The sequence below is a fragment of the Phaseolus vulgaris genome, chromosome 11, assembly GCF_000499845.2.
Source record: "Phaseolus vulgaris cultivar G19833 chromosome 11, P. vulgaris v2.0, whole genome shotgun sequence".
In the NCBI taxonomy this organism is placed as follows: domain Eukaryota; kingdom Viridiplantae; phylum Streptophyta; class Magnoliopsida; order Fabales; family Fabaceae; genus Phaseolus; species Phaseolus vulgaris.
Genome location: NC_023749.2, coordinates 6,618,790 through 6,750,379, shown reverse-complemented (window position 1 = coordinate 6,750,379; position 131,590 = coordinate 6,618,790). Strand labels below are relative to the sequence as shown.

Below are 131,590 nucleotides of genomic sequence, written 5' to 3'. Positions count from 1 at the left end.
CAAAATAGAATAAAAAATAAATAAATAGGGACTACTTCAGGGGTGGTCCAACCCTTATACAGAAAAACAAGACATCAAACACCTAAAAATGCGTCTATCAACCCAACACACCGGCACCCACACCAACTCTAACCAGAATCAATGAAACAACCTCATACAAGCCAAAGGATTTAGAACCCAACTAGAATAAGGGAAATAAACAAAATTAGACTTTGCAACAATCCAAGACCACACATTTACTTGCATCGAAGCAAACACTTCAGACACATCTACCACACCTCTATTGAAGATGATCGAATTCCTATGTTTCTAGATTTCGCTCACTATACCAACCCAAATTGCACTCCAGCCATCATTAACTGACTCGGAAGCCTGACTCATCCTGAACTGTGAAAAGTTTGTCAAAGGGTCCTTGTGGATCACGAACGATACACCAAGCCACTCGAAGCACAAACACCAGACACGCCAAGCAAACCTGCAAACAGAAAACAAGTGACAAGACGACTCTTCCTCCTCCCCACACAGACAACACAAAGAATTTTCTACCACCACTCCGCGCCTTGCCAAATTAACCCTAGAGGCAACCCTATTCTCCAACACCCTCCAAGCAGTGATCAAAGCCGAAGGCAAGGCTTTACACCTCCACAACTTACTGTACACCGAAGAGGACTCCCCTCCTTGAACCCTCCTTACGTGAACATAGGCTGAGTTTACAGCATAAGTTAGACACCCCCCAACCTTCCAAATCCAAACGTCCTCCTCTCCCACAAACGGCTTCACCTCTTGTAAATTATGAACCAGTTGTTCCAACAAAGCCTTCTCCCAGTCGAAAAAAATTCTTCGCCATTCCAACCGCCATACCCAAACATCATTAAGCCAATGTCCAAGCTCAGCCACCTTTGCCTCTTTGGCCGAACTTAGAGAGTATAATCTCGGAAAAACTCCCTTCAAAGCACCACAACTCAACCAACTATCCTCCCAGAAAGAGATATCTTTACCGTCACCCACTTTCCACTTAAATCCATCTTCGAAACTTCTTCCCCAACCCTCTGAATCCCAAACCTGCTTCAAATCTTTCCACCAAAGGGAGCCCCTACTAACCTTACCACCCTCTCTTAAACTTCTCCACCCACCGTATTTAGAAACAAGAATCTCTTTCCACAACCCTCCTTTATCCGTTCCCGGTCTCCAAATCCACTTTCCTAACAAAGCCAAGTTAAAATTCCTAATATCAACGATTCCAAGACCACCAATGTCCCGAGGCTCGCACACCTTGTCCCAAGAAGCCCAAGCAATTTTCCTTCATTCGGAGCCCCATCCCCAAAGAAAATTCCTTTGTATTCGAACTAACTTGTCTGCCACCACAGAGGGCATTTTAAGCAATGACATAAAGAAAAGCGGGATAGAGGAGAGAACAAACTTGATCAAACAAATCCTCTCTGCCATTGACAAGCACCTGCCTTTCCACCTAGACAGTATAAATTATGGAAAAAACATAATATAAATTATAATGAACAAACATATAAAAGGAAATATGGCAAATTTATACATATGAAAATGCATTGTTGTATTATTATTTCAACACATGAGAGTAAGAACTTATCAGTAAAAAACAATCAAGAAGAATAATTACTTTTATTGTCAAAAAGCACCACTGTCATAAGGATGAAACAGTATTAAACGTGATAATTATATTCTCGTATGTAAGAATTCATAAATTATAAATTGGATGAATATAAATATTATAATGTCCCAGAACCAATATTTCAGGATATTATTAGTTTATTGTATTTTAAAATCCTAAATTATAGATGGAATGAATAGAAATATGATTATGTTCAATTAGCAGTATTCTAGGATATTTTTAGTTTTTTATACGTAAAAATTGAGAAATTATAAATTGAATAAATACAATCTTTACCTTGTATGTTTGATTTAATGTTATAAGCATGATTGAATAGCGTGTACATTTTTTCTATAAAGAAAGAAAACTTTTACACAATGAAAATAGAATCATAATATCAAGTTTAGATATATTAAATAAAAAATAAGTACTCAAATATATTTGTTGTTCATACCTCATATGAATTAGTACTTATAGGCATCATCATTGAACTCAAAAAGTCTAAGGTGTTAATTGCCGTTTAAAGGAGACAATGAGATATATGAGTAAGAACCCTAAATCCTTATCAATAATAAAAAATTAAGAAGAAGACATTTACAAATTCAGCAGAGGAGAGTAAATATAAAGATGTTAGGTATTTCGATATTACCTTTTCCAATTTTATTTAAGTTTATATGTCCATCTCCAATCATGAGGATTCAATCAACAAATTCTTTGATGTTAGTATCTAGATTAAAAGATGTTAGGTATTTCGATATTACCTTTTCCAATATTATTTAAGTTTATATGTCCATCTCTAATCATGAGGATTCAATCAACAAATTCTTTGATGTTTGCTACATTTTCAAGTGATTGCTATATTCTCTGAAAGTTTCATAACTTTGCAATGTTTACATAATTTTGAAGAGTTTATTGTTGCCTTAAAAATGTCATATTTGGTTCCATTTTTCACAACAGCCAAAATATATCTAACATAAACTCCCAACACAATAACTTTACCCCCTAAAGGTTTATGAAAATATTCTTCATTTTTAGCTATCATAATATCTCTTAAAGTTTTGTTCAAAGCTTCAAAACATAACCTATTCATCATTATAGTCTCATCCCATATAATCAATTTTGTTTAACTCAACAACCTTACACAAAGACTTCTTTGACTTTTGTTGCATGTTGATTCCTCATTTATTAAAAAGAGGAATGCAAAAATTTGAATGAGTTGTTTTAACTCATGGAAGTAATAAAGAAGCAATGCCACTTGAAATTGCATTCAACACAATCATTCCTTTCGATCTAATGGGACCAAATAATGTTCACTACATAAAAGTTTTTCCAGTACAACCATATCCATATAAGAAAAATAAACCTCTTACTAACGAAATTAATGTTGCCATAATATTTTCGTACACATTAACTTGTTTAGCGGTAAGAATTTGAAAGAATGATGCATGCATCTCAAACATACTTATTTTATCCTAGTTCAATTCATCAATGATAAATCTATTTTTATAAGTGAATGAATATGAACGAACAGGTTCTGGTAGAGAACTAAAGTTTTTTTAAAGACTTAACATTTACAAATAATAATTCTATTACTTGCCGAAGACAAATTTTTTGTAATTCATAATCTTTAGTTCGAAAACCTACAAGAAAAAGACATAAGTTATAAATTAAGTTTGAAATAAAAGAAAAATGTATACTTAGTAGGTTGAACTCCTTTTTTTATGTAAAATATCATTTGATATTAATTTCCAAATACTTTTTCAGATTTCATCATGCTTGGACAAGTATTCATGAGTAATAATGTAACAAACAATCTTCTTAGATGATTTTCATAAGCAAGTTGGCTAGATTCTATAATTGCATCAATAAATTCTTGATCATCAAACATCAATCCCACAACATATCAAACCTCTTGGTATGTTTTCGCATTAACACACTTGATACTATCATAATATTAATACAACCTTTTTAATTAGTCAACAATATTCTCAAATAATATAGCTCGTCTAAGCTAGGAGGAACAAAGGTAAGTCTTCTAATACTAAAACCGTGTTTCCTCAATTTTCATTCCCTCAGTTGGGCCATCTAGACGAACTTGCTAGGAAATTCAAATCTTTCCCATCCTCATAAATTTGTTAACCTCAAACCAAGCTAAAAACTTTGTTTTTTTTTTCTTTATGCTTAAAAATTCCATCATCATCTTTAAATAGAATAGGTTGCTCACAAAATAAATGAAATGTCAACCTTTGAATACGATGTCATCTGTGATGAATGTCAAAAACAAATATTCTCCAAATTGCTTCACATGGAGATATATAGCTACAATCATAGTATTGTTTGATTTCATCTATCTCTAGGGTTTGGTTACAATTTGTAGCAGTTTTGATAATTTTTTTAGTTGCTATATCTGGTTTTTTGTACAAATTTAAACAAATATTTTATAGAATTAGATTTATTGCAATATTCTGCATTAACAAGTGTCTGATACCTCATTAGAAGCAATGAGTTGTAAGGCACAACACTTCTATTATCTAACTTAATTCTATGAACATATCATTATCTCTATGTTTGTAACATGGATATCCATCTTCATTAATAATGCTTGACAATTTGTATTTTGTTAGATAAATTTCGAACATCTACCTTGTCTCGTGCAAGGTGAGTTGAACCTATTAGCTCTACATAAACAATATATTTTGAAACCGCCTCAGACAATTGTGAATACATATTTGGATGTGGTAATTCGACAAAGAGGATTTTATCAATGTCGCTTGCATTTTCCAATTTATTTGTTCAATTTAACCACATTAATATATAAGCATGTGGGAGTCCCTTTTTTTTAAAATCAACGGTGTACATACCTATAATAGTATAAAATGAAGGCATGAATAAGGAGTACATACACAAACAAATAATGAAAATTATTCAAATGAGGTTATTACCTGCATTAACTTTGCCAAAAAAATTATTTTTTTAAATCTTCAGATCTATCAAAGAAATTCACAGTAATTGACATTGCATGTAATAATGATAAACAAATTTGGATATCCAATTTTTTTTACAAATGACCATAGGGTCTTGACAACTGTTGAACATGTACCTCATACCACCAGTAAATGATGAAGGTAAAACTATATAGTTGTCAATTGAAGAATAGTTGGTTTCTCCTTGGTTCTTTGCTTCTTGTACAGCATGAAGAAAATTGCAATATATTTTTTTTTTGTTCCATAAAATAATACGTTGTGATATGGTGTACTAGAAGTAATGAATCAATGAGTAAACAACTCTTCTTCAATTGGCAAACATGTAGTTCTACCTTCGTCATTTACTAGTGGTATGCGGTACATGTTGAACAATTGTTAAGACGTTGTGACCATCTGTAAAAAAGTTGGATATCCAAATTTGTTTATCACTATTACCTTCAATGTCAACTGGTATGAAATTCGTGATTTTCTTTCATTAAAAGAATTGACCGCTTCTGATAGATCTGACATTGTTTGTAGAGTATTCGATATGAAATTGGATCAAATGATATGTTTGAAGATTTAAAAAAAATAATTTTTTTGGCAAAGTTAATGCAGGTAATAATCTCATTTGAATAATTTTCATTATTTGTTTGTGTATGTGCTCCTTATTCATTCCTTCATTTTATACTATTATAGGTATGTACACCGTTGATTTTCAAAAAAGGGAACCACATGCTCATATATTAACGTGGTTAAATTGAAAAAATAGATTGAAAAATGCAAGCGACATTGATAAGATCATCTCTGGCGAATTACCCCATCCAAATATGTATTCACAATTGTGTAAGGCAGTTTCAACATATATGGTATATGTTGAGATAATAGATTTAGTTCACCTTGTATGAGACAAGGTAGATGTTCAAAATTTTATCTAAAAAAAATACAATTTATGAACCATTATTGATGAAGATGGATATCCATGTTACAGACGTAGAGATAATGATATGTTTATAAAATTAAGTTAGATAGTAGAAGTGTTGTGTCTTACATCTCATTTCTTCTAATTAGGTATCAGGCGCATGTTAATATAAAATATTGCAATAAATCTAACTATATCAAATATTTGTTTAAATATATGAACAAAAGACCAAATAGAGCAACTCAAAAAATTATTAAAAAATGCTACAAATTATAACCAAGCCTCAAAGATAGATAAAATCAAACAAAGATAGATAAAATCAAACAATACTATGATTGTAGATATATATCTCCATGTGAAGCATTTTTGAAGAATATTTGCTTTAGACATTCATCATATATGATTTCCTATACAAATGATGACATTTCATTTATTTTGTGGTTAATTTATTTTATTTAAAGATGATGATGAAATTGATGGAATTATTAACCATAATGAAAATTTAAAAAAAATCATGGTTTTAGCTTGGTTAGAAGCTAACAAAATTTATAAGAATAGAAAGTATTTGACTTTTGTTAAATTTCCTAACAAGTTCGTCAAGAAGGTACATCATACGAAATGGAAACCGAGGAAATACAATTTCAGGATCAGAAGACTTATCTATGTTCCTCCTAACTCATGCCAGTTATATTATTTGAGAATATATCTGACCAATCAAAAAAGTTATATTAATTATGATATCATCAAGTGTGTAAATGAAATAAAATACAAAACATATCAAGAAGTTTGCTATGCAATGAAACTGGTGGTTGGTTAAAAAGTGATTTTAAGATTTTTTTTTTTTGGATTGTCTTAAAAAATTACCATGTAATCTTATAATAAGGGTTTTAAGTTATTTTTAGTAGTTTATATTCAAAGTAATGATTTTGTTGAGTATAAAATGAGAAAACGAAAGTTAGCTACATAGGTTTTTATCGTGACCTCTCTTATATTTTGCTAATTGATGGAAAAGTTTCCACCCTTAGACAAAAGGTGGTTTTATTACTGATAAATTTGTTGATGATTCTAGCTTTTAGCTTTTTTCACCTTTTTTGCCAGTTAACTTTGCATCTTCTGCTATTCTCTGTTACAAATTTCAGGTTGCATTTGCTTCCTGTGAAATTAACCAATAATAAAACTCATGAGTGACTTCATGGTGTGGGTTTATTGCAATTAGACATGGTGTAATTGAGTTCTTCATCTTATAAATTCAATGTCTTGGAATTTAGATATACTTTTTGTTGCTACTTGCATGTAAAAGAATAAGGTGTCCCTCATTTTGGTTTGAATGCTAGCTTCTATTGTTTGGACTCAAGTTTACAATCTTAGGTTTGGTTAAAACTAAGATTGTTTGGACTCAAGTTTACAATCTTAGGTTTGGTTAAAACTAAGTTTGCAAATTGAGATTGAAGAAGCAACAAGTCTCAATTCTACAAAGTTGAGTTTTCAGGCAAGTTTTTGAAGTGCAGATGCACTTTTGTAAGTAACCAAACATACATGTCACGAAACTTAGTTTACTCTTCAAACTGAGTTTGGATCACTGGCCTTTTCTCTTTAAAGTTTTCTCTTTAAGGCTACGTTTGGATTCAGGGGTGGTACTGTTGTCGACGACGGAAGTCACAACACCACCCCGTTTGGATCCATGCATTGTTGCGGGTGAGGGTGCAACGAAAGAGAAAGTTAAGTGAATTGTGCTTCTTCTGAAAGATGAAGAGAAAGTTTCATTGTGCAGTGCGAGTGTCAAGTCATCACCACGAATTTCCAATGTTGCCCTTACTTTTGTGCTGGAATCAAGAAGCACAGTAGCCCTGCATGCATGCCACATGAAAGCATGAGATTCCTGACTTGGCTCAGGAATCTATTGACCATGTGAAAGTTTGAAAGTTCATCAATGAAGTGGGTGAGAGGGAGCAAAGCATAAGCAAAGAGAGCGAAGCATAAGCAAAGAGAGCGCAACATAGAGTGTGTAGTTGGAGAGATTCGTAAGTCATAGTGTGTGTTAGGGGCTTCATTAACGTATAGGTTGTTAATCTGAAAGTGTTGTGTTCTTCTCTGGGTTGATATGTGCCTTCATCTAGGTTCATCTGAGGTGAGTTTATATGTTTGATTGTTGGTTAATCGATTATGGCTTAAATATCAGAGGCAAAATAATCAATTATGGTGTAGATAATCAATTAAGTTAAGCGAGTAACCGATTATCTGTAAAATTTTCCAGCCATAATCGATTATCTGTAGTGTGTAAAAGGGCTCTTAATCGATTATTTGCTGTGATAATCGATTATGGTTGTTTTTAGCCTAGTAGCATAATCGATTATGCTTTGATAATCGATTATCTGAAGTGTGTAAAAGGGGTCTTAATCGATTATTTGATGTGATAATCGATTATGCTTGTTTTTTGCCTACTAACATAATCGATTATGCGTTGATAATCGATTATCCTGTGTGTATAAGTGATGTGATAATCGATTATGTTGTAAAATTTGTGAAATAGAAATGTTTCTTAATTTATTTGTTTTCTGTTGTTTTCAGGTGTGTTGTTCTTCCTATAAGTCATCCCTATTGCTATTCTTAAGTGCTTATCTTCAGGTTTTTTAATTTTTTTATGTAAAATTATTTTATTTAATTTCTGTTTTATATTTATATTAGAATGATAATGGTTTTGTAATATAATTTGTTTAGAATTTATTTTAGTTTATTATGTTAAGGCTGTTGTTGTATTATAATTTGTTTAGAGTTTAGTTTATTATGTTAAGGAGTTACTAGATAGTTAATTAAATATGTTAAGGAGTTTAGTTAATTAAATTAATTTTTCAGTTGATTTATTGTTTTAATTTTCATAGATACTTATTAATTTTTTAACATTTAAGAAAAATATTTATTTCTATGAAATGAATTATTTAAAGAATGGAAACAGAAATTTGTAAAGTTTAGGTTTTTTATTATATTAAACATAAATTATTAATGTTATAAATAAATCAAATAAAAAAATGTTGTTGTGATTAAAGAAAACTGAAAAATTTAAGATAAATATTATTTATAAGAGAATAGATATTGTATAATAATAAATATACAAAGTTAATAAATATTGTATAAGAGAACTGAAATATTGTATAATAATAAATATACAAAGTTAAATTTTTTTAACATTTAATTTAATTGTTTATAAGAGAATAGATATTTTTTTTAAATGAATATTTGTATTTATAAGAAAATGATAAATGTATTTAAAATGAATATTTTTACAAGTGGAAATAGAAATTTGTAATTTGTAGGTTTTTTAAAAAATAATTGATATTTTAGAAGTGCTATTTTTAATTGATATTTTAATTATAAATGTAGAAAGTAATTATTTATTTCAAAATGAATTGTTTATAAAACAGATTTAAAATTTTTTATTTTGACAGAATGGAATTCAAAATTTTAAAAATATTTTGATAGGATTTTATTTTTTAGATTAAACATAATTTATTAATGTTATAATTAAAAACATTATAAAAATGTTGTAGTAATTAAAAAAAACAGTAAAAGTTTAAAGTAGAAATATCATTTTGAGTTATTATTTTTTTAATTTGTATTTCACATAAATTATTGGTGTTAGAATTAAATGTTAAAAAATATGTTATAGTAATTTAAAAAGTCAGAAAAAGTTTATTTTAGATTGATAATAAATTATTACAAAGATAAAAAAGTTTACAGAATCCAAATAAAAATTAATAATCTGTAGTTAATATTATTTTAGATTGTACATAAATTATTACAAAGATAAAAATAAATGTATTTAAAATGAATATTTTTACAAGTGGAAATAAAAATTTGTAATTTGTAGGTTTTTTAAAAAGTAATTGATATTTTAGAAGTGCTATTTTTAATTGATATTTTAATTATAAATGTAGAAAGTAATTATTTATTTCAAAATGAATTGTTTATAAAACAGATTTAATTTTTTTTTTATTTTGACAGAATGGAATTCAAAATTTTAAAAATATTTTGATAGGATTTTCATTTTTGTAGATTAAACATAATTTATTAATGTTATAATTAAAAACATTATAAAAATATTGTAGTAATTAAAAAAAACAGTAAAAGTTTAAAGTAGAAATATCATTTTGAGTTTTTTTTTTTAATTTGTATTTCACATAAATTATTGGTGTTAGAATTAAATGTTAAAAGAAAATGTTATAGTAATTTAAAAAGTCAGAAAAAGTTTATTTTAGATTGATAATAAATTATTACAAAGATAAAAAAGTTTACAGAATCCAAATAAAAATTGATAATCTGTAGTTAATATTATTTTAGATTGTACATAAATTATTATAAAGATAAAAATTTATGTATTTAAAATGAATATTTTTAGAAGTAGAAATAGAAATTTTAGGTTTTTTTTTTATATTTATTTGTTGTTTGATTAAATTATGTTATTGAATGATATAGTAATTTTGATTAATTTTTTTATTAAAATTAATTAAAAGTACGTTTTAGGGTAACTGTATTGGTGTACTTTTACACTGATACGGTAACCGCGTTCGGTATGAATTCGGAAAGAAATTATGACGAGGCAAAGATGGTACACTTTGAGGAAACAGTTGCAATTTATGACGATCTTGTTGTGGCGAACATGAACTTAATTTCACAAATTGAAGAACAAATAAAAAAAATAATGAAGGTGCATCAGTCATGATTCTTTGTATGATTGCTTTTGGATTGAAATTGTTACGCACAATGCCTACTATAAGCAACTGTATCAGTCAGTCCCAACCACAAAAAGAGCGTTGCAGACAAGAATTGATGGAGTACTTGGTTTATACTGAACAATCTCGTCACATTATTCGCATGGGACCGGGAGCTTTCATTAAATTATGTGAACGAATACGGAAAACTGGACTTGTTAAAGATGCATATCGATCAACCGTGGAAGAACAAGTAGCGAAATTTCTCCACATTATTGGGCATAATGTGAAGAATCGAAGTGTGTCATTCTTTTTCCATCGGTCTGGAGAAACAGTTTCCCGTCACTTTCATAATGTTTTGAGTGCAATTTTAAGGTTGGAGGGGGAATTCTTAATTCAACCAAATGGAACGGTTGTACAACCACACATCCTTAACAACAGTCGATTTTTCTCCTACTTTAAGGTTTGTTGATAAAATCATTCCTTGAAATTATGTGTAATGTCTTCTTTAGTTTGTGGTTAATTAAAGTTATGAATTTTTGTTTACATTAGGATTGTTTAGGGGCCATAGATGAGAGTCATGTACGTGCTAAGGTTGCACGTGCTGATGCGCCTCGTTTTCGAGGGAGAAAAGATTGGCCAACCCAAAACATATTTGCAGCCTGTGACTTTGACATGAAGTTCACATGTGTCTACCATTTTTCAATGTTTGTCATCCTAACTTTATTTAAGTTAATTAGATGGATCGCGGAAAAAATGTGGCTTCAAATTCATCAGGTTCTTATCGAGAGTTCACCAAGTGGACGGCGGAGATGGACCTAATTTTGCTCAATGCAATGATTGACGAGGTACGAAAAGGGTGTAGAATTGATGGTAGTTGGACCACTCAAGGATACATTAACATAGTTATGGCTTTAAATGAGGCTGGTTTATCGGGTCTTAAGATAAATAATGTGAAGAATCGGCAAAAAAGCCTGAAGGACAGGTGGAGGGAAATCCATGATTTGTTTGGTGGATTGAGTGGTTTCGCATGGAACTAGAACACCAAACTTTTTGAAGTCGAGGACGAAGTTTGGAGTGAGCTGATTAAGGTACAATGATAATTACTTTTTTACGTAACAATTACATTTAAATTCACATTTCGCATCATATACTAATATGTGAAATGTATGTAGGCCAACCCATCTGCGACAAAATGGCGTTTCAATACCATTCGCCATTATGACCTCATGGAGGAGTTGTGGTATAGTGATAGAGCCACGGGAAGTCGGGTCAGGACAGCCCGTGACATCAATTCACCTCCTCCTGACATGATCAATTTCAGTGTCAACCTTGGGGAGAATAATATGGATTATATCCCCGAAATACCAAACTTTGAGGAGGCAGATGACTACGTCCCACGATCACCTGGTCCTCAATTCCAATCTAATGACACTCCTTCAGACACACCATCAAACACTCCTTCTATGCCATCTGTTGGCTCTGCGGACACATCCTCATCTCGAGGATCAAAGAGAAAAGGCCCCAGTATGGACGACATTGATGAACAATTTGCAATGTTGAATACTAATCTTCAACAATGCGTGTCATCAATGAAGGATGGAAATGAAAATGCCTCTCAGTTGGTGAATATTGCTCGTGCACAGGCAACGGCAGCTCAAGATATAGCTGCCGAAATTAGACGAAGAAACGACCTATATGATGAGCATGTACACCACCATCGACGCCATGCCTCATACCAGTACTCAGAGTCTGATATTTGGGCAATGCTCGTGGAGCTAAACATTCAAGATGAACAACTCATTGATCAATGCTATGAGTTTTTATGTGACCATCCCGGAAGAGTTAAGCAACTATTTGGGATGCCATATGAGCGTCGAATGACAAAATTGTTTGGATTTATGACTAGGCATTGATTTCATATCTCTGCGTGGGGGTTACCTTTAATTATTATTAATCTAATATTCGACTGTCTTTGTTAGTAGCTGAACATGTAATATTTGACTGTCTTTGTTAGTTATTTGACATGTAATATTTTGCTTTGTGAACTTCTACTTTCATTAGCAATGTAATATTTGCTTTCTGAACTTGCACTATTGCTTTATGATATTATGTTAACTTTTGTTTAGTTATTTATTGTAGTAATTGCATTATAGATGACATCATCATCCCACAAACGTAACAGAACCCGTAAGGATAAATCTCAAGCAGAAGATGTTGACGTTCCTCCTCCACCAACGAGGATTTCAGAAGTTCTTGATTATTCAAGATACTTCAGTACCAGGCGTCAAATGGTGGCTTTTGAAAAGAACTTTCACGCAAGAGCAGTATTACCACCCAAAGTGATGCATACTCCATTTTTGCTGGTCCAGGATTTGAATTCCAAAATCTTCTGAATTGGCAAGGTTTACAACCTTTCCTTGGAATTAATCTTCCGTATTATGAAGATTTGGTAAGAGTATTTTATACAAATGCAAAATTCACACCTGCTGGTCACCTTGCCATTGAGATTTGCGGAAAAATGATACACATTAAAGAAATAGATTGGATGATACCTGAGGAACTGAATTTTGATCGAGGTCTAGCATTATCGTCCATGATTCATGAAGATGTTGAAGGTGAAAATCTGAAAAATGTCGGTAGTCTGAAAATGAATGACCGACTGTTGCATTACACATGGGTGCATATCTTGTGCCCTCGAGGAAGCAACTATGCACAACTACTGAATGAAGATATTTTCATGATGTGGTTAATCAAGAATAATGTACGCATTAATTGGCCTCATTACATCATGCAACACATCATCAAATGCCAGGTGTATGGCTTTGACTTGTCGAATGAACAAACAATAATGCTATGATGGAATCATTACTTTGGCAAAAAAAGTATGACAAAATTAAATATATTCCAGGTCAATGGCATATGGCAACTTGGTAGACCCCACCATGCAAATGAAGAAGATGATGAATTGCCAGCACAAGATGTTGAAGGTGGTCAACCTGAGGAGGCAAACCCCACTCAAAGGGAATTGTTAAATCAAATTTTGTCCAGCATACAAAACATGAATACCTGAATGGACAGAATGGAGGTTACTCTAAATGACATTCGACGTCATCAAGACCATTGAGTGTATTATTATTATGTTATTGTCATTGTTATTTTTATTTCTAATTTTCATGTTGAACATTAATGAATTGTGTTTGTTATTTTTGACGTTGACATTGTTATTGTTAAGGTTTTATGCTACTTTTCATGCTACTTATTTACATAATCATATTGTTTTTAATGCAACTTTTTTACCATCTTATTACTTCGACAGCATTGGTTAAGTGTCATTGATGTCTGCGTATCACAGCACGTCGTCATCTAGTTATACTGGTTGTAGTGTGCAAAAACGTGGTACTTTTACCCATGCTACTGGGAGCACAAGTGCCTTCGTTGATCCTATTTGTGATTGTGGACAATTTGTTGTTTTGAGAATAGCGACAACACAAAATAATGTTGGAAAAAAATATTGGGGTTGTCCCAACTACAAGGTAAAATTTATTCAATTAGGTTTGAAACAAACTTAAGAATGTTATTTTAAACTTATTCATTGTTCAATTTTATTGTTTTCTTCAAAACAGATTAGAAGTGGCATGGTTCTAGGCTGTAATTTTTTCAAATGGTGCATTGAAGACGTTGCCGATGAAAAAGATGAAATTATTACCATACAACGAAATAAGATATGTCTTCTAGAAAACCGTTTGAAGGTCTCCACAAGAAGGATTCAAATGTTATTACTGGGAATGTCTTTTCTTTTTCTAATTAACATTATTATGTTCTTCATGTAATGACGTTATATTATATATTTTGACACCTACTTAATATTCATGTTATATTCTAAATTTCTATTCTTTTTAAAATAAATTCATTTTGCTATTCATAATAATGAAAATTATTATTAAAATTAATTTTATATATATTTGTATATATATAACATAACATAATTTATAACATCATTTATAATATTAAAATTATGTAAATAAATTAACTTAAATAAAAAATAATTCTTAATTAATAAAATGTTAAATAATATAATTATACTTTAATTTTAAATTATAATTAACTAAAATATGAAATAAAATTAATCATTATTTATTCTTTTTTTTATATTCAAGGGTAAAATTGTAATCTCACAAACTTTACTATTCAAAATAATTTATAATATTCTTACAACTATCACATCACTCACAATTTTCAATCAACTTTCCTCACACATCCACTCTAACATACCCCAATCCAAACAACCTCAACTTTCTTCACACTTTCTTCATACTTCCACTCCCACTCACCCTCAACTTTCCACTCCCCTACACTCTCTAATCCAAACACACCCTAAGAGAAAACATGATGCAAAACAGGAACTTTAAAACAAACTTTGATTATCACAGGATAACCACCTAAATTATCATAACATGAACAAGAGAATGCAATCTCAGTGAACAAGAGAAAATCATAAGCTACTCAATATCATGCACTTACCAAAGCAGAAAATCCAAGTCAGCACCGGTCACTTCAAGATCTTCACATGGATTATGTTGAGGGTTTAAGCCTAAACAAGTTTAATAAAATTAGAAGGAAAATCATAGCAACCAAATTCTCCTACAAATACTTGTTACAGATCAATGGAAGCCTGCTAAAATTAAGATCACCATATGGACTTAATCCAACAAATTAAGATGTCATTTCATATCCAACATAATGAAATGAAAGGGCAGAAGAATAAGCAAACCTTCATTTTCTGACAATGGCATCCGAACCTCATCAATAACTCCATCATCAACTTCCTTCTGCAAAGCCTATTCTGATAACAGAAGAATAGTCCACATGATCAAAACTGTTCACAAAGCCGTTGCAGAGTTCTTCAGTGGTAAACCTTGGGGGAAGTTGGGACAGTGCCAACTGAAATTGGGCTTGATTGAGGGTAGTCTTGGAGGACTTCCAACGCCTTTGGTAAGATCTCAAAGGAGCCTTTGTTGAACAGGGAGAACTAAAGAGTGCAAATGGGACAGGAAATCGAGTGTAACTAGTGTTGATTTGGAATAAAAAGCATTCAAATTTGTGGGTGGTGCGATTAAAAAAACCTATCTTGTGTACATTTTTCTCAGTGGGTTCATGAAATTTGTGGCAAATGAGAGTGTGGTTTCATCTGGGACATTCCTCCTGAAAGTAGGTAGTACGATATTTATGACTTGTTCAAGTATAGAAGGCAAGAGTGAGTGTGGTTGGGCAGTGCTTACTTGCTTGCTGTGACAACCTTAATCAAACCACCTATGTTGACTGAAACAAATAAATTATTAGTTGCAAAAATGAGTATGGTCAAAGAGAAAAGCAACCTGCAATGCAAAGAGTTCATTGTTGCAGAGAACAGAAGCATGCCTACAGCTGTTGATGTTGATCGCAATATAAAGTAAAAAAAGTAGTAATGGGAGGGTTGTGTTTCATCTTATAGTATCATGTTGATTTTGAGTTTGTGATTTTCAAAATGGTAGGTTTCTATCTAAAGTCCCTAATGAGAAAGTAGGTGTTTATGGGCAACAGAGTTCGCAGTGATTGCAGAAGCTAAGGCTTTGAAAATCTTAAGGAAAAGGGGTCTGTGGTTCGTGTGATTCAAGTAGCAAGACAACTCCTTTAGGCTGTGTTTGGTTCCTTTAGGTTGTGTTTGGTTCAGCATGAGTATTCTGCACGACGACGGAAATGAGGAGGTGCTTCACGTTTGCTTTCACTGATGGAGGAGGGAGAAGGGAAGTGGAAAGGGAAGTTGGATGAATTTTTAAGCTTCTCATTGATGAAGAGAAAGCTCAAGGGGAGAAGAGAAAGCCAGCTAGACATCTCTAAATTACATTTTTACCCACAAAAGTTAATTAAAATTATTTAATTTTTTTTAAATAAACTGTGTATACCCAAATAAATAATAATAATAATAATGTAAATTATTATTAATACTAATAATATAAATATTAAAATAATAATAAGATTTAAAATTAATTTATAAAATAATAATAATAAATGCAAATCAAATAATTTTAATAAAGAATAATAATAATAATTATTATTACTATTTTATTTTATTTATATTAAATATTAATAATTTTATTAATAATAAAATATATATATATATATATATAATTATTTATAAAAAATAAATTTATATAATAATAAATAATATTAATCATCTAAAATACTTAATTAATTTTTTTATATATTTCTATATATAACATAACATAATTTAAAAATTCACATATAATATTAAAATTATGTAAATAAATTAACTTAAATAAAAAATAAATTTTAATTAATAAAATGTTAAATAATAAAATTATACTTTAATTTTAAATTATAATTAACTAAAATATGAAATAGGATTAATCATTATTTTATTTTTTTTATATACAAGGGTAAAATTGTAATCTTACAAACTTTACTATTCAAAATAATTTATAATATTCTTACAACTATGACATCACTCACAAATTTCAATAAACTTTCTTCACATATCCATTCTAACGTACCTCAATCCAAACAACCTCAACTTTCTTCACACTTTCACTTCCACTCACCCTCAACTTTCCACTCCCCACATCCTCTAATCCAAACACACCCTTAAAGAGCTCTGTGTACTAAGAGCTTTGTTTGGACTTCTTTTATCATTCAGTTGCAATACTGTTTCTATTTTAAGTAGGATTATTATTATTTAAAAAAAAATACATATACAAGAAAGAAAGAAAACTTGAATAATTCATTTTTTAATTTAAGTTGCTAAATTTTTTAATGATTAATAATACATAAACTCTAGGGCCACGTATTAAATATAATAGTTTTATACCTGAATGACCTGCAAATTTTTAAGTCTAGATAAGAACGAACTAGGAATAGCCTATTAGGCATGGCGGTGTTCAAACCAAAACTCTTGCTGCTATGATCTTGGCTAATAAAACAGAGGAATTGGACTTTGTGAACAAAATTAAAATGACATTAATGGTGTTTTAAATTAGGGATGGGTGTTTCAGGATTGCAGGAAGTGAATTTTTATAATTTGAAAGAAAAATGTGAAAAATAGATTATTTAAATTAAGTATATAAAGTGGATTTGTGAAAAATATATATATATTTTTTTTAAGATTTAAAAGTGTAAGTTTATAAATTTATTTTTATCTATAAAATATTTAAATAATAAATATGTATTTTTTATAAATTTGAATTAAATAAAATTTTATAATTATTTTTTATACTTTTAAATGATTACTTTTAAAAAAATACAAATTATTTTTTAAGTGTTGATTGTTGAGTAGAGAGAGTGTGAGTCTTAAAGGTGCCGATGGTTGTTCTCGGAGTGATGGATTGTGTTGACGGTTGTTTGTGGTGGTTTTTCTAGTATAACTTTATTCACTTTCCAAGAATAGTAGTCTTATCATTATGTGAGATGGTTGTTCTAGGAGTGATGGATTGTATTGACGGTTGTTTGTGGTGGTTTTTCCACTATAACTTTATTCACTTTCCAAGAATAGTAGTCTTATCATTATGTGAAACTTGATGTCTGTGAAGCTCGAATACGGCCAAAATCGAGTCGTTTGCACTTCTAACACACCGACGACGCGGATACGCGACGGGTGCGTGCACGACACGGTGTCGGACGCAGCTGTATGGGCTAGATACGGCCTTCTTCTAGGACATGTCGGAGGGACGCGGTTCACTCAGTAAACCCTTATTTCACAAAAAATCTTAACTAAAATCTCAAATAAAACTCTTATTTCACATAAAATCTTAACTAAAATCTCAGATAAAACTCTTATTTCACATAAAATGTTAACTAAAATCTCAAATAAAACTCTTATTTCATAAAATCTTAACTAAAATCACAAATAAAACTCTTATTTCACCGAAAATCTTAACTAAAATCTCAAATAAAATCATAAAATCTTAAACAAATCATTTAAATAAAAATATATATAAAAATCTTAAGAAAATCCATAAATAAAAAAGGAAATAATTTATACATAGTTGTGTCCCGTGTCCTATAATTTTCTATTTAATCGTATTTCTGTGTCCGTGTTCATGTCATATCCGTACCCGAATTTGTATCTGGGCTTCATAGCTTAATGTAACATCCAATAGTACTGATGCATCACATCCCTTCTACAAATGTTGCCAGCTTCCTAAGAAGTATATCAATTGTTTCCAACATTATAATTGCCCTACATAAATACCATAAAAGCTACATATGTTATAAACAACATGCACTCCACACAACCCCAAAAAACATCACCAGAATTATGTGGTTTTTGGTTGCACCAAAGGTTTTCTTCACCCGATGAGCATCCTAGTACTTGCATTAAAAAAACGCACCACCTTCCACTCCTCTTAGCCATCTCACACAGATAAACAAAGTTAAACCAAATGACATAAATTACATATTTTAATTCCCACATTACAAAAAAAAAAAAACAGAAAACTACATAAAGTAAGGCAAGTGAAACTTTTATTCCAACCCAATTATTTTGTTATCATGTTAATGCAAATAAAGGGAGATTGGATCCAATCAAAAAAATGAGAAGTTGACTTTCCTTACTTTATGTTTCATCCATGCCCAATACTGAATTTGTGCCATTGTAAGGATTTCCTTTGCGTCCATCTTTGTTTGATTAAAAATGACATTGTTTCTATGCTTCCAAATAAACCAAAGCACTAAGACCCATAAGCTTTTCCACAAGCTATTAGCCTCTTTATTAAAAAACAAACAGGAGAACTCTTCAAAATGATTAGTTAAGACACTGTGGTGCATAAAGTTAACCCTTAGCCAACTATCACACATATTTCAGACTGCTTTTGATACATTGCATGTGATAAGAATGTGTGATGTTGATTCCTCTTCCCTCCCACATAAAACGCATAATGTATCCCTAAAAACTACTCCCCTTTTGTGGAGGTTTTGCTTGGTTGCTATCTTATCTCATAGAGCCCTCCACGCATATAATTGAGTTGAATGCATCACCTTTAGCTTCCAAAGATAGATGAATGGTTCAAGTACTGGTACAAATATAACAAGTATGAAAATTGATTTTTCCTTCATAGTTATCCTCACAAAATAAATTTTGTTCAACACATTTATTTCACTCACATGTAGTGGTTTTCCTGTGTTTTCTTCTTCCTCTTCCTCAACCTCATAACCTTCAACAAATTTAAGAACCTCTCACATGCACACACACATCACACTTGAAGAAATAAGGGTATCATTAACTTTGAATGGGTGGACATGTACACATCTTCTCATTCACGCTCATCCTCGCATATGAGAGAAGAAAAAAAAATCACTTACTTGTTCGTCTGCACACTCTCCTTCACATCAGTTGATCTAAACATTCAAATTATACGTTCACACATTTGCTTCAAATATCAATACACATATACTTTCTATTTTAATTTTAATTTTAAATAATATAATAAATCATTGTCTAATTTATTACAAGGGGTAGATTATAATTGTCACAAAAAATTATCATAAAATTATAGAATATACTTTCTATCTTAGTTTTATTTCAATTAACATAACAAGTAACATGTTATTTATGATTGTCACTCTTTAATTTATTATGATAAATTATGATAAGTAAATTACCATGATCATCATCATAAAATCATATTTTTGTTGATTTGATTTGGTTCCAATTTATTTTTTCTTTCAAACTAAATCGCATATATATTTTTTACGATTGATTTGAATGTATTTAAAAAAAAATCAAATTACTTTACACCTATTTCAACTCTATTCTAGTCAGATATCATCCACTTGAATAATACCAATACATTCATGACTGGAATCTAGACTTTTATATTAATGTCCATTACTTTTGTTATTAATTTTGACAATATTTTTTATTTATTTAAATGGTTGGATAATTTTTTTTCTAAACTACCGTTATTTAATGCTCAATAATAACTTATGTGAAGTAGATTTTATGAATTGACGTATATTGTAATTACATGCTTACGACGATTTTTTATCATTGATACTAATATTATCTTCTATCAATAATTTATTATCATTATTTTTCTATTGCAAATTCGGAAAACATTCAACCAATTAACTATAATTTTATTTTCTAATCTCGGCTTTAGAGAAATTTTTTGGCCGATATTAATAGAAGAAAAATACTCTAACCAATAAAATTGTAAAAACAATATGGATTAATTTTAGTACAAATAATTATGATCAATATAAAAAAAAGGCTACATATATAAAATAAAGTAGTAGTAAATGTCACTTAAATTTTTTTTCACACACTTTGTAAAAACTAGGTTTAAGAAAATGTAAGAAAAATATTAACACCATATTCTCTTTATAACTCACACATGAGTTATATGAAATATAGTATATAGTATAATTATTTTGGTTTTGATTATTTCCCTCTCTCAGTTCCAAACCCTAATCGCCATCCCCAACCCTTTGACGCCATGGATTTTGTTAAGGTATACACGCTTTCTCTTTATGGGCTCTAACACACCTTCTTCATTCATGTGCACATACAACAATTCATCACTTTCTTTCCACTACGATTCCTCTCTAACTACCTGATTCTGCATGTCATTGCAAATTCACTTGGCTCTCTATTTTTTGTCAAATCCTTGATGCACACAATCATTCTCATTTTTTTGGGTGATCAGAGCACTACACGAGGTTTAGAGATTAAATATGTTAGCGAGGAAATTGTTTGTTTTCAAAACTGAATTCGCACGGATAATGAAGGACTTTTCTCTGTTAGACTGTTATATTTACTTATTCTGTGACTACTAATATATTTCCTGTGATTTTAACTGTTCACTATTCTGATTTGACATTATTTATGTTGTGATTGATTATATTATCATTGAATACTTCGTGGACAACGCAATTGCATAGCTGTATAATCTTTAGTTATTCAATTTGATCCTGCACTATGTATAGTTGGCATATAGCTACACTTAATTTCATTTGCATTATTTCTGCAAACTTCGGTGATATTTGTTTCTTTTGATGTTTTTATTTGATTATTGGGTGTTCTGTACTGTTGTGTTAGTGTTGGAGTTATGCAATTATACTTTTCTGATTAATTGAATCTCTTCTAGGAAAAATTGAACTATTTTTGTATAAAAGAGCTTAAAGATGTGCTCACTAGTTGCACCTTTCAAAGCAGGGGATGATTAAGGTTGTCACAGCAAGCAAGTAAGAGCTACCCAACCAAAGTCAGTTTTGCCTTCTATACTTAAAAAAATCATAGATATGTTTTCTTTCCCAAGAAATTGCTTCAAATATTGTGCCTCCTTCTTCAGGAGGAATGTTCCAAATGAAACCATACTCTCCACACTCTCATTTTGCCACAAATTTCAGGACCCCAATGAGAAAAATTTACACAAGATATGTTTTTCTAATCACACCCACAAATTTGACCGCTTTTTATTCCAAATAAACACTAGTTACACTCAATTTCCTGTCCCATTTGCACCCTTTAGTTTTTCCTATTCAACAAAGGCTCCTTCGAGATCTTACCGAAGGCGAGCCCGAAATAGGTTGTTGAAGTCCTCCAAGCCTACCCTAGACCAAGCCCAATTTCAGTTGGCACTGTCCCAACTTCCTCCAAGGTTCACTACTGAAGAACTCTGCAGTGTGATTTCTCAACAAGATCATCCCCTGGTTTGCTTAGAACTGTTTCACTGGGCATCTCAGCAGCCACGGTTTCGGCATGACGTGTCCACGTACCATGTCACCATAAAGAAGCTTGGTGCTGCAAAGATGTTCCAAGAAATGGATGACATCGTGAACCAACTGCTTGCAGTTCCATTAATTGGTTCAGAGGCATTGTTCAACACGGTTATATATTATTTCACCCAGGCGCGGAAGCTGACTAGAGCTGTCAATGTGTTTAAGCACATGAAAAGTGGGAGGAATTTAGTTTCCTGTTATAGGCCTTCTATTAGAACCTATAATATTCTTTTTGCTGCATTTTTGGGTAGAGGAAGCAACTCCTATATAAATCATGTGTATATGGAAACAATTAGGTGTCTGTTTAGGCAAATGGTCAATGATGGGATCAAGCCTGATATTTTTTCATTGAATTCTATGATCAAAGGTTATGTGTTATCTCTTCATGTTAATGATGCATTGAGAATATTTCATCAGATGGGTGTGGTTTATGATTGCCAGCCCAATGCGTTGACATATGATTGCTTGGTTTACGGCTTGTGTGCCCAGGGAAGAACAAATAATGCCAAAGAATTATGTTATGAAATGAAGACCAAGGGTTATGTTCCTGGTAGTAAATCTTATAATTCACTTGTCAACTCTTTGGCACTTGGTGGAGAGATTGAGGAAGCAGTAAATTATCTGTGGGAGATGACTGATAAGCAAAGGTCAGCTGATTTCATTACATATAGGACTGTACTGGATGAGATATGTAGACGTGGAACAATTCAGGAGGGCAAGAGCTTTTTGCAGTTGTTACAAGAAAAGGACCTTGTAGATGGGCATGCTTACAGGAAGCTTCTATATGTGCTTGAAGATGACTATGGGGATTCAGTAAGCAGAAACATGGGAACTCAGTGAGCAGATTTGACTCAGGCACTGTATATTCCCATTCTTTTATCACTGTAGTGGGCTGTTTCTTTGGTTTGAAGGCCAAGAGTTATTTTAAAATGTTACATGATATGTGCCAATCGTCATTTGTTTTTGATATCACATGTATTGTATAGTAAGGCACATCCAAATCAAGGTGCAATGGCTTTGTGAGAGTAAAAGTTTTGATCAGATGGACTATTCTTTTGTAGAAGGAAAATGGATGGTGGGAGTTATTGACGAGGTTCGGATGCCATTAACAGAAAATGACCTTAATCCTATACTAATTGAGATAAAGACTCATTCTCGAGACACTCTTCCTAGTGAACTGCAATAAAGAAATGAAGGTTTGCTTATTCTTCTGCCCTTTCATTTCATTATGTCGGATATGAATGACATCTTAATTTATTGGATTCAATCCATATAGTGATCTTATTTTTAGCAGGCAATTGATGTGTAACAAGTATTTGTAGGAATATTTGGTTGCTGATTATTTTTCTTTTATTTTTTTTTAAACTTATTTTGGCTTAAACCTTCAATATAATCTATGTGAAGATCTAAAAGTGACCGGTGCTGACTTTGGATTTTTCTGCTTTGGTAAATGCAGGATATTCATAAACTAAGTATTAAGTAAATTACTGAATTATCCCTTTGAAGACAACTATATTATAGCACTGCTCAATTGGAATGTAGTTGGGAGTAAGAAAATGTTTTCTATAGGGAAAACATAGTAAAGTTCCATGAAGTATTTAACTTTATCCACCATGGCATTATTCTTCTATAAAAGTTTTAGCTCAGAAAGTGAAGCATGGCTTTTATGGGATTCTCTTTCCTATTTTTATTATCGGTAAATGCAGACCCTGGATGATATGGTGGGTGGGATATTGCAGAAATACATGTGGGAGCTGGCCTGCTCATGATCAGCTCTTGTTGAGGTATGCATCTCTGAGCAAAAGCCTAATGTGCTTAATATGTATATATTGACCGCCAAAGTTGTTTGGACAAGAGCAAGACCTCTTGATAGCTTTCTACAAATATGATTTTAAATGCAATATTTACTATATTCATCATCCTTCAATTTTAATTTCTCAAGAAATTTACCACTGACTCATTCTTTTCTAAACACGTGCTTGCAAGCATATTCTCATTTATTGCTTAAACTTGAAATGTTGACCAATTTTTTAGTGACAATAAACAGTGATAAGTCATTACAAGTGTAATCAAAGTCAAATAAATGGAAATAGATTTCATTATAAGTGTCTTTGTTTAAAATGGTCAGCTCCTAGTTGTATAACATGCCATGAATATTAAAACTAGACTGCCTACATGTCATTTTTTCAATAAATAAGTCAATCAATGCATGGAAGGATATGCATTAATCGACCATGCACTGAAAATCCAAACCAACGTCAACATCAAATTCAGGTTTTGATACCAAGTCCTTGTCTGCTCTAGTAGGTTGAAATGTTCTCTTCAAACTCCGGACAGGGTTGGTTCTGAACAATTCAAAGAGGAATATGGTTAAGCCATTCAAGCTGAAAACCACATTTAAAATTAGATTTTAAACATAGACTCCGATAATTATTTCACAGGGTCACCAGTTTGTGTATTGGGAGGAAAATGAAGTTTACTAGAGTAGCTCCATCTAATAAAGATTTAGGGGAGCATTGTGAGAGGTACAAAGAGAAAAAAAGAAGAGAAAATCTTCTGTTTAGGGTGCTCCAAACTTAGTTTGAAGTCTAAACTAAGTTTCGTGATATGTATGGTTGGTTAGTCTCAAAAGTGCGTTTGCACTTTCAAATTTTGCCTGAAAACCCAGCTTTATAGAAGTGAGACTTTTTGCCTCCTCAATCTCAGTTTGCAAACTTTAGTCAAAACATGCACTTAATTCTAATAGTTTATTTTCCTGAGTAAATTCCACCACAGAACACTGTCATCAATGGTGGAAGGTCAAAATTCCACAGTTGCCTAAGGAGATTGGCAAAAAAAATCTGCCATGGCAAGCACCATACAAAAACAGTGTCACTCTAAAGAAAATTCAACACCTCAGGAAATTTAATTAACAAATGATACTGCCTCAACATTACAAATTACAATCCCTAAAAATATCATAACATAAGTCTGTATATATATCATCTAAAGAAAGTAACTAAAAAAACTTATCATCAAGTCAAAGAACTTGAACTTATGCGAAAGATATTGGACAATTGCCCCACCGCTCCCAACAATAGAAGCCAGCATTCAAGCCAAAACGAGGGACACCTTATTCTCTTACATGCAAGTTAGCAACAAAAAGTATATCTAAATTCCAAGACATTGAATTTATAAGATGAAGAACTCAATTACACCATGTCTAAATGCAATAAACCCACAACATGGAGTCACTCATGAGTTTTATTAGTGGTTAACTTCACGGGAAGCAAATGCAACCCGAAATCTGTATCAGAGAATAGCAGAAGATGCAAAGTTAACTCGCAAAAAAACTGAAAAAGGCCAAATAATACAATGCAAAGGCTATCCCTGACAATTATGATAGAATATAACAAGATCAAGTGAGGGAAGAACATTCAATATACAGAACAGAAAAATTAAATGGTCAAATTGAAAGTAAGCATCTTTATGAGACAGAAACTCACTATAAATAGTACCTCTCGACATAACTAAAAGATAAATACATGTTTGAATATGATCAATATTAGGGTGGGAAAGCTTTTTAAAAGCTAAAAGCTAGAATCATCAACAAATTTATTAGTAATAAAAGCACCTCTGTCTAAGGGCGGAAACTTTTCAATCAAAAGCAAAATATAAGCTCATGATAAAAAGCTATCAGATTATTATGCAGCTACCTTATTATGCAGCTAACTTTAGTTTTCCCATTTATACTCAACAAACCTTATCTTTCAAACAAAGATATAAACCTTTCAAACAAATCATTATTGGTCACTTCACATGTAGCTGTTTGCTAAAATAAAAAGAGAATTTGACATATGGGTACACGAGTGAGACAATACAGTTCACAATAAATTTTCAGGAACGGTGGAATGCCCTCTGTAAGTTTCTCTGGAATAATAACGCAACTGATGTGTTGCTACACGTGGCATCCTGGATAATCACATTGCAATATGACAAGTAAGATGAAATTCCAAAATTTTCATATGTAAGCAATGCATTGGAAGTCTAATGAAAAATGCATCAGATCACCAAATTGGCTGAACAAATATTATCTGCCTTTATGTGCGGATGCATAAAATTCTTTTGATCAAAATCAAATAAGCAAAACTTATCCAAGCTTGGATTTACATTATCCACAGAATGTTCAACATTAATATAATCAATCAGCTTAAATAACGTCAAAATGGCGAGCAGTTAAAATCACAGAGAAAAATAAAACCAGTCATGGGATGTGTAAATGTTACATACCAGATGGAAGGTTTGCTTATTCTTCTGTCATTTTATTTCATTATGGTTGATGTGAAATTGCATCCTGATGCATTGGATTGAATCCTTATGATGTTCTTATTTTCAGCAAGCTTCAATTCTTGTGTTACAACTTTACAAGTGTTTGTGGGACAACTTAGTTGCTTAAAATTTCCGTTCTAATTTTTTCTTCTCATTTTTGTCTTTAACCTCATCCTAATCTGTGTAGATCTTAAAGTGACTAGTGCTCACTCTAGATTTTCTGCTTCGGTAATATTGAGTTGTTTATAATGTTTACTTGGTCACTGTAATTGTGTTCTCCTGTTTCATGAATTATGATAATTTAGCTGGTTATGCTATGCTGCATTTTATTAGATCATTCACTCGTAAAGTATTGAATTTCATCATGAAAATAATCTGATTTAAAAGTTTCAGCTGATTTGAGAGTGAAGCATGACTTTTACATGATTTTTTTTCCTACTTTTGTTATTGGAAAATGCAGACCCTGGATGATGTGGTGAGATATTACAGAAATACATGTAGGATGCTGGTCTCTTGCTCATGATGAACTCTCGTTGAGCTATGTATTTTTGAGAAATTGTATATTTTGACTGCCAAAGTTGTTCTGCACGATAACAAGGCCTCGTGAGAACTTTCACCAAGTATATTACTTTTAAATGCAATATTTACAATATTCATCATCCTTTTTACATTGACTCATCCTTTCCTAAATACATACCCTAAACCCTAAACATTCACATCAATTGCTTATTTTTTTAGTAAAACTTTGAAGTGTTGACCTGATTTTTCAATGACGAGGGAAATGGTGATTTAGTTATGCTGATAAATTTATCAGTCACAATGAGTAGCAGTTGGATTGCACTACATGGGCCCCTTATTCACTTATTGGAGAAGATATGAATGTCAGAAAGTTCATTCACTTATTGGAGAAGATAAATTTGCATATGATCATGACTGGTTAAAGAATCAAATTTGTTCTTGTCTCGAGTTTTAAGCTTGGAGAATAAGAAGCCAGTGCTGGAAATGTCGACAAAATCTGAGAGATCAAAGGATTAAACGTGTAGGTTTAACTTTTTGCACAGGGGTAGAGTAGATTCAGACATGTAGGATGACTTTCTTATGGTACAAATGTTTGACTATGTTTCATTGTATATTTTGATGATCCACTTGTATGATTGCGTTGTTTCATGAAAGCTATATATATACACACTTAGGGCAAGCTTCATCCCATTTAGCATTACCAATTGCTAATTTCAGCTAAAAATTAATAAATTCAGTACTCAGTTTTTCCTATTTAAAAAATTGGTAAGTACTAATTTTCATATTAGTACTTTTTAAGTAGAATTTTATTCATTAAGAATATTTCTGTTATTTGTCACATATGGTTCAATTAATACCTCATTGAATTTTTATTTTTTTTAATTTAGTGAGTTGATAGTTTGGTAAAGTTTAATAACTATGGTCAAAATAACTAAATATCCTTTGACAAGAGTCTGGTTTTAAAATTTATCTAAGTTTTTAAAAGCAAATGGTGAATCCAAAACAAAAAATATTGACAGCACTATATTCTCTTTACTTTCAATATTCATGTCACTCTAAATTTTGTTTAATTCTAATGCAGTGTGGTTCATGAGCGATATAGTTTGTTCATAATTGTTTTAACAAATTTGAGTTTCCATTTTTAAGAATGTGAGAATTTTATTTATTTATTTCTAGTATGAAATAAAATTTATGATAATTATATTTAATTATTTATGATATTCTTTACTTAATTTCTTTAAATATTTTGCTGATTGAAATGATAACATATTTTTCAGATTACCGCTACTTAAATACTTTCTTTAAATTAAATTGCTTTCATAACATGATTTCATCCTCCTAAGTACAAAAATTAGAATACAGTTTCACTTAATATTTTTCTTTGTATTCAAAATAATATATCCGTACCTTCATTACATTTCTCTAGATATTATTAATCTTGTGTTCGGAGGAGTACTTTCAAATTTCAGAAATTTGAAATCCTTAAAATTTAAATTGATTGGATTTTTTTATATATATTTTAAGTATTTTGATCGGCTAAATTAATTCATTTTTTTTTAATTTTAAAAAAATTCATAGGATAAAATTAACTTCTAGTACATCCAATACAAATAAAAATATTTTAAAAATATACTTTTAATATAAAATACCAGATATTTTTATAAATTTCTAAAACTTGTAATTTTTTAAAAATTATTTATCAAAACAACATATTTTACTATAAACATTTTAATTTCTTTGTATAAATAAATGTTTTCTAGAATTTGTTTTTCCAGACACACAAGTCAAGTCTTTTTATTTCCTATAAAATAAGAAAGAAAACTCAGGATCCAATGCAATGTGTGTAGAAACTATAGTGGATAAAACTATTCATTAAAATTTATAAGTTTTTTACAGGAGAATGTATTTTGTAAGTTTATTTGTGAGAAAGTTTATTAAAAAGAAGAAGAAAAGGGGTCATAAAAGATTTTAATTACGTTTGTAAATAAATTCTTTCAATCATTCATCAATTGAAGTACTTGTCTGGAGAAATGGCAATAGAACTATAATTTTGTAGATAAACATTGAGATCATAACATACAACACAACAAGACAATTATAGGGGTAAAAATATACAAAATGGATCCACATTGTTTCACATAGTTAAACAAAACAAAGAAAACTATAAACATAACAAGAAAAGACAACCCAGTTGAAGATTTACTCATGAACATGACTCTAACATACTGGTAAAAATCAAATTCATATCAGAGACCTGCTCTAACTTGATATTCAACTCGCTTAATTTTTTCCAGAAAAACAAATAAAAAAAGCAGGAGAATTCAACACATATATGATAGAGTTCAGAAACAGTGGTAAATTTCAGTGAAGAACTGATAAGGCTATGCAGCTTTTGCTGTTAAACCAAGGTGAGTATAGAACAGATAATGAAGGATGACGTCATCAAGATCTCCATATTCTTCAGCCATGATCACAGAACAGGTTTCAAAGTTTGTGAAGAGGATACCCTTTTGTTGATGATTTGCATGCAAGCCCTCTCTGCCCACTGATCTTTTCATCTTCATGGTCTTCCTCCTACTGTCATGATCTGCTATCCTGCACCACCAAAAAGTTAACATAATCATGAATTAGAGAGAAAAAGAAAGAACAAAAAAGTGGGATCATAGAGCTTAGAAGGGTTGAAGTTAAGATACTCTTTAGAGAAGGAAAAAGGGTTGGTGATTCCAGAGAGAGAAAGTGGAAGGCCATGAGTAACACGAAGGTTTAGCATGAACTGCATTTTGTGATTGGATTTGAGAGAAGGAAGAGAGAGAGAGAGAGAGAGTGAGAGAAAGAGAAAAGAGAAGAGAAATAAATAATATGGACAAAGTCTTCATTTGTAAGCATTTGTGTGACGTTTCTCTCCTCTTCTCCACACGCTGTTCTTTTCTAAACTCTAATATATTATTATTTTATTAATTCGGATAATTCAATAATGAGTACAAATATTATTTTAATGTGATTTATATAACTAATTTTCTCTGTAGGAAACTCTTATTTATATTAAAATAATGTTTGTATGATAAAAAAATAACTCTTATCTCTGATTTTCTTTTTAATCACTTTTTTCCTTTAAAATCTTATATTACAAAGGAAGTTTGGAACAAAAGTTTTCATCCATGTCAGGGTTACTTTTGTAAATATATATTAAATTAATAAACTTAAAAAAATAAAATATTAATAATTTATAATAAAAAAGTGAAAACGACAGAATATAATTGAGTTTACATCACCGAAAAATGCATCTAACAACAATAAACCATTGATAATTAATTAATAGATAAAAATGGAAATATGATATTAAAAAATTAATAATTAACGTCTGGAAAATATTTTTTTTAACATATTTTCATATTTTTAAGATTAATTTTTTTAGTTCTAACATTTAGCGCCAAGACTAAATTTATTTAATTTTGGGAGAAAAATGTATAAAAAAAATCAATTTAGTTTAATTTAAATTCTTTAATTTCAATAAAACTAATTTAATAAAAAACACAACTTCATTTAATTTGAGTTATCAATTTAAGAGATGGAATGCCACGATGAAAAGTTAATAATTGACATTTACTATTTTCAACAAGTGAAAAGGGAAAATTAAGGTTATTTTTGTAAATGCATATTAAATAAATAAATAAATTTAACATTTTTAAAACAATCAAACATTGATAATAATTAATAATTGAAAAATGAAAACATGGCTTTTGAAAATTAATAATTAGCATTACCATCACTAGGAAATGAAGAGACATAAATTTAATTTGAACTTATTTTAAAATTTTAGATTATAGTTTGTCTTTTCAAGGATTTTTCTTCTTCTTAGTTTTAGTATTCAAGTAAGACTAAATTGATTTAACTTTTTTATTTTACCATATAAAAGTAAGCAGGTCTCCCCGTAATCAAATTTTCCTTTTGTAAATATAAGTTGAATAGGTAAATTAAATATAAAGTAAACAAAAATAAAATATTAATAATTAATAATTGAAAAGTAAAAATGTGAAATTGAAAAAATTACAATTGATCTTTATCATCTTTAGGCTAATTAGGCAATATAAACCTATTCAAGCTAAATATATTTCCAAAATTAAGTTAAAGTATGTTTAATTTTAAGGCATAATTAAATTTAAAGTATTTTATAAATATTTTAAACTAAATTTCTATTAAAAACTTTCATTTTATTAAGGACATATAACATTTTTAATGCTTATATTGTTATTGTTTGATCTTATTTCTATATTCATATCACCAACTTACCAGATTATTGTATTTTTTTTTCATCCCTTTTTAAATTAATCGACTAATTAAAGAAGAAAAGATAAAAAAAATAGTGACCACACCATTCTATTTACATCAAAATTAAAAAAATAGTTAAATAAAAACTATTTTAAACATTAAATAAAATACAAATTTTAACAAGACCAAATACCTATGAAATATTTAAAACTTATTCTTATTACTATTAAAATTTCTTTTAATTATTATAAATTTTATATTTACCATTTCACTTAAAAATGATCATTAAACACGTCACAATTCCATTTAATAGTACTGATGAAAGATCGTTATCCACTTTTGGATTATGACATTACATAGATTTATAATCATGTCATGGGGACAGGGAATTATTATTTTTTTCACAAAATATTCTTATTTCATGTTTCTTTGTTAATTAACAGAGCTACTTCTTTTTTATTTTATTTTTTGTTTTCACATTTGTTAATTAAATTATCATACTCAACAACGGATTTTATCATAGTCATGATATTTATAATATGAATAGCACATTCTATATTTTTTATATCTATCTTATGCATAAAAAATAATTTATAATTTTTTTTATATAATTTCTCTAGTAAAAATTGATCTCAACCACTCATTATTTAAATATTTGATCCAATGATTACAAGTAAATAGTGGTTGACCCATACGCCACGTATGAAGAGCATGCAATTATAAGGAGCGTGTGGTCCACCTCACGCATTCCAATGCCGCAACAAATCACGTGCTTCTCATCTTCAATTCTACCATCACTCTATAATGTCCTTTTTTTTTTTTTTTTTTTTTTTTATATTTCCTATTAAAAATCAGTCCTTCAAATTTAAACAATAAAAATAAACTTGTATTTTACAACATAATTCATCTGGGAGAAATTTATTAATTTTTTTTAGAATTAAGTGTTTTTTCTCTTATACAATTTTTTTAAAATATCTATTCTAGACTTTTTCTTCCTTAAAAGAAGTATATTTTAACACTACACATTCAAATAGAAGAAAATATTTTTAAAAAGTTTGGTGTAAACTGAGATGATAATTATGTACAGATTACAACTAAAAAAGTAACTTTTAACTAAAATAGATTAATTTTAAGATTTTTTTTTTTGAAAATAGATCTATTTAAAAAATTTATTGATTAAATCAAAATCAAAATTATAAATTGATGCAAATTGAAATCTTTTTAAGTTGTCAAGTAATATTTTTTTTTTCTTAAAATAAAAAAGCTGAGGTCACAGAAAAGCAAAAGTAGCACTTTCAAAAAGTAGAGATGAATGAAATGAATGCAGAGAAGAATTTGAGAACACTAACACATCATCAAATAAACACAACACAAAACTCAACAGAAAAGCAAAATTATGTATTAAAAAACATTCAAAACCATATCATTAGCAAAGCTTCTAGTATAGCCTTTAACAGCATGTGTACCTTCCCTTCTTCTTCTTCTTCTACCATGGATCTTATGGTGGTGGTAGGATCACAGCCTCATCCCGAGGATCAAGGGCACGCCGCAAAGTGTCCTCACTCACCCCAAGCGCCGCCGCAAGCTGAGGCCCCTGAAAGGTCCTAAGAAGGGACACAGAACCAGCCAGAAACTGTGGCTTGTTCTCCCTGGCAGAGGTGGAGAAGCCAAAGAACTCCAAGGGTCCATCCTTTGATGCTATTTGACAGAAGGGGAAGTATCTAGGAACAACAAACACATCCCCTTCTTTGATTTCAGTGCTAATTGCTTTGCTTCCATTTGGATACACTATAGCAAGCTCACCACTGCCCTTCAACACTATGGCATACTCAGAAGCTCTTGGATTCACATGAGGTGCCAACATGGATCCCTGTTCATGAAAAGTGGATGAGACAATATCTCAATAAATTTCCATCAATTGTTTGGACAAAAACATATCATAGTACTATATAAGTATATACTTTGGTTCTGTAGAAGATCTTTTGTGTTATTCTCCAATAGTACAAAACTTAGTATAAACCATATGTAATGTAAGCCTTTTATTAGGCTGATTATCAATTCTGATTGGAGAACAATCGAAGTACCCAAATGAATTGTGTTAAGTTTTATAGATATTCAAATGCTAAACTAAACCAAAATTTGAAATTTGTTAGTGAGAATGTCAATTTTGATTGAATAATAAAAGCACTTATCCAAACTTTTACACCTAAATATTAAAGGACTCGTTTGCATACCGCTGTGAGATAGACATGGAAGACACCAATGTCAGGTTTGGTGAGTGGAGGATACTCTCCTCCATCCAGTGCCTTGCTCCAACCATAATCGTTTCTGAAATCAGGTTTTCTGTCATAGAGGTTTTTTGCCACGCTCCAATCAATACTGTTTTTGCTCTCTGTCTTCTCATTCACCTTGCCAAATATAGTTTCCAAGGGTTTTCTCCATGATCTACTTGTTTGATGCTCCTCTTCTTTTTCTTCTTCTTGGTCTAGCAGCATTTTCTTCAGGTGTTGCTCTTTTTCTTCTTTCTCCAGTTGAAGGAATTTAATCCCTAGGCTTGGTACATGAGAATCATCCATGTACATAATTGGCCCATCTAGTTCCTTATAAAAGATACTCTCTACCTCCATTCTTGTTTCCTATAATGATAGTTAATGAAAGAAATTTATTAGTATTTCTGTGTATTATGCTAATTTTATATAATGCAAAATGCTATGATATATATCACTATTGAATACAATAGAGTTTGATTATCAGTCAATAAAAAATCATGGTTGACATGACTTTTAAACTATCTGATGCAAAAATCAATACACTTAACATACTAAAACATGTCAATTTATGATCAGATAATCATATAAATTTGTTGTTACTGTCATGCATTTACAGTGTGAAGAAATATTGTTTATACCATATTCAATCATGTATAATAAATGATAAATTTTATAAAGAATGATTTCTGATTGAACCAGAGTGTAAAAACATATACAAGGTCCTGCATGACAGTTAAACTCATGACTGTATTAGCTTACATTAAATGCAGCTTCAAGAATAGCAGGTCCGAATCCAGAAAGCAGTGAGTGTGAATTGGCTCCTCCCCCAATATAGAAGGACTGCATGGCCAAGGAAAATTGAAGAATGTAAAAGCTTAGTCACAAGATGGCACAAATCCAAAATGATAATAGAGTGAAAGATGTGAAATTATGATGGATGCATGTACATGGAAGGTATCTAATCCCAAGCTTGTAGAGGGGTCAATGCTGCATATGATGTGAAGTCTCTGACCTTCCTCTATGTTCACAAAATAAAATGCTGAACCTGATGGAATCACATACAAGTCTCCTGTCTTCAATCTCTTTTCCACTAGTTCATCATCATACATGAATCCCAAATTTGCTTCCCCTGCAAAAAATTTCAAACTTAACTAGCAGTTTCTCCAAGGAGATAATATTTGATGCATTTTTTTCAAACTAATCTTGCTTAATCAAAATAGTCTAACTAAATAATATGATAGTTTCACACCCTCAAAGCATCCTAGTAGTATGAACTTTTCAGATCATCACACTAATCTTGCATCAAAATTAAGTGTCTAATTGTGACACTTTATCAGCATAAAAACTTTTACTTCTACTATGCATATTATTCATCTGCATGATTAGTATAACTTCTGAGAATCAAACAAAGTTTCCGCACATATTATTCATCTCCACAATTAAATCTTTCACAAACTTATAAATGGATTACTTAAAAGGGCTTATGACATTTATAGGGTCTTCCTGTTATTTGTAGTTCCTTTATATGATTTAGGATGAAAAAATGTGGGATTTGAGAGATAGTAATACCTTTATGGATGAATATGATGAGATTGGTGTCAAGGTAGTGAGGGACGAACAAAGACTTTGGTTCCATAGTGATGAAGCCAATGTGCATGTGCCTATCCAAAAACCTCATACAACCACTTTGGGTTTTCAGCACATGCATTTCCCCTGCATCAGTCTTCACCACTCTCTTGGGGCTGTGCATCAGGAACAAGCTGTCTTCTTTACCTTCAGGGATGGCCATTGCTCCATGGTAGAGAAGAACTAAGAGTAAGAGCAAAAGGGTAATCGTGTTTCCCATGGCACATGCAATTTGAGGTAGAAGATGAAAGAAAGAGGTGGCTTTATGAAGGGAGTGAGAAGAAAATATAGAGACACACGTGTCATCCAGGTGGAGCTTGGAGGTTTTGCTGGAGATGTGATGTGTAGACAACTTGACGTTCAGTGAGAAACATAGGATCAAAGACATACACACAATGTCTGCTCCAAATTTTCTGACATCAATGTCTTATTATTCCCTCCAACTTGTAGAATTCTGATTTCCTTTTTGGGATAGATTTTGCATAATGCATATTAATCACGTACATTTTTTTTTCCAATATACCAGTTAGTACTTTAATGTTGTGTTGTCCTTTTTTCTTAAATTCATTTTTTTTAAATAAGTGTCTGAATGTAAAATTCGACAGTTATATTAGTTTAAAAAAGTGTGATTTCAATCATAATATATAGATATTTTAAGACCAGAATATTGGTATATAATTAAATTATATAACTTAAATTAAATAATTAAACAATTATTTTAAAAATTTTAGCTGCAAAAGCAATGACTCATTGATAAATATTTATATAATTATAAGATTCAAAGTCAAAATTATCAATTAATCTGAGACATCTTATTTCAATTTAGGCTGTTGATATGACCATGTTATATAGATCATAGTTTGGGAAGGTAAAAAAAAATTCTTTTGTGGGTAAAATTTGCTATTGATATAAAACAAGTACATTAATAGATATTTTGACTAATGAATAATTTGATTATTGGCTGAAGCACTGATATTTATATTTATTGTTAATTAATTTTATTTAGATATTTTTAAGAATTAAATTAATTTTATTTTTAGTAAATAAAATATTTAAAATTAAATTTTTTATTTGAAAGTTATTTTTATATTTTTTATGATACCATTATTTGAATGTGTTTTTTTTAAAGACTAATTTTAATTTTACAAAAAATTTAGATTATTTTTATTTGAATTATATTTTATGATCAATTTTTTATTTTTAAAAAGATCAACATATAACATATATACTCACGATAAATAACCTGTTATACATATTTTATATTCTTAAAGTAGAAAGTTTTAATACTACGTTATTTCCCATTAAAAGATGAAAACACACAAAGAGTTAATTTTTTAAGATAACCTTTTTCCTCGTTTTAGTTACTTTTGGTGAAAGAGTTAAATAATTTTAATATAGTGGTATGATATTAATGGATCATGTCGACGTGGGTATATTGTCTAAATTCAGATTAATTTCTCTTTAAATAATAATAATAATAATAATATATACCTATATATCTATACCTTATATATAAATTACTTTCTCTATTATAACACTTTTTTTTTTATAATTTTTTTATTGTAACTTTATTTAATATATTTTATTTTATTAATATAATTGAATATTTTATCATTTCATATGAATTACTTAAAAAATAAAATTAATTTTTAAATTTTTAAATTAATATTAATGTATAATTTTTATATGATTCTCCACTCTTCCTTAGTTTCTTATTTTAACTCTCCTCCTTATTTTAAGACAAAAAAAAACATTCTTAAACATTTTGATACTAAATCTGAGTGTATAAAATAAAATAACCTCTACTTTTAATCATTTTCTATGTTCTATTTTTCGTTTTTCAATTTTAACACATCCAAAATTATTTTTATATATATGTTAGATTTTTATTATCATAAAAATTAAAATATGAATACATACCTCTAATAATAATAAAACCGACCGTAAAAGTTTTATGTTACTGTAAAAAAATATTAGTATTAAAATTATGGGCAGAATGAACAAATCTTAAATTTAAATATATTTTTAATCTTTAAAATAAAGATAAATTCAATTTTAGTCTTTTAAATTTAAAATTCAATTCTTAGTCGTTGGCGTTTAAATATTCATTTTAACTTTTTAAATTAAAAACTATATGTTTAATATTTAAATATAGAATTTAAATGGCTAAAATAAATTTTTAAAACTGAATTTAATCTTTAAACATTAAATTTAAGAGGTTGAAAAGAACTTTCGAATATGTTATACTTTGATGGAGAGTTATTTTTTGAAGTTAACTCTTGCACATAATAAAGGTCAGATTCTTTGCAATTTAATAAAAAAGTTTGTATTTTTATAGTGAAAGAGTAAAGAGATTACGTGAAAGTATGAATCTGTGTGTGGAAGTTGAACAAGAAGCGAAGCAATCGTGGAACCCCAAAACGCGGCGTTTTCAACGGTCACGACACGAACATGGCATCATCTTCCTCGGAGGACCAGAATCCACATCATATACCCATCAAAATAATCAGCGACGACGAAATGGCTCTCATTGAAGCTGCTTTCGCTTTCGCTTCCACTCGTTCTTGCTCCGCAATTCGTTCTTCTTCTTCTTCTTCAAAATCACCCCTTCACAATAATGCGTTATCCATCACCATTGCGTCCAAAAGAAGGTTATCGAGTGGCAGTGATATTGAGGACTTACCAACCCGCAAGAAAAAGCACCCTCTTCCTGATTCCTTTCTTCACCGCTTCAGGAACAAACGGGCTTTGTCCATCACGGATCTTACTTCTACGGTATCAATTTTTGTTTTTTCTAACTGGGTTTTCGGCATCATGAATTTTCTGTGTTTTGAAGAATTGGGTTACTGTGTATTTATTATTGAAAGTTGTGTGATAGGAATGGTGCCAGAAACAAGTGGAGTTTTCTCTCCTTCTTGGAGGGCGAAAGGTTAATCAAGCAATGAGAGCAGGCATTGCTCGCCATGCAAAGCTTGAAGAAGAGGTCATATCATATCTCCTTTGTTTCATCATTCATTCAACTTCTTACATTACATTCTCTCCTCTTTTACTTCTTAATGTAATTAAGAAGAATTCAAGGGCATGTGTGGTATGCTTCTGTGTAGACACTTCCAGAACAAGGAAAAGGAAATAAGTTTCTTCCTGAAATTACTAAAATTATCTTTCTATACATGAAATAGTTTGTGTAAACTTTAGTATTTAGCTTTTTCAGAAAACTTACTTTTTAATTTATAAAAATGTTTATTTTTTGTTGTAAAAAATCTTTTTTCACTGATATGTATTCTAATTAAATTCTAGCATAAATATTTTAATCGATTCAATCCTTAGTCAGCCTTTTTTAAGTAATTAAAGTCCTCAAAAGTTGAAGCCTTGTGAGATGTATCTACATGTGGTGGATGTTGTCCTACGTTTTTGAGTATTTGAAATTTGTTGATACTGTTATGGGCATTCAATCATTTGATGGTATTGTCTTATTTTGTGAGCAATTATTGCATGAGGTTCCCATTAGGCACTGTCAATAAAACACTCCAGATAAGTTTTGTTTGGATGCTATCTTTATCTTTTTATTAGTTATATGTAGTAGTCATTATGTGCTCACTGTATAACTGTCGTGTTTTTGTATTTCTAGTATTTAAACTTCAAGTGCTTCTTCAAATAATTTGGCTCTTAAAATTAGTAGTGCAGGTTTTAAAACGGCTGGAAGTGAAGGTCAAATACAAAGAAGATTTGTGGGCACTGAAGTTTCTTAATTTTATAAATGGTGTAAATCAATTATTATTTGAAGGATTGACTCGTGAACTGCCACTGTAAGTTGATGACCATTTTAAGAGTTAATCTTCAGGTTCTCATTAGTTTTGATAAAGGTTGTGTTGTGAACGTGTAGTTCTAACTGATTGCGAAGTCTCTAAAAAAAATAGGATATTACCTGTCTTATCACTTCTTATGTTCTGCGACTTAGAATTTGAAACATCTTCTGACTCTTTCAGTAGTTATGTACAGTAGAAAACTTGGTTTAGGTTCCTAATGAAATTTCTTTAAGTTGTTAGTATTTATTTAGTTATGAATTCAACCATGCTCCATTTTTTTTTTTGGTTTCAACGCATTGAATTGGCAAATCTGGTGTCACATTTTGTAGCCAATAAAGCTTTTAATGTACTCATTACAGTTTATTAAGATCTGGTGTCATATTTTATAGCAAATATTTTTTTTTAATGTAACTGGTTACAGTTTAGATTTCAAAGAAATGATAGATTTTACTTGAAATTTACTCAACCCTGTTGGTGGGATTTGGAGCAGTTCTGATGGACTATTCTTCTGATATCAGAGTAGGCTTTGTAGAAGGTACATGGATGGTGGGAGTGCTTGATGAGATTCGGATTCCATTAGAAGAAAATGATAATAATCCAATAATAATTGACACAAAGACTCGCGCTCGAGATACGCTTCCTAGTGAACCACAACGACGAAATGGAAGGTTTGCTTATTCTTCTACCATTTTATTTCATTCTGTTGGATGTGAAATTGCATCCTATTGCATTGGATTGAATCCTTATGATTTTCTTTATTTTGGCAGGCTACAATTGATGTGCTACAAGTATTTGTGGGACAATTTGGTTGCTGATAATTTTCCTTCAAATTCTTTTTTCACTTATTTTGGCTTAAACCCTCAACATAATCTATGTGAAGATCTAAAAGTGTTAAGTGCTGACTCTGGATTTTCTGCTTCAGTAAGTGCTTGATTATAATGTATTTGGGTGTTATCTCTAAGGAAGATGCAATATAAATTTTTTCCGTCGAGTGTTTAGTTTTTTCCCGCAATCAGAAAGTGATTTTTTTACACTGAAAATATTCTGCTATGAAAATTTTACATTAAGTATTTTGTTTTATCGACACTCGTAAGTGATTTTTTTACACCAAGAAATACTCTGCTATAAAAGTTTCAGCTAAATAGCAGTTGCAGCATGGCTTTTACATATTTTCTCATGATTTTGTTATTGGCAAATGCAGACCTTGGATGATGTGGTGAGATATTACAGAAATACATGTAGGATGCTGGCTCCTGCTCATGATCAGCTCTTGTTGAGGTATGCGACTCCAAGCCAAGAGCTTATTTGCTTAATTTTTATATTTTGATTGTCAGTTGTTCTGGACAATAACAGGACCTCATAATAGCTTTCAATAAATATGATTTTTAAGTGGAATATTTATAGTATTCACCACTCTCAAATTTAAAAGTGACTTACTAAACACATAAATGCACACACATTCACAGCAATAATTGCTTATTTTGAGTAAAAAACTTGAAATTTTGACCCAATTTAGCGGTCATGTTGTTTGCAGTACAAGAGCCCTTATTAACATGGTTGTGTTTGCTCTATGTCAGATATGAGTATCAGAAAGATCATTCACTGCTTGGTGAAGATAAATTCACATATGATCATGACTGGCTGAAGGATCAAATTCGCTCATGTCTCGAGTTTTGGCTTGGAGATCAAGAAGCCACTTACACTCCTGAAGAGGAACGCTGGAAATGTCGTTACTGTCAATTTGCTGCCATCTGTCCTGCATACAATGATGGTAAAGGAACGATGGCACCTAACAGCAATGATTTAAACATCAAAGAAGGCTAGATATCCGAATGCCAACTCTCTAATGTTATTGTTAGCTCTGCATCAATAAGGGTGGAAGCCTTCCATTATTAGGAAAAGCTTGATATTTTATCAGAGCTTGCCATTAGCCTAAGTAGGTTAACCGTAGGCATTATTTTATTCACCCATAAGAATACACTGTTGTTGTAAGTTGTAACCACATGTCAATTACTTTGGCAGCTATCTATTACATTCTCATCTTGTATAAAATAGAAAATTGGTTTTTAATTGGAACATCACTATAAGTATAGTATTCATCCTTTCAATTTTCAAAGGAAAATCCTATTTAATTCTAACATGGTTGTCATGTATCTGAGAAGGAATTTTGTTAACCACTGGTTTACCACTACTGAAGGCATAAAGAAAGTTAGACCGAAACATCGATTAGAAGTAAAGGGAGAGACCTCGGAATCAAGCAACATTACGGAGAAATTAAGCTTGTCTTTTAAGCATATTAACTACAATTCGATTTCTTACGGTATATCAAAACAACTTTAATAAAATGGAAGCTGCAGCAGTAAACTCTACCTTTTGGTTGTCAATTAGGTAGTGAAACGACAGACATTGAATGAGTGAATTCAGATCGCTCAAAACCTGACTCTGGTACATTGCCAATATGCAGCACAGACCAGAAGGTCCCAAAATATGAAAAAGAAAAAGAAAAAAAAAACCAAGAGAACAATACTTTTTGTATTGATTTTTACCAAGTTGCGACAGGAAATACAGTCCCGCTAGAAAAATAGAACTAAATTATTATTTTGACATAATAGATTATGCTTTTCACTACAAAAAGTTTAAAGCTTTTGAACAAAAACCTCTGAAGAAACCAATATGATCCAAAAATCGAATAAAAAAGATTTTTTTGACTGAGCTATTAAAGCTTACACCGCCATTATCAGTTGCCATAACGTACATTAATTAGAAAGAATACTTCCAACTTTGAGCTTGTCAGCAGCTAAGACATACGAGACAGGAACCACCTGTTTTGTTGAGTCATGCGAAATTTCTACATCAATTTTGTTGCCTCCCTCGTCAATAGATTGATCATCTTTATGTTCCACCTCGATTAGCTTGTGCTTGGTCATTCCAGTGTACATCTTTCTTCTGACTTCCTTTCGTGCTTCCCTTTCAGACAGTTTCAAATCTTTAAAGTCCTGCTCAAGCTTCACTTCAGCCTCAGGTGAAAAGAATACAACCTCCTTTTGGCCGAGCTCTTCATACAATTTCTCAATTTTTGCCTTCCAGAGAATGCCCATTTCAGTGTCCATCTTGTGATAAGGAGTTTTCAGCAAGTACTCATCAATCCCACCTGCCTTGTCTATGCATCGGATGGCATGGGTGGTGACCTTAACACGAACATGACGATCTAGGATATAGCTGAAGAGCCGCTTTTCCTGGACATTAGGTTTCCAAGTTCTCCTTGTCCTGTCAAAAGCATTAGAGAAACCAACAGACAACACTTAAAGTTCTGAACCATGTTGGGATCACCAAACAACAAAGAGATTCAACCTACAACTATCGTGCGAGAGATATTGCACATATTACAAAAAGAACTTTTGCATTCCATATTCGGTGTGGCAAATATAAGCTACTGTTAACAGGACATTTAGTTCCAAACATAATTAGTAATAACCACCAAGACATCACTAATTTCATTATATCCCAGACTAAAGAATTTTGAAGACCAAGTTTCCAAGAATGGTACTGGATGTAAACAATGACAGGAACAGGTAAATGATAAGTACATTATAGAACTCAATCAGAATTATAATCACTGAAAAAAGGGTCCACAAAGAAAATTTGTCCCATGTTGGCTCCATGGAGAGTTCAAGAAATTGACAGTTTAAACTAATGATAGCAAACTGCCCCCATGGAAAATGGAATTTCCGCAATTTAACATGCATCAGATTCCAATCACTAAACAAGAGCAGATGCAACTTGCAAATCAATCATCTCTCTTTTACCCATCCAACTTTTTGGAACCCAAAGATGATTAGCTCGTTACTCTTCCAATTTTTAATCTAGAACGTTATCCTTCATTTATACTGTTGAAAATTTTAACAAAGAAGGGGTTATGCTATTGAAGCAGAAAAACAGAAAAATAAGGAAAAACAGAGAGATTAGTCTAGTGACTGCCTCTTCTAGCAAAAGCAGCCACCTACTGAGCTGGGGGATGCAAGGAAGCTGGCCTCCCACGCAAAGAATAGAGGATTGGAAAAACACTTCAAGTCTAGGGTTTAGGGTTCAATATAGCTCGGAATATATAACATTGACTATTGTCATAGTACTTACTTAAGCACTATACACAACAGATATAATCATAGGCACACAATTAACAACATGCTCATCATGATGGATGCAAATAAGTTGACTAACCAGTTACTGAAAAGCACAATAAGTTTTACATTGCACAACAGCTAAAGTTGAGCAAAATGCAACAGCAGTTTCTGTTGTGCCCTAGTCAGAGAAATTTTCAGGCAGTGAGATTTTCAGGGACAGGAATATTTTCACGGCTCTACTTTGCTGCAGATTCTGAGGATCCTACCTCCTTTGAGGTATTGAAACTAGAAAGACACTGGAAAGCTGCATTTGTATCAATGCTTTAGCTTTTGTCGTTAATATAATTAGGATATCTTATCCTCTATATCTTTGAATCTCCTCCCCTTAAAACTATTTTATTCTTTTACCTAGAAACAGCTTCTTCCAAAACATCAACCTTACATTTGACTTCTTCAACTGGAGCTGTCCCCTCTCCCATAGAGTTCCCATCACAACATGAAATGTAGAATTTATTACTTCAATGGGGGGAGGGATATCTTCAGAAATTGATGGAGTTAGAGCAAAATTAACTAGAAGTTGGCCTTTGAACTGAAACAAACTAGAACCATAACCATTCAATCCATATTATTCAACCAGCACGACTATTAAACAACAGAAACCGAAAACATAGATCTAACACCAGAGGCTATAACACGAAACTTTCCACCATGACACGTACCAGAAGCAACTAACACCAAAATAAAAAAAATAGACGAAGTAGTGGATACAAACTTGTTACCGCCATCTTCACTGACACGATTCCCAAACTGAATGTGTCGCCCGGCAAAGAGACCGCGTTTGGCGCGATTCATCACAACCTTGCTTCGAGGCATGCATTTCTCCAACGATTCCTTTTCTCTTCGACTCAAACCATTCTCTCCCACCGTCTTCAGAACTTTCTTCATCATCTCTCTCCCTCTGAACGCCATTTTCCCTATCACTCTGCACCGATAAAACACTTTACTCAGATTGAAAAGCTTAGAAGATAAACCACACGAATTGCGCGAGAGTGTTTTCGATTAACGGAATTTTAAATTCAGTTATTCGAGAAACTTCGAGAATAGCGTTCGCAAAGAAACGAGGAACCAAAAGAATGGGAAATAGCGGATTAACGTGATTGGTCGCTGAACAGAGTGCCGCCGCCGTCACCACCGAGCGCCACCACCGTTACTTGGAGTGTTGTTGGACAGAGCAGAAGAAGGAAAAGAATGTAACCTGGGCAGAAACGGCACCGTATTAAGGCAAGTTTTTTCATACCCGGCCCAACCCGCTACACCGAATCTGCACCCGAGTGGAGTGAAAAGTAAAATAAAAAAATAACATATTAAGATGAGTTAAAAAGTAATATATTTACGTAGACCAAAATTGAAAGGTAACATTAGAACAATTTAGATAAAAGATGACTTGTGCTTATTTTCCATAACCAATATTCAACAACTAAATATTAATATTAAATAATTTAAGTAATTTTGATTAAATTTTAAATATCTCACAAAACTAAATATTTTTAGTTAAATGTGTATTAAGAATTTTGTTGTATTATTTTTTTATTTTTTGAAGTATTTTACCATTTGGTTGCTTTGCCTAAACAATATGCTTGTTACTTTTATGTGTGTTATGGGTCTAACTCGTTAATCAATTCGTTTCTTTTTTCTTTCAATCGATTCTAATTTACAAAAAAAATACGTAAATTGGTTAATAAATCAAATAAATTAAGGATCAAAAGAAAAATCGATTGATAAGTTGAAGATGAAAGTCGCGTTATGCTCAAGAAAAATCAAATAAAAAGATATTTACACACAAAGAATAAAAAATAAAAATTTAGAGGACTCAATTTTATGAGATATTTAAAACTTAATTAAGTTATTTAAATATATAATAAAGATTGAAATAAAAAATTAAAATAAAAAATAATATTTAAATAACTATTGTGATTTTTCTTAATATAAACATTATCAAATAATAAAAAGGAATAAATTATAGACGAGTCTGTTTGTGTCTATTTTTCTAAAAAAAGATTTATTTAATTAACTAATTGCATTTCTATTTTTTTATCTATTTTCCTAATTTATTTATTATAAAAATTTCTTACATTAATAAGATTTTTTTCTTCTTAAATAAGTAATTATTTATCTAAAAAACTTGTAGTAAATTTAAATAAATTCATCTTATGTTTATTCAAAACTAAATGAGTGAATGAATCCAACGTACATAAACTCTTGTGTTGAACAACCAAAAATTAATAAAAGAAAGTTTCACTAAGAAAACATATTTCACAATGCAATTTTTTTAAATAATTTATCATAATATATCTCAAATTTATCCTTTTCAATGATCATTATCTTTATTTATCAATTGATATGATGTTTAAATAATTACAAATATCATCTCTACGAAGGACGACCTTTGTCCGTTGCAAAACTCTTGCATGGAAGTCATTAACTGAATTATCAGCTCGAGGAACCTATTTATGCATGATTTATGCATCAATAAAAAAAAATTACATAAGTTAAATAGAAAAACGATCAAGTTCGACTGAGATTAGAAAAAACTAACATATTCTGGAAGACCGTCTAAAGTTGAGACAACATGTACATGCCCACCAGCTTCCGTGTAGAAAATTTTCTTGAAAAATGATATAAAAAAGAGTAAATTTCTTGCTCTTCAGCACTCGGGGTGAGGCCACTCCCTAAACTTGGAAGAATTCCTAGTCTAAAACATAGAAAACCTCAACCAACCAACTTCATCAAAGAAGAACTTCATGCCCTCGGGTGGGATGAAAATTTTGAAAAAACTACCCTTGAAGTTCTTATAAGAGGTGGTGAAGGAATTGAAAAGAACATTACCCAACTGACCGATAAGTGAATGCCACAGAACAGGCTCAGCCGAGTGAAAGGTGTAATAGCTAAGAAGGTGACAGGAGTGGGACACAGACGAAATGCATCAGATATAACACGAAAAGCTTGGATAGACGCCTAGGTGTTTGAGTGAGCCACGTTGAACGTCTGAAAAACGCCCATCGTGAAATTGTCAAAGAAAAGATAAACGTGTAAGTTAGAAAACAAACAAAAGTACATATAGAAGAAGGGACGTTCAAAAGAAGACTGAGCCATACATATAGTATCAATCGGCTGGCAAGGCTCAACAGTCATGATACCATGGATGACATCTGACTTCAAAATCAGAATCCTCCCCAAAAAATCAGAAACAGAAGTCTCGCTCAAGAAGAAGGATAGACACCTTTGGATCCTTTTAATATATACAATACACATTTATTTCAAGTACTTTAAATTTTTAAGAAAATTATTTTTTAAATAATTGATATTTAAATGGCTTTGATAGAAATCAAGATAAACCATGAGTTATAAAAAGATTGAAATATATTGTAAGTTCCATGAATTTTTTTTGTTTTTATAAAAAATGGATTCAATTAATTAAAATAGAAAAGATTGCATAACATTTTGAATAAGATGCAAAATCTTATTAAAAATATCCCTGTAATTTTTAAAAACTTTAGCAAAGTTGTTATGCAGAATTCTTGTTGGAAATATTAAAATTTCATTAAAAATTCCGAAGAGAAACTTACGCAACTGGCATTATTGTCGTGTGGAACCCATCGAAATCCCAGTTACTTTGTACATCTATCTGAATATAAACACGGTAAAATATAAGTTTGAAATATTACTTGCAACCTTCACCGTGCATTAATTTTGCAGTAAATGCAAATCGCTGCAGAGATCCACTGAATAGTATAGAAAGTGAAAATCACATTTTTTTTAAAGATAACAATAAACCAATCTGTAAATGGAACATTCTTTATCATTATATTTTTATATTCTCATTATTTTGTTGGTAAAAGTATACATTCATATCAAGGTTTTCCTCTCCATTAAGTTACAGAATTATTACGTTACGTTTTTGCTTAATAAATAAGTTGAATACGGAAGGGAAATTATGATGATTTCCATACATTTGCTGTACTTCTTCACATGTTCGGATTCTGTGCAGCGAAATTTCTCCACAGCCACCATACTGCAAATTCTGGATCATTGATCGATTATTGCAATAATAGTTAACAAAGAGGGAGTATATGAGCTGCAGAGGCAAGGCAGCACAGGATCTGCATTCATGCAAAGCTTTATAATTCAATTTCTTGAAATAATTCCACCGTGAAATACACAGAAGACAGTAATGAATGCTTCATTGACATGGTCAGTGTACGAAGGAAAAATAATTAATAGAAAAAAACTTGCAACCACAAGCAGAATGGATAAGAGCGCAAAATTTAAGCAAACAAGGAAGAGAATACTATCACACCTGATACGGTGAAAATTCGGCCACAAAACTCAGAAACCATACTCGGTTTTCTAAACAGCCTACATATATATACAATTTCTCAGGAGAAAATGCTAAGTCCTACAAAAATTTATCCATCATCCTCCCTGTGTATGATATTATTAGATAATAGAAAAATAAAAGCACAGGACCAGATTCTTCATTTCAGTTGGTTTTATTTTAGAAAGATTAGTAAAAGGAACTCAATAAAAGTCAACTGTGGCAGATAGAATGAAGGGAGGATTGAAGTCAATTCGTTTTGCTTTCCCCTCTGCAAGCAACTGTGGTAGCATGTTGGCCTCCTTGGCTCCAACACCTTCAGCAGTCCATAAGGTTATATGAGGCCATGGATTTTTTGAAACTATCTTCTCACCTTCCACTGAGCCGGGACAAGCTTCGAATGCAGCCATTTTATCTGAGAAGAGTAGTGCTGTCAACTCCACCGGAACCTTTTGATTAAGATGGATACCATAATCAGCTACGGCTTTGATGCCGTGACTTCTCTTGTGGGCAAGAGTCAAATGAGCTCGATTAAGGTTCTCGAGATGTTTGTCTTTAAGGAATGCGTCAATCTTGGGATTACTCTCGGCCAACTGCATTATACATGTTATTGTATCAGATGCCGTTTCTTAAAACTAATATAAATAAATACACACGGATGAGAAAAACTATTTCGATACACAAGGTAGCAAAGCATCTTCCAAATAATAGAACTACTGAACAAAGTAACAAAGCCTCTTCCAGATACAAGGTAAGACTAATATCTCTCTATCCGGAAAAGTACATGGCCGATGACAATATCACTCACACCTGACAAGTCTCTTGACTGTTGGAAGTAGTAAGTAATAAGATAAGATAGATAGATAGCTAAACACCACTTAATTAATTCTATTTCCATTAAAAGAAAATACACAGTAATTTTCTGCTTGTTCAGAATCTCCGCCCTCACCAAAAAAATAATAATTTTACTCTCCTTTAACTTTAAATTGGATTTGCTTTGTCATTCGGCCGTGTGTGTCTCTTCAATGCCCTTATTGTTACAAATCAACAATTATACTGAGCATAAACAAGTTAGTTTGAGTATATATAACAAAATGGAACTAGTAGAGTAAATATTTCCATTACTTTATTGAGGGCGCTTTTAATTTCAGTAACTGGCATGGTGAGAGCAGCAAAAACAATGGTACCAAATTTCCTTATTTCAGTATCTGGTGGTGTGTAATGTCCGTTAGCAATGTTTCTCAACTGTTCGAACACCTGCTTGACAGCAAACTCAAATGGAACCTGCAGACGTTTTAAGGAAATTAATAGCACTGAATGTTCTTAAAATGCTAAATGTTGATAACAGTGGACAAAAAGAACAGGGAAAAAGCTTAGATGTATTAACCTGAATAGAATTAAAATACTCAGCATTTCCGCATAAAATATCCCGTAACTCTTTCTCCCATTTTATCCATTCTTTTGCGTAGGATCCTTTGGTAGACTCTAATCTATCAGAATAATGATCAGTTAAGATTGCCAGCTTCTCGGTTTACACCAGAGAGGGGCTAAATAGAGTAAACAGAAGCCAGTTGACATATTGTTATCAACCTCAAGATAACAGATATCACAAGTCATTTATGCTTTAATAACAGCTAAGTGAATACCGTGGGATAGAAAAATTACAGTGCATTGCAGCACTAAGAATGTTGGAGGGAGACATGGGTGAGGATGTACTATATATATGCCTAGGGCAAAGACTTTGCCATAATCCATAGAAAAAATCTCTAGACTTGACAATTCAAAATTAAGTTTGACCAATAATTGAATTAAAGATATGAGATTGCAGTTCTTAAAACACAAGCAAGAAGAAAACATTTTCTGCATCTTAAAACAAATTTCAGAGCTTGAAAGAGTGAGGCGCTGAAAATTTCTAAAGCTCCGGTGGGGCTGATTCACAGATAGGTGTTCCTTCACTTTCCCTGCAACTTCTATGCATTTTAATCATATTACATCCCGAAATACACTTATGTGGTGTATTTACTTAAAACAGCAACTTTGTTTTACTTATGTGGTGTTTTGGTTGATTTGGAAATCTCTAATTGTGATCATTGGTTTGTGTAAAAGGGTTGGGATACCCCTATTGTATCCCTTTTAACTTATTTCATTCTTTGCTGATAAAAAAAAGAAGAAAAAAAAGAAGAAAAAAAAGAAGAAAAAAGTGCAACTAGTGGTCTCACATGTTTAAGGTAGCAGTAGTGGTTGTGGTGGGTTTCAGACATGCTGGGGGATGTAAGCTGAAGTTGTAAACTCCAACCAATCTAAGTGCGAGATGGACTCTGGCAATTAGGAAGTTGGTTTCTGATATAAGTGACTTTAAAAAGGAGCAAATGCTGGAAGTTGGCTGGACCATACAGGGTGAAGCCAAAGTCTAATAAAGAGCGAATGGAAGATGCTGCATTGAAAGAAGTGCTTGATTCTGTGACAAGTGTTGCAATCGTGCCACTGCAAACGTGCTTGATTGTGCTATAGGCTTAAAGAGTGATGTAGTATCAAGTACTAAGCACTGGATGAGCTATCATTAAGAGAAGTAGTTGGTCTGGTTCTGTAAGCTAGTTAGAAGGAATGTCAATGAGATGCTGGAGACAACCAATTTTTTGGTGTATTTTGATGGTTTTGTAGCTGCAATTTGCAGTGCTTATAGCAGTCCAATAGAAGCAGGGTGCTAGCTGGTGTAGGGTGTTTAGCTTATGCAGCAAACATCATCTATCTACTGCTTCTGGGGTGTTTTTTCCTCTCTTTCTATTTGGAGATCTCTTAATGTGGTTTGGTTTGTGTAAAAGGGTTGGGATACCCCTTTTGTATCCCTCTTAATTTAATTTCATTCTTTGCTGATCAAAAAAAAAAAAAACATCCCGAAATACACATACCAGAGATGAAAAAAGGCCTCACTGTCCACTACACACTTAAAAATCTCAAATAAAAAAAAACTGTAATAATTTTCAAGCATGCAAGTGAAATATCTTAAAATTGACCTTCCATGTCTTATAGTGTGAAGTTTATATAAATCAATTCCTTCCTCCAAAATGGACTGCACTGGCTCAGGAAGGGGATTCCTGCACATGGGAAAACAAATAAAATGTTAATAAGAGAATATATGAATTGAATCTGCTTCAGAGTCCTAGTGATCTTTCTATTCATAAATAACGATGGATATAGTTCAAGTTATACCACAACACAACAACAGTAAATCATCCCCAAAAGCAGAAATAATGAGTTATTTCAACACAGATGTCAAAATGTTATATACATCTATGCCATGACATCTTTTCCTCCACTTCTTAAATCTCGGTATTTTCTCTGCAAGTTCCATTAATTCTATCTTTGTATTTTACATCATATGTCCAATAATGGTATCAAGAGCTTACTTCCTATGGGCTATAAGGCAAAGTCCTCATTGAGTGCAAATACTATACTGGATGATTTATTTTTCGAGCAATTGTGGTGAAAATATGTTTTTCAACAATTCTTTATCTGTCATTCCAATGTTTAATGAAGAGAATTATTATATTTAGACAGTCAAGATGAAGTTTGTTTTAAAGTCTCAACGTCTATTGAAACATTGTAGTATTTGACATTAATGCACAACCATCGAGAGAAATATAAAACCATTACTTCTTGTATTCATGACTAGCATGCTATGTAGCGCAGACACTGACACGGACACGAGCATGTCAAATTTTTACCAAAATCATGAACTTGGTAGTAGAGATATAAATGTAAACATTCAGTTATTCAACTGAATGTTAGTTATCTGGTTTTCCTATTTTCTGCAATGATTAGTGTGTAACTCTTGAGCCTATATATGATCAGCTTGTGCCTTCTTTCTTATTCAGTGAAATAATAAATCAGTTCTCTTTCCGTTAATCTTTTCTCTTCTCCATTTCTTCTCGTATCACAAAATTCTGATGGTATCATGAGCCAAAAATTGTTCCGCAATGGTCAATTCAAGCTCCCTCCCTTCCACTTCCCAATTCTATAGGTAAAAAACTTAATGATTCCAATTATCTTCAATGGAAACAAGTTGAACCTGTCATAAAGTCACCCAAACTTCACCGATTTTCTGTTAACCTAGTCATACCACCACACTTTCTTTCCGATGATGACTGTGCTTTTGGAACAATAAATCCAACCTACGAAAGTGGGAAGTGTAAGATCAAATCTTGCTTACTTGGCTTCAATTGACACTTTTTAAGTTGATCTTGTCTCGTGTTCTTGGAGCTGTCCACTTGATCGTATCAAGTGTGGGAACAAAATCGTTATCACTTCTTTACCCAAATCAAGGTGCGTGCTAGACAGCTTCGCATCGATCTATGTGCCACCTTGACAACAAGACTATGCATGAGTTCTTGGGATAAATTAAGTCCATTACTAATGAACATGTTGGCATTGGATGTCCCGTCAAACATGATGAATATGCATACGCTATTCTTGAAGGTCTTCCGCAAGAATATGATTAAGTTATTTCTGTGATTGAAAGTAAGTTTGAAACACCTGCAATAACGGAAGTTGAAGCTCTTCTTCTTGCCCGTGAATCCCACAGTAATCGTTTTCAGAAGAAAACATTTCCTCCTTCAATAAACTACTTGCAATCATATGTAAATCCTAACTCTTCAAGCTCGCAGGATTGTAGCAGTTCTTCTCATGGAAATTATGGTCGTTCATCCTTTTCTGACCGAGGTGTTGAAAGACTGAAGGAGTTAAATCAATTTTCTCCGATGACAATGATATAAGCCAAGAAATTGATGTGCAATTGCTACTAAAGTTTATATCAAGTTTAAAGTTCATAGAGCTAAATCTTAATGTTTCCATGATAAATCTTAAAGACAAGTGCTAGCATTATGAGATTCTGCCTTACTTGAATTTTGAATTATAAAGAAGTTTTAGATAGTGATTTTGTTATTGAAAATTGTCTTTCATGAATTTTTCGGTTAGTTATTTTAAATTTAAAATAAATCTAATGATAAGTTACATATTCTAGGAATTCTAAAGTGGTCGCAAGTTTATACATGTATATTCTCATTTATGAATTTGAATGGTTATTTTCATCCATTTTAATCTCTCTTATTTACTCTACAAATGTCACTATTTGTAGATATTTATTTTACATAATATTTCCACAAAGAAGTTTTGCTAAGGGAGACGAAAGGGGCATCATTTAAAGGACAACCCCAGATCCTTCATTCCCTAGCTTATATGGAAAAGACCCTGAGCTGAAACTGGCTAGATAAGCAAGCCTATCAAACAATTGATGAATTGAACAAAATCTAGACTCACTACAGGCTAACAAAATGGGCATAATCCAGAATATCTCAAAACTCCTTAGTTCTCTTAAAGCCTTGAAAGTAAATAGTGAAAAACGTTTGAAATTTGGAGAAAATAATAAATACTCCTCCAAAATCCCACACAGCCTATACAGTTCATTATGGTAACTAAGCTAGTTTTAAATTGTATAAAAATGGAAAATATAAGGAAAAAAAATTCATTAAGTGCAGCCGGAAAGGTGAGGTTTACACTCATTCATGTATTATAATTTGACCATATTTCATATAGGATCTCCAACACACCTCACACCAAGGACTAGACATCTCGAGCATAGAACTAGGCAGGAATCCAATAGCGGATGACACGATAGACCCCACAAACTTGACTAGGATAGGTTTTAAAAGACTTTGATACTATCTCAAGAAAGTAATATTTAAATTTATTTCAACCTCATAAAATCAACTTGAGGTGAGGTTCGTATCCACTTATATGTATGTATATATTATAATTTGTTCATATTTCTAATCGATATAAAATCTCCAACAAAGATAAACAAGAAAATGCAGAAAAGATATTGACATATGTGAATAGATAGTAATAACATGATAATACCTATCAGATTTCAGTAGTGGCATCTTGACAAGTGACCCAAAACGTTCAATTAAATCACCCTCAAATTCTTTACGGCTCTGAAAATATTGGAAAAGTCAGTTTAGGAAATATAAAAACATAAACAAATTGGAGTAACAATAAAAAGAAGCATTGTACCCTGCCCTGGTAAAGATAATAAAACATTAGCAGCACATAGCCAGCATTTGGAGATGCTTTGTCAAGATTTCCCTTAGAAATTTGAAATAATCAAATGAAGTCAGTGGTAGGTAATAAACTTTCTGAGAAATATATCCAGGAAAAAAAAGCAATTAATACCGGATGATTGACTCGTTGAAGCACACGAAACATGAAAATAGCTAATGAATCAAGAGAAAATGGATTTGAATCAGTTCCTGCACATTAAAATAGAGAGATGAGAACAAATTAAGTCCTTCTTCAGTGAGAAACATTGTATCAGATAAGGTACCAAAAATAAGTCATTTTCTTTACTACCGAGAAACAGAGTATGAGAGAATATGAAGCTAAAAGTAAGTCAAGTTTTTACCACCAAAAAAACATCACACAGCTGTTCCTTATGTACCCAATCCAGATCACTATCCTTTAATTTTTTTTTTCAAACTTCAGGTAAAATAATACTGAGCAAGTTATAAGGGACTAAAGCATATCAAGTAAAATATTCCAAATTTATGATGTGAAAAAAGACATGCTGTTCCTTTTATTTAACAAAATATTAAAATACTAATCAATACAAAGAATTCAGAACTAAATATTACCTTCAGATTCAGCTACAACCGGTACAGCAGATGCCCTGGTTTTGTGACACATATCTTCTATCTGCATATTTAACAAGTGTGACTAGGTTAATTTATAGAAATTTAATAAGCAAATGATTCAAAGTTGATAGCCATACAATAATGCTTCCAGATGTAGACTAACAAATCAAAAGCAAAAAAACAAGTCATTTCTCTCTAATTAAACTATAACTTTAGAAGTAACACTTTATATCCCTTGAGCAGCATGCTCTAACCTTGGACGGAGGCAACTTCCATCCCCCTAAACTTTTTTTCCTTGTAAAACACACATTTTTAAAATGAATACTTTATTCATACCAGCACCTAGAAAGTGGGTTTAACAATGTCCAGTTCTTTTTTGCTGCAATATTGACTGAAGACGATATTAAAAAAATTATGCATTTGTGCATAGTAGCCAATAATGGTTTTCAGCTGCCTTTGTGTCACTAAGTCGTGTTGTGGCAATTTCCCACCATGGCCTGTGCATCACAAATTGTTTTGCTGCTGCTTTCAGTGCAGCCTAGAAAAAGCAAACTTTGACCTTGTTTTCTGTGGTTTCCCACCCATTTTTTTTGGGTGACGGGGGAGAATTCCTTGATTCCTATTCTTTTGGTACATGAAGCCTCTTAGGGTTGAAACCCATCTCACTTGATTAATTTCATTGAAAGGAAACTCCGTTTTGAGATTTACGAAAAGGATTTATTTTCAGGTACCTCAACATCTTTGTTAGACAGACCAAGCTATTTTCTAGCAACCCAACAGTATTCCAACCAACACAACTCGTTTGCCCCTGCTGGTTCCCTCTTCACTTTATTTTGAGTTTCTTTAGCATTTATATTTGTGCAGTTTTATTATCTGCCTGCAATGTCCTTTTCGTTATAGCAGTTGTCTCATTGTAGATAAATTTCTCCGCGAACACTATATAGGAGAAGAAAATAAGGAAAAATGAAATAAAAATCTCAATAAGCTTAAATTAGCTTATTCACAAGTTCTAAACTTCTAAAGGGTTTATACAGATTAGTTGATGCACAAGTTAATTTTAACTTTTGGAGAAACTTAATTCTTTTCTTTTCAGATAAGTTTATCTAAACAAACGCATAGGACACATTTGTTTCAGTCATCTTCTATTCCTGGAAATATGAAGAAGGAATACATATTCCCATGTTTGTTAGATGGTTACCAACAGTGAATCGAGTATCTTCACTTCCAGGAAACTTATATTCCCATGCTTTAGGTAGTTTTCATTTTCATGCGTTCAATATAAACAAGGAGATTTATCCTATTTTTTCTTTTCCTTTATTTTAACAATAACCAAACACCTTTTTAAATATACTCCAAGGAATAGTATTCCTAGAATATGATTTTTGGGAAGTAATATAACTCCGTGAAACAAACACATCTAATTACGCGGATCTTTGTCAAAACAGTACAATAACCCAGCCATCAAAGATGAACACAAAATACCACCTGCCATAAGATTTTACTGAATAGAAAATCAAATTTCAAATTAGTAACCAAAGAAATAAATGCAATAAGCCATAATGAAATTAGTTTGAACACTAACCAATTTCCAAACTTCTTCATTTGGGGCATTCTTGTCAGCAAGCATTATTGAATTTGGTTTCTTTTTACACTCTGCAGCCACTTTCTGCCAATATTTTCCTGTTGATACTCCACAATGCTCCATATTAGTTTTGAGCAGAACTCACCTGATAAAGATATGTTCATTCTAGAATAGCACCCTATATGAAACCCAATTTAAGGTATCTACCACTACTTAAGCAGTTAATTGTAAAATTTAACAGATAATAACTCTACTGAAAATTTATAGCTTTTATATATAAGAGCACTGGAGCAACGGGATATATATATAGATACAAATCATGTTAAGAACCTCTGCAATTTAAGCACCATTATAAACAGATTTGGAAGAAAAAACTACCTTTAATCAAGTCACCCATGAGACTATGAACTGGTCGACCATCTTCTAGTCCTCCTTCGGCATTTAGCAATTCTTTGCAAAGGGAGGACTTAGCACAACCAGGTATTCCTGGAAGTTTGATCAAACACCTTCAAGATGAGTCTTAAACATAAAAAATCAAACACTGGGCTGTCAGCTATTAAATGAAACTGCACTAACTATGGGTAAACTATATCAACACCGGTATCTAGTCTGTAAACTACACCTACAAGATTCAGAAAAAAAGAATAATGCAAAATATTCAGCCATTGTTTACAATTTCAGTTAACTTTTTTGTTTTATAAAACTCATTTTAGAAAATTTTGACATTTCAACTAGACTGGCACATCAAAATCCTTTGCATCCATAGCTGACAACCATGCACAAAATTTCAGTTAACTTTACTTTCTTTTATTTTGATTGGATTCTCCAAGTCTCAAACAAAAAAAGTTAAGAGCCTAAAAGGCTTCAAACTGTAAGTTAACTCCAAACCCTAGTTCTTGTAGTGATACTGTGGCAGGAGGGATCAATAAATTCATGGACAATTCATTACTTCTGTCCTGTCCTACGTTAATTTGATTAAACACTAACTTCAGATAGTTTCCAATTAAACACCAAATGGAGATTTTTTGCCACAGTAGAGAGTTCATGAAACAGAAAAACAGTCAATCCTTGAACTTGCTGGTAATTTATATTGCCTTACCTACTCTAGCATAAACAGTAAACTACCCTACATGCTCACTTAAAACCTTGTTTATACTTCTAATTAATCAATTTAAGGTCTCCTGATCTTCAATGGTTTTGTAGATGATGATGAACATGCAAATATAAATCTAATTGTTGGGAATAACTACATTCACAGCAAAATAATTACCAGGAAAGAACACAATTAACCCTCCATGTTTTGGAACTGTGTCTTTGACTGAGATATTAGGCCCTGGCAGTGCTATCTCACGCTCTGCCACAAGATCACCTTCTTCATCCTGGCCTCCCTCAACAATAGCCAAGAAATCTTCAGTTCTAACTAAATTACCAGCAGAACCTATCAGAACTTGGTTCTGTGGACTACGTTTTGCAAACTGTTCAAGAAAAGGTTCCGCTTCACTTAGATATGTTGATGATGACAGTTGCTTATTTCCACACTTCCTTCGTATATACACAGCCCTGTAAGCAGAGAAAAGAAAAGATCCTAGCCAAATGCGCCACTAAAGTACGAGAAAGAAAAATAGACAAGCAGGCAGAAGGAAAGTGAAAAGAACACTTTAGCTGAAAGTCCAAACTCATAGTTAGAGGGAAAAAGGAGGAATGATTCAGGAACTACCATTCATCAAGCATCTTGCTAAGTTCTCTCTGCTTTGCCGGAGAGGTTCCCCAAATTTTCATTTGTCTACAAAAAGAAATAATCAAACAAAAAATCTAATTCAGATTACATAAACTTGGATGACAAGCATAAAGATAGATAATTAGGAAGACGATTTATAAATGGAGGAAGGGATAGATTTAAGATCAATAAAGGCTTTGTTTCCATGATTAGTTAAAATTGTTCGAAAAAGGTCTTTCATTGAAATACTCCCTTGGTTGGTATTTAAGATCTTGTTCTTGTTTGAGATCCCATATTGACATTTCATAATATATAAGTGGGTAAACCTTACCTTATAAGCCGGTTTTATGAGATTGAGTTAGGTTTAAAGTTCACTTCTTAATATGGTATCAGAGTCATTTAAAGCCTATCCTAACGAGAGTTTGTTGGGCTTATCAGGCCACCCATAAATACATTGTCCCATGCACGAGCTGTCACTCTCAGCGTGAAGGGGGTGTGTTGGAGATCCCACATTGACATTTCATAGTATATAAGTGGGTGCAAACCTCACCTTATAAGCTGATTTTATGAGGTTGAGTTAGGCTTAAGGTCCACTTCTCAATAGTTCTCTATTTCGTAACATGTTGCAGTATCGTTTTTCATAGAATACGTCTGACTAAGGTTTTCCCAAATCTCCTTAGCGGTGGAGAAGAATATACAATTCCGGTTTATCTATGGTGTCATAAAGAGTCATAACCAGGTCATGATAAGAGAATCTTCATCGTCCCAGGCTTCATATTTAGGATCGATTTTAGCTAAAGGGTCCTTTCTTGGTGATTAAATTTTTTCTTTCCCTTGTACAAACCAATTGGGCCCACTGCAGGTAGTTGCATCCATCACGACGATTGATGCCTTGCAACAGTTCAAGGTGGTGGTCAACAGAAAAAAAAAAAAGGTTACAACAATGAAGGTTGTTCGAAAAAAATGCAGAAGCAGTCTTCCAAGATCGAGAGCTCTAATACCATATTAAGAAAGTGGACTTTAAGCCTAAATCAATTTTATTAGACCAGTTTATAAGGTGAGGTTGCACTCACTTATATACTATGAAATGTCCTTATAAGGTGAGGTTGCACTCACTTATATACTATGAAATGTCCTTATCGTTAATCAATGTGGGATCACCAACACCCCACTCACGCCGAAACTTGCAAACTCGGTGCGTGAAACTATATATTTATGGGTGGTCCCATAGTGACCTGGTAGCGAATGATTTGATAAGCCCAATAAACTCTCGTTAGGATAGGCTCTAAATGCATTTGATACCAAGTTGAAGAAAAAGATTAAATGAGTGTGTTTACAAATGTGATAATAATCTAAATTTATAAAGTATTCACAACCTAATTAAGAAAATAAATACTCAGTAATTAAAATAACAAATAACAAGTAATTAAAGCTATACAAATCAAATCAAATCTCCAAAAGATATCAAATTAGTCCTAATAAATAAAAAATGAAATCCACACTAATTATGGAATAATTATCTCCTAATTACGCAACACCATTCATTCAAAAGTTGCCCAAATTCTAACAATGTGTTATAAAACTACATTCTTAACCATCATTCTTCATACGACTACTTCAACATTTTTAAATAAATCCAAAAAATCAAAAATAAAACAAAATTGCCAAAAGAAAGAAATACAATGAAACCAAATCACCAGAAATGGATTAACATGAATCAAGAGGAAACTCAACATCCTATCAACAGAGGTGCAAGTCCTAATTATCTCTGTCACAGTGTTGTCGAGATCCTTTGCTATGGTGTGTGTATAACAAAGATGAAAACAGAGTGGAAATAAACAAAAATGGAAAGGTTCAAAAGGTTTATCAACAACCTTCAATGGAATCTTCAGCCTTCAATGGATTTGTATTCAATTGGTTTGTCTATCTTCAACAGAGAACACAAAGATGCAAAACAAATTTAAAACGCACTGTGCTCTTAAATTTAGAGTTAAATAAGTGCTAAAAAGGGCTAAATAGTCATTTTGGTAAAAAGATGGCTTTTCATGACCTTGAAAGTGTGATTTTCTTTCAGCCTGCTCAAGTTACCACTTCCCTGTGCAAAAGTGATTTTGCAACCATTTTGGCTAACCTCAGGCATATAGTATTAGTGTTGTACACATTCAGATTTTTCAACTAAAAGTTGGGAGTTACTGTTTGGGTTTTCTATTATGGTTGTGTAACCACTTTTGAGTCTATATATAAACTTTGCTTATGTACTCTTTACATACAAGTGAAATAATATTCACTTCAGCTTCTGTTAAGTTTTTTCTCTGTTTTCTTCATATCAAAATCTGATATGGTATCATGAGCCTATAATTAGTTCGCAATGGTCAATTCAAGCTCACTCCCATCTGCTTCCCAGTTTTTTCCAAATTCAATAGCTGCAAAACTTGATGATTCCAATTATCTCCATTGGAAACAATTGGGATAAAGTCACACCAAACTTCACCGATTTGTTGTAAATCCTATGATACCTCCACGTTTCCTTTCTGATGATAGTAGCTTCTGGAACAATCAATCCAGCATATAAAGAATGGGAGGTTCAAGATCAAATCTTGCTTTCTTGGCTTCAATCGACTCTATCAAAGACTATCTTGTCTCACGTACTTAGAGCTATTCATTCTTATCAAGTGTGGGAACATATTCATGATCACTTTTTTACACAAACCAAGGCCCATGCCAGACACTTGCGCACTGATCTTTGTGCTCAATCCCTTGAAAACAAGACTAAGCGCGAATTATTGGGACAAGTTAAATCTATTGCAAAAGAACATGCTGGAATCGATTGTCCTGTCAAGAACGGTGGATAGATTGATGCTATTCTTTAAGGCCTTCCGCAATAATATTCCCCAACTATTTCTATTATTGAAAACAAGTTTGAGACACCTCCAATCACAGATGTTGAAGCTCTTCTACTTGCCCATGAATCTCGTACAAATTGTTTTCAAAAGAAACCTTTCCCTCCTTCAGTAAATTACTCTAATTCCTATGAAAACCCATCATCTGCAAGATTGCAAGTTTGCAACAACAATTTTTGTGGAAATTTTAGAGCTCTTTTTCTGATCAAGATGCTCGAAGTCGTGGTGGTTGTTTTCCCAACTTTCGATGCCAAATTTGTCTTAAATATGGGCACACCACTAATATTTCTTTCTACTGTGCTGATTCATCCTATCAACCTCATTAATCCCTTGTCCTATAAGACCCACATCAACCACTGCAGTCTTCTTCTAATTGGTATACCCAATCTTCCAAACCCAACACTTAGGTCAATCCGGCCAATGCGCCTACTCAACATCATTCTAATCAAAATATTCTGAGTGCAATGATAGCAAATTCCCCCGCCTAAGAAAATAATAATTCCAACTGGATATTTGATTCATGAGTCTCTTTTCATGTGATAGGTGAATCACAAAACATTCAGCAGTTTAATTATTTTCAAGGACCTGATCAAATCTATATTGGCAATGGTGAAGGTCTGAAAGTTCATGGTTATGGTTCTTCATGTTTCAAAAACCCTAATAAACATAATTTCTTTCTATACTTATAGAATTTACTGCATGTTCCTTCAATTACCAAAAACTTGCTTATTGTCAATAAATTTGTTGCTGATAATGGTGTTTATTTTGAATTTTTTTCCTCACTATAGTACTGTTAAATCTCAGGCAACCAATGAAGTCCTTCTTTGGGGCATTGTTGGAGTTGACGATCTATAGTCATTCCCTAATCTCAAGACTCAAGAATGTTCATCTCAAGTCATGTCAAAGATTCCTCAATTTTACACAACTACTGGTTCAGCTGGTAATTCTAGTCTGTTGTAACAAATTTTTCTAAATCTAGCAATTTGTGGCATGCTAGATTAGGTCATCCAAACACTAATGTGTTGGAAACTTGTTATGACTCATTGTAAAATAAGTCCATCAAATAAAACTTTGGATTTTTGTTCATCTTGTTGTGTTGGCAAATCTCACCGATTACCTTTTTCTCCATCTGAGACTGCGTGTAATCATAAATCAGGAAATTCTACTAAACAAAACTTGATTTTGATAACCTTGGTGGTACATCATGAGGTACTTATATTACATAGCAGAAAGGAAAAAATCAAATTAAGAATTAGACTACTAATATCCTTCAAGCCCAATTTGGCAGTTGTGGAAAGTTCAAAAATTTAAAAATGCTTTCTATTAAGTTGCTGTTTGCTTATGAAGCCGCTGTTCATGCTTAAAAAGCTAACCTAGACCAAGTAGAGCAGTCACATAGCAAACACATCATTCATGCAGCAGAAAGAGTGATGTTGATGAACAAACAGCCCAACGGTCAACACACACATCTATCTCAAACATCGACCATGAAATTTTTGACTGGAAACATATATGAAGTACTATATGCAGTTAGCCAATTATCCACATAAACTTGTTAAAATATACCAAAGCAAAAATCCACTAAAAACTAGATTTCAGTTCTCAAGTGCAAGCAACACATAATTTACCTGAGGTAATAAGCCTTGTAAGCAGCTGGACCTTCTTTGAATAGAATTGACAGGCCATTTCGAATGAGAAAGGTTCGCAACTGGAGCAAAGATAAAAAAATAAGAATAAGAATAAAACATAGTTATTAGATTCTTACAATACACAATTCAAATCCTACCATTGGGTATATATTTGGCTACCTTCCGATTTATATAAGTTGAATCTCAAATGATTTTTTTACAATACACTAATAAATCCATACAATTTTTGTATCACTATATGAATCACACAATTCAGTGATTCATTATTTTCTATTTTTTATAATTTCCTTTCACCAATTCTCAAAAGAAATTGAAAAGTCATTAAGCTTAAATTGTTCATAAAAAGGATTTGGAGTGTCACTTCTAAAATATTATCCAATTTGATTATTCCACCACTTTATTTGTCACTATTTGGTTCCATCCTTCTGAAAAGTGGCTTCACAAACTCAAATATAACTAGTAACGTTGTTTTATGAGGCCTATATTTTAAGTTGTTTTTATCCATTTCTAGTATAAAACTACAACGTTGAACACTATATATCATATATATGATATGTTTGAAGCTATTTCTGTCTCTGAATCTTACAATTTAATTTAGTACAAATTATGATTCATGATTAAAAATCAGCTTAGCAATTTATGGTTACAATCTCCATTTGTTAGCCTAGTTAAAGCCGTTAGTATCAAATAAGACATCGTTCTTGACCAAAGAGGCAAATCCTAGTAATATAAAAAAATGAGAAGGATTTTCTAACATAATTTGGAAGCAATTCCAAAAACATAGAAAACTGAAGGCATTTATATGAAGAAAAATGACTCAGAAACAGGGTATGAGGATAATCGTAAAAAGAAAGTAAGAAGTTTCATGGATTCAAAATATTAAAGCATATAAGGGGACCCTTCCTGAGAGACTTTGTTTAGGCTGGTATTTTGAGCACATTAAAGCATTGGTGTCACCAAATAGTTCCAACACACAACAGATTATCATTGCTTTGCAGCTTCTCTCTCGTGTCACCCTTAAGGAGATATTTTTGTAAAACTATTGCATTACATAAAATATAAAACACATGTTAACCAAAAAACACGCAAACTACATTTTGTCACCTGACAAGTTTAAAATTATAGGATAGAACAGATACAGCATACTACAATGTCCAAATAAATAAGATATGTTCTATAAGATACAATATCACCATATAATTACATAAACAATATATAATTTCATATTTAAAAAATGGATGTATACCTTATATGTAAGAAATTTCAATTTGACCATTAAATTTGCATCTTCATCAGCAAAGTCATCTTCCCCAGAGCTGTAGCTACCAGTTTCATTTACACTGTTACTAGAAATTTCAGCAGCTGTCTCCTTGTTTGCCGAAAATAAATTTATGTCAACAAAAAAACCTGGGAAAATTAAGGAGTCAGAAACTTGTATGAATCAATAAGAATAACAAATTGTTTTTCTTAAATTTGAAATGACAGAAATTTGGTTTTGCATAAAAGCAATTTGACCATCATGGGGTTCCTAACCTTGAATCTGTTCTAAAGTTTATTAGCTTAGATCTTGGAGTCAGCTTTCCAATAAGTGAAATAATTTTTCAATCTCCTCCAATGGGAATGTATCCATTGAAATAGTTAAAGGGGTTGTAAGGAGTCAGTTTTAGGGTGTAGACGAAGTAGAAGGAATGCACAAATAGTACAGCTGTATAGAAAGAAAAATCAGGTTCTGTTTCTGTTCCTGTGTAGCAGGAAAAATCAAGAACTGGTTCTGGTATGAGATAGGCTGCTGGACAATCATTTATTTTGTATAAAGTTGGGGTGCCCCTTATTTAATATACTTTCTTTCCAAAATAAAGAACCAAATATGAACAAAATAAAACTGTATAAATTGGTCATATATAAAATTTTATGCCGTGTTGTTTCACAAGCTAGCATACCACAAGCTTCAGCTTCAGCAATAGAGTTGACATAATGAATACTCATGCTTTATATCCCCAAATTTTTAATAATTTAAGTTTGCCCTAAAGTTGAAAATTATCCATAGGATTAATAATTTATTCCAACTTCTCTATTGCTGCTTGGGAGAGCATATTATCAATACATGCCTTTGATTTACTTATTTTGAATTTCAGAGTAATTAAATAAATTTGGGTGAATGAAACTTGTTTAGTGCTTTTCACATTTTTAACAGTAAAAAATTAACTAAGCAACTTCGATTAACTTCAATTTCAAAATTCATGATCCATAATCCATGAAGAGGATAACCTGTCAAATATACATTTTCTATATAACCCTTTACATATCTTAACAGCAGCTATCAAATATTAAACCAGTACATACTTATTATTGGCAACATAATTAACAATATAATCATTAGTTGCTCAAAGGGAAATGCAAACATTAGCTAAAAAAATTATATAATGAATAGTGTTGCATAATCAGGAGAATTATTCGGTAATTAAGTGCAGATTTTATTCTCTATTTATTAGGACAGATTTGTTAGTGATTTGATTTGTACAGCTTTAATCACCTATTATTTCTTGCTTTCATTACCTATTATTTCTTTCCTTAATTAAGTTTTAAACAGTCTATAAATTGAGACTATAATCACATTTGTAAATCATCTCAAATATATTTTATCTATTTCTTTCAACTAATAGGATATTTGAAAATTGAATGGAAGGAAAATAAAAAATTTACCTCGATATAATGGCCATAATCCTGGTTTAAGCCTGAAAATACCAAACATTCAAAACTCAAAAGAAATCCGCAAACTTTTTATGTAAAATGTTGAAAAGGCTGAAATAGAATATGAAGCTATCTGATTATTCAGGGAGAAAATAAAAAAGTAGACCTCATATCTTTCTGGTATCGTCGAAAACCAGAATCACTGTGTACATGAATGACCATTTTATAGAAAATATTGTCACTTGACATGGCATCAACCTTGTGGAAGTTATGATAACATTTGAATGCAGCAGGGTAGCGTTTTTCCCTCATCAACCGAACAACTTCCTGATTCCAAATACAATAAGCTATGGTTACAATGACATAATGGAAGACCATAAAGCATGGGATTTATAAAAGGTATAAGAATAAACTGCTGTGGAAAATTAGAACAAAATTTCAACACTAAATAAGAATTGAGAGGCCCTTTCACCCGTGCATTGAGAAAAATAAAGATGATTGAAAACTATTTAGTCTAGAAGGAAAAGACTATTATTATACACTTTCATTATACAAAAATAATTTATAGAAAGGAAGTTCTGCGAACTATGTAATGAATTGAGGATTTATTTGTTGTTTAAAAATCAGGATATGCAAACTTGCACATGAACAAAATTGAATGCGTGGAGTTTGTGGAAATTAGCATAACTCCAAGTGTAAGGTTAGGATACAAGAAAGGCTAAACTGACCTGCAACTTTTTAGTCGAATAGTCTGCAGGATGGGCTTGTAAAAACTTTGAAAGAACAGATCTGTCCACATTTCTTGAATGATAATCAGCACCATCAGTCCCAAACCAATCTGACTGGCTAGGACAAAACGAACTACCAACACTCTCGAGAAGTGCTTTTATTTGCTGCAAACATTCCAAATCAGAATACCTTTAAGTCTATCCGGATTTGTATATTCTAACTTCTGCTCCTATATAATCTTGTCATTTTAGAGATACTCAACACCCTGAACAAAGGGAATGCTGAACGCATATTTCCTGCTTGACAGGGTCCAACCGTTATCTTTGCTAGAATTGAAATGTGCTATAAGCTATTTTGGAAGAACCCACGTCTACCCCATGAATAACAATTGACAACTTCTAATCAAAGTAATGCATTTTACTATACCTGTTTTTCATCATTTCTATTTGCTGCACATATTTCCCTTAGACTTGGTCCAAAATCAAGGGCCACTGAAGGAGAAAGGAAAAATCATATATTATTTTAAATTGCAATATATACTTTCACCAATATTGTGAGTTTCAATATCTGAAACTTTACATTAGAAAAATATCCCACTTTTGCTTTGAATAGGCACACTTGAACTTATTACGTGTACTATGATCTCAAGCTTTAGCATATCTAATCATCTCTCAACTATCAAGAATATATGACATGGCATAAAGTAACAAGGCCATCAACTACGAAAATCAGAGTAAATGTTATTTTGAGAAATACACTAACCTCCATCAGCATGTGGAGGAGGAAATTCTTTCAAAGTTTTCTCTATATGGATTGAACTATCGTGACTTACAAGACGAGCCACAAGACCTTCTAAAATTTCACCTTGGGCCTTTACATGGTCTTTTGAACCTACAGTTATCAAAACATATGTACATTTTAGTGAATTTGACAAATAGTTCACACAGAAAATTGAGTTGCTAAAAGAGACACACAAAAAATGAAATACTTAAATTAACAAAACAGAGGACTGAAATTGAACAATCATACATAAACTACAAACCTATGTATTAGAGATACAACGTTGACTAGAGATATGACCTAATTATAGTATATAAAAGGACTTAAAACTCACCTTACAAACAAATTTTGTGAAATTGAGTTAGGTTTAAAACTCACTTTCAAAACATTATAGTATATTCAAACTTCAAAGAGCAAATTTAAGTAGAATATCAGTTCATAAATGGAAGCAGCAAATATAACAAGTGGTTACTAACCACCCGAAGTTGATTTCAGAAGGATATTATTTGGCTATGATAGAAGTAAAAATACATGGGAGTGAGAGATGCTTAGTCTATCCAAAAGAACCATGGGAAGCTCAAAAATTTTACCTGGTACAGAGATCTCAGCAATTTCATCAAGAGCCTTGCATACAGACGTTGCAGTACCCTCCTCGCATAAGGCATCAAACGCAGCAAAGAAAGAAGCGGCTGATTTTCTACATTTACATAAAGCCATGAAAGTGAAACCAAAACTTCCTCATGTTCTTGGAGGCTTCAAATTATATTAATGATAAAAATCCTAATAAATTAGTTCATCAAACATATTATATGGTTATTCAAAATATAGATATAACTATGAATATAAAAAAATCAACCAAAGAAAAAGAACCACAAGAAACATGTGTCCAACTTCTAACATTCGTAATAACACTAAACCTGAGGTAATTATGGCTAGACCACCCCAATAATGCTCTAAGTAAAAAAGTTTACCATTATAAATATAGAAGATGAAGTCCCAAACTACTAAGAAATTTTACAAATAATACCAAAAATACATCATACTCCAATCTAACATATTGAAAATAGTACCTCCAAAAAAGTCAGTATTTTTAATACCTAACATAATAAATATGCAAATATGTTCCTCAGAGTAACTTTACTACTCTTGGATTAATAATAATGACATGTAATCATCCTAGTCACACTATTAAGATTGGCATGTCAACACCATAACTCAGAAGTACCAGAATAATTGTCAGGACCAAATTCACATATTCATTAAATGTTGAGTATTAAAATCACTGGAAAAAATTTTGGAGGTACCAATTTTAACGGGTCAATTTTTGGAGCTACCAAAAACTAATTTAATCCATCACAAAATAATAAATTCAAAAATAAAAGGTAATTATTTGGAAGACAGTTTTGTACATCAATATAAGTACAAATGATCCACTACTTCTTATGAAACCCTAGTTATTGCAGTATATCACCATTTTAAAAAAGCCATTTTTTAAACAAATACAAGTAAATCATCTGTCGTATGTAAAGTAAGAAAATCCTATATTTTTAATAAAAAAAACTAGATGTTCACCTTGTTGAAAACAACCACACATGATTTGTTGGAAGGCGCCATTTTCGACAGAAAGCTATTATCTCTGGAGTTGAATAGAACTTTGGCTTTCCATTGCCCAGTTCAGTAACTGCCGTAACTACCGCTGCCCAGATTAAAAAGAACACAATCAATATCTCACGTGAAAAACTCTAAATGAAAAAAACCTTTGAACAGGAATATTAAAAATTGGAAACATTCTTTGCTTCCTAATGTGGTAGACCATTTCCATGGCAAGAGTTTCACTCCCTTTTAAACTCCTGGTCCAGGAGAAAACTTGGAATTCCTAATAGTGTGGATCAGAAAGATACAGCAATTACTAAAAGATCTAAAAGACAAATCAGGTGTATGTAAACTACAATTACTACACACTACTACATATTAAAAATTGCAATTGCAGCTATAGCTTATAACCATACAGCTAGTCTATACATTGCTATAATATCCTTATAATTTAATATCTGAAATCTGACAGTCATGAACAATAATTTGACCAAAATTTTAAATTTTATACACAACATTTTGGCTGATTAGTAAAAATCAGTCTGTAGCAAGCAATATTCTGAATTCTATTTTCAGATCTGTACCTATTTTTTTCAATTGAACTAATCAAGTTAAAGAATTTTACCATAATCTTCTTGGGGACGCTGTCCATGGTCTCCAAGAACAGCAGTTACTAGTTCCATTGATATGCACATGTGGTTTCTCTGAAAGAGAAGGTAACAACAATATTCATTTCATGAGCTCGAGCATGAATTAGAACTAGAAGTTAAATAAACGCAGCAACAAAATCCTGCACTAGTATCAACTTATAGTTACAAATGAATACAATTAACAGCCACGTGAACAGGAAGAGCATGTTTGAAGGAATGAGAACTATTAGTAAAATTATACACAAAATGCAAATATGCCTAGTTCAAAAGGCAAGAGAAACAGAAAACTAGACTGTCATCAACCACATGTTGAAAGGGTGCCATATTGAGCATAAGCTAATGTTTTATACATTTTTAACATCAATCCTGCAAATGACACCCTGAATTTTGAAGATAAAATAAAAAGTCTGAATGTGCACGAAGTGAACAAATGTTTGGGATAAAATTATTGCAATCTTTAACTAAATTTATTAGAACTGAAGCAAAATTTAAAACTGAAAAAATTCAATCCTCTAAATTTGATCTATCCTTGAAGATGCTTCTGCTAAACACTACTACCATAGAATCCTATAGATGCTATTAAATTCAATCCTCTTTGTTCTTGATTCAGATTTACCTCAAGAAAATTATTAAATTCAGCCTGCTGTTTTGAAGCTTCAGTTCCCCATGCCTCACGAAACATCCGTCCAAGAACAAATACACCAACAGCAGTATATCTGCTCAAAAAATAATGGTACAACCGATAAATAACAAAAGTAGCTACATAAAACAAGACAATAAAGTAAAATGTATTCGGAAATATGGAAAACCACTGCAATACTCCTAGCAAATCACTTATGTACAAATAAAGAATTTTCCCGTGCCACAACATTTCACCATTAGATGAATTACTGTATGACCATTGTTCACACTAATGGAAAAAAGAAAATATCAAGCATAAGCTAAATGAAAAGGAAAACATAAAGGAGACAAGATCTGTCTTGATCATACATATTTCCCAATAAAAAAGATCTGAATTACTGCATGACCATGATTCACAAAAAAGGAAAATAAAAATGAAAATATCAAGCATAGGCTAAATGAATAGGGAAACATAAAAAGAAGGCAAGATCTGGCTTGATCGTACATATTTCCGAAACTGTTTTTTGCATAAGCTCCACCCTCATGACCCGCATACATAAAAAGAGATCCAGAGTGTTTAAGTGAAACCTGCACAGGCAGGTCCATAAAATTAAATCCACCACTTTAAATAAATCTAATCAAAGTTCATTCATCTAGTATTTATCAACCCTAAAAAAAAAATTATGTAACATGAAGCATAATTGCTATACCTCTAAGGTAGCCAACCCTTTTGCTACCAACTCAGTCATCCTGGTCCGGACCTACAGCGATACAGAATACATACAAATAACAGTCTTTAATGTATATACGCACGGTAATTGCAGGAATGAAAACAATACCTCTTTATCCAGAAAAACAATTTAATATCCCACCGGCATAAAAATATTAAAACCTGAGTCGGATAGAGGCAAATAATTTACTCTAATATTTTTTCTTAGAAGTTAGAACTATGCATGACAATACATCATGCAGCCTTTAGGAACTTGGGATTATGTCATGCCTGAGTCAAGATCTAAAATTGCAAATTCCTTCATATCAAAGAGAACTTCTGGTTCTAGGAAATGTGCAAAGATCGGAGTGTCATATCAGCTAACATGGAGCAGAGTAATTTGCCACGAGAAATAAATACATATTCCCATGGCAATTTAGAGGTGATAAAAGTTTCTCTTCAGAATTTGGAGTTAGAACCTAACTCAACAGTACAAAATCAGCTTAGCTTGAAAGGTGAAAATTAATCAGCTTTTAAGGTGAAGATTGTTTTGGCCTTATATGGACTACATTGATCACATCTCTAACTGATCTGTTATATCAACAGTTTTTTTCTGGAATTGTTTGTTACTTTATTTCACTCTCCCTGTATCACAAACTCCTATTCTCTCCAAAACATCAATAAAATACGTGTTTACTTGTCTTGAGGTATACAATGAGGCTAAGATTTTTTTTTTATCAGCTACAATGAGGCTAAGATTTAAACACACTTCGAACAAAAAGCGTAGATATCACATGAAAGACACATTTCAGAACAGGAAAAAAAGAAAAAGCCAGACAGAAAGAATATACCTCTTGATCCGACTTTTCATTTTCAAATTTCGGATAGAAAGTAGCTCTGACTTGTGCACGTGCGTACGTGGACTTGTCCACAGTGAATTTCTCTATCAGATTATCTCGAAATATCTTACTCAAACCACTTCCACCATTCTTTTGCGTCGAAGCCACACTTGCCTCAACTCCAGCTCCATTTTCAATCTCAGTAACAGCGCCTCCACTCGCAGTTCCATAAGATTTAGGTTTCCAAACCGAACCTTGCGCTCCGGTTTTCCCACCGCTCTCACCAATACTCAATCCTGCAAGCTTACTAGTAACAGTTTCCGCAGCAGTTGCGTCACCCGTAGCCGGCAACTGCGCCTCGGTTTTCGCTTTCTCCTTCCATCGCCGCTCCACGTGCGCGCCACTTCGCTGCAAAACACCAACCCTTGAAAACTCAGGTTCGATCCAGAAAGCATATGATCATCGAATTTAAATTCGGAAGTAGGAATTCGAGAATGAAAGCAAAGAGAATCGAACGGAAACGAAGAATCCAGAAATCAGAAGAGAAACAGTACCTGATTGCGAGGCATTGGTGAGAGCAAAGGAGTTAGGGTGAGGTAAGAGCGAAGAAAGGGAAGAAAGAGGAAGGTTCTAGATTTGAAGGTGGAGAGAGAGGAAGACAGAGGGTAAGCGTGGGAGAGAGTGCAGAAAAATCTCTGCTGTGCCGACATTCAAGTGAGGACGGTTATATACAAATATATACGCAGAGTGAGAGTGTGTGAGGTTTGGGATTGGGATTAACGAATGAGAAGAAATTGAGAATGGTTGGAGGACAAAGAGAGACTGAGTAAAGGAGAACTAACGTGGGTTACTGAGTCTCGTCGAAGTGCGGCGCCAAATGCTTCACGCCCTGCATGCCATGGGGTGGTTTAAGCGATTAAGTGAGAAGAATTAAAATCAATTTATAAATAAGTTAAAAATAAAAACTAAGATAAAACTATATAAAAAAAATTCTACATGTTAATTTACGAAAAAACAATTTTAATTTTTCTCTTGTTCAAGGAAAAAAAACGTTTCAAATGTAAGAAGTTTGTTTATGTAGATATTAATACATAACAAATGTATTCATTACTTTTTTGAATTAATTATCACAATGATAACATATTTATGTACCATATAGAATGTTTTTTCAATATGTCTTCATTAAACTGCAACTTATCATTTTGTGAAGAATTAACCTTTGTGAGAAGTTGGTCATTGTATAATGTAACCGTTACTTTGGTTTAAATCGTCCTGAATAATAATAAATACGAATAAAAATCGTAAAATGTTAATATTGAAGAAAAATTCGTAAAATAATATTTTGTTGAGGAATGTGGTAGGAGAAGATGACTAATTAAGAAACTAATGTTTTTTAATCAAAACTAAATAATGCACTGTGTTCGTAAAAAGAAAAAAAAATATTACATTAAACCCCGTCATTGCAAAGGATATGATGGTAGTGTTTTTTATGATAAAAAAATCGGTTTTTATTTCTTAATGATACTTGCTAACATTTTTATAAAAAAAAAATATTAATGAAAATACATATATGATAATAATTTAATCTATCAGAATATGTTATTCTTTAAAATACGTATTCCCATGATTAATAAATACAATATATGAAACATTAACATTAACATCTTATTTTTCTATTTTTAAAGAATATAAAATGAGGCATAAATTAACAAACTGGTGACTTACATTATAGCAAATAAATTAATAAGAAACAGCTATTTACATAATTTCTTTTTTGAAGGGGAAAAATGAGTGGGTGGACACAAATAATGTGAATTGTTACATAAAAACTTATATTAAATTTAAAGTCATGAACTTAGTTTTGGTACAATAGATTGCACTAGCTATTATATTTAATTAATGCTGTAATCAACAGTAGCATTAATATAGTTAACAGATAGTTAAAATCCTCTTATATATGTTTTTATATATTTAACTTTTTTTGGAATAAATTTATAAATATAATTCACACTTTATTGATCTTTATGTTTAAAAGAAGTTGTTAGTATTTACAATATAAAAAAAAAAAGGTTGGCACTTGACTATTGGTTAAGAACCATTTTTAGTAAACACTGTAAAAAATTAAATTATATTTATTTCTATTAATGTTGTTGTCATAATTACACCTTGATAAAAAAACTGTCGATTTTCTTGATTTGTATTCATAGCATTAATCTCACTATATGTTTTTAAAAAATGATGAATGAAATACCATTTGTATTGAAGATAATTTTGAAAAAGAAAAAAAATATATTCATTAATACTGTGTTCAAGGAAATGATCATGTATTGAGTAATTGCTCATTGTTGCTCCCTTTAATCCATGAATAAATATAAAAAGAGGCAACCCTCCTGTGAAGGTTTTCTAAATTTATTCCATGAGTTTGGAAAAATGCTTTACGGATTGAGCCAACTATCTGCGGTACAATTACCCTGGTCGTTTGATCTAGAACAGAGAAATATAAACATTATATAATTTTTCAAAATCGTATGGAATTCAGATGAACTCATTGTAGTGTCATGTCACTGTTACCAAAAACAAGTTTTGTATTAAAGTTATGACGAAGTGGGAGGAAATGGGTTCATGGGGTTGTTGAATCAAAGGAGTTCAAACACTACTTTGTAGGATACACCAGTTCAACAGCCCAGAGAAGGGCCAGAAGCACAAATTTTATTTTCTTTCCTATACTGCTCCATTGGAGATGAGGCAAAACTATAGGGTATGTACATCATAAAATTGTAATGTTCGACCAGAAAAATGGAAGAAGAACATTTTTATCCTGTTATGTGTACTTCTAGTTTGTGGCATAATCATCATCGTCTACTACTTCTTGCTGTTCAATATTGGTTTCTTGGGTGGCTTGATCTACATTTATAGGAATGCTGAGTGGACCTTGTGGGGTTCCGAAAAGTGTAGTAAATATCTGTTGGTGGCATTCATGACAAAAGTAGATGTAAGTGAAATGGCCTTCATATGGGAGTTTATGTACTGCGGCTCCCGGTAGCACGCGGTGCACAAAATCAGTCATTGATGGGGGAACCACTTTATCATCCATTCCCTGTTAACATTGCACTAAAAAAAGTCAACTATTGGTTCACATAGAATTAGAGCAGGAAAGTAGAACTAAAGTTTTTTTCATTTTCATTTAGCGGAAATGTAAGCCTCTTGATGATTTACACAAGAAACGAGTAAAGACTTCTTAATTTTAGTTATCAACTGTGCCAAGGGAAACATCTACCATAAGGAACCATATCATACATTGGTGTCTACTTCACAATTTCAGAATGAAATGGCAACTTTAAATTATGTTTAGTGGAAGGTACAGCAATACAACAGCAACACTGAAACCCAGTAACATCAAATGGAAATTAGGAAAAAAAACAAGAAAACTCGTTGCTTGGTTCCACCCTATGCAACAGTTAAATGTTTTCCTTCCATGTGCTCAATATAGTATGCTAGACTACTGGGAACTTAAAACAGCTCAGGTTCCAAGAATGCAGTAACAATAATGATCATGGTTATCAAAGTTGGGAGTCTACTGTAGATTCAAGGGAGATCTGTAAACTCGACTCGTAAACCTGAGTTTATGTTGACTTCTGTCAACATAGACTGGTGGACATACTACCAGTTAATGGGAGATAAGCAAAAGTAAAAGGTCAAAGCAAGTTGCTTTAATATGTTGTAAAAGGAAAATAAAATTTACATGGTTTTAACATTTAGAACCAACTGGTCAGAATGAGTTTCTAGAACTCCTGAAAAGAACTCAAAAGGCAAGCAACAATTGAAAATGCTGAAAATTGGCTTGATAATGTTTGGTAGTTTAAATTCGATACATTTAGTGTTTTTTTAATATTTGTATATATTAATACATTTTTAATACTATTATTTGACATACTCAAGTGCAGCTACATCCTAGTCCAATATTATATAAAATATTTTTCAAATCTGCATATTGCATCATTGCTTTTAAGTGATTTAGTTGTAAAAAGAACTGTAGTTTAAGCTTAACTCAATTTAGAAATTTGGTCATATCATATCTCTAGTCAATGTGAAATTTCCAACACACCTCCTCAAGTTCTCACGCTGAAGACTAGACATCTCAAGCATGGGATTGACTTGACAAGATAAAGTTTGCACTCACTTATATATTATAATTTGACTATCTTTAGTCGATATATAATCTTCAAACACATTTATTTTAAATTGTTTGGATAAAAGAACGCAAGCAGGCAATTATGATAAAATTACTGTGTATTTATGTGAATGAAACAACACAAGGGGAGTTGGGAGAAAAGATATAGATGCACTCACTTGCCATATATGTATAGGGCCAAGAAATCCTGTATATTCCTGAGTTTCAGTGAACATTGATTTAAGCCAACTGAGTAATTCACTACTCTGTTTTCTCTTCTGCAATTTGAGGTCTGAAAGGCTGAAACCCCAATTTGTGACCTGCAAAGCAGCTTCCTCCACAAATGGTTTCACATTTCTCTGTCTGGTAGATTCTTCCACATCCCTTTGCCAGAATTCCTCATAGATTGGATCTTCCATCAGTGCTTTGTCCTGAAAGAGACATTGAAATCTTGCATGAGTGAATGTACATGTTTAAAAAAAAAAACTCTTGGGAAAGCATGGGCCATCAGAACCTGCTTTTGGTGACACAAATTTACATTGCTATAAATTTCAACCAAAGTTCAGTTATAATTTTTTCTTTAAATCACAGAACAGAGCTAAACCATATTTGAAAATGCCAAGAATGTCTTTAGCAATTGTACAAGGTCGTCTCGTCCATATAATGATCAGTTTAATTGGCACAACACTAATGTTTAGTCCGTCTGGCTGATTACAGGCGGCAGTCATATAGTGGACCATCAATAAAAATATTAAACGCTTGAAGTCATATATGGATGTCACATATCAGTATTTGCCTCCTCTAAAGTGATAGGTCCAGTTTAAAGGATAAAGACCAGAATTATAACAATTGATTTGAAAAATCAACAGTTGAATGTCATAAAATACATACACAAGTATGTCAAACTATGAAGTTAAAACTATTCCCTTCATTTTCTTACCAAGAGTTTTCTAACTCTACATTAAGTATCCATCTTACTTTTAAGGAGCCAAAATGTAAATATTAGATGTGTTGATTCAAAGATAAAAAGGGATAGGCAAAGTTCCCTTACCCTCCTTCCCAGAGATAATGACAGCCACCTATCAATCTGTCCATGCTTTCCTGACAAGAGGCTTCGCTGATAGAAGAAGGCTAAAAATCTAGGAAACCTCCGGGCTAAGAAGTACAAGAATTTTCTTCTCCGTGTCCATTTGTTCCAAGTTCTTCGTCTCTCTTCCTTTGTCATCATAGGATCATATGGGTTCACCATAGGAGCAAACATGGCTGCACCTGATAATTAACATCCGACAGGTGAATTTCATAATGCATGGCATGGTGCTTATTCCCTCTGAAAAACCTGATTATATTGTTGTGGCACATTGCACACATATATTACCTAATATATTTTTCAAAAAGCACTACTTTCAAAAGGATGCAAAAGTTATAACAACTCGCTTTAGATAAAACAAAGTAAATGACTAAAACAGCTATAAAACTTCTGACATGAACTGTATCATAAGTTGCATGGACATAACAAAAGAAAAAAAGCACACGACAACCAAAAGAGCAACTAATACCAGCAAGCCTATCCGGAATGTATCTAAGTGCAGCCCAAGCATGCATACTCCCGCTTGAGTAACCAAGAACCCAAAACTTGTTCACACCAAGAGCATCCGCTAAAAATGCCATATCTGCTGCCGAGGATTCCAGGTTCCGTTTGGGATGAGGATCACTCTCACCAAAACCAGGAAGATCATACGTCAACAAACGAATACCAAACTCTTCCAGCATAGAATCTTTAACTCCAGGAATCCCTAATTCCAAAGAAGATGCCAAAAAACTGTTAATAGAAGAAAAGAAACTACCTCAAGCAGGTCTCTATAGTCTCACCCAATCTCTTTATGGAAATAAATTAGTAATGTTTAATTACTTGTCATTTAAAGACTAGTTGTGACCAGTGATCCAAGTAGGGTTGGACCATGAAACAACTTCTCCTCACATGAGATAACAAACAATTAACAGCAACTAAAGTTAACAATTCAAAAGAAAATCAACCTGCAAGTCTGGAGGAAAGAAAACTATGAGGAGCAATGACGGAAAACCTAGCTTTGTGAGACGAAACACCTTGCTCCTTATACGCCATGTTCCTTCCGTCAGGAAGCACTACGCGAGAAGCACTAGGAGGATGCAGAAACACCTGCTTCACCGGCGGCGCGTCCGGATCACGCTCAAAATTCACATACAAAGCTAGAAAGAAAAACAAATCAATCATAACAAACACCATAGACAGCATTAATAACTTCCATGAAGCTACTCCTAACCTGATCTAAAAGTGAACTTCAAAAATATTCAATTGATTTGCTTACATTAAAATTGAAGTTGATTGATTACCTAAGAAGGCGAAAAGGAAAACGAAGAAAATGACGGACCAAGCGTGAAGAGGATCCTTATCCTCGGGCAAATACTCGTTGAAGAAGCTCAATTTGGAGAAAAGCTTGGCACAGGGTCCTCTCAGTCTTTTTCCAATGTAGGAATCTCTCCCTAAGTTTTTGACAACAAATGAATCTTCGTTGACCAAACTCTGCTTGACTATGTCTCTGCAACCTTTTCCGAACTCCACCGTCATCTCCGCCACCCCAACCATGAACTCCCTGGCGCACTCCTTGGTCTTCACCCACTCCATCACGCTTCTCTCGCTCTCTTATTTTCCCCAAACAATCACATTCTGGAAGAAAAGGGGGAGAAAGTAGACATGATTGGAGCAGAGAAGTGAAGATTTGAGTTTGATTTTGTTTTGGGTTGGAGAAAGGGAAAAGGAATAGGGTGCAAATGAGGTATTTATTAGTAATATTTATTTTGTTGTTGTTGTTTTGTTTGTATAGAGTGGAGGAACTGTGAGGGGTTAATGCTGACAAGCAAATGGACCCAGGAGGGAAATGACGAAGAAGAAGAAGCAGCAGCAGCAAGAACAAAATGGGGCTGAGTGAGAAAATTGGAAGTGGCTTTTCGTGGTTTGGAATTTAGATGGGGACGTTGCGCCAGCAAAGCACCTTTCTCCGTCGTAACCGTTACTATTGCCCATCCATGTCTCTATTATTACTTCTTAAAAAATGTTTCGGGTTTTCTTCATATTCATATTTACCTATTATTATGGTTAAATATATTAAGGTTAAATATGATTAATAAAATTAAGTTGTATAAAAAAATAAATAATACATTTTTAATTATGATTTATATATTAATTTTGGTCAAATAATATATGTTTAAATTATTGGAGATTCTCTCTGTAATTTTGTACCGATATGACTGATCGACACAATGCGTGACTCGGTTTTTTTGACCAAGCTAATCGAGACATCTATGAACGGCTTGGTCGACCGACACATATACTCATTAGCGTTCAAACCAAGGTTATTGAAACATAAACTACCAAAAAATTAGGTACCTTCCCCATTTGACATTCGTTCGAGAGTCGAAAAAGTAGCAATGAACCCTAACAACCTGTAAAAAAAATGAGAAAGACAAAAACTTCAATAATAACTAAAAAAATAATATTAAAAAATAATTAATTATGGTAAACCACTGAATAATCTTTCATTATTTCCTACTAAAATTAAAATTCTATTGTGTGATCCTTGGCTTTGGAGGAATCACAATAGCCAAAGGGAAACGTGAAAAGTTTTCGTATTTGGTGATGCGCTATTTGCGGTGGAATGACGCTCTTACCGTTCGTCGCCACGTGTATGCTGTTTTCTTAATTTATTTTATAAAACTCACATCTCAGGACAAATTCTCTCATAAAAAATAGTTAATAAATATTTCATGATTTATAAAATAATTCTTATATAATATTTAAAATTTATGAAAAAAAATTATTATTTTTTGCAAGAAGTTGGATATTTGTTATTGTTTTTGTAAATATTTAATATAATGAAACATTTTTTCGTTACGTATTATTTTTCCATATATTTTTTATCCCTGTATAAAACCTCAGTGGCAGAATGAAGCATAAAATATTAAGTAAAAACTTTCAATTCGCAATTCCAAGTGATTCCAAGTGCATGCCATGATGTAACAAAAAGAAGTTGCATGCCATGTTATATTTATCATCCAAAATTTTGATAAATAAATAATTCTTCAAATTTAGTAATCCCCATTTATTTTAAAATTTAGTCCTTGTAAAAAAAATCTTTAAATTTAGCTAGTCTAAATTTTTTTTGCCATTCCTAAATTTCTAAAAATACACTTATTTTTGCAACTAAAAAAAAGTAATTGACATTTCATTACTTGGTTCGATATGCCAATGCCTTCAAACCAAGCCACCTTAAGAATTTTCATGAAAGAAAACGAGGTGACAAGTTTTAGCGTGAGGCTTTTCATGTTATGTATAAATTAAAAAAAAATACAGAAATTATAAGATTTTTTTTATAAATTGACTTATATTAAGTTAGTTTTAACTTTTAAAAAAAATCATTTTATTTTTAAATTTATCTCTTCTAAGTATAAACAAGTTTTTCCAGAATTTTTTTTAAAAAAAAAGACGACATGATATTTAAAAGAAAATTATTATTTCTAGTCTTATTAAAAAAAAAGACTATCAATAAATTGTTATTAATATGTCATTAAGTTTGGTGTCGACTAATTAGCTATGAAATAATATATCATGAATATTATGAACGATTAACTTTTGTAAAAGTGCATACTAACTAATGATAAACCCTAAATCCTAAAACAAAACTGTTATTTGAAACACAATTTGTAAAAGATTCAATTACTTATGCTATTTATAATAGCTGCATATGTTTCCATTGCTTTATGACTTAATCAAATTTTGATATTCACTTTGAGAAAAAAAACATGAAAAGAGCTCAAATATTGTTGCTAACTAATTTCATATCATATTTATATAGTAACTATGAAATTTCAAGATGATTTGTAAATATAATTCCATATATATAATATATATGTTCAAAATTATTCTATCATTTTCATGTATTGGAAAATTGTTTATATAATTTCACATGTATAATTAAGTGTTTTTATAAAAGAAAATGCTAGTTAACTAAGAGTTGATATTTCTATTGACTGAAGGAAATTACTACTTGAAAATCTAATTTAAATCCAAACTTATTTAGAATGAAGACAATTTTTAAAAATATAATTGATCATCTCAATTTAATTATAACATATGAGAGTTAAAATATGAGATAAAATGGAAACATATTACTATTGTAGTGGATAATTACGGGTAAAGGATTTTTTTTTTCATAAAGTATACCTTTAAATTTTCATGTGAATAAACTTAATAAAACCCATGAAATAAATTATCTATAATGTGTGTTAACATTTAGTAGGAATGAATTTATATATCAATATAATTTGGTTAATACTTATATTTATAGGTCGGAAAGTCATATTTATGTTGTTGTGAATACTTTTTTTAATTTTTATATGTCAGTTTATAATAGTTTTCGGTTGTTGATTTCCAGTCAAAGTGGGAGGACGTATATACAAAAGATTATCCGACACTAAAGTTAATATTTAAATTTTGGTAGTTGAGGATAATAAATACTAGTAAATGTATGTCTTTGAATTAGTGTTGGTCAACTTATTTATAAAGATGTGTTGAACCTTTGTATTGGTACAAGTAAATTAACACGGATATTGTAGTTAATTCTAAATTGATTATGATATTTGGTGTTAATTCTTTAAAAAAAATTATACTTAAATAACTTTTACTTTAAGATATTGAGGTGATTAAGGTCCTGATAATTTTTTCATTAATAAGATGATTAAGGTCATAATAATTGTTGCATTAGTAAACAGTATGACCGAGATGTTTTCAAACGGAATTTAGGGTTTAGGACATTTAGATTTTTATACGGTACAATTAATATTAAAAAATTACATGACCAACTAATTTAAATTATATAAAATGAATATTTAGAAAAATATAATGAAAACATTTTTAATTAAAAATAAATTTCGTATAGAGTGAAATACATGAAATATTGATCTCTTTTTCATTCTTCGAAACCATCATAATCGTATCATACATGTAAGTGGTCCATGGTCTTCCTTTGTGGTTGGAAGTTGGAGTGAGGGTCCAAATCATAATCCAAAACCAAGGATAATTAGTCAACGAGCTTAGCCAAATATAATTAATTTTTCAGAAAAAGAGAAATGTGAGGTTGTGTCACATGTTTAACTTTTCTTTGCATTTCAAAAGGTTTATGATAACTGTCGGTGTTATCTTTTTGTTTGTTGCATGGGATCAGATTCTTGTGCCCACCAACTCAATAAAACATTGTTCTAAGAAAAATCTAAAATCTTGATCAATCAAATCAAACAAAAGCTGAACACTCACTTTCATTTCATTTTGATAAATTAATATTTTAAATAATTTCACAAAAATTTACGTGAAATATTATTTATAAAATATTTATAAATTTTTCAAATTTCTTACACAAAATATTTGTTTAATGGGTTAAAAACCCAAATTCATTAACACTAATAAATATGAATATAGTAGGTTGCACAAACATAAAGAAACATAGGGCCAGATATTAATAGAAATCATTTCATACTAAGAGGGACAAAATATTTGGCATATGCCAAATGTGTTTCCTTTTGTCCCATTTGTATATACAAAGTTAAAAGAAAAAAAATGAATAAAAGTCCAAAGTGAAAAGAAAAAATATATGTATTATTTAGGTTAAATGATGAATTTGACCATTTTGAAAGAATGGCATATTTTATTTTAGTTATGTAATATGTACAAAGTTATATAGTTATGTTTTATTGTTAAATTTTATCATAAAATTGTAGTATTAGAGATTAATTTTTTTTTCACACATTTAAAGGTAGAATTAGATTTTTATTATTTTTAAAACTAAACTAACACTCTTTCACACAAATTAAAAAAATATATTAATCTAAAAATAAAAATTAATTTTTTAATAACGATTATTTTTTGTAACTTGGTTGATAATTTGGGTTCATTATCTTCTGTACTTTTGCATCATCAGTCAATCACCATAATCGTAGGTTCCGTTCAATTTTATATTAAGTAAAAAGAAGTTAAATAAATCATAAACTCACAAAACTATTTAAAATTTTAAATTAAAATAATAGTTTTTTATACATAAGTATATAAAAACAGACCTAATACTTGAAATACTTCAAAATTCCAATGTATCTTGTAAGGGTCTAAAAAATAACCTTAGAGTAGAAGTGGTATATTTTAAATGATACCTGAATATTTTATTATTAAAATGAAATGACATATAAATAGAAGAGTCTGTCGTTGGACTCCTGGCAGCGAAGACTATATGATTGCCCGATCAGAATCTCTTATAGAGTAAGTTCAATTTTTACCCTTCTCTGAGTCAAAGTTTTGAACTTGTAGATCAATCTCAATCTAAGTGTATGCATGTGCCTCTTTTAGTTTTAGGATTAGTCTTTAGTAGATCAGAGTCCTAGAGATATAGTTAGATTTTTTATCAGGACTCTGTGGTGCAGGTTAAGCTACTTTTGAAGATTTTGGTAGGTTTGGAGCTCTTCGTGAGGATATGCTCAAGTAAAGGTAAGGGATGCTAGTTTAAAATCTTCAATAGAACCATAGGTTAGAAGATTTGAATGTGAGTATGACGGGGTCAACAATTCCAGATTTTGTTGCAAGATTTCTTGTTCTGAGTGGATTGTAGTTTGATTGAAATTGATAGTGTTGTGATTGAGAATTGGTTGTTTGATTTAAATGGTTTTGGAATTAGAAATCATATATATGTATAAATGGACATAATAACTCAATGATTCACTGAGAGTGATTGTATCATGCTGAACATAAACTGTCAATGTAATGTGTTGATTTATAGTTTAGGAATTGAATGAGATATTGACTTATAATCTAATAGGTATATTAAGTTATGCATAATTTTCTGCAGAATTTTCTGCATATTTCGCTCAAGCTAGCAAGTACTAGCTCAAGCTAAAAAAATTCTGGGTGCTCTCTGGAGGATTTTAGCCCAAGCTAGCGAATTTTAGCTCAAGCTAAAATTCTGGGTGCTCTCTGGAGGATTTTAGCTCAAGCTAGCGAATTCTAGCTTAAGCTAAAGTAAAAATAAAATAAAAGATAAAAATAAAAATGAAAGAAATATATATATATATATATATTAAACTTTTTATTTATTTATTTGCTTTTAAGAGATTGATTTATTTATTTCTATATAGTTTTTCTTATAAAGTATGTAAACTTATATTTCATGTATAGTTAATTGAAAATCTCTTTAATTAGACATTTATATGATTAGTCAATGAATTGTTGTGTATTTTGGGAAATTCTAAACATTGGTATGATTTGATTGTTTGATGGTGGATATTATGAGGTTCAAAATATGAATTCTGATCGAGACATAGTATTTTCAGGAAAGAAAATACCGTGTTAAGATTGTTTAGGATGTGCATTGACTAGGGATTCGTCTAGAAGGAGATATCCTGACTCTCCTGAGATAATGGAATCATATAGATGAAGTTATTCAGGTGGTGAGAGTCGAAGGAGGTTCATATGAATGGGTAAGTTGTTTGAAAGATAATTAACTTGACCTGTTATATGAATTAACCCTGTCATACTAGGAGAGAGATGATATTGAGATTAATTATGCGCATAGCTGTGTGGATTTCACAGTGATGTAGTATGACAGGTGTAGATCTCTGAGTCTAAGTCAACGCACGAGTCTTCCGGAAGTAGAGTCAATTGTCTATGTGTTATGAGTCAGTAGAGGTCTGACATGTGAAAAGATGAATTATGAAATTTAATAGACACTTGATGATTTGAGAAATTGTATGAGAATTGATGAATTATGTTGATTAATTTGACATGAATTTATATAGAATTTTTTTTATATAGCTAGCTTACCCTGTTATTGTTTGTGTTTGTTTCTTTATCTGTGATGATCGTGTTTTACACGGGAGCAGATGAGATTGCAGGTAATAGAGCTCCTCAGTGAGCAGCTGGAGTATTGGATAAATTTACCTTTTTTGTTTCTTTTGTTTTTTTTTAAAAAAAACTTTTGATGTATATATTAATTCCCTATGAAGAGGGATATCTTTTTGAGATACAAATATGATAACCTAATATATGTTTACATGTTAATTAAATATTGTATGCATAATATATTAACAAAAGAAAAAAAAAATAGGGATGTTACATATCTCTTCGTCTTCCATCAGGTTATTAAGTCATTTTTCTGCATTTATGCTATTTTTTTTTAATGAAAACATAACATGGGTGTATCTTGTAATTATACGTAGTTAATTATTTTTTTTTTTTTTGAGGATATAAGTGATTTAAAGGAGAATTATTTAAGTTAAAAAGCTTATAAATTAAAAAATTAAGTATTTCAATTTTATTTCATATAAATTATCATTTTCTAATAATTTTTTCTTTATTTTTCTCTAAAATTTTTCTTTTATACCATAATTCACTTTAGAGATTTTGATGGAAAGTAAAACATTTCTATCCGATTGGAAAATCTTTGAATAAGTTTTTCTTTACTTTTTTTTAAAGTTGGTTTTTGGGAAGTTACATGGCTAGAATTTCAGTGTGTTGGATCTGTTGTTTATAGGGAAAAGATGAATATATGTTAGTTTAGAGTGTGAAAGTATGTTTATATTATTTATAACAAAATTATGTGTAAATTTGGTTTTCCTATAGAAATTAGGAGTTTAAGTTTGAGTAAACAAAATTTTACAAGTAACGAAAATTAGTTATGTATTTCTTTTATAAAATACTTTATGGTATGATTTAGATGCACATGTTTCATGATCACAATATTTGATTTTATCTAGGGAGTGTTTGATTTTATCTAGGTAGTGTGTTGTATGAATATACTCAAATTTTTTGAATTTTTTAAAAAATATACAATTAATACTAAGTGTCTATATTTTAATATGAAATATTATTGAAATTAGGTATTTGTCATTTACTACGATCAGCCTCTCTTCCTAGTTTGGTTGGTGTAATAAAACTGTTGACTATGATCAACTGTCTTATATCCAAATTAATATGTTTAAAAGGTAATGTCTTTCTTCCTATGTAACACAGACACTATTAACACATTGATACGACACAGACACATACACAAAGATACGTATAATCTCTAAAATGTAGGACACATGGACATGAATCTATATATTATATAATTATGAATTATATAGATTGACAATAAAGATTTATGTGCATAAGTATGTTTTAAATGTTAAAAATATATTTTTCATGACTAGTTCAAAAGAATTTGTTCTTTATTTATCATACTAAAAATTCATACAATAAATTTAAATTTTTAGAAAATTAATATGTTTTTTTTAAATTGTGTTTGAATCATACTAGAATTGTCAGTAATTCAACAAATATTTTTTGAATCAGACACTTCACCCATAATTGTCTTTTGAGTGTCAGATACATGTATCCGAGGACACATCATTTAAGAGGAGTGTCAGAACCTCATTTCATGATAAATTCGTTTGATCAAATTTTTTAGTCCAATTAATTTTATGGTGAATATTCTTTCTTGATTGATTTTTTTGAAGAAAAAAATATAATTAAAGACAATGGAGGGAAGTAATTTAAATAAGAAAAAAATGATAAAATAAGGAAGAATAAGAGGAGAATAGGACCTTAACGGATTAACACAACTTACATCATAATTTTTTTTTTTTTTTTACTAAATAACCCTTTTTTGTCTCATCTAATCAGTGGGAGGTTGTGAACTTATCTAAAGTCACTTATAAAACTTATTAATCATTAAAAAAAATCAATCAAACCATCCAAAATCTTAGAAAAAAAAAATCTAAACTTTAAAGATTAGATAATATTTGATAAAGTGAAAAAAAAAACAACTAAAGTCTATAAAATACTATTTTGAAATCATTTAAAATTTAAAGCAGAGCAGAAAATCTATTACTAAAGACAATAGTGAACTGATACACCTCATGTATACGCTAGAATCCACCATACTTTCTTCACCCGTACCAATCCTTACGTGTATTTTTTGTTTTCTTTCAATCAAGAATGTAAAATTACATTTCAGAATTACTTTCTGACAACCAAAATTAAAGAAAAAAACAAAAGTTAGTGTAGGAAGAATTAATTGAGATGCAGGATAACATTTGGGATCAACAATATATTTTCCAACAAAAAATGACCCATTTTTAATAGAAAAATATTCTTCAATACAGTTTAATATTTTTAGTGAAATATGAATTTCTCTCATGCAATATTCTTATTTTTAGAAACAAATCAATATAGTCAATATTATATATAACAACTAATTCTGTTCGATTTTTTATTTTAATCCGAATGTTGAAAACATGGATGGATTATAAAAAATAAATATAAAAAATCTAAAGAAAAATCGATTTTAACCAGTTTTTAGCTATTGAACACCTGAATTATAATTATATACTATTATTAATCTGTCATAAAAAATAATATTTGATGTAAAAAAAATTGGACAACCTCCCATAATAGATTACTGATAAAATTCCCTGTCTTTTTTCAAGGGCAACCATCAAACAGTTAATCCCCAAGCCCTGCCAAATTCAAAAATCACGATTTTTCAATGAGAAGACAGACAATACAAGAAGCTAGTTAAAGAGAAGAAAAGAGATTGCATATTAGATATCAACCATACCATTATTTGTATTGCTTCGTCATCTACATCCATATGATCTTCATAAATAAATGAGAAAGCAGACAATACAAAAAGCTATGGACATTACACACTAGATTTCAATCATGCCATCATTTGAATTACTTCGTTATCTAACTTACCTAAAGCCCTCAAAGGAGAAAGGAACATCAATCTTGTGTGCCTATTTTCCCCATTACTGACTTCATTGCAATTTCGTTGAAATGGCTATTTTGAATTGAATGTTTGCGTCGTGGTCGTCATTCTGGTATGATATGGTAATACTAAATATCATTGTTTTTCAACGTATTGTGCATCACATAGGCAACCAAGTTAACATTAAAATAACATCATCATATATTTCGTTGTTCTTTTGGTCGATTTTTATGCCAAGCCAAAGGAAAATAAAGACTAAATTGGAGGAAATTAAAATTTTAGTTTTCTGAAATGCCTTGTGGGATGGACGCAGTGGGCTACAGTGTATTGGCAAAAAAAATGGAGCTCGGATAAGAGTGTAAAAATAAAAGGAGACGCAAAATAAGAAGAGAAAAAAAAAAGACAGTATTCATTTTGCAAATATATTTAGGATATACGAATATCTACTAGATGTAAAAGTAGGCCGTCAACCTGGTCAAGCAGAATCTAGCCAGCTGTTTGATAACCATCAGAATAAAAAGCCATCATCATAATCATCATCATCATAATCATCATCATCATCTTCTGAGTCCCTTTCCTCCATCCAAATATTGTCCTCTGCCCAGAGTGGGCAAACACATGTTGATTTTTTGTCCTTCCACTCAGCACCACAGTTATAGCAAAATTCGAAACCACATCTGCAATTACAGGAAAGAAAGGCCCGGGAATTATACAAAATGGAAACATGAATTAGAAGTGAAAGTAGCAATGGGCCAACATATTATTGCTTGCCGTTGAAGATGTTGCGATTCAACACCAATGACTTACTTCATTCATCGAAGTCTGAAAACTACTCATATATATACGTATATTACAAACTAAAGTTACTAGTTTGAGTCATCTCACTACTGCAATGGCAATGAGAAATATGTTTCTAATCATGTTCAAAGGAAAATTTTGTCCTATTTCTACAACCAATTATACTTTATGATAGTGAATGTTGGCCTTTTGGTTAATGTGACTTGGTTAACTTCCACACGTACAAATAATGCGTCTGGAGACACCAGTGGGATGATAGATTACATTATTTTTAACCATACTAAGAGGGTGGAGGAAAACCAATAAGGACATTGGAGAGAATTAATAAACGGGGTCTCACAGATAAATAATATCTCCTGAAAATTAAGTTTTTAAACGAGCTCATTAATATTATGTAAGCCATGTAGTCAACCTAGCCTAGTGTGAAAAGGCTACTGTTATTACCATATTCAATGTTAGTTCTACAAAAATACTTTAAGATATTTAAGATATCAGCATTCTTACATACACACATATGGAGAATGATAAATTACACTGATGTAACTTTTACCAAATATTACACCCTCAATAACTTTTATATAAAAGTGAATTTTGTTGATCCAGCTGTTTTTATCCCTCCTCTATCTATCTATCTATATATATGTGTGTTTTGAACTTCGGTCAGTTTATTAGAGATTACACGTGACTCTCCACATCACCCATCCAATTGCGCTTGCTTCTTGTATAACATAGAGAAATGGTAACTTATTCTCTGCTATCAGTTAAATTTTTAGTTAAACACAATTTTGTGAGTCTCATTTTTATTCGATTAGTCTCTCATGAATTTGTAGTATTCAATAATTTTTAACCAATTGAATAGTGTATTACTACTACAAATACTCCTCTATAAATAACACAATGTAGGTTAATTGTTAACAGTTATGCATGTGTACAGGGAATTATGTATGCTCACATTCCATTGTTAGGAAAAAAGAAAGATAAAGTATTCTAAAAGAAGATAAAGTATGCAAATATTATTACTATACCTGCAAGTCATGTGATAGCAACCTTCAGCAAGTTCAATCATATGGTTACACTTCACGCACTGCCGCCATAGGCTCCTTGATGCCAGAAACTTCAGCTTCAAATCTTCAGCAGGAGGGTTGGGATTCGACATTTTGTAAATATAGCATGTCATACCGCTATGCCAAGGGACCTTGCAGTTAAAACAAAAAAGGCCATGGCATTTTAAGCATTTCTTGGGTCCCGACAGTTGAGATTCTCCAATAAGATCTTTTGAGTACTCAAAGACCTCAGTTTTTGTCATTAATGCAGAGCATCTTGGATAAGGGCAGTAAACTTTGTCAGCAGTAGGAATTGAAGCTTCCAATTTGCGTTGCCGCATGGTATCAGTTAACTTTTGAGTCAAGAACTTCTGGCAGCTGTCAACCAGAAGCTCATACTTGCATCCCTCATGAGGGCACTTAGGCACAATTCCATGAAGCAACTTCACCTCCACATGCTGTTTCATGCAAGAAAAGCAATAGCGGTGTTGACATTCATCAACTGAAAAAATCTGACTGACATCAGTATCCTCCAAACATATAACACAAGTTTCATTCAAACTCTTCGTACTCCCAGGTTCCCTGGGTCTCGTGGACTGAGATACAATCGCATCTCGTGCAAGCTTAAATGCAAACTTGACATCCTGTCTGGCCAATAGCCTTGAATCGCAGTATGTAAACTTCCTTTGAAGCAGAAGAACTCGATCAATCAACATGGCGATCTTCTTCTGTTTTGGAGACCATTTTCGTCTCACCTGACCAGAAAATCAAGATATCAAAACCCTCCACACAAAAAAACATAACATCATATCCTCTCACTCATTCGTTCCCACCGTCCTAAAACCACCAACAAACAAAGCGAAATTTAAGCCACATCATAATCCAAACACACAATCTCTAACAAACCAACAATGACAGTTTTTATCACAAAAAAATCTCCAAATCAATTCAACAATTAAAGAAGTACACGTATTTTTATTAGTGCCTGCAATTAGAATGTTAAACATTTGTTTTTAGTCTCTAAGACGTTTTGATCCTTCGATTATGTTAATGTAATAGACCTTCACACAAAAATTGTCTTTCCCCGATGCACGAAAAAAGAACCACACCATGCCACATTTGAACGTAACTTGAACCTACATTACCCTATTTGAACGTAACTCACAAGTAACCGATGACTGCTTAAAGACATGTATATTTAACCACAATCACGTTCATAAAGACTCACAAATTGGAAAAGCGGAGGATAATCGGAATAGTAAATGATGCGCTTCAAGTCCAAAGAAAGAGCCACATCGAAGGCTTCAATCAACGCCTTAAGCTCCGCAACGACCTTGCTAGTTCCATTCCCAACCACCGACTTAGAAACCTGGAATATCAAATTATCATTAAGGTCACAAATCGCAACCCCTAACCCAGACAACACAACCTTCTCCCCCCTCACGTTTTCCTCGCTCACCAAACCCTTCAAGTAAACCCTAACCACGCCTTCCTCCCTCCTTCCCGACGAGGACGAACCCTCGTCGAACGGTTCCTCAAAGTTATCGCCCCACTGCTGCCAATCCGTCTCAGACATCGTCGAAATCTCCCTCGCCACCTTCTCGTCGTGGATCCTTCGGCTGACATCCTCCCTCATCTTCTGCATTTCCCTCTGGCTCTGCTCCCGGTCCTTTATCTCGCACTCCACACGCGCCAGCTCCTCGTTCAGCACTCCGTCGTCGACGAAAGGCTGTTCAATATCCGCGGACGAGGAGGAGGGATGCACAGCCAGAGAGGCCTCGAGAGCTTCCTGCAACTGAAGGCGATAGGCCAAGTCGAGGTCGGAATCCATGGCCTCCGCCACGGCGACCTCCCGGCGTTGAGCGAATAACAAGGTCAAGTCTGTGAAGTCCATGTAGAAGTAAAGAGAAAAACTGAAATATTTCAATACAGACAAACTTCCTTAATATATATATATATATATATATATATATATATATATATATATACTTTAAAATCAAAACAAAATATCCTATATTAAATGAACAAACATTCTTTGCAAATTAAAAAAAACATCCCACTATTTCAGGAATATCTTTATAAAATATAATAAAAGAAGTTGTTATTATATTTATTAATCATGATTTTGATTTTTTTAAAATAGTAATATTGGTTAAATAGTTTTTTTTTTAGTTTTTTTTTTTCAACTTCTTTTACTTATCTTTTTTATAACATTCTTTTGTTAGAATGAATTTTAATGTGATTAATTAATTGTAAAAGATTATTAATGGTTGGAAAAACTAAAAGTTCAATAATAAAATAATCAATATCAAATTTAAATAATAATATTGATTAAAAAGTGATTGATCAGCAAAATTTCAACGAGTAAAATTTTAACGAGTATAATTATAAAATTGATTACTAAATTTTAATTTTTTTAATCAACATATACATTAAATCTTTGTCACGGTTCATAAGTACAAAATTGTTAAAATAAATAGAAAAATGTTGAAATAAATATATAATGATATAGTGATATAATATACAATATATAAATATAATATTTGTTCATGTTTGAAAAATCATTGAAGATAAAAAAATATCAGATAAATAGAAGCTTCCAAAAATTACAACCAAATAATGTAAAATTACATTTTAAATAAAGCAAATTCTCTTCGACTTTTTTTAAACTGTGCAAAATATCTAAAATTATTTTTCATTTAGTATTTGATTTTATTGGAAACTTAAAAATCATGTGCAGTGTTAAATATTTCAATATTTTAATTTTTAAATAATTTAATCTCAGTTACCTTTTTATAGTATTTAATTATTTTATCTTATTGTATTTTTTTAATAATAATAATTATTATTACTATTATATAATTTTTTCTTAATTATGTTATTTGATGTTATTCTCTTCTTTCAATACCCCTAGTTCTTCCTCCACTTTTTTTTTATCTGCCAAGAAAAACATATTCTCTACCCCTAAATGATAAATCATATTAAAATAATAATTTAAGAATAAATTTATTTTGGATAACAAATGAATTCTACTAAGCTACACTATTTGATTAATTTAATAATTATTAAATAATCTATCTTCATTTCACACAAATATAAAATAATTAGGTTAAATAATTCATTTTCTATTAATTTTGACTTATTCTATTAAATTTATCTTTATTTATCTCATTAAAAACCAATTTCTTCCCTTAATTTTTTTTTAAATAAAATGAATATGATTGTAAAATCTTTTATTGCCAAAATTTGTGAATGGACATTTGCTCACCATTGATAATATGATTGTTATTGGTTAGGTTTACAAAATTATTAATTGTCAGAAAAACCTAAAAGTTCAATAATAAATTAATTAAATTAAAGTTTGAATACTAATTTTGGTTAAAATGTGATTTCCAAAATTTTATATTGAGAGTATAACTATAAAATTGATTACCAAATTTTGATTTTTTTTTTTTAGTTTTTCTTTTTACACCTTCTTTTACATAATTTTTTATAACATGAAAATAAATCACCTTACACAGTAAATCGTTGTCACTGTTCATAATTATAAATTTTAAAATAAAGAAAAAAAATATTTTAAAATAAAAAGATTTTTTTTTAAAAGTAAATACATAGTGATATAATATACAAAAGTCTCTTGAACTTTCTTATAAACTGTGTAAAATATTTAAAATAAAATAATGTCTTATTCAGCTTTTGTTCAAGACAGAATACTCTTTTGTCAAAGTAAATAATATTTCTTTTCAATTTAGAGGATTTAATGTCTGCTCACCATTGATTATAAGATTGTTGTTTATTAGGTATATAAAAACGATTAATTGTTGGAAAAACTTAAAAGTTCAATAGTAAATTAATTAAGTTAAAATTTAAATAATAATATTGGTTAAATTGTGATTCATGAGCAAAATTACAAATTGAGAGTATAGTTATAAAATTGATTACCAATTTTCTTTACACCCTCTTTTAGATGTTTTTCTATGACATGCATATATTTTTTTTTTACATGAACCACCTTACCTACTAAATCATCATCAAAATTCATAATTATAAAATTATTATACATTTTATAATCTATAATATTTTAAAAAAAAATAGATTTTGAATTACGGAATGTATTATGAATTCTATAATCCATAAATATTTTATGAATTTTTCAGAATATTTTTTTTAAAGAACTCATTATGGATTATTCAATTTCAAAATTTTTCAATCCAAAAATAAGTTTTGGATCACTCATTTTAAAATGAAAAGCATCAATAGAATAAAGATTTTTTTTTTTATATTTTAAGAAATATGAGAATGCAGAAAAAAACAATATTTGTTTTGCTTGCTTGGAACTAAGAAAATTAGATGGACATGAAAGCCCAAAAAAATATCAAGGGTGGTGGTGGGTTCCGATTTTCAAACATGCAACACATTATCATGTTTTTAGGCTTGTTCTTCTTGCACCCTTTAACTTCTAACCATACTGCTTCATTTTTAAAATGATATTTTACCTTTTTTAGAAGTGACTTCAGGATTATTGTTATGGAAATCTTTCATAAAAGGTTTTCTGGAATTTTCAGAACATAGTTTCTTTAATAGGATTTGGAACATGCTTTCCAGAACACATAAAATACCTTCTATAATAAGCTCTTTAGAGCATGTTTTGTGTTATAAAATAAGTTCTCCAAAAAAGATTTTTCAAAATAAAATTCTCTAAACATATATGATAACTTCTAGAATGAAATTTTTAAAACGAATTTTTTCTCTTCATTTTCTTCTTCTTCAAGAGTTTATTAGAAAAAAAAAGGTACAACGATTAAGATGACGACAATAATAATAACACCGATAAAAATAACAAAGTACAATAATAAGATCAATTTTTTTCTATTAATAAGGAGTTACAGTTAGTAATAATGGAGTGTTTTTTTGAATTACTACAACACACATTACTTTGCGTTGTTGGTTTCATCAACAACAAATTAACAATAGTATTCATATCTTAACTGAATTATGTTTCTATTTTCCAAAGAAAAAACTTCTATTTTCCAAATCAGATGTAGCGTTAAATCAATCATGATTTTAGTTACTAACAGAAATACAAACTCGTAAACAGTTTTCATCTATAAAGAGTTGACCTCAATCAAATATTTTTATCCTCTTTCGCTGTTTCTCTCATACATGATTTTATCGCTAAAAATAATTAGTAGCAAATTTTATATTATAAAGAATTTTTCTTTCAGTGAGGTGGAAAAATGATACACAAACTCGTAGATATCATTGTGTTGGCCTGGGTCTGTAGTTTCATCGTATATCATTGATAGTTTTCCATTGCCTGTTTCTTCCTGCACCTCCATATATTCTTTTTTTCACCTCCATACATTTTCATATTTATAAAAATATCTCTCTGTAATATTTTGGATTACATAATTCGGAAGTCTTTTTTTAAATTCACAATTAACTTCCGGATTACATAATCTGAAAGTATTTTTTCAGATGCATGATTAGTTTCCGAATTATATAATCTGGAAGTTTTTTTTAGCTTCCGGATTACATAATTTGGAAGTCTTTTTTTTTTTAATTAAAGTTTTAGTGTTAGGCATCACTATGCAACTTGACATCTTAGCTAAGCTGACACCTCAAGTAACAACAATCATCTGTCATCACATGAAAAAAAAAATATTATTAAAAAAAAAGAAAAAAGAAAGAAAATACAAAAATATGGGGGGACTAGACCAAAACCCATATGTTAACACAAAAGATACATAGGTAGATTATACCTATTCATAAAGAATTCTAAGAACAGACTAGCTAGGAGTCTATTATACCAATGAAATGATTCTCTATGAATAAATCCTAAATTAGCCAACTTATCAGCACATGCATTCCCTTCACGAAAAATATGAGTTACCCTAAACCTGATTGTCCACAAAAATTAAGACAAGTATTCCATCGATTCTGAAGCATCCACGGAACATTAGTCCTAGCCGTAAACGCAGAACAAACCAAGGCAGAATCACATTCAAGCCAGACATTAGTAAGTCCCATTTTTTGAGCTTCCTCCATAGCATGTATAACTCCATAAAACTCAGCAACCAAAGCAGTTTGAACTTCAAGAAACGCTGAAAAAGCACCAATAAATTCTCCCATACTCCCACGAAAAATACCTCCACAAGTAGCAAGACCAGGATACCCCCTAGCAGCCCCATCAGTATTAATTTTGACCCAGCCTGGTGAAGGAAATTTCCATCTAATAGGAAGAGGACGAAGAACTTTACCACTACGAGTCTTAATACCGAAAAACTTAATCACGTTGAAGTCCAACATATCATTCTTCATTGAAGCTTTAGACGAATTTCCCACTAGACAAGTTAAATCTTTAATTATCGAAATAGCCTTAGAAACCCCAATCTTATCCTGAAATCTAACATAATTCCTCATACGCCATATCATTCATATAGAAAAGGTTATCACCGCAAGCTTAATCAATTTAACCAAAGGACTACCATCACTCTTAATAAAAGAAAGTAGATAATCCTTATTAGAGAAATGAGAAGTAAGAAAAATTTATCGTACCCAACTCCAAATATGCAATGCGTTAGAACATTCAAAAAATAGATTTTGAATAGATTCCTCTTGCTTTTCACAAAGCGAACACATAGAACATATATGCAAACCCTTATTCTAAATATGTTGATCAGTAGGAAGTCGCCCATGAAAAAATTTCTAGAGTACTAGAGTTTTGGAAGGCGGAATAGATGAAGACCAAATGAATTTACCCCAACCACCTGGAACTCCTGGTTCCAAGAAAAAAGTCCTAGCCGATTTAAGAGTGAAACGATCAGACTCATTTAGAATCCAATTAGGAATATCCTGTTCCTCTCTAATCATGATATGATTAAAAAAATGAGGCATCTGCTGTAAAGAGAATGGAATATTCCAATCACAACCTGTCCAAAATTGAGAGACTGTATCCGGAATGCTAACACCATCAGATAACCCTGCAATATTTGCTAAAGAAGTAGTAGAGCACCATTTATCATTCCAGAAATTAATAAAAGAACCTGTACCAACAGTCCAAGAAGTATAGTCAAGTATGGTAGAATAAAATTGCTTAATTCCAGGCCAGAGAGAGGAAGATCTATAAACCGTTCTAAATTCATATTTTGATTTAAGAACCCTAGCTTTCAAGAGTAAAGACCAAGGTTTGTCGCTATAAGCAAAGTTCCAAGCAAGCTTAAGAAGATATGCATTATTTTCATGATGAAGATTAATAATATTCAAGCCTCCATCCTCAAGAGGTGAACAAATTTACCCCCAATTAACGGTAGCAATACCTTTTTTCAAAATATCACCAGTTCAAATAAAATTCCGACACCACTGCTCAACTTGCTTAATAAGTGAAACAGGCCACTTATACATATTAAAACTATAAGCTAGAGATCCAGTAATCACTGTATTGACCAGCTGAATTCGACCCATCATGCTAAGAGATTTACCTTTCCAAGATGCTAGCTTCAATTTAACTTTATCAGCCAAAGGTTGAAGAAACCGACACTTTGGAGCACCAACAAAGATAGGCACTCCTAAATAATTGAAAAGCAAACAACCATGATTACAAGAAAGAATATTTTGAATTTTGGTGACAAATCTTGGAGAATTATCCATGGTGAAGAAACTACTTTTAGAGTTATTAATATATTGACCAGAAAAATCACCATATGTTTTAAGAAAAGAACTCAAATTTCTAAGAGACTTAATATCCCCCCTACAAAAAATAAATATGTCACCAACATACAAAATATGAGAGGGAGTGAGATAACCTTGCGGACTGACCATATTTAAAATCTTCTTATCATTCACAAGCTTAGAGAGACCTGTACTAAGAACTTCCTCTGCAAGACAGAAAAGTAAAGGAGACAATGGATCACCTTGTCTTACCCCTCGACTGCAAGGAAAAAAAACCCACCAAACTACCACTTATTCTTATAGAAAACATAGCTGAACGGAGAATTGTACTAATCCAACCGACAAATGAGGGGTGAAAACCAAAGCGTTTTAAAACTAATAATAAGAACTTCCAACTCAGAGTGTCAAAAGCTTTATGAATATCAACTTTGTAAGCCACATTACCTCCTTTAACCTTTTTAGAAAGCATGTTAATAGCTTCAGAAGCAATACCAATGCAATCCTGAATCTGTCTACCCTGCACAAATCCATATTGATTAGAAGAAATGATTCTAGTAGCCACAAGTGCAAGCCTATCCGCCAGTATCTTAGAAATAATCTTAAACTTTGTGTTGCTTTTGGCTTGGATCTGCACTTTCCGCTCTTTCTTCCATTCTCGCACGCCAACTCCTTCACGGGTCATTTAATTCTCGCGCAGGTTTTTCCTGCACGGATAAAGCTTTCGCGGAGATATTTGTTGGGTGGTCGAAGGGGGAGAGGGTTCTAGATTGGCGTGGCTCTGGTTCGTCAGAATTGGGTTTTTGGTTTGCTTTCAAAGTCAAATTGCCTCACTTCATCAGCGGAATAGCTGAAGGTGCGGCACGACGGAGCTACAGGACGACGACGCGGTGCGGTGCTAGAGTCCGGTGCGGCGGCGTGGGCAGCGGGCGGTTTTCGTTTGTGCGACGGCGCCTGGGCGACGGATCGCGGTGGTTGCTGGGCTGGTGCGCGGCGTCTGCAGGTCTGGTGAAGAGGGTGGCTCTTGTGGCGGTGGAGTGGTTGGCTCGCGCGGTGCTCCGTGTTCTTGTGGAAGTTCTTGGTGACAACTTATTAGCCTTCTAAAATGACGGAGGGTTTTGCGGGTTTTCTCATACCATGGCCTTGTTTGATGGATCGGGAAGTATGTCCTAATAAAAAAAAATATTATATCCGGTCAAAGGAAGACTTTTGCTCAGGCTTTGGAAAATACATGTGACATTCCTTTGTCCCAGCTACCTACTCCTTGTATTACGGGTGACATGATTGCTGTTCGGATTGATGAGGCAGATTACTTGGCTGGTCTTGAGGATTGCAAAACCCATCTCCATGGTCGGCTTATTCTATCTAAGGGGGATAAACCTCTTACACACCTGGATTTAACTAAAAAGTTGCAGCCGGCGTGGAAAGCTCTTGGACCATGGAAAGCAATTCCTCTTGGAAAGGGTTTCTATGAGTTTGAGTTCGCTTATATAGAAGACATGCAATGGGCCCTCGGGATGGGTTCGCTGAAGTTATCTCCTGGTTTATTGAGATTGTTTGCCTGGACAAAAGACTTTGTCCCAGGTACCATGAAGAGTACCAAAGCTCAGACATGGGTTAGAATCTACCAATTGCCTTTGGAGTATTGGAAACCAAAGACAATATATTCCATTGTTAGAGGCCTTGGTGCTCCTTTGTCTTTGAATGAGCATACTATGAGAAAGAATAGGGGTATGTTTGCTAGAGTGTTGGTGGATATTGATCTACTGTCCCCTCTCTCCGATCAACTTTTGGTTGAACGTCCAGACTTTGCTTTTGTAGCTGGTGTGGAATATGAATGGCTCCCTCCATTACTCTCATTGTAAGATGATTGGGCACGAGCTTGCTCAGTGTCGGGCGATCCATGACCAGGGTCGTGTTCTTGGGCCTCAACATAAACCTTCTCAGAAGGCATCTTCTGATTAACGGGACCAAGGGAGGACCGTGATTCCTAAACAACGTAAAGAATATAGAAAAAAAGATCCAGAGACAAAACTCGTGGAAGGCCTTATTGATAAGTTGAAAGTTGACGAAACAGGTGGAGGGGAGGATTATTTTGCAGATATGCCTCCTCTTGAGGATGCTTCAGATCATGATAGGTCCTCACCCAAGCAGGGGTTGTCCACTCCCACTTTGGATTCACTTGCTGTTATGCAAGCTAAGGACTCAGAGTCAAATTCAACAACTTTTATTGATGATCATCATGTGGAGGTATGTGTTCCTGTGATTGTACCATCTCCGTTGCGTACTACCTCTCCTCGGAAGGTTAAATCACATGCGGATACTAATGCACCAGTTCCTAATGTGGAGGTCTCTGCTATTGTGACTGTACCATCTCAATCGCCTCATACCTCCCCTCGGAAGGCTACATATCTTGGGGATGTTAAAGCAATATCGTTGGTCCTTCAAAATCACTTTTCTTCTCTTGATGGTTTGGAAACTACAGATGTGGGAGGTGATTCTCATATTGGAGCGTCAACTATTCTGCCTACCATTGTTGGAATTAATTCTGATCATATTGAAAATCAGGTTGTTTCAAAATTTTGGGCTGACTCTAATGACATGGAGGAGGATGACAGTGATAATGGGGAGGAAACAGTTCGCACTAAAAGAAAATCAGGGAGACCACCTAAGGGGACTGGTAAATCCAGGAAAACTGCTAAGGCAGTTCTCTCTACAACGTTACAATGAAGGTCTCTTCATTTTTTTGGAATGTCAGAGGATTGGGAAACCACAAAACTGTGGAGATGTAGCTTAGTTTACTTAACCTACATAAACCTCTCCTGGTTTTTCTTGCTGAACCCAGTACACTAATGCTTTCGACGTCCTTTTCAAATCTGTTAATATGCATTTGGTGGCTACGTCTCCTATTGTTAATAAAGTTGCTAAGCTTTGGTGTTTGTCGGTTCCTAATCTTGTCCAAAATTTATTGGTTAATGATCAATTTATCTCTGTAACTTGTTGTCTGCAGGATACAAGTTTTAGCTTTGCATGTGTTTATGGTGCTAACACATACTTGTCTAGACGATTTTTATGGAGGGATCTTAGTTTCTTCACAGGGCCTTGGTGTATTCTGGGAGATTTTAATGTTGTGCTCTCGACGGATGACTGTAAAGGGGGGGTGGCTCCTAATCAGGTTTCTTGTAATGAATTCCTGGACTGGATTAATACTAATGATCTTTCTTGTATGCCTTTTACTGGATCTTATTATACTTGGTGTAACGGAAGGAGAGGGTTGCATAGAATTCACAGAAGACTGGATAGGGCTTTATGTAATGGAGTGTGTCTGGATGAATGGGAATCTTGTACTTATCAGGTTCTTGTTAAAAATTGTTCTGATCATTCCCCTATTCTTGCTAGTCTTGCCAGTAATTCTTTGCGGAAGGTTAGTAATTTTCGTTTCTTTTCGATGTGGCTTCAGGATACTTCGTGTCTAAAGCTTATTCATGATTCTTGGGCTAATCAGGTTGTTGGTTGTCCTATGTTTTTCTTGCAACATAAGTTAAAAAGGTTGAAACTTGAGCTCCGAGACTGGAATAAAAATTCTTTTGGTAATGTTCATAATGGAGTTCTTCTTAAGCAGGGCATCCTTCTTGGTATTCAAAAAAGCTTAGAGATTGCTAGTTTGTCTGATAGTGATGGACTTCTCTGTCAAGAAAAGATTGCTAAGGAGGAGCTTGATCATGCTCTTCACTGTCAATATTTGTTTTGGAAAGAAAGGGCTAGGATGTTATGGTTCAAGGATGGTGATCGAAATACTGCTTTTTCCATGCGGTGGTCAAAAGGAGAAATAATTCTAGTGGGATTCATCGTTTACGGATTGATAATGAGGTTACGGAGGATCCTAAAATCATTGAGGATCATATTTTGGATTTTTATAAAAATCTTTATGCTGAGTCTATTTCTAATGTTCTGGATACTGATACTATGGAAGATTTTATTGGTACTTATATTCCTACGATGGTTTCCTCTGAGGAGAATATGATGTTGATTAAATGTCCAAATTTTTCTGAAATTAAAAATGCTGTTTTTAATCTTAACGATAATAGTGCTCCTGGTCTTGATGGTTTTGGTGGTGTTTTCTATCATTCTTGCTGGGAAATTATTGGGACAGATGTTTGCAATGCTGTTCAACAGTTTTTAAACAAAACTGGGTTCTCCCTGGAATGAACAGTAATGTGGTATCTCTTATTCCAAAGGTTCAGGGTGCTGATTCCATTAAAGATTACAGGCCAATTGCTGTTGGAAGTCTCTTTTAAATGCATGTATGGATTACATAATCCATAAGCTATTTTATGGGGGTGACACAAGAAGGTTAAAAATGTATTTTCATGTTGTGTATGGGGGTGCCAGAAGAACCTTTGGAGGTGCAGGAAGAAACAGTCTTTTCCATTTGAGGGCAATTTAACTTTCTTGATATCATCGACAAAGGGATGTTGATGGGCTCCTTCCACTGTACCCACCCGAGGTATTAGGTCGATGATTGTTTCTGTTCATAGAGTAGTTTTCATATTATGTAATCCGGAAACTCATTTGAAAAAATACTTTTGGATTACATAATCCATAAGCTAAATAAGACTTCCGAATTATGTAATCCGGAAAGTAATCATGCATCTGAAAAAATGTTTTTGGATTATGTAATCCATAAGCTAATTACAAATTTGAAAAATGACTTCCGGATTACGTAATCTGAAATATTATAGAAGAACATTTTTGAAAATTCGAAAATTTATGGAGGTGAGAGAAGAATGTATTGAGGTGTAGGAAGAAACAGTCTAGGTCAAGACTCAGCCTTTTGACCATTGGGTTCAAGAGATCGAATCATGACTAAGGGGAAGTGAATTACGTGTGGCGACACCTACTTTGCGAAGGTATTCCGATTAGGGATGATAATGCAGGCAGTCCCCTATAAAAAAATATGAAGTAAATTAACTATTTTAGTCCGTTGATTTGCTTAGGTTTGTCATGCATACACCACTCACTCATTATTGCAATGTAACTTTTAATTTGTTTTATTTTTAAAGATTGAATTTAATGTACTAAAAAAATAAAGTTTCATTTTAATCATCTAAAGGGGTTAATATTAAGAGTGATACTAGATTTAGTTTTAAGTAAACTCTTATATTTAAAATTTGTTAGAAATTTGTTAGTAAAATTAATAATATAAAGAAAATATTTCAATAAGATACTTAGTTAAACAATTAGTCATCTTAATTAAAATATTTTGTAACAAAACTTTGATAAGATACTCTAATACATTTATAAGGAAAATAAATGTAATTTTCTTTTAATTACTTTTAATCAAGTTTTCAAACACCCTCGAACTTGAATTCATATTTTTATCTTAATTGAATGAATTGCAACAATAAAATTTTATTTTTATTTTTCAACAATAGAAATATGTTTTTTATAATTAATGATTTTTTTAAAAATATTTCTTATGCGGACTATCTTGCAAATTCACAAATTACCTCTTATACAGGACCGACCAGTACATACTCTTTACGCAAAGTGAACCTTTGCCAGAGATAAATTCACATTATCACCCCTAATCTGATGAATAATTGAATTAATCCTTCTATTAGTTTGATTATGTTAATCTGCTTCTTTAAGTGGTAACTGAGCCAAATTCTTAAAATGTGCTCGGTTATCATTTATAGGTTCATCTCGACCACAAATTCTATGAGGATGTCAATCATGTATAATACATTAATGCATTGTCAATGGAGACAAGCTAACTTTTGTGAAAAGTGTTCCTATATTTCACACTTAACATATTAAAAAAAAAGTACATTGGATTAGGTAAAATATCATAAAAACATAGAATAGCATAGTGAGACTATTTGTATATAAGTTTAATTTATAGAGAAAATCATGAGTATAAAATATCTTTATTCATTACAAGGATTTCGTAGGAATCTTCTGAGAACCTCTCTAATTTAGAGTTGTGGACAAAATATACATTATATTTTTCTATGCATGCTAGGTACTAATTTTTTATTTGACATTTATACTTTCTAATTTTGAGTTTCTTTTCATTTTGTTTTTGTCATTTTTTCTTGGAATTTACTGAATTTAAGGTGTTTTCCTCCTTGATAGCAAAATATATAAATTAAAAAAAGACAAAAAGTATATTGTAACATTTGGGTGAGTCTTGGCTATGATGGAAAGCAAAAAAAAATAACTATTTGATTGTAATTTGTTGGAAATAAGTATTTATTTATTTTTAAATAAATTAATGAAGGTCTTCACTCATTTTTATTAATAAAATAATTTTTTATTATTATTGATATTGATGGTAAAATAGTATGATTTTAAGATAATTGTTGTTACTTGATGTGTAATACTTGAAATATAAATAGTATAATTGATATTTTAAATTTTATAATCTGTCTAACATAAAAGCTATTATAAAAAAAATTATTTTGTTTTTAACATTTAAGAATGAAGTTTTAATAATATGATTTTTTTTTCTTAATTCATATGATTATGTCCAAATTTCCCCTTCATACTATCCTTATATTATCCTTATATTTTGTTGATATGGATAAACTTTAGTGTATCCGGAAATAATCATATTTTTTTTATTCAGGTTTCAGACACAAACAAATAACGGTAAAATCATTTGAAAAAAAATATAATTTTAGTTGGTTATTTCTAAAAGCATTTTATAAAACTATTGTTTAAATTAGATAAGAGCAAAACTGATTTAAACGTTATGAGAAGAATCGATTTAAAAAAATTAATTAGAAACCGATTTAAAAACAAAGTGCTTCTTTTTCATAAAATTGTTACTTAAATGGGTTATAAATTATTTTAAAAACTCCAAAACTAATCCATTTTAAACAGATATTTTTTCTAGTATAGTATCTAAGCACAAATCACTAAAATAATACTAAACTAATAAACACCACTCACGTTTCTTCAATACAAATTTATATGGAGTTTATTAAATAAGATATTTCTTATTATTCCCTGTTCATTTTATTTTATTTTTCCCAAAACAGTATCCTTGATTGGAAATAATCGTGAATGAATTGACTAACTATGCAATAATTTTTTTTCCTAAGTAAGGTAATCCTTAATTATTATTAATTACAATTGTTTTTTGTGATAGTGATGTTTTGTACTACGAAACCGTGTACTCAAAAGCATTTAATATTTTCAAAAGTTAGGCTAATTTAACTGTTGCATCTCTTCACTTTTAATAAAATATGCACATCAAATGCAGTACACTTAAAGTATATATTAGATTAAAATACCTGAAATTGAATTTTAAACATGTAAATTTTCCAGTGACCAATGAAAAACAGTGCAGTTATTTGACTCGTACATTCTAGATGGATGCACCATGACAAAGCAGAGAACTTGGAAGTTTAATATTCGTCAATGGCTAATTAATTATCTTGTAGTTTATCTCTTAATTGTTGATTGAGAATTAATCTACATTGATTTTGCACGTCAAAAAGAGAGAAATAGAAGGAAAAAAGAGGATCATGAATGATGTAATTTTTTTTTTATCAAAAACTATATTGTACAAATAATTAATGATGAGTGTTGTAACCAATTTGAAGTCGATAAGCATTTGAATGAATTTTTAGTGGTCTTCCTTCAAGTTTTAGTGATTCATCCTTTTAGGAATGAGAGTTACGACGCTCAAGTCAATAAAAACATAAAATATAATGAGTATAATATAAAATAGAAGTTGTGAGTACTCATTGTGTTGTTTATTAGATGATAGTTTTTGTAGAGCATAATCTAGTATATATAGCCTAAATTATAACCTCTCCACTTCTAGTCATGATTCTGTCTTAATTGAGTCATTAAGGATGATTAAATTTAATTGATTGTGATTCATTAACTTGTGTTCCTTCATAATGTTAGATAAACAAATCGAAAAAACGATTCATAAATGACTAAACATCGGACCTAACCTAATAAGAAAGACACGTTTATTTTTAAAGTTGGTCATTTTAGTATAATTAAGATACATTATATCATATTTTTATACCAATAATTAAGTAATGTTATTTAATGGTAAATTGGTTACTTTAAAAATAATTATTCTAAAACCTATACATTTATAAGATGATTTTTAATTGGTTGTGAATATAAAAAATATTTGTGCTAATAAAACGTAAAATTAAACTTCATAATAATTATTTAGAAATTATACTTGCAATAAATTATAAACAATAAGTTTATGATGTGTAAATATTCATGTCTACAATGTATTAAAAATATTTTATTATGTAGTCTCGGATTATATTTTACTATTAAGTACTTAAAGTCAATCCTGTACTTGACTGTTAATTATTATTGTAGAAGATATTGATTAAATCATACACACACATATGTATTAAATCATACAACTATATTAATATTAGAATATCAATAATTTTATTATTAGTACATATTTTTATGTATTTTATAATAATAATAATATGAATTTGAAGAACATATATTTATTTGAGATTTTATGTCATCTACATATATATGACCAAAAATATAATATATACTCCTGAAATGCAAACTTTATTTTATAATATATTAAATTAGATTTAAATTTCATTTTTTAAGATAGTACATGTATTAAATATTTATCATAATATATTTGTTAGAAATATCATATCATTAATACTACCGAGTCTTATTTATTATTATTATTATTTTATTAAATAATAATTAATTTTAAAAAATAATTAATTATTATATTAAATAAATTAAATAATATTTTATAAACTAAAATAATTATTAATATTAAAAAATATTTTTTATTACTAAAAAATAGTTTCTAAATTGATATTTGATTAACTATCAAAATTTTAACTAATTAATTTGATATAATTTAAAAATTTATTAATAAAAAAAATTATTTTAAAAACTAATAATGTTTTTAAAATTTAAAAATAATATCTAATTAATCACTAATTGTTTTTTATTTTTAAAATTAATTTTTATTTAATAATTTTCTAGTAATATATTTTCACGATAGAATTGATATGAGTAGTGTAGAAATTTCACTCTATATAAAAATATGATAAAAAATATAATATTAAACTCTAAAAGAATAATTATCTTTTTTACAAAATACTATCTTTATAACAAGATGATGAAACAAAGGACTTGATTTAACGAGCCAAAATTAATTGAAAGTATTATTGAATTGTTTGCTTTCATCATGTTAAATTCAACAACAGCGTCTTCCTCGCACCTTCTTACCACTAACTATAGCTAGTATGATTGGATTTCACATATTACACATTTTTTTTTCTTTTATGACAGCTCACATTGTACGAATATTATAATTTTTTTACGACATTACACGTAACCCATTTTTCTTAATTGTATGCTAAGAGATTTCTAATGATTATTGTAACACCCCATAATTTACATATAACTATTACAATACCGGTTCTACATAATTCTATACAAGCTTACAGTTTTTCAAAATATTCCTAATACATGATTAGGATTTATAGAAATACAAATATTTACATATTCACAGCTCAAAATAAAACTCTGTAACCTCTAAGGTTCTCCTGCACCTGTATGGTCATCTGCTCGGGTACATAGTACAGTCATCGCAGTTCAAACACAGTAAGAAAAGCAAGGGTAAGCGACTAAAAATAGAATTTTATAATATACACACTTAAATCCAAAGAGAAAACCAAATTACATGATCAATTTATCAAATTATTCAATTTTCTTCAAATCTCAACAATAAACAATCACATAGATCTCACATGGATCTACACATCCAGAATATTCAACAAACAACGTCTTCCGGAAGACCCATATTAAGTAAGTCCTACCAGAGACTAACACCTGATCCAAAGATTACCAGCGAATCCAACAGAAAGGATCAGGGTAAGTTCAATACAACCCAAGCCGTGCATCTCATATGTCACGGTGTGCATGAACTCCCCCATCAGCTTCTCACCACCTGATATCTTAGTCAATGTGACTTAGATCATCAGTGAAGCTCGGAGATCTCTGTTACCACATAGGCATCAATACTTAATACACAACAAACATCAGTCCATACATTATCCCGACATCAATATTTAATACACAACTAACATCAGTTCATACATTATCCCAAATGTATGAATTCAATTCCATACCATTTCGTCATACAATATAATTCAAAAAGTGATCCAAAATATTCAAAAGTCTATTTGACATAAAAAAAAAAATACACTTTAATACTAAATCATCAAAACCGAATATTTCCACAAATTTAAATAATATATAAACAAACAACCCAATATATATAAACACACAACATCCCTGCAAGAAAAATTGAATATTGGGACCACGTCCCTTCCGCATTCAGATCTTCTATCCTAGGGTGCTATTAAAAATTAAATTTAGCTTCCCTTACCTCAATTGCTTGCTTTCCAAGCAACTTTTAGAATTTTATTCCCCACCGTTTGGATAAGCTTCAAGATTTACAGGCCTAATGCAAATTATCCAAACAGAACAAAAATTCAGTATATAATAGAATAAGTTGAGAGGATTAAACTTTTCAACTGACCCCACCAAGATTGATGACTAAATCCTAAGGAAAAACAGAGAACAAAGGATATTTAGAGTAAAAATGAACTTACTCTGTTTGAAAATCTGATCGGGTAGAAATGTTCCTTAACTCCTCTGCTACAGCGTGGTATGATCAGATTCTAAAATAGATGAAGAATTGGGAGAAAAATTAAGAGAGAGAAGATAATTGGAGAGAGAGAAAAAGAAAAAAAATGGTACTGTGGTGTGAAGAAGAATGTTTCTGTTCCTTTTAAAAAAAGCACGCTGTTACAATTATTGGCATGTGAAAGATTTAATTGATTAGAAAGTTGAAATTGTATTACATATAAAACTTACTTTAAGACCTGAAAATAAGTCAAAAAAATATATAACTCATAATAAGAAAAGGTTGACTCTCTAAAAGGATGTAATAATTAATTTGTGGAATTATATGTAAAAATCTGTCTAAAAAATTCAGACTAAAAACAGAGAAATATATTATAAAAACTTTATAATTTTTTATAATATATTATTATATTATAGTATTCACTACAAGAAAATCATGAAATAAAAATTAATTTTAGAAAAAAAAATAATTAGTTATGATAGTAACTAAATTAGATATCATTAAAAAAAAATTGTTTCTAAATTAGTTTTTATTATTGTTAAATGATTTCTAAATTGGTATCTAATTAACTATCAAGATTTTAACGACCAATTGTAACAAAAACCTTAGTTGCTAATTATATATCAATTAGAAACCATTTAATAATAATAAAAATTAATTTATAATTTTTTTTAATCTTTATAATAATATTTAATTTAGTCACTATAACAATTAATTATTTTTTTTTCTAAACTTAGTTTTTATTTCATAATTTTTTTTTTAGTGATTATTGACAAATATTCGTGTACCATTTGAAGAAAAAATTTCTTATTCCTAAGGGTACATAAATCATTGAACCACTACTTGTGGAACTTTAAAGATAACAAGATTAAGGAAAAGGATTTTTTTCACACCCTTAAAAAAGGAAGTTATTAATATATATAGGTTGAAAAATAGTGAAAAAGTACTATATATGGGGCCTTCCTTAGTAGGTTTGATTCTTTCTTTGAAGAACTATGGCTCCCATTTTTTTTGAAGATGGCAAGAAACACGTTCTGTTCTATTAGGGCACAATAAGCCAATTTAGGTATCCAAGTCAAAAGAGGGGAATGTGTTTTGTAGTTCAATTAATGGTGGAAGATCTATGCAAGCATAAGCATGATCACTAAATTGTCTTCAAAGTTGACAAGAACGTGCAAATACAATCTTATAGCTCTCAACGTTCATGTTCATGTATGAGTTATCATGAACATTGTCTTGTCCTTGTTAAGTTTCTCAACATGTTTTATGTTTGTTCTACACTTCCAAGGACAACCAATGAACTTTTGGTGTGTGTCTCATCTTAGCTTATAGTTAAGTGAGACTATTCATGGTTTTAGATTTATTTTTTTGTGTAAATATGTTGCACACTAAATACTAGTAATTAAGTATATGGTTATACCATGATAAGAAAAATCAGTAAATATTTATAACATGTATGGTAAACATTTTTGACAACTTAATTTGTAATTTTTTTCGTATGTGTAGTTTAGAATTTGTGTATTGGTAGATATTTTGTCAACCTAACACTACAAGACAATCACTAAATAGAAACCAATTTTAGAGACAAAAAATAATTAATTACTATAGTGACTAAATTAGATACCATTTTAGAAACTAAAAAAATTATTGTTTTTTAAATTAGTTTATAATATTGTTGAATAGTTTCTAAATTGGTATCTAATTAACAACCAAGAGTTTTGCTACCAAATTTAGAATCTAAATAATGGGTAGTTAAAACATTGGTAGCTAATTAGATACCAATTTATAAACCATTTATCAATATTATAAACTAATTTAGAAACTAATAATTTTTTTAGTCTCTAAAATAGTTTCTAATTTAATCACTATAGTAACTAATTATTTTTTGTCTATAAAATTGATTTTTATTTAATGATTTTTTTAATGTAATTACACACGCTCAATATTGATAGATATTTAAATGGTATTATTTTTAATTATTTATTTAAAAATAATAAAACTATAATTTTTTTTTAATTTAATAAAAATGTGAATAGACGTACACAAGCACATTTATTTTCGCTGGTATTATAAAAAAGTGATAATGTATATTTCCGTATTTGTTAGAAGGTTATAACAAATACTATGTAATTATTTTTATTCTATTAAACTCAATTTACATGTGTTGGAGATCCCACATCGACTAAAAATTAGAACATTTCATTGTATATAACTAGATGTAAATCTCGTTCCATAAGTCGATTTTATGAAATTAAATTAGACTTAAAGTTTACTTTGTAATAACATGATGAACTGATTAATGTTAATAAGAATAAACTTAAACTTGGATTACGATTTTGAAAAAAAATTTAAAGTATAAAAGTTTTGGCAATTAGACAACGCGTTCATAAGCTGTAACCTTTTAATTTGAACACTCCATGTCTTAAAATCCCACTTTTAAGTACTTTTTTAGAATTAATTAAAATATATAATAAACTAAAAGTACTTATAGGTCAGGATTCTGACGTGATTTAGCCTGTACGAAGCACGTTTGAGTCAACTAAAAGAAACGTGTTTCCTTTTCCCACACAAAGCAGAAAATGTGATTCTTTTAATATAGCACATGCATTTCAAAATTCTACTTATTTTTTAAGTTTTCTTTGTGATATGCATTCATAATTAAATTATAAAAAATATACCTAGACATCCATCGCATTAACTTCACATATAAATAAATTATTATTTTATTATAGTATAATATTTTATTTTAAAAAATAATTCTATGTAGTTATTCCTTTATTAAACTTTATTAAAAAAATATTAAATACATATTCTTAAACATTTTAATTTGAAAATATCAATTAGCTTTTTTATATATATAATATAGTAAACGCGGCATATGCAATAATATTATTTGAAAAGTTAAAATTTAAATCGATAAATTTTGTCTTTTAATTACTATTTTAATTTCAAATTTGTTGAAAAAAAATCCGACTCAATTACTGTATTTAAAATATTGTGTTTTGAAGTTCAAATTTCTTTATTTATAAAAAAAAAATTTCAAAATATTAAAAGAATAAAAATATTTAAATTATTTTTAATATTAGAACTATTGACACCCGAACAGTTATTAAATATAAAAATTATTTATATTTAAATTTAATAATGATTTTCTGGAAAATCAGGTCATGTATGTAGCACGTGATTTGAAAATAGATTCGCAAAGAAACGCGTTTAAGGCCGAGAGACACATGTGAGAGCTCACTGAAACTCAGCACTCGCACGTGCCTTGTTTTTGTTTTATTATCACTCTTTCTAATTTTAGCAGTGTGAAAGTGACAAACGAATATTTCGTATTTCTTTTATTTAATTTAAAATTTACTTTTCATCCCTCAATTTCAAAGTTTCAAACTAATTTGATGTGCTGGAACTTGTTGGCATTACTTTATTACTTGTTGGAATTGTCTTGTTAAATTCATTTTTCATTTTTATAGTTTTTTTTATTATAAAAGCACTATAAAATAAAGTGATGATTTTTAAACTTTTTTTCCAAATATTTAATTTATCTAAGGAAACTACATCTACACGATACAATCCATTAACTTTAAAAAAAATAATGATTAATCTTATAACTAATTTTATGTTTTGTTATCTAAGTATATTGACTTTTTTTATCGGTTGTTTTTTAATTAGTGCTCATCGTACAATCAAAATTTATATATTTTAAAATATTTCAATACTAATTTTCAATTAGAAAATTACGAATTAAAAATATAATTAGTATAAATGTTAATCCTGGTATATGTCTTATCTCGGTCGAACAGTAAAAAAAACACAAGAAAATCTTATAAATATACATATATAATAATTAAGATAAATATATGTTATTATTATAATATTTATTATATTATCAAATACTTTTTATTTTTTTATAAAAACTTTTATGTTAGACATCAATGTGCAACTTGATATTTCAGCTAGTCTGACACCTCAAACAATAATAATCATTTGTCATCACATGAAAAAATATTATTAAAAAAAAGAAAGAAAATACAAAAATATGGGATACTATACCAAAATTCATATGTATACAAAAACGATACATAAGTAGACTATACATATTCATAAAGAATTTTAAGAACATACTAGATGAAAGCTTATTATACCAATGAAATGGTTCTTTGTAAATAAATCCTAAATTAGTCAACTTATCAACACATGCATTTCCTTCACAACCCTAAGTTAGCCAACTTGTCAGCATATGATTTTCCTTCACGAAAAATATGAGTAACACAAAACCTGATTTTTCCACAGCAATTAAGACAAGTATTTTATCGATTATGAAGCATTCACGAAACATTAGTCATAACAGTAAACGCAATACAAACCAAAACAGAATCAGACATTAGTAAGCACCATCTTTTGAGCTTCCTCCATAACATGTATAACTTCATAAAACTCAGCAAGCATAGTAGTTTGAAGTTCAAGAAACACAGAGAAAGCACCAATAAACTCTCTCATACTCACACGGAAAATACTTCCACAAGTAGCAAGACCAGGATACCCTAGCGGTCCCATCAGTGTTAAATTTTGCCCAATTTAGTAAAGGAAACTCTCATCTAACAGGAAGATGACAAAGAACTTTACTACTACGAGTATTAATACCAAAAAATTTAATCACGTTGAAATCTAATATATCATTTTTCATTGAAGTTGACAAATTTCTCACTAGACAATAACTTAGAATGTCAAATGCTTTATGAATATCAATTTTATAAGCCATTATCAAATACTTATTTAAACATTAAATAATCTTCCAAACTTTTTTGGAATCGAACACGCGAAGTCTTATTTTGAAGAAGAGTAATTGAGACCGAAGTGAATTATTTTCTCCCTTACAAAAGCATAAACTATTTATGATGACATTCTTATTGAAATTATTTTTTAGCTTCTATTTTCTAACATTCTTTTAATGCTGTTGAATAATGCAACATTTTTATTTGTGTTTCAATGTCGACAATTTGTCTCATCCAATTGTAAGATCGTTCAAAAGATTTTTCTATAGTGACAACACATATCAAATGTGTATCTTTATAATAATTTTCACATTGAATATATTTTAACCTTACAATATATTTGTTATATAAATTATTATAAACTTTGAACCTAAGCTTGAGACAAATGTTAACCATGCTATTTATTTATTTGTGTTAGTTATTATCACTATCATTAATTTAAAATTTCGAATATAGGTTTTTTTTATCACTGTATCAAGGTGGGAAATTAGGAGTCACACTGAATAAATTATTTTTTATTTAAATTTATAAATAATCGATTTTTCTTTTTTTGTGATAGTGTTGTAGATGTGGCAAATTTAAGATAAAATGTTTGATTTTATAATTGATGTAGAGTCATAGTTGATCAAGGACAACAAATCCTACAATGAAGATCGTTTTCAAATGAAAATTATTTTCATCAAAATAGAAGAGGTTTTTTTTTTCTTAAGGAGCACATATTAAAAGTGTTAGGAATATTAACCTTGATATCTTGATACTAAAAAATTACTAAGAAAAAAAATCGTTATAATCCCATATTTTAATAATAGAGACAATGTTATGGACCACATCCTCTTACTTTTCCATGTTTCTTGAGGAGATTTTTCTTGTTGATTTTTTTTTTTAATTTCTTTTAGATAGGATCAATATTAGAGCTATCGAAGGAGACTTAGTCATCACCTTGACAATGAAACAAACATTTTTTAAATAATTTGTTTTTCTCTATTTCAACATATGCAATGGTATAAATGTTTGGTTTCTAAATTAGTTAAATGGTTTTTAAATTGATATCTAATTAGTAACTAAAGTTTTTGCTACTAAATTTAGAATCTAAATAATTGGTAGTTAAAACTTTGGTCGTTAATTAAATAGCAATTTAGAAACTATTTTACAATAATAGAAACTAATTCAAAAACCAATTTTTTTTAGTTTCTAAAATGGTCTCTAGTTTAGTTACTATTACAACTAATTATTTTGTTCTCTTAAAATTAGTTTATATTTGATGATTTTGATTTTCTTGTAATGATGATGTTTATTGGCTAACCACAACCAACACATATTATTAAAAAAAAGAAACACACACACCAGTAACCAAAACAAGAATATAAACTCCCTCATCAGCATTTCCAAAAAAGAACAAAAAACTTTTTTTATACGTTAAAATTAATTCGTAAAGGTCCTTTTAAATTATTTTTTAAAAATAATTTTTACTTATATTAAAATAACTTTTAATTTGTGAAGAAGTTTATTTCCATTTTTGTGTTTATTAAGGGAAGTTTACCCTCATTGGTTATGAGTTTTTCTATTAAAGGAACATGTTTTGCCCTTTGCTTATCATTAACAAGCAATTAACTTATCAAAAGTGAAACTCGTATTCTTAATCATCACACCAATAAACATTTTTTTATTGTATTTTAGTTGCTAGGTAGCATGTTGAGGCTAGGTATTCTACTTGGTGGTTGTCTTGCATCTCTATGTTGTGTAGTGTTCCCTATTGATTGACAAAAAAAAATTAGATCATGGAAACCAAATAAGGAATCCAAAGCCAAAATTGGTGAAGATTTACTATTTTGACAAGGAAGTGAACAATCACAAAACATAGTGTTTATCTTGATGATTATATATAGTTGATAGTAGAAACTAAAAAAAAAAATTAAAATTCAAAATAGCACTGTAAATGAAGATTCTTCGAAGAACAATTTTCTTTCTCTTAAACTTCAAAGATTACATGGAATAAAACACCATCTACTATTTCTATGATGATGTTTTGCTTAGGTGTTACAACAAGTTGGAGATCTTGGTCACCAAGGTGAATAAATCTCCTAACAGTTCATTTTTCATACGAACCAATCACATTCTTTTCCTCATGCATGGAATTAAATTAGCTTAAGATTTTTTATTTACTTCTAATTGATTCCTTCAACTTCTCCTTAGGAGACAATCATTGGAACATTTTCTGAATGTTTATACTATATGTTATATATTGAATTAAAATTTATATGATTCTCCTTCAAGTCCAAAGAGGCTCCCATAGTGAGTTTGGGCTAGTGTTCTCCTCAAAGAAGTTCATGCCACTTTGATAGCCACCACTGTGAGGAGGAGTTGAAATGAAATCGTCCACTGATTGTTGTGGTGATTCCTCTGGACTCTGTGCCATCTCCATGCAAATTAGAGCCACAAGATTGGCTTGCTGAAGTTGCATGGTGACAAGCTCAGCTTGTGACTTTGCCAATTGTGCTTGAAGTTCATTCACTTGCTTCTGGAGCTGGCAAATTGCTCCTGCACAACCATAAACAGGGTCTCTTATTCTTGAACTAGCCTCATAAACCATGCTGGTCACTGCATCAGCCCTCTGAGACTCTGGAAGTTCCTGAAAAGTATATGCAACAAAAACTTCAGATGATAAAATGAAAAAGCTTTTCTACCCTTGACAAATACATCAGAAAAAAGCATATATTGGTTCTAGAATTAGGTATTTGTTGATTGCTTCTAGATCTCAATATTTTTTAAAGGCAAAGATTTGGAATACAGAAGATTGTTAAATAAATATCACTGCTTTGAGACCCCACTTCTAGGTATTTGCTAAAGTTAGGTGGTTGAAAATGCATTTGTTATGGCATTATAACACTATGCTCATTGACCTTAGAAAAAACAATTAAAGTCAGGAGCTTGACATGATTAGTCTCTAGTACAGTTTACTTTTCCAGTTTCTCTGCTGAATTAGGGAATCATTTTTATAAAGATCAAACATGTTTTCTTCTTATAAAGCAGTTTCTGTTTTGAATCTATAAAGAAATCTGTTTACACATCATGTGTAGAAATATGTTATATGTTTGTTATCTCTATTTCACAAATAAAAAAAATGAAAAAAGACAGATTTTTTCTGAAGGTATCAGTAACCCAATTGTTGATTTGTGTGTGTACAGAGGATGCTTTGTCGGGTGGAGAGTTTCCCAACACCTTTCATCGTGGACCTTAGGAAAATCTTGTCGGAACTCTATGATCTGCTTAATTTCGTGGAAATTAATAATGCATGAAGAAGCTAATCAACATGTACTGCAATATCTTACACACAATCAAGATCGAAACTTGACTTCAGACAGCACAAACAAACAAACATCTTGAAAAAACGTTTTTTGATTTTAATATAAGGATTAAACAAGTAAGATTTTAAAGGGTGATAATTGTTGGTGTTGGTGATGGTTTTTTTAAGCAGTACCTGTAGGAACTTGATGATGTTGCTGGCACCAAAGACACGGTGAGCAATGGTGAACTTGGCAGGTTCAGTGGGAGGAAAATAAGGTGCCAGAACACATTTCTCAGCACATCTTCTCCTCAAAATCTTGCATGCAGCACAAGGGGTCATCACAACTGTGGGAGGTGGTGGTGAGGAAGAAGAGGAAGTGGGGGAGTGAGAAAGTGGGGCAGAGGAAGCAGGGGTGTATGTGTCACTGCTCTCCATCTTAGTTTCTCAACTTGTTTGTTCCTTTGTGTGTGTTTGTTCTCTGCTTATGTTGTTGTGTGTGTTGTGTTTTAGGGACAGAAAGAAAGAAAGAAAGAAGAGAATTGGTTTGTGACTTGGTGGGGTTTGTTATTGGAGGCTGAATCCAAATCCTTTTTATAAAGAAAAGGAGAAGCATGAGATGGAAAAAGTGATGTCACAGTTGGTTTCCCACTTCTTGGTTAGGTGTTGTGGATTTGGCTCATTGTATGAATCAAAACTCTTCCCCTTTGAAAATACCGTTTTCAAGACACATTCTGATTGTGATTTGCCCCGCTTTTACTTCAATCAACAATTTTCAAACACAATAAATAAAATTATTCGCCACAATTAATTTCCTTCCATAAGGAACCAGCTTTTGCATTTTCCACACAAAATCTTTTGTGGTTTGCCTAACTTGTCTAGGAATGTGGAAAGTGCTTTCCCATAGTTAGAAAAACAAACCCATGTATATGTTTGAATCAACAACATGTCATCTTCACTCTCCACCTTTGTTGGACTTGAGTTTTACACCATGCCATCAAAACCCAAAATATTTCATATTTAATTTTTGGGATTTTGATTATGATGGGGTTATTTTTTTTGCTTTTTATCAAAATAGGGTCCGTTTAAAAAAATTACAAATTTAGGCAAGTCGTGTCCATTTGGCACGACTTCATATGCACAAATCGTCACAATTAGACACGACTCTGCCATGTCATACTGAAGTCGTGTCAACTTGGCACGACTTCTGCCCTGTCATACTGAAGTCGTGCTAACTTGGTACGACTTCTGCCATGTCATACTAAAGTCGTGCCAACTTGACACGACTTCTGCCGCGTCATATATATATATATATATATATATATTTATTTTTTTTAATTTTTATTTTTATTATTATTTATATATTGGGTAGTAAGTTATGTAATGTTAAAAATTAATTTGATACATAATTTTTTAAGAGTGTTAGTTTTAAGGAACAAAAAATTGGATAATCAACTTATTTAAACTTTGAGTCATTAACTCTTGAGGACATTGCCGCCAGACATGGTTTCCCACAAGCCAAAAAGTATATTTTGATATTTAATGTCTCATGTATGCAAATTTTTTTATATTTTGATATTTAATGGCGGCGGACATGATCCATACACGATTATCCAATTTTTTGTTTCTTAAAACTAACACTCTTAGAAAGTTATGTATCAAATTAATTTTTAACATTACATAACTTACTACCCAAAATATAAACAATAATTTTTTTTTAAAAAAAATATATGACATGGCAAAAGTCGTGCCAAGTTGGTACGACTTCAGTATGACATGACAGAGTCGTGTCAAATTGGAACGATTTGTGCATATGAAGTCGTGCCAAATTGACACAACTTGCCTAAATTTGTAATTTTTTTTAAACGGACCCCATTTTAGTAAAAAGAAAAAAAATAAACCCATGATCAAAAACCCTTAATTTTCCCGCACATTTGTATTTCATATTTAATCTAAATGGGTATCATATTTCTTTAGTGCATTCAAATAGAAACATAAATTTTCGATAATGAGTATAATCAAATAAAAGCAGTCAAAATTGGAAGTGGCTAGTCCCTACTGGCTTTCATGATCATGAACACTTATCCTGGGAGGGAAGGAATGTATAAACAAAAAATGATGTGTTGAATGGTCGTATCAGAACAGCATTACAACATGTGTCATTCATCCTCATCCTTTGTTTGCTTTTGAATTACCGAATTCAACACTGAAAAGTTGGTCTCAATGCCTCTGCTTGCTTAATAAATGAGAAGTCCTTTGGTTGGTCTTAGCTGAAATGAGTGAAAAAACATGTCGTGAGGCACAGGGCAGCGAGTTATAATGCCAGTGATTAGAAACATTCTCTAGACTTGACCAAATCTTCATAAACTTTGACTATTCACACTATTCACTTGTGCGAGGATCATGACGCATAACTCCAAGAGATGAATCACTAACAACTCTGCTTTAAACACCATTTTAATCCGATTTTCTTGTTAAGATTAAGTTAACATTAAATTCACTTCTTTAAAATATTAAATTCACTTCTTAAAATAGTATCATAGTATCAGAGTAACTTATAACCTATCATATTAAGAGTTTTTTAATTGTTATCAGATTATCTATAATTATATAGTTTCACGTATAAATTGATAAAATTGTGTTAGAAATTTTATCAACTAAATGTAAATTGTAAAATTGAATTAAACTTAAATTTCAAGATATTTTTTATTAACACTTTTGCTAAATAATTTGGATCTTGCTTAACCCTGGAAAGATAATGTGCAAAAAAATGTTTCCAAATGCCATTTTCGTGTTAATAAATTATAAAATATATGGATATTAGCATGTTGTGCACATAGCACTAACACCGCAGAATATTTATTACATACCAATATTTAATATCATAAATGTTTTGGTTGGATACTTTTGGATTAGGAATAGAGTTTAATGGTTTGAAAAACAATAGATAAATGCCTCAAGTATTAAATAACACCTAATGAAAAAATATATATAAATATTACAAGTGATATGATGTGATAGAAAGATAAAGTAAAATTAGAGGTAATTAATCCTTATATTTTTGTCCTTATTATCAAAGTTTTTATTTATTTTATTTAGTTATCAATTTTTTTTTTAAAAATGTACTCAGTTGCATTTAAATTTTTTATTTACTTGATAAATGATCAGATAAAAAATAAGAAATAAATATACAAGTTTTTTAAGGTTAACGAAAAAAGTACATTGCTATAAATGTACAGAAATATTGACCACGTTTAACTAAAAGGTTTAGGATTAAAACATTTTGTTTCTTTCGATTATATCTCTCAATTATTTTGTTTCAACAAATACTAATCGCAAATTGAAAATAAAGCTAAAATTGTTTATTTGAGATTGTAAATGGAAAGTAAAAGCTAGTAAGAGAAATTTACCTTTTTGAAGTGAGTCCATTGATTATTTATTTGAGATTTAAAATGAGTTTTAGAAACTAACTTAGAAAAAACAATTTTCAAATATGTAAATTTCCAAAAAAAAAAATATTTATTTGAGATTTAAAATAACTTTTAGAAACTAACTTAGAAAAAACAATTTTTACACTACAAGACAATTATGAAATAGAAACCAATTTTTAGAGACTAAAATAATTAGTTGCAATAGTAACTAAATTAGAGACCATTTTAGAAACTAAAAAAATTTTGGTTTCTAAATTAGTTTCTATTATTGTTAAATAGTTTCTAAATCGATATCTAATTAGCAACCAAGGTTTTTGCTACCAAATTTTAAAACTAAATAATTGGTAGTTAAAACTTTGGTTGCTAATTAGATACCAATTTAGAAACTATTTAACAATAATAAAAACTAATTTAGAAACTATTTTTTTTTAGTTTCTAAAATGGTCTCTAATTTAGTTACTATTGCAACTATTTATTTTGGCCTCTAAAAATTGGTTTCTATTTTATGATTTTCTTATAGTGTTAAATATGTAAATTTCCAAAAAAAATATATTGTATTATTGTATTATATTTTCAATAATTAATATATTTTGAAAATCATCCACATAATACTAGAATCACGAGATAAGTTTTTTTTTTATAAAATTTTTTCATGTTAAGCATAATTATGCGACCACGACATAAATTTCAAATTACTACAAGTTCCTTAATCAAATTGGGATAATCTTTTTCATTTTTATTTCAATTTCAATTAAACAATAATATTCTTTTTTATTAAGTTGAGTTAAGATACTTAGTTGCAATATGATCCAATTTTGTTATTGAACATAGATATCACATTATTGTTGCTAAATCCATACAATACAAAGTTTTCTACTTATGACAATGATTTTTTTAAGACAACAATGATATTCTTATTTGATCATTTTGGAATGTCAAATTTTTGTCATGTTGGTGAAGAGACTGAAGTTGGTTGATTAGTCATTGTGTTACCATTTTCATGAAATGCTTCAATCTATCATTTTTTGCATATGGTGGACTTGGTCTACCTGTGTTTCTAGAAGCAAATAAAGTCTAGCTAAGAATGATTTGATTTTGGATTCAACACATTAACCATTTATGGTATATGTGTCACTATTTGATTAATCCATCATATTTCTATGGCTGCTAACTTGAAATCTTTCAACATTTTCTTATCTCAGTTTAGAATTAGTGTTGTAATTGGCTGGAAACACAATTCACAACACATATGAAACGAGAGTCATAAAGTATTTGAAGGAATCTATGCCTACCTGGACTGATTTTTTTTATGTACAATGACAATATCAAGATTTGAATCTGTAATTCCGAGTGAACTATTCTAATTGTTCATCACTAATCCAACCTAGTAGTTATTTGACCTAATATACTAGTACTAAAAAATCACTATTTAGAAATCAATTTTAATTTCTTGTAGAAGTGCATGGAAATCCATCACTGAAAGATCAATAAAAGGCAAAGCAACGCTGAAACAATTGTTCACTCTCTAGTTTCTACTATTATCTTGAAGTGGGTGAAGTTGACACTGTCATCAGATCCTAAGCTTAAGATACCTAAAGAGATGGATTTAGATTAGTTGGTCTTAACTTTTTGTCTTTTTTTCCCCATTTGCAAATCAGTGACTAAATTTATTTTTGCATCCATACATGTACTAGAATTCTTCTAAAGTTTAGCCAACATTCAAGGTTCAGACAAGTTGTTAATTGGTAACTCAACTCAAGTCTAAAGTCTTTAATGTTCACCAAAAAAACAGAACATCAAAACCCTGTTGCAGAATGACGTGTTGTCTTGATTATTCAACAATGACCATTAGAAATAGTTGAGTGAGCTAATTAGATTAGGTAGACTAAACAATCAGTGATAAATAAGCTATCCAGTAGCTCAAAGATTTGTGTGATTTTTCAATATACAGTGATGATGTCTTTGTTTATGAATGTTGACTGGTTTAGTCTATTCATCTTAAGAAGACAGGGTTCACACAATATGCAAATGTAAAGAAAAATTAACATTGGAGTGTGTTATGCATTAAAATATGTTACAGATGTTGTAAAATACAATCTATGCTGTGACTAAATAGCTGGGGGAAGTGATTTTTTTTTTTCTTGCTCTTAAATCAAAGAATTTCTTGACTGGGTGAGATGTGAATGCTTAACAACTTTGTACATAAGCAGTAGCATCCAATTTGAGTCCCAAGACTTTAAACTTGAAATGGTTATTACCAGTCAAAATTTCTAAGATTTTTAAACTTGGAAAGTGCTAAAAGACTGCAAAATTCCCAAGACAAAAATTACTGTCATATAATCCATCTTTTATATATACGAAAGAAATTTCAGGAACTAAAAACTTTTGGAAGCCAAAAAGACTGCAAGAGCACATATAATCAGTACCATATACAAAGATGAACACAAATGCTTACTGCTGTTATCTATCACCTTGCCATTTCAGGGAGAATGAGGCTGTCTGCAAATGTTGTCACTATTTGAACTCTTGTCTTCAATGAATTCCTGAAGAGTGAAGACCAATCATTCTGATACATGTTTTTAAAGCTGTTTGTTTGTCGCTTAAGCCATTGACATTGCTTCAAACGTTATTAGAACCTTGTATTCCATGGCCCAAGAGCCAGACAAAGAGTGTCAACCATGAGCTGAGTGTCTCCAATCATGTCACCGGAATGTGCCTTGACATCTTGCAACTTCAGCATTCTTGTCACCAGACAAAAGAGTTTTTTTCTCATTCAAAGTGTCACATTAGAAACAATCTGAAATCCGATTTCAACAAAAAACCACAGTAATCTTCATAATAACATTGAGTCATTCAAGCTAAGAAACACAGTAGCATTAGTGGTAACTTCTTACTTATCAGCAAAGATTTGAACCTTAGTAAATGAAGTATTTTACCTAGAGTAAAAAAATCAAAACCCTTAACATCACCAGCATTTTGCATCTCAGCTCAGCGCTTAGATTCTCATCACAACCTAGGGGAGAACTTCAAAAGGAAAAACTGCTTCCTTGACTGACAAAAATTGTGAATTAACCTCTTGTGTAAAATGCAATTGCTTGTTGTTGACAACTTATAAGTTATTAGTCAATGACCTAATACACTTCAAGCAAGAGGATGAAACTGTTCTTGTGAAAATTTATCAAGCAGAGTTACCAGAATGTACTCCAAAAACCTGCTCAATGTGCTCCGTTATCCCAAGAAGTAGTGACTATATTGCTTTATTGTGACTCAGCAACTGCATCAACAAACATGAATCCAAATGCTACAAAAGAATTCCTAAAAAAGCATTAATGCAGGAGATTCTGGATCCACCTCTAACAGCATTTTCAATGCAAGTCACAAGTTTATGACCATTATATATAATTTCAATTGACCAACACCCAAAATAACTGGATATTCTATTTCTGTTGCAAGAATTACTGCACCTGATTCACTCCTGAGATTGTGGGGTCTTTCATTCTTTAAGCATTGTTATGAACCTTTCTCTCCCTTTCATCAACAGCATATATGTGAAATGATGACAGATGTTCCCCTAATGCATGCAAGACCAACCCCACTTGCACACGCTGACTAGTACAATGATTCCATCAGGCATGTCCAAATTAAATGATATTCAAAACCATTTTGGGTGGTGAAAGTTCAAAGTATAAAGGATCACTAATGTCAAAATCTGCATCAATATTTGAAATCACCATGATTGTCTCTTTTTCGTGCTTCCTTCCAATTAAAAGACAGGTTTAAACTTCTTGAAATAAAAAAGCACCCACGAATTAATTGACACACCATTTACCAGCAAAACTTCTTTCAATAAATGGGGCCAGTTATTTTCTCATTTAAGTGCATTCTAGAGCACAGCAAATGAAATTTAGCACGTATCAAGCTTATAGATTAGATTGGATGCCTTAAACTACACTTAAAATTTCATTGCTAAAGGCTTAATTTCATAATACTTATGATTATGATACCATAATCATGCAGCAATATCAGCAGTCAGTAGCAGATGCATCGCTAAGGTAACTTCACAGAGATAAAAGAAAAGAGAGAGTGCAAAATGAAAGATTAACTTCCCTTTCTGAATATCTCATTCAGAAACAAATTCACATATGGTGGAGTATGAAACTATGAATACTTGAATATTTGAAACTATCTAATTCATACTATGCAAAGTGTATATAAGAGAATCCATACAATGCAAATAAAAACATAATGTTGAAAGAGGAAACGCTGCAATTGCTTAGTGAAAATCAATTCTTCACCCAAAATTAAAACTTTCTCCCTCAGTGTTCAGTTCTCTTTTAATCAAAACCAACATTTGGCTTTATAAAAGTACCCTAAAACCTAATTGAATAACTTTATCCTTTAATAAATAAAAAATAATTTATTTATTTATTTAATGAAATAAATAATTAAATAACTTTTTTTTAATTTCAAAATACTAAATACCTTCTCTTCTTGAAAACAACTCTATATAATGTTTTTAATACTATTTTTACAAAATTATATATATATAGATTTAAAATTGTATTATATTTTAATTGGTCATTTATAAAAGTAATAAAACCATAAAATTATATATATTTTAATCAAATAAAAATGTGAATAAACAGCGAATTGTTTTCGCTAATACTTACAAAAGTACTTATAAGTTTAACTTTAGAGAAACACTGAAAATTCGAACATGTAAACTCTTCGATTTTATATAGATTAATATTTGCATCCTTTAATAAATAAGAATATTAATAAAAGAGAAAAAAAAAACCTTCTAAGAATATTAATAAAAGAGAAAAAAAAATAACCTTCTAAGAATATTAATAAAAGAGAAAAAAAATAACCTTCTAAGAATATTAATAAACTTACCTCTTTTTATAAATAAAAACCTTAAACTCTCTTTTTTTTTAATCTAATTCAACTTTAGAATTTATCTTACTTACAAAGTAAAGTCTATCATGTAACAGTATAAAAAAGTAGTAAAGAAACCGTGCCTCCCCTGCACGCACCATTTTTTTCTTCCTTCTCTCTCTCTTCATTTTCTCTTCTCTCCCTCTCTCTTAATTTTCTCTCACAATCTTCATCTATTTTAGAATATGATCGAACCTCGTTTAGCTGGCAAGTTAAATAACATTTCTATCCGATCAGATTTTCAAACATAATAAGTTCATTTTTACTCTAAATATCTTTTGGTTCTCTGTTTTTCCTTAGGATTTAGTCATCAATATTGGTTGGGTTAGTTGTTATGTTTAGATAACTTGCATTAGACCCGTAAATTTTGAAGCTTATCCAGACTGCGGGAAAAAAATTCTAAAAGTTGCTTGGAAAGCAAGCAATAGAGGTAAGGGAAGCTAAATTTAATTTTTAATAGCACCCTAGGATAGAAGATCTGAATGCGGAAGGGACGTGGTCCCAATATTCAATTTCTCATTGTATGACGGAATGGTATGTAATTGAATTCATACATTTGAGATAATGTATGGACTGATGTTTGCTGTGTATTAAGTATTGATGCCTATGTGGTAACCGAGATCTCCGAGCTTCACAAATGATCTAAGTCACATAGACTAAGATATCAGGTGGTGAGAAGCTGATGGGGGAGTTCATGCACACCGTGACATATGAGATGCACGGCTTGGATTGTATTGAACTTACCCTGATCCTTTCTGTTGGATTCGCTGGTAATCTTTGGATCAGGTGTTAGTATCTGGTAGGACTTACTTAATACGGGTCTTCCGGAAGACGTTGTTTGTTGAATATTCTGGATGTGTAGATCCATGTGAGATCTATGTGATTGATTTATGTTGGAATTTGAAGAAGATTGAATAATTGAGAAATTGGCCATGTAATTTGATTTTCTCTTTTAATTTAATTTCGTATATTATAAAATTTTATTTTCACTAGATTACCCTTGCTTTTTGTGTTGTGTTTAAACTGCGATGACTGTACTATGTACACGAACAGATGACCAAGTGCAGGAAAGCCTTAGAGGTTTCAGAGTTTTATTTTGAGCTATGGATATGTAAATGTTTGTATTTCTATAAATCCTAATCATGTATTAGGAATGTTTTGAAAAACTCCAAGTTTGTATGGAAATACGTAGAACTTGTATTATAATATTTAGATGTTATTTTCTGGGGTGTTACATATCACCCTTTAGATTCACTCCACTTTATTCTTAAATTTTTATTATTTTACAAATACACACTTTAATATCAAACCAAATAATTTTTGAAATTAACTCTTTATAATAGTCTTTTATATTGAATTAGGGCTGCGAATAAAAAATGGTAATAATTTATTTATTTCAAATCATAGTCATGTATTGTTTTTTTTATATAAATATTTTGACCTAATATTATTAAAACATATTAAATTTTAGATTTAAAAACATAGATGAAGACTTTTGGTGTTTGTTGGAGATCCCACATCGACTAGAGATGAGAGCCTTTCATAGTATATAAGTGGGTGCAAACCTCAACCTTATGAGCCGGTTTTATGGGGTTGAGTTAGGTTTAAAGTCCACTTTGTAATATGGTATCAGAGTCATTTCGAGTATTTGTTGGCCTTATCAGGCCACCCGCTATCGGACCACCCATAATATATAGGCTTAAAGTCCACTTCGTAATAGTGTTTTTATTTTTACTTTTCTCTAAATCACTTTTTAATTATATTTCATATATCAAAAAATAAATTGAAAAATTAAAAAATAATTGATATTTAAAATAAAATTTAAACATATGTTATAACAAAACTTTATAAAAAAATGGAAAGTTCAACAGAATTAAACTACTTTTTTTCTTAACATAAAATCATTAAAAAAAACATTGATTGCATGTTGCAAGTAAATTAGGGAACTTTTAATCTGCTGCTAATTAGATAGTGACAAAACTAGTTCTCTTCCTTAGTTTAAATTCAGCCAGTGGTACGGTGGGTTTTTGACCATCCTTTTTACTAAAATGGGATCCGTTTTAAAAAAATTATAAATTAGGCAAGTCGACTTCATATGTACAAATCGTCTCAATTAGACACGACTCTGTCATGTCATACTAAAGTCGTGTCAACTTGACACGACTTCTGCTCTGTCATACTAAAGTCGTGCTAGCCACGTCATAATTTTTTTTTTTTTAAAAATTATTGTTTATATATTGGGTAGTAAGTTATGTAATGTTAAAAATTAATTTGATACATAATTTTTTAAGAGTGTTAGTTTTAAGGAACAAAAAATTGGATAATCGTGTATGAATCATATTTGAATTGAATGAATAAATACATAGATAAAGAAAATGAATATTCTAAGAGTGTTGTGAATGAATAAAAACATAGATAAAAAAATTTATGATATGGCAGAAGTCGTGCCAAGTTGATGGACAATTTGTACATATGAAGTGGTGCCGAATTGACACGACTTGTCTAAATTTGTAATTTTTTTTAAACGTATCATATTTTAGTAAAAAGAAAAAAAATAACCATGGTTAAAAACCCTGGTATGGTAGTATCTCAATATAACTTAATTTTTTTTGTACAGGATATATTTCTAAATCAAAATAAATAAAAAAATAATTAATTTCTTGGTACAATAGTCGCATGCACTCTGCTCCCATTTATAATTACTAGCACTTTCTTCAAATCACTCTCATAATTAATTATTTATATTCTTTCAAATCAGTTGTATGTTTATAAATTTTATATTTATTTATTTATGAATTAAATATATTTTTCATTTTTAATAAAAAATTATTGAAATGTATTTTTATAATTTTTATTTGTACGAGTTATCTTACATTATTTTACTGTCACTTATAATAAAACTGATAGGAAAACATTTCAATAACTTATTTTTATTTGTAACAGAACAAAATTGACAGGAAACCATTTTAATAATTATTTTGATTTGTGACGTAGAACAAGATTGATAGGAAAACATTTTAATAATTCATTTATTACAAGTATTTAAGAGTATTAGTTTTGTATATCTCATTTTGAGAAAAAAAAATATTTTATTAATAATAATGGTTATTGACCTACATTATTATTGAGGATAATATTTATAAAACATAAAAAAAAAGATAATAAAATAGAAATAACTGATAATATAGACCAGTTATAACTGTTAGCAGTTATAGCTTATTAAATAGTTACAACTGATAAGACTGAAAAGATTATATTTATCATCTAATAAAAAATATTTAAAATTAAAATTAGAGAAAAAAATCAATTCACATGCAACAAAAATATATTTAACCCTTTATTTATTTTACCTAATTTAAAACAATCTGATATCTAAATTAATTTTCTTTTATTGTTTTTTCAGTCTGTCATTTTTCATCATCTCATTCAAATAAAGTCTAAGATATTTTCTCTAAATTTACAAATCTATCCCTACTAATTCTAACAGCAAAATGACTATTCAAAGAAAAAGGTGAAGTTCCATAGCGAGCAAATATAATAATTAAATACATTCATTCTTTCAATATTAAAACCAAATTCATGTTTGACACAAAACCATGAGAGCAACTTAGTTACAAGGGAAAAAAAAAGGCTCAAAATCCTAAGATAGCTTTGGCATCCAAAGAGTGCCACTAAAGATGAAAGGCACTAGGTTGTGCCTTTGTCATCCTGGCTTCACCATAGGGTTCATCATTATCCATCCTCTTGTTGTTCCTATATGCTGCATAAGCAACTATGTAAACAATCACAAGGAGGATCATAACAACAATGTTGATCACTGAAACCTTCCTCCAACTCTTCTTCAAACTTGCCAGCACACCAGCCTTGCAGGAATCACAGGCATAGCAAAGCAGTTCTTGGTCATTGCTCCACCTAGTGCAATCTGCATTGGCTCCCATCAATCCTGATCCTAGGTTCCACACAGTCTCATTCTGATAGACATAGCCACATTCTGTGGGGGGCTTGCAGCAACCAGACTGTAACACACAAAACAGAACATTACTTCAATCATCTGCTGCATGGCAAATAGGTTTAGAAACAAAATATTTATGTCATTTTGGTTTGAGACCAAAAATAAGTTAAAAAAAAAATTTAATTAAATTTCCAGTCTCTTGTATTATTTTCTTAATTTTGAACTTTTAATTTTAACAAATTTCAATTTAGTATCTTAAAGTGTCTTCATTAAATTTGTATTGGTATATTTTGTTCAGTGTTTTTGTATAGTTCTTGCTAATTTTGGCTGACTAAAAAGACTCTATCATAATGTGTGGTCTGTTTGATACAAAGAAAAAAGAGAGTAAATGCAATTTTAAAATCGATAAAAATAGGTGAAAAATGAAGTAAAAGTTAAGATATTATATTTAAAAAACACGAAAAATATGAGAGATAAGAAATATAAGTAAAAATAAAATGAAAAAGTAAGGTTAAACTCAAACAAACAAAAAATCTCTCCTATTTTTATATCCTAACTCTTCTAAAATGAAAATAGTTGCCTGAATATTTTGTGTTTTGAAAAGGAAGAGATTTTGTACTTGTCTTTATCGTTTGTTTTGCGTGGCAGTAGTTGATGTATAAACCCTTTTTCTTCCCCCTAGAAAAATGTTATGGCATGAGCATGCACTAAAAAGTTACTTTGTTTAGAGACATGGATAACATGCGGACCAGGCACCAGCCTGAGACCAAAATTGTCAGTGTCTCATGTACCAATGGGAGCAACACACGAAACATAATTTAGATAAGGAAACTGTCAAGATATTCTAAAAGATCAAAATATCAGACAGTACAACATGATCAACATGTTCAAGTCAAAACCTTATTAAATCATAAACCTATTGACTGTATAAGTAAAGGTAGCCATTGCTAGATATCTTTACCAATAATGTTCCACAGTATACTGTCAAATTATAGATCACTATGAGTAAGCAATTTAAATCTTTAAAAAATTGTACAAATTCCATTATTAAATGATAATTGAGATATATATATATATATATATATATTAAAAAATATATTTTAAATCTAAGTTAATCTTATAAAACGTTTATAAAGTTAGGTTTATACCTAACCGTATAAAAATTCATCCTTAAGTTCATCTTCTAAGATTTTGTCATCCTATGATTCTAAAATATATGTACTACATAAGGAAACAAAAAAGAGAAAGTATATCCCCCTCCCACCTAAAAGATAAAATCATCTTCAAAGGTATTCAAAGGTATCCTAGAACATTCTTATGTAAGTTGGGGGAGCTTGTAAAAAGGAGAAAGCGACAAGTAGTTAGGTTACAAGTATACATCATGCTTGGCCCAGCCAAAAAAAGTATACAGGTGTAAATGAAGCCTTGAGTAGGAACGCAGAAGAAGTCAATAATTCTAACTCACTATGCAATGCTTAATTAGCAAGAAAGAAAGAAAAAAGGTTAGGAATATGGACAAAAACAATGCTGAAAGAGATAAGAACCATATTATTTCATGATAAATGATAATGTAGCTCTTTGAAATCATTTCCTGAATTCAAATTCAAGCAATTATAACAAAATATAATTCTTTGGTACCATGATTATGTTTAGTAAATGTCGTTGTTCAGTCCCATAATCTATTACTGATTAGCAACGTGGGCACCCCTTAAAATGGTCCTACCATGACACATCATCTGTCATTACTCACAAGCCTGTTCAATGGTCTCCATAAGAAAAATCCCTCATGACATTATCACTCTTCATATGATGTTACACTGTAGAGTGTAGACAATTATGTAAAAATCAAAGCAAAATAAGTGACCATAACATTTGATATCCAGTGTAGTGAAGCCACCCCTTTTCCAAAACAAAGTTCATCAATTATCACCATAAATAGTGATGCTATATTTTTTCTTTTTTTATAAAATATATGATGTGATTAGAAAACGAGAAACAGAAGAAAAAAAAAAGTATATGCATAATAAATATATCTATCAAACAGTGTATTTGTGTCATTTTCATTTTATTTGTCCCCATTGTTTAGGGTGCAGTGAATTGGACAGAGAACCATAACTTCCGGGAATTGATGAATGAAAACCCATCACCCCCACATGCCGCAGGGTTTCTTGCAGAGAGAGATGGATCTACTCATTTAATCTAACATGCACTTCCTTTCCTTCAACTTTCTTTCACTACACACCCATACTTTCTTTCAAACCACTAAACAATTAACTTTTCAAAACAAAACAAAAAAAACTCCCCTAAAAAATACAATAAACAATTTCTCTTTAATCCCTATTACAATCATTGATCTAAATATCTTTGATAATATTAACTTAATAAATTAGAAATAGCATAGTGTATCCACAATTAATCTTAAATGATTAAAAAATATTAGGTACAAAATACCTCACATGGCTTTTTTCCAACACCAACATTTACTAAAATATTTCCCTTAAAAAAATCCCAATGGCTCTTCCTTATGTCAACATTTTTTATATTATTTCTAATTAGAGAAAAAAAAATTGTAGGGTGATGCTACCCTAAACCCTAAAAAAATATACCTAACATACTAATAAATTAATATTTTTTAATTAAAAATATTATTATATTATTATAACGAAGCGTGTGAAGTGTGTTGTTTACTATTCACCGTGACAAAGAAAAGTTTTACAGAATTATACTATCAACAACTAAACAAAAAAAGTAAGTAAATAACTGCAATTCCTTCTCCAACAACCGTTCCAAAACAGTTTCAAAATTCAAAAAACAGAAACAGATTCCAAATAAATAAATAAAAACGATCGAATGAATATTATAAAAAAAATGAATTCAGGGATTGGTGGAGATTATTGAAGAAATATGACAGAAAAGAAGAAAGAAAATGTGATGAGTAATGCATATACCTGAATAGGTGTGAGGTGTCTGAGGTAGAACATTTCAGCAGTTTCAGGAACTTCATTAATGGTTCTTCCCATCTTCGCACACACTTTGGAATCCCTAATGCATGACCCTATCTTCCCCCAGTAGCTATCACTCGCCACGCGCTCTTCCAACCACCCCGAATAGTCCTCCAAGCTGTACTCCAAATACGCCCGGTTCATCACCCTCCGACCCGACCCTTTGTCCGTCACCACGTACGCGAATATGATGAACCCGATCAGCACCGCGATCACGGCGAACATCACCACCAGGTACAGCCGCATCAGGAACGTGTTCCGGTAACAGGCGCCGGCGAAACCCGCCAGCGACACCACCATGATGCTCACTCCGATTATGATCAACGGCCACTGAAGGAACTTCAGACAGTCCGTGTTGTTCGCTCTGCTGCTCAGCCATATCCCACCACCTAGGATCGGAACCGACAACAGGAACGTTAGGAAGTTTAGCACACCGATCAGGTGGTTGCTTGTTCTCATCTTGCAATCTTCTTCGCCTTCTTCTTTCTTCTTCTTTCTTATTTTCTTCTGTTCCTTCGTTAACCTCACAAAGTACAGTTATGACAGTAATGGAGCCTTGTGTTCTATTTATTAGATGCACTTTGTGTTGGAACCATGAGAGATGAAGTTTTTCTTCCTTTTTTTTTCGACTATTAGAGTGATGATTTTATACCACTAGAAAATTTAAAATAAAATAAAAATAATTATATTTATTTATTTTAAATTTAAATATATTGGGTTGTATTATTATTGTTATTATTTCTATATTTATCACGTGGAGAGCGCGTGGGGAAAAGGGTACTCGCTATGGATGATGGCCACGTGTGTGGCTAAATGACTGGAATAGCCTTGCTATTTTGAAATTACTTGGATCTTGCTTCTTGGTGATGTTAAATAAATAATTTATCTAATCTTTTACAAAAATGGTCGGTGGAATATACATGCAACAAAATAAGAAATTGATAATATGTTACATCATATTATAATTAAATAAAACAATTTTAAAATTATATTATAAAACTTCATAAATGTAAAGGAAAGTTAGAGATTTTGATTAGATATTAAAATATTATATAATTTATAGATGAATGTAAATCTTATTTTATAAAATTTATTTACATTTAAAATTTATTTTTTAATAATAAAATATATTTCACCAGTTGTATAAGATAATTTTTTTTTCCGACCAATCAGTATAATTTCTTTTTTTAGTGGATGGATGCAAATAACTAATATAAATGTAATAGAAAGAAAGAGTTTATAAAAAAATAATTGAATTAGGTAATGCGTTGTCTACCCTTCTTAGGTTTGTCGTGGTTTTTCTTTTTTAATATTGTCGTCTATAATGAAAACAAAATAATAAATAATTTAAAGAAAAACATTGTGTCAAAGACGAGAGGAGTGGAAAGAGATAACAGACAAATTTATTACTAATACTATCACCACGACACAGACGTTTAATAGAAAAAAAAATTCATTATTTTGAAAGGAGTACAAATTCATACTATAATTACATATAGCTGGTTTTGTTCCATTGTTCAGCTGCATTTGCATTATTTTGCTTTATTTTTAGTCTTATATTCCCTAGAATAAGAAGACATATAC

General features: G+C 31.1%; 11 protein-coding genes and 1 long non-coding RNA gene across 19 annotated transcripts; 3 read left to right on the top strand and 9 right to left on the bottom strand.

The window, feature by feature from the left end:
- The first annotated feature begins 20,606 nt into the window (after positions 1–20,606).
- On the top strand, positions 20,607–27,499 carry LOC137822009 (pentatricopeptide repeat-containing protein At2g27800, mitochondrial-like). 7 transcript variants are annotated; one of them, XM_068626930.1, is made up of 5 exons: positions 20,607–20,723; positions 21,428–23,189; positions 23,733–23,777; positions 26,762–26,921; positions 27,175–27,499. In XM_068626930.1, the coding sequence occupies exon 2, from the start codon at positions 21,514–21,516 to the stop codon at positions 22,831–22,833; it is 1,320 nt and encodes a 439-aa protein (XP_068483031.1). In that variant the 5' UTR covers positions 20,607–20,723; positions 21,428–21,513; the 3' UTR covers positions 22,834–23,189; positions 23,733–23,777; positions 26,762–26,921; positions 27,175–27,499. The 7 variants fall into 7 exon arrangements, with proteins under 7 accessions (XP_068483031.1, XP_068483013.1, XP_068482986.1 ...); XM_068626912.1 differs by having other exon boundaries at positions 23,700–23,777; XM_068626885.1 differs by having other exon boundaries at positions 23,700–23,777; positions 26,762–27,499.
- Positions 27,500–28,897: 1,398 nt separating this feature from the next.
- On the bottom strand, positions 28,898–29,686 carry LOC137827787 (uncharacterized). The gene is made up of 2 exons (XM_068634111.1): positions 29,514–29,686; positions 28,898–29,415 (listed from the first exon to the last, which is right to left on the bottom strand). Exons 1-2 carry the CDS (start codon positions 29,597–29,599, stop codon positions 29,202–29,204), a joined length of 300 nt encoding a protein of 99 aa, XP_068490212.1. The 5' UTR covers positions 29,600–29,686; the 3' UTR covers positions 28,898–29,201.
- Positions 29,687–32,423: 2,737 nt separating this feature from the next.
- LOC137827779 (vicilin-like seed storage protein At2g28490) lies at positions 32,424–35,381 on the bottom strand. The gene is made up of 5 exons (XM_068634100.1): positions 34,929–35,381; positions 34,307–34,488; positions 34,119–34,199; positions 33,324–33,725; positions 32,424–32,959 (listed from the first exon to the last, which is right to left on the bottom strand). Exons 1-5 carry the CDS (start codon positions 35,371–35,373, stop codon positions 32,588–32,590), a joined length of 1,482 nt encoding a protein of 493 aa, XP_068490201.1. The 5' UTR covers positions 35,374–35,381; the 3' UTR covers positions 32,424–32,587.
- A 1,842-nt stretch (positions 35,382–37,223) lies between these two features.
- Positions 37,224–40,861, top strand: LOC137827763 (exonuclease V, chloroplastic). Its single transcript, XM_068634074.1, has 7 exons — positions 37,224–37,760; positions 37,864–37,968; positions 38,670–38,791; positions 39,310–39,459; positions 39,559–39,712; positions 39,993–40,069; positions 40,369–40,861. Exons 1-7 carry the CDS (start codon positions 37,437–37,439, stop codon positions 40,613–40,615), a joined length of 1,179 nt encoding a protein of 392 aa, XP_068490175.1. The 5' UTR covers positions 37,224–37,436; the 3' UTR covers positions 40,616–40,861.
- Positions 40,862–41,304: 443 nt separating this feature from the next.
- Positions 41,305–44,246, bottom strand: LOC137827771 (uncharacterized). Its single transcript, XM_068634088.1, has 3 exons — positions 44,066–44,246; positions 43,685–43,894; positions 41,305–42,058 (listed from the first exon to the last, which is right to left on the bottom strand). Exons 2-3 carry the CDS (start codon positions 43,879–43,881, stop codon positions 41,548–41,550), a joined length of 708 nt encoding a protein of 235 aa, XP_068490189.1. The 5' UTR covers positions 43,882–43,894; positions 44,066–44,246; the 3' UTR covers positions 41,305–41,547.
- A 2,944-nt stretch (positions 44,247–47,190) lies between these two features.
- On the bottom strand, positions 47,191–71,354 carry LOC137820649 (tRNA ligase 1). The gene is made up of 27 exons (XM_068624835.1): positions 70,991–71,354; positions 70,449–70,844; positions 69,599–69,649; positions 69,394–69,476; positions 68,884–68,983; positions 68,243–68,321; positions 67,597–67,720; positions 66,615–66,721; positions 66,007–66,135; positions 65,671–65,735; positions 65,244–65,408; positions 64,682–64,842; positions 64,528–64,559; positions 63,071–63,231; positions 61,804–61,883; positions 57,276–57,341; positions 56,829–57,118; positions 55,937–56,044; positions 55,559–55,656; positions 53,977–54,037; positions 53,519–53,595; positions 53,360–53,431; positions 53,204–53,280; positions 50,302–50,382; positions 48,675–48,777; positions 48,413–48,571; positions 47,191–47,880 (listed from the first exon to the last, which is right to left on the bottom strand). Exons 1-27 carry the CDS (start codon positions 71,144–71,146, stop codon positions 47,491–47,493), a joined length of 3,471 nt encoding a protein of 1,156 aa, XP_068480936.1. The 5' UTR covers positions 71,147–71,354; the 3' UTR covers positions 47,191–47,490.
- A 1,647-nt stretch (positions 71,355–73,001) lies between these two features.
- On the bottom strand, positions 73,002–77,691 carry LOC137827757 (uncharacterized). Its single transcript, XM_068634062.1, has 6 exons — positions 76,978–77,691; positions 76,642–76,833; positions 76,164–76,400; positions 75,659–75,876; positions 74,787–75,038; positions 73,002–73,533 (listed from the first exon to the last, which is right to left on the bottom strand). The coding sequence occupies exons 1-6, from the start codon at positions 77,267–77,269 to the stop codon at positions 73,270–73,272; spliced, it is 1,455 nt and encodes a 484-aa protein (XP_068490163.1). The 5' UTR covers positions 77,270–77,691; the 3' UTR covers positions 73,002–73,269.
- Positions 77,692–86,230: 8,539 nt separating this feature from the next.
- LOC137827745 (E3 ubiquitin-protein ligase RSL1) lies at positions 86,231–90,198 on the bottom strand. Of its 2 annotated transcripts, XM_068634046.1 has the most exons (4): positions 89,499–90,198; positions 88,253–89,025; positions 86,901–87,106; positions 86,231–86,538 (listed from the first exon to the last, which is right to left on the bottom strand). In XM_068634046.1, the coding sequence occupies exons 1-3, from the start codon at positions 90,162–90,164 to the stop codon at positions 86,938–86,940; spliced, it is 1,608 nt and encodes a 535-aa protein (XP_068490147.1). In that variant the 5' UTR covers positions 90,165–90,198; the 3' UTR covers positions 86,231–86,538; positions 86,901–86,937. The 2 variants fall into 2 exon arrangements, with proteins under 2 accessions (XP_068490147.1, XP_068490140.1); XM_068634039.1 differs by lacking the exon at positions 86,231–86,538 and having other exon boundaries at positions 86,690–87,106.
- A 7,020-nt stretch (positions 90,199–97,218) lies between these two features.
- LOC137823051 (uncharacterized) lies at positions 97,219–97,803 on the top strand. Its single transcript, XM_068628165.1, has one exon. The coding sequence runs from the start codon at positions 97,219–97,221 to the stop codon at positions 97,801–97,803; it is 585 nt and encodes a 194-aa protein (XP_068484266.1).
- Positions 97,804–105,362: 7,559 nt separating this feature from the next.
- On the bottom strand, positions 105,363–106,728 carry LOC137829941 (uncharacterized). Its single transcript, XR_011084114.1, has 3 exons — positions 106,591–106,728; positions 106,365–106,439; positions 105,363–105,537 (listed from the first exon to the last, which is right to left on the bottom strand). It is a non-coding gene; the product is annotated as an uncharacterized lncRNA (long non-coding RNA).
- Positions 106,729–113,343: 6,615 nt separating this feature from the next.
- On the bottom strand, positions 113,344–115,263 carry LOC137829828 (LOB domain-containing protein 1-like). The gene is made up of 2 exons (XM_068636787.1): positions 114,879–115,263; positions 113,344–114,029 (listed from the first exon to the last, which is right to left on the bottom strand). Exons 1-2 carry the CDS (start codon positions 115,119–115,121, stop codon positions 113,670–113,672), a joined length of 603 nt encoding a protein of 200 aa, XP_068492888.1. The 5' UTR covers positions 115,122–115,263; the 3' UTR covers positions 113,344–113,669.
- An 11,322-nt stretch (positions 115,264–126,585) lies between these two features.
- LOC137820341 (tetraspanin-3) lies at positions 126,586–130,629 on the bottom strand. The gene is made up of 2 exons (XM_068624382.1): positions 129,953–130,629; positions 126,586–127,068 (listed from the first exon to the last, which is right to left on the bottom strand). Exons 1-2 carry the CDS (start codon positions 130,463–130,465, stop codon positions 126,724–126,726), a joined length of 858 nt encoding a protein of 285 aa, XP_068480483.1. The 5' UTR covers positions 130,466–130,629; the 3' UTR covers positions 126,586–126,723.
- Between the last annotated feature and the right edge of the window lie 961 nt (positions 130,630–131,590).

Excerpts from the sequence above, each read along its gene's own strand:
- LOC137822009 (XM_068626930.1), top strand. The coding sequence starts at position 21,514 with ATGTTTTCTTTCCCAAGAAATTGCTTCAAATATTGTGCCTCCTTCTTC.
- LOC137827787 (XM_068634111.1), bottom strand. The coding sequence starts at position 29,599 with ATGCAGTTCATGCTAAACCTTCGTGTTACTCATGGCCTTCCACTTTCT. Across the intron at positions 29,416-29,513 it reads CCTTTTTCCTTCTCTAAAGA|GATAGCAGATCATGACAGTA; the intron begins GTATCTTAACTT and ends TTGGTGGTGCAG.
- LOC137827779 (XM_068634100.1), bottom strand. The coding sequence starts at position 35,373 with ATGTCTTTGATCCTATGTTTCTCACTGAACGTCAAGTTGTCTACACAT. Across the intron at positions 34,200-34,306 it reads TGGGATTAGATACCTTCCAT|TCCTTCTATATTGGGGGAGG; the intron begins GTACATGCATCC and ends TTGGCCATGCAG. Across the intron at positions 33,726-34,118 it reads TTCTTGAAGCTGCATTTAAT|GAAACAAGAATGGAGGTAGA; the intron begins GTAAGCTAATAC and ends CTATCATTATAG.
- LOC137827763 (XM_068634074.1), top strand. The coding sequence starts at position 37,437 with ATGGCATCATCTTCCTCGGAGGACCAGAATCCACATCATATACCCATC. Across the intron at positions 39,460-39,558 it reads CCACAACGACGAAATGGAAG|GCTACAATTGATGTGCTACA; the intron begins GTTTGCTTATTC and ends TTATTTTGGCAG. Across the intron at positions 39,713-39,992 it reads ACTCTGGATTTTCTGCTTCA|ACCTTGGATGATGTGGTGAG; the intron begins GTAAGTGCTTGA and ends TGGCAAATGCAG.
- LOC137827771 (XM_068634088.1), bottom strand. The coding sequence starts at position 43,881 with ATGGCGTTCAGAGGGAGAGAGATGATGAAGAAAGTTCTGAAGACGGTG. Across the intron at positions 42,059-43,684 it reads AGTGAAGATGGCGGTAACAA|GACAAGGAGAACTTGGAAAC; the intron begins GTTTGTATCCAC and ends TGCTTTTGACAG.
- LOC137820649 (XM_068624835.1), bottom strand. The coding sequence starts at position 71,146 with ATGTCGGCACAGCAGAGATTTTTCTGCACTCTCTCCCACGCTTACCCT. Across the intron at positions 63,232-64,527 it reads ATTATGGCCATTATATCGAG|GTTTTTTTGTTGACATAAAT; the intron begins GTAAATTTTTTA and ends TAATTTTCCCAG. Across the intron at positions 55,657-55,936 it reads CATGGGTGACTTGATTAAAG|GAAAATATTGGCAGAAAGTG; the intron begins GTAGTTTTTTCT and ends GAGTATCAACAG.
- LOC137827757 (XM_068634062.1), bottom strand. The coding sequence starts at position 77,269 with ATGGAGTGGGTGAAGACCAAGGAGTGCGCCAGGGAGTTCATGGTTGGG. Across the intron at positions 75,877-76,163 it reads CATTCCGGATAGGCTTGCTG|GTGCAGCCATGTTTGCTCCT; the intron begins GTATTAGTTGCT and ends GTTAATTATCAG. Across the intron at positions 75,039-75,658 it reads CATTATCTCTGGGAAGGAGG|GACAAAGCACTGATGGAAGA; the intron begins GTAAGGGAACTT and ends TGTCTCTTTCAG.
- LOC137827745 (XM_068634046.1), bottom strand. The coding sequence starts at position 90,164 with ATGGACTTCACAGACTTGACCTTGTTATTCGCTCAACGCCGGGAGGTC. Across the intron at positions 89,026-89,498 it reads ATCCTCCGCTTTTCCAATTT|GTGAGACGAAAATGGTCTCC; the intron begins GTGAGTCTTTAT and ends TTTTCTGGTCAG. Across the intron at positions 87,107-88,252 it reads TGCTATCACATGACTTGCAG|ATGTGGTTTCGAATTTTGCT; the intron begins GTATAGTAATAA and ends CTGTAATTGCAG.
- LOC137823051 (XM_068628165.1), top strand. The coding sequence starts at position 97,219 with ATGATTGCTGTTCGGATTGATGAGGCAGATTACTTGGCTGGTCTTGAG.
- LOC137829828 (XM_068636787.1), bottom strand. The coding sequence starts at position 115,121 with ATGGAGAGCAGTGACACATACACCCCTGCTTCCTCTGCCCCACTTTCT. Across the intron at positions 114,030-114,878 it reads ACATCATCAAGTTCCTACAG|GAACTTCCAGAGTCTCAGAG; the intron begins GTACTGCTTAAA and ends TATACTTTTCAG.
- LOC137820341 (XM_068624382.1), bottom strand. The coding sequence starts at position 130,465 with ATGAGAACAAGCAACCACCTGATCGGTGTGCTAAACTTCCTAACGTTC. Across the intron at positions 127,069-129,952 it reads GACACCTCACACCTATTCAG|TCTGGTTGCTGCAAGCCCCC; the intron begins GTATATGCATTA and ends TGTGTGTTACAG.